General features: G+C 42.6%; 2 protein-coding genes across 11 annotated transcripts; one reads left to right on the top strand and one right to left on the bottom strand.

The window, feature by feature from the left end:
* Positions 1–22,187: 22,187 nt before the first annotated feature.
* On the top strand, positions 22,188–76,173 carry LOC123774367 (nuclear pore complex protein Nup98-Nup96). 10 transcript variants are annotated; one of them, XM_045768548.2, is made up of 33 exons: positions 22,657–23,107; positions 25,634–25,794; positions 28,836–28,916; positions 30,407–30,566; positions 31,771–31,987; positions 33,938–34,099; positions 35,280–35,413; positions 36,303–36,531; positions 36,896–37,155; positions 38,065–38,299; positions 38,946–39,155; positions 40,600–40,737; positions 40,898–41,039; positions 42,419–42,713; positions 43,843–44,104; positions 45,347–45,609; positions 46,855–47,022; positions 55,768–55,995; positions 57,881–57,971; positions 58,096–58,269; positions 59,673–59,816; positions 60,169–60,565; positions 61,418–61,475; positions 62,536–62,797; positions 64,146–64,349; positions 66,088–66,325; positions 66,771–66,916; positions 67,582–67,696; positions 69,626–69,781; positions 70,112–70,279; positions 71,501–71,598; positions 72,553–72,793; positions 73,762–76,173. In XM_045768548.2, exons 4-33 carry the CDS (start codon positions 30,429–30,431, stop codon positions 73,946–73,948), a joined length of 5,760 nt encoding a protein of 1,919 aa, XP_045624504.2. In that variant the 5' UTR covers positions 22,657–23,107; positions 25,634–25,794; positions 28,836–28,916; positions 30,407–30,428; the 3' UTR covers positions 73,949–76,173. The 10 variants fall into 10 exon arrangements, with proteins under 10 accessions (XP_045624512.2, XP_045624513.2, XP_045624502.2 ...); XM_045768551.2 differs by lacking the exon at positions 25,634–25,794 and adding an exon at positions 23,719–24,135; XM_045768556.2 differs by lacking the exons at positions 22,657–23,107; positions 25,634–25,794 and adding an exon at positions 22,188–22,296 and having other exon boundaries at positions 36,303–36,513.
* A 2,168-nt stretch (positions 76,174–78,341) lies between these two features.
* Positions 78,342–88,573, bottom strand: LOC123774236 (titin). The gene is made up of 4 exons (XM_069307894.1): positions 88,521–88,573; positions 86,998–87,146; positions 85,853–86,024; positions 78,342–84,555 (listed from the first exon to the last, which is right to left on the bottom strand). The coding sequence occupies exons 1-4, from the start codon at positions 88,543–88,545 to the stop codon at positions 78,644–78,646; spliced, it is 6,258 nt and encodes a 2,085-aa protein (XP_069163995.1). The 5' UTR covers positions 88,546–88,573; the 3' UTR covers positions 78,342–78,643.
* Positions 88,574–121,896: the final 33,323 nt, after the last annotated feature.

Here is a 121,896-nt window from a genome sequence, read left to right as displayed (position 1 = left end):
TATCTATTGTCTCTGTATTATAAGATTATACTTTTCTTTCGCTTGGCTCTCAAGATTTACTCATTTATATTCTCTAATGAGATCAAAAACATTTTAAAAAGTATTTTTTTATGAAACTGAAGATGAAATTTAAAAAGTGGTAAGCAGGAAAAGATTTTAAATTATATAAAACCTTTGAAACGGATATATAACTTTGAAATAGATATATATAGTTTTCAAACAAATTACAACAAAAAAGTAGCTGTTAATACTAGTTTATTTGATGTGTATTTATTTATTTATTTATATATATACAAGAAGATACATTGGGATTGTGAGGATACATAGCACAGTAATTATTCTTGTAAATGGTATTGTGTGTATATGTTGATGGCCTCGTAGCCTGGTGGATAGCGCGCAGGACTCGTAATTCTGTGGCGCGGGTTCGATTCCCGCACGAGGCAGAAACAAATGGGCAAAGTTTCTTTCACCCTGAATGCCCCTGTTACCTAGCAGTAAATAGGTACCTGGGTGTTAGTCAGCTGTCACGGGCTGCTTCCTGGGGGGTGGAGGCCTGGTCGAGGACCGGGCCGCGGGGACACTAAAGCCCCGAAATCATCTCAAGATAACCTCAAGATGGCGATGTTGAATGAGGTTAGTTTTTCTGTGTGTTGTGATGTTTAGTAATGTGTTGCTTGGATACGAAGGTGTAAGAGTTGAGCTATACATTGCAAACGTCAGTGGGGATTTAGGGAATGCAATATTTTCGCAATTGTGTGTGTAAATTGTGAAGTTGGTTTGAAGATTTGGAAGTTAAGTTACAGCCTAGTATGAGGGTGGTGCGTGAGGCTTCTGTCGCTTGTGTGTGTATTATTGTGTGTTTTTGTTGTATATTTGTGGTGAAATATGTGTTTTTTGTTCTTTTATTTAACTGTTTGTGTGTGTGTCTCTGTCTTTGTCTCTGTCTGCCTGTTTCTGTCTGTCTGTCTGTCTGTCTGTCTGTCTCTCTCTCTCTCTCTCTCTCTCTCTCTCTCTCTCTCTCTCTCTCTCTCTCTCTCTCTCTCTCTCTCTCTCTCTCTCTCTCTCTCTCTCTCTCCACCACAAGAGCCACGCACTGTGAACGTGCTGACGGCAGGTGTGTGTTCTATTGTCCATCACCACCACCTGTTTGCACCTCCCCCCCACGCCTGCTGGTGTGTGTGTGTGTGTGTGTGTGTGTGTGTCCACCACATCACCATGGTTCGCTGCTCTGACACTGAAATTATTTGTAATGTCTCCGTGGCCCATTTGGTTGCTTAGTTTCCATCTATGTCGGCTTGGTCGTGTACTACCTCTGCTAGGTAGTCTGTTCTAATCGGCCTTGTCTATTTCCCCGAGTATTTTGTATGTGGTAATCATGTCTCAATCTGTCACTTCTCTCTTGGCCCCCCAGGACCTCCCCCCACGCTCCTTCGACTCTTGCACATGTATATTTAACCCAAAAATTGTACTATAGGAATTCGTTCTTTACCTGAAGATGTCCCAGATAAATCCTTCAATAACTCCTACAGTTTCTTTACCATTAATATCGGTAACTTGATTGTTCTTTTTAATGCTGATACTAAGAAAATAGTAAGAAGCTGTTGTTGTTGTTTAAGATTTGCTACCTGGAACAAAAAGTTCCAAGTAGCACGGGCTATGGAGAGCCCGTAGTTAGATTGAGTAAGAAGCGTAGAAAGCTTACACTATAAGACCAACAATGACAGCAATGTGATCATATTTAACCAAATATGTATAAAGGAACATCTGCTGCCAAGTATATTATATAATAAATATATTCAATAAGATGATCTGAACAATTAAAGAATAGTCCAGCAAGTGGCCACTAGAGTTTAACTCCGGCAAGTGCAAATGAACTGCCATCAGGTGGGTGGACACCATGAACCATATGGGCGTGAAAACCTTCCTGGGGCCAGATTCACGAAGCAGTTACGCAAGTACTTACGCTCGTGTACATCTTTCCTCAATTTTTGACGGCTTTGGTTACATTTATTACACAGTTTACAAGCATGAAAACTTGCCAATCAACTGTTGTTATTGTTATAAACAGCCTCCTGGTGCTTCGGAGCTCATTAACTGTTTAATAATTGTAAACAAAGCCGCCAAAGATTGAGAAAAGATGTACAGGTTCGTAAGTGCATGCGTAATTGCTTCGTGAATCTGGCCCCTGGAATCTGGCAAAGGAAGAGACTTGGAGGTTGTGGTTACACTGGAGCCGGTGTAACAACCGGGCACAATCAGCTGCACTTGCATGGTAGGCCTACACAAGACCTACCTTGGCTGGGATGTGGTCAAATAGCCTACACGACGGTTCGATAATGCTCGTCTTCCTAGTGCTAAAACCTGTATTTATCGTTAGGTTAGACTGTGGTAGCTTAAGTTACGATGTATTAGCTTAGGTTAGGCTGTATCAGCTTAGGTTACGCTGTATTAGCTAAGGTTAGGCTGTGTTAGCTTAGATTAGGCTGTATTAACTTAGATTAGGCTGTATTAGCTAAGGTTAGACTGTATTAGCTTAGATTAGGCTGTATTAAACTCGGTTACATTTGGCTATAAATGCCTATATGATTGTAATGTATTCTTATGTAAACACACATGTTTCATTTATTATTATTATTATTACTATTATTATTTTGGAAATTCCAGTCACTTTTGCACCAAATATTTCAGACCAAAACAATCCAGAAGAAATAGCAGGTCCTTTTCTGTCTCTCTCACTTCCTCTCCAACCCCAAACTCATCATATCCACAAATATCCAAGACTCAAGCATTCATCCAACCCCAAACTCATCATATCCACAAATATCCAAGACTCAAGCATTCGTCCAACCCCAAACTCATCATATCCACAAATATCCAAGACTCAAGCATTCATCCAACCCCAAACTCATCATATCCACAAATATCCAAGACTCAAACATTCATCCAACCCCAAACTCATCATATCCACAAATATCCAAGACTCAAGCATTCATCCCACCCCAAACTCATCCACAAATATCCAACACTCAAGCATTCATCCAACCCCAAACTCATCATATCCACAAATATCCAAGATTCAAGCATTCATCCAACCCCAAACTCATCATATCCACAAATATCCAAGACTCAAACATTCATCCAACCCCAAACTCATCATATCCACAAATATCCAAGACTCAAGCATTCATCCAACCCCAAACTCATCATATCCACAAATATCCAAGACTCAAACATTCATCCCACCCCAAACTCATCCACAAATATCCAACACTCAAGCATTCATCCAACCCCAAACTCATCATATCCACAAATATCCAAGATTCAAGCATTCATCCAACCCCAAACTCATCATATCCACAAATATCCAAGACTCAAGCATTCATCCAACCCCAAACTCATCATATCCACAAATATCCAAGATTCAAGCATTCATCCAACCCCAAACTCATCATATCCACAAATATCCAAGACTCAAGCATTCATCCAACCCCAAACTCATCATATCCACAAATATCCAAGATTCAAGCATTCATCCAACCCCAAACTCATCATATCCACAAATATCCAAGACTCAAGCATTCATCCAACCCCAAACTCATCATATCCACAAATATCCAAGACTCAAGCATTCATCTAACCCCAAACTCATCATATCCACAAATATCCAAGACTCAAGCATTCATCCAACCCCAAACTCATCATATCCACAAATATCCAAGACTCAAGCATTCATCCAACCCCAAACTCATCATATCCACAAATATCCAAGACTCAAGCATTCATCCAACCCTCAACTCTACGCTCTCAGCCACCCGCGCGAATTCCCGCTCATTTGCCGCGCAATATGTATCTTGTGGGTAACAAACCCGTAGCAATTTGCTGTGTGAGTGACCAGTCCAACCCACCCCAGCCACCGGGAGATAAGTTAGGTGGCCACCAGGTAACAGTTTCACATAGCTTTGCGAGCGGTAATTGACCAGTTCTGATGTACAATTCGGAGATTCGCAAAGCCGCGCTTAATGTCGCTTGAAACCAAGCGAATAAAGGGATTTGGGAAGATGTTCGTCTCGCATGAAGGATTCCCGGGTGCGGAATGCCGAGTTGGTGAGTGGACGGCACGAGTTTGTTGAGTCACTGGAGGCACCGAGGGTTTGTTGAGCTGCTGTTAATGGCTGGATGTCACAGCCTTCAGCGTGGACACTACACATTTTGCATTTATATATACAAGAGTTCTTACATGCTTGTACAGCCACTAGCACGCGTAGCGTTTCGGGCAAGTCCGTCATCCTAATTTTCCCTGGAATACGACCCGCCAAATCGCTTAACAACCAGGTACTCACTGTTGTTGTTTTAGATTCCGCTAATTGGAATGAAAAGTTGCAAGTAGCACGGGCTATGGTGAGCCCGTAGTGGACTTAGCTAGCACAGGAGCCGGGTTGTAACTTGCTTACCTGATCATAGCCACTCATAATCGACTTGAGAATGGTCCAGGACGGACCGAAACGTCGTCGTCCCTTCACCTTCTAGTGTGTGGTGTGGTCAACATACTTTAGCCACGTTATTGTGACTCCTCGCCTGCATCTGGAGACGCTTCATACACCCACGGGATAACCTCCAAGACTCGAAGGTAAACACCATCTCAATCCTACATATAGCCTAAGACCTCTCCCTATGGCGCGCAAAGATCATTACCAAAAGCGGGGTTAGAGTTGACCAAACCGCACACTAGAAAGTGAAGGGACGACGACGTTTCGGTTCGTCCTGGACAATTCTCAAGTCGATTGCGTTCAGTTAGAGTTGCGTTCAGCGGTGTCCGGCTACGGGCCGGATATGCAAGCGTTGCGTGCAGCCGGCGTGCGGCCGGCTGGCGCGGGCGTCCCCACCTGTGCGTAATGGGAACGTTCACACGCCAGGTGTTCCCAATGGTTCCTTGCGCCGCGTACTGATGGTAATTATTGCACGCGCGAGTGCTTAGGTGGAACTATTTGTGTGTGTGTGGGGGGGGGGGGGGGGGAGGGTCTCGAGCTTCAGCTCATGGGCTCAGGCTGCTGGTCGTCTGTTAGCTTGATATATCTAGCACATATGACAAGCCTCGAGGGACGTGGGGTACGATAATATACGCTCTTTAGTGACTCAGGTGTTACCCAGGAGTGTGGGAGGAGGGAGTGTGTGGGGGAGAGTGTGGAAGGAGGGAGAGTGTGTGTGGGGGAGAGTGTGTGGGGGAGAGTGTGTGGGGGAGAGTGAGTGTGTGGGGGAGTGTGTGTGGGGGAGAGTGTGTAGGGGGGAGGGGGACAGGAACGATGAACTTAAGGCCTAGCGGTTATGTGGTGACGAAGGACTCTGCATATTATTACTCATAATTACCACTCTCCCACACACTTCCTCTGAACACAGTACACAGTACAGGACACCTCTGAGCACAGGACACAGTACACGGTACACCTCTGAGCACAGTACACAGCACAGGACACAGTACAGGACACCTCTGAGCACAGTACACAGTACAGGACACCTCTGAACACAGTACACGGTACACCTCTGAGCACAGTACACAGCACAGGACACAGTACAGGACACCTCTGAGCACAGTACACAGCACAGGACACAGTACAGGACACCTCTGAACACAGTACACAGTACAGGACACCTCTGAGCACAGGACACAGTACACGGTACACTGAGCACAGTACACCAGCAGTACTGTGCTCAACATATCTTCTCTTGAACACCAAACCCATCATTTTGGTACCAGTCTTTCTTGTAAATATGTTTACCTGAATTTACCTCAGGGCCACTAACTCACTAGTGGCCTCGACGAGGACAGGAAGCCGGAAGCTTGTCAAACGTCCTGCAATTTGTCCTGATGGGTTAAATCATTGATTCTAGCACCAATTTAGGTGAACAGATCAATCAGGTGAAAGGAAACGTGCTCACCCATTTCTATCCCGGCCGGGGTTCGAACCCTGGATCCCAGATTGTGCGAAAACAAAGCCAACTTTACAGAACACAAGGTTTATGCAACACAAGGTGATTAGGGTGTGAATGTTTGTTCCTCTCATGATTTTGTATGTCGTAATCCTGTCTCCAATGCTCCTGGCGTGACACAGGCATTTCTGTGACTGGCTATCTTACTCATGACGTTACCTACGCTCTTCTGTGAGTGAAACAATGCAGTACAGCAAAGCGTACCTGGCGTATCCCGTTAACGTATAATGTTATGAGTACTAGAGTGATTTACGGATCAATAAAGAATAACTGTTTGCTTCTCTACGCCCATTGACTGTGCATTGTTTGAGGAGATCGATTACCGTGGTTGGTGGGCTTCAGTGATGTGCACTACAAGGCTTCACTAACTGTATATAGGACCTTAACGTGTTCAGTCAGCCTTGAGAGGTTAAATCATCAGACCCTATACCGTGTGTTTTACACACAGGAGGGTACAGGAGCAGACGACTGCTGACTCCTGTTAGCTGGCTGAGAGCTTTCCCTTCCCATAGCTCATGGTAAGCCTTACCCTACTAGTTTTACACACAGGAGGGTACAGGAGCAGACGACTGCTGACTCCTGTTAGCTGGCTGAGAGCTTTCCCTTCCCATAGCTCATGGTAAGCCTTACCCTACTAGTTTTACACACAGGAGGGTACAGGAGCAGACGACTGCTGACTCCTGTTAGCTGGCTGAGAGCTTTCCCTTCCCATAGCTCATGGTAAGCCTTACCCTACTAGTTTTACACACAGGTGGGTACAGGAGCAGACGACTGCTGGCTCCTGTTAGCTGGCTGAGAGCTTTCCCTTCCCATAGCTCATGGTAAGCCTTACCCTACTAGTTTTACACACAGGAGGGTACAGGAGCAGACGACTGCTGACTCCTGTTAGCTGGCTGAGAGCTTTCCCTTCCCATAGTTCATGGTAAGCCTTACCCTACTAGTTTTACACACAGGAGGGTACAGGAGCAGACGGCTGCTGACTCCTGTTAGCTGGCTGAGAGCTTTCCCTTCCCATAGCTCATGGTAAGCCTTACCCTACTAGTTTTACACACAGGAGGGTACAGGAGCAGACGACTGCTGACTCCTGTTAGCTGGCTGAGAGCTTTCCCTTCCCATAGCTCATGATAAGCCTTACCCTACTAGTTTTACACACAGGTGGGTACAGGAGCAGACGACTGCTGACTCCTGTTAGCTGGCTGAGAGCTTTCCCTTCCCATAGCTCATGGTAAGCCTTACCCTACTAGTTTTACACACAGGAGGGTACAGGAGTAGACGACTGCTGACTCCTGTTAGCTGGCTGAGAGCTTTCCCTTCCCATAGCTCATGATAAGCCTTACCCTACTAGTTTTACACACAGGAGGGTACAGGAGCAGACGACTGCTGACTCCTGTTAGCTGGCTGAGAGCTTTCCCTTCCCATAGCTCATGATAAGCCTTACCCTACTAGTTTTACACACAGGAGGGTACAGGAGCAGACGACTGCTGACTCCTGTTAGCTGGCTGAGAGCTTTCCCTTCCCATAGCTCATGATAAGCCTTACCCTACTAGTTTTACACACAGGAGGGTACAGGAGCAGACGACTGCTGACTCCTGTTAGCTGGCTGAGAGCTTTCCCTTCCCATAGCTCATGATAAGCCTTACCCTTGCTAGTTTCCTTGGAACACAACTTGCCAATCGGTTAACAACCAGGTACCGAATTACTGCTGGGTGAACCGGAGCGAGCAGTTAAAGACAGGCGCCCAATCAATCTTTCCTGGGTAGAACTCGAACCCAGACCACATCATTGCTCGCGAGGCGCGGGGCGATTTGGTCTGGGTGATATATCTTTAGCACATCGTGGCCAATGGGTAACACGTACATCTGAGGTTACCCGAACGCAAGTTCGATCCCACCGTCCTGCTCCAATATACCAGTTGTTTTCCTATATTTTAACATTAGGAAATAAGATATTTACTGAGCATCATATAAAAGATATCAATTAACCATGTTGTTGTTATAGATTCAGCTACTCGGAACAAGTTCCAAGTAGCACGGGCTATGGTGAGCCCGTAGTGGACATACCTGGCACAGGAGCTATGGGTCAGTTAACCAATCAAACTCTTCTATATATCACGCTCCTGCCTGGGAATCCTCATAGATTCCCAGGATTTGGGAATGTTTTGGGGCTTTTAAATTTGTGTTTTAGAACTGAGAAAACTATAAGTCTTAAGTATTGTTTCCCCCACACCACTGCCCAAGCGGTTTGAATTTCCTGGGAGAGCGACTCTTGAGGTAAGCCTGGTGGTTCACGCTGTTGCCGACAGGGGGCAGTTGTGTGTTTCTTTGATCTCATAAAACTAGTTGCATAAACAATTGCCAAATACTTGTTAAACCAGGTTAACCCCGACCTGAGGACCAGAGGTTGTTTACTGCCAACAATAAATGATTAGACGACTTCTGACTCCTGTTAGCAGCTTAAGCTTTAGTTTAGTTTAGTTTAGTTTAGTTTAGTTTATTAGTTTACCCGTGAACACGACCCACGAATCGGTGTAATTGTGTAAAATCCTGGTTTGTGTCTCGGAGAGGCTGCAGGATCCAAGTAAGTTCAGTAGAACTTCTGGTTGCAATTCTTTTGACCATGTCGTAGCTCAGTCCATTAAGGCAGCGTCTGGGATGCTCTCGGACGTAGGTTCGAATCCTCATCAGGGCCCTTGTGGATTTGTTCGGCTTACATCCAGGTTTGTAGATACTACAAACAGATCTGGACACGCTCCTCAAGTGGTCTGAAAAATGGCTGTTAGAATTTAACCCAGCCAAATGCAACGTTATGTGGCTTGAAACAGAAATATGAAGGCCTGTACAGCAGTATTGTGTACAGAGAAAACAGATTTTTGCATCAGAAAAGAGGAGAAGGGAGTAGACTTATCTAAATCTAAGGGAGTAGCAACTCTAAAGTAAGAATGAACAAATCCACAAGGGCCGTGACGAGGATTCGAACCTGCGTTCTAAAGTAAGAATGTATTAGCAGAATAACGTCAACAGCATGGCATACTGGCCACAGTCCGTGTGGCCTTCAGGAACTGACAAAAAGAGCCTTCTGGGCTAGATGAGTACATCTAAACGAGATCATCTAGGTGAGAACATAAAGGTGAGAACATCCAGGTGAGAACACGTAAGCTAGAACACGTAGGTGAGAACACACAGGTGAGTCCACACACACTCCCCACACGGAAGCCGAGAGGTAAACACAGCGGGGCTGCCGGACGCACGATCACCGGCCACCATTACCCCTCCTCGCACATATAACAATCACCAGCATCACTCCGCCCCCATCATTCAGGACTTCCTAGGGAGGGTTGATGCGACGTGGGGGTGCTAAGGGTGGGGAAGAAACCCCACTCTTAGCCACCAAAGTGGCAGTGGGAACTGTGGGGAAGTGGGGGAAAATTGTAGATCTTCCCTGTGATGTTGGCAGCAGCCTCGTCTAGCTACGCCATTGAACACCCAACCAACGGAACAAATGACCATTGGTCACTATTTACAGCGAAGCTCACTGTTACCTGTCATTCCCACCCCCATTTTCCTCCCACTTGTACTTCCATTATCATCTCTTGCTTCCTCGATGAATGCATTCACCCGAAGTCCGTCGCTGTGGACTCATCTTGCATATTCTCCAGCATCCTAATTATTCCTTATCGCCTATATCTTATTTATCAGTTGTCTGCTTATCTTACTATTCACATCTTAACTACCGTGTTCATTTACACTCATGTACGCCGCTGCGTAGCAAAAGGAACAGTTGAAAAAGGCGTATATAAGGTCTCACGTTATCCACTCATTGCGTAAATACAAGCCACTGCAATGTTTCCTTAAGATAAGGGGGAGGCTTCCCACTGCTAATACTGGTTACCACTAGTGTGTGGATCTCAGTATGTACGAGGCTTCCCACTGCTAATACTGGTTACCACTAGTGTGTGGCCCTCAGTATGTACGAGGCTTCCCACTGCTAATACTGGTTATCACTAGTGTGTGGATGTCAGTATGTACGAGGCTTCCCACTGCTAATACTGGTTACCACTAGTGTGTGGATCTCAGTATGTACGAGGCTTCCCACTGCTAATACTGGTTACCACTAGTGTGTGGATCTCAGTATGTACGAGGCTTCCCACTGCTAATACTGGTTACCACTAGTGTGTGGATCTTAGTATGTACGAGGCTTCCCACTGCTAATACTGGTTACCACTAGTGTGTGGCCCTCAGTATGTACGAGGCTTCCCACTGCTAATACTGGTTACCACTAGTGTGTGGATCTCAGTATGTACGATGCTTTCCACTATAGAGCCAATACAATCCCACTATAGAGCCATCTGTTTGTAAAACTAGTTTGCAGCTTAAGGCCACTAAAAAGACCTAACCTAGAGCCACTGCAAAACACCGAGCCTCCCACAATAGAGCCACTCTATAGCACTCAGCCTCCCACTATAGAGCCACTACAAAACCCCAAGCCTCCTACAATAGAGCCACTACAGAACACGAGCCTCTGGCCACCTCCCAGACAATATGGCCGGCGAAGCGCGACAAGGCAACTCCTCCACAATTCCCGCCAGCCGCAGCCTATGGGTTATCTACTTTCCATATATAATTTAAATAAAGATTATAACTTTTTAAGAGCTGCCCCCGCACGCGTAGAGTAGCAGTCAGTGGAGCATAATGATGGATTATACGCCGTTTGAATCCCAACAATGGCGTAAGCCCAGAAAATACTGTTATTATGCTGGTGGGAATAACTAGGGATCGGTCCTGCGGCGCAGCGCTCTGCTTCCTTGGCTCGCAATCGAGGGGACCTGGGTTTAATCCCCGGGTAGGATTAGTAACGATTGGGCAAGTTTTCTTTCATCTGATGCCTGTGCTCACCTAGTAGTAAGTAGGTAGTACCCGGGAGTTAGGCCATTGTTGAGGTTATCTTGAGATGATTTCGGGGCTTAGCGTCCCCGCGGCCCGGTCCTCGACAAGGCCTCCTTTAATGTTACACACCCCCAGGAAGCAGCCTGTAGCAGCTGTCAAACTCCCAGGTACCTATTTACTGCTAGGTGAACAGTGGCATCAGGGTGAATCAAACTTTGTCCATTTGTTTCCGCCTTCACCAGGATCGAACCCGGAGCCTCAGGACTACGAACCCGAAGCGCTGTCCACTTAGCTGTCAGGCTCCCTGTGGGCTACATCCTGGGGAAGCATTGGGCAAAAGAGTGGTAAACAACGCCTCCACATAGACGGAAAACTTCGTTATCAAAACTGTCTCTTGAACATAATATATGAACATAAACACCGACTCCAAATATATATAGACACTCTGGAAACAATGTATTCGTTTGCCTTTTTCGGGGTAGCATGACGTCAGAGGCCTACTCGCCTGTGATTGGTTACATTTCAACTGACAGAATTTGAGTATAACAAATGGTTCCTCTGTATCATCCGGGACCAAAGAGCCAAAGCTCAACCCTCGCAAGCACAACTAGGTGAATACATCCGCCTGGTACAGTGACGTCACCGGGTACAAAGCAGGGATTTACGAAACAGTTACGCAAGACTTACGAACCTGTACATCTTTCCTCAATCTTTGACGGCTTTGGTTACATTTATTAAACAGTTTACAAGCATGAAAACTTGCCAATCAACTGTTGTTATTGTTATAAACAGCCTTCTGGTGCTTCGGAACTTATTAACTGTTTAATAATTATAAACAAAGCCGCCAAAAATTGAGAAAAGATGTACAGGTTCGTAAGTGCTTTGTGAATCTGGCCCCAGGGGGCCAGTAGCCTAAATAGAGTCTGAGAGGCCTCAAAATAAACATCTAATTTGACTATCGAACGCTACGTACGGTAGCATTTTAATTCAATAAACATCAATTCCGACCAATAAACGCTACACGCCAGCGTTTTAATTCAATAACCGACCGGAAGAGTTCTCACTGATATTAGCGCAAATCGCAACAATTTTCGCTTTCGGTAATAATCCGAATTATTCGCATTTCTTGAGTGGCCATCTGGTGGCCAGTCAGTGAACCACAACGATCAACACGTGTACAGTCGGCTTCGTTCTCGACTCACACTTGGGGATCTTGGGTTGGATTCCCAGCCGGGGAACAGAAATGATTGGGCACGTTTCCTTTCACCTAATGCTTATGTTTATCTACCTGTCAATAGGTATTCGAGAGTTAGACAACTGATTATCTTGAGATTATCTTGAGATAATTTCGGGGCTTTATTGTCCCTTTATTGTCCTCGACCAGGCCTCCAGCCCCAGGAAGCAGCCCCGTGACAGCTGACTAACACCCAGGTACCTATTTTACTGCCAGGCAACAGGGGCATAGGGTGAAAGAAACTCTGCCCATTGTTTCTCTCCGGCGCCTGGGATCGAACCCAGGACCACAGGATCACAAGTCCAGCGTGCTGTCCGCTCGGCCAACCGGCTCCCTGCAGGAAAGTCGTAGGAAAGCTGGTGACATCATAATAACAGCTCCCGACGTCACATAAAACCTGCTAACATCACAAGAAACGTGCATAGATCGTGGATGAAACAAATAAACTGACTTTTGTTAACCCTCCCCCTTCCCGTCATTAAAAAAATATTTACATCCGATGCACTTGAGGAAAACACTCCCGTGAGAGCCTTCCCCACACACACACTCACACCTGCTTCCGCATTACTGTTGCTCCAGACTCCACAACTCGCCAGGAATCCACTTCGTAAATACCAAGGTTTATATGTATACTTAATGTCACGTCTCATTACCACTGGTGTCTGTTGATAAGTTTTAACTTCTCGTTTCTCTTGTTCCAGCAATGACCCGACCATGTTGGGCACGTACCTTATAGGAATCAGAGTGCAAAGTTGGATAATGCCTGTCCCAAGTATCTGGCTTCTCTCTCTCTCAATGAATGAGAGAGAGGGAGAGAGAGAGAGAGAGAGAGAGAGAGAGAGAGAGAGAGAGAGAGAGAGAGAGAGAGAGAGAGAGAGAGAGAGAGAGAGAGAAAAGAAATATTGACTGACAGATAAATAAAAAAATAGCTGTAAATATATTCGAACAAATTACGAGTGGGTCGTTCTTCAAGTGTTTAATGTTTAATCCGTTTCTGTAAAACCAAGACGATTCTGACGTCACAATTGAACACTTCCCTGACAAACAGAAGTAAATTGTTTTTTTTTTACAAAATTAGTGGTGAGATTTTTAACCCAGGAAGCAGCGAGGAACGCGTCGAGAGCTCTCAGGGAAAATTCTCAGCCTTTAACAAGAGCGTATTTACGCAGAGCTCTCAGGGAAAGCTCTCAGGCTTAACAAGAGTGTATCTACGCCCGTGCTCTGAGAAGGTATGTTCAGGGGCAGTTGAACACATTTTTATGTATTGTAATAGTAATACAGTCAGATACATATATACATACACCTTAGGCTTGTATAGGCTCCCCAACATGGAAGTATCAAGCCTCCCCAGGTTGCCTAACTTCCATATTAACATATACATACGCGTTTGCATATGCATACATATGCATATGTATGCATATTAACTGTTACGTGAATGGAAGTATTAGGTGAAAGGAATCGTTGCCCAAATGTCTCTCTCTCTCCTGTTACGAACCCAGGACCTTTTAGTTCAGCCCGTCCTCCAAACAAAGATATAAAGTCCATTCTATGCACCCGCCAAACCCCTTGTTTATAAATGAAAAACTGTTTACACACGACTCAACTAATGAATTCCGAACGCTTCCGGAACAAGTGCTTCACTGACGAATTTTGTTCGAACCACAACGCTGTAAATGCTTCACCCACGAACTACAAATACAAATAATCGCCAACAGAGCCTAAACACCTAACCTAACCAGTGCATACATATGCACAATATGGTAATATATATAATAATATTAATGTATATTTGGTAAAATTTCTGTTTTGAATGAACAGCATGTTAAAATTGATGAATGCGTCTTTGAGTCGACCGCTGGATGGAATGGACTTGGTCTAAGGAGACGTTTCGGTCCGTCCACGGCCCTCAAAGTCAAGGACCGAATCGCCATCACTTTCATTTCATATTTACCCGAATTTACCTCAGGCCCACTATCTAGTGGCCTCGACGGGAACAGGAAGCCAACGCCTTATCAAAGATACCATTTTTTTTCTAAAGATTTTTCCAACTGGATTTAGAATTGCGGTAATGCCTTGGCATTTACGGCTGCGGCGGGTAGGCGGTTCCGTGGGTGAAAAAACATGTTTTCAGTCCTACATTGTGGCTCGGTGAGCTTGAAACTGCTGCTTTTTTGTTTGTGTTACATGTGAACTGTTAAAGAAGTGGTCTGGATTAGCATCCTCCAACTTGTTCATTATTTTAAAGGTTTCAATGAGATGAGCCTTATCCTGTCCGGTTTGTAGTGATGAGACCCTCAACCGTAACTGCCAAGAGAGTAGACTTTGTTCTAGGTTAAGTTATTTATACTCATTTCTGTTCTCTAGGTTAAGCAGTTTATATAAGTGATGAACAACTTACAGTTTTCATTTGTCTATCGTGCTCCAAGACAGTTATGTATATATTTATAGTAAAGTGTACCTGCTTCTCAGTGTGTAGACACACAGTTCCTCACTTGAGAGTTTACTGTAGACCTGGTAGAAATAGCCTAAGCTACTCTATCCCTTTGAAATATATTTCTTTCTTGTCTCAATAAACATATTTGAACTTGAACTATGTTCAGGACTAAAGTGCTAAAGTGTACTTGCTAGTTGGTCAGTAAGGTATTGTGGTGGTCTTAATAACCCTCCAGAGGTTGATAACCCTTAATAACCCTCCAGAGGTTGATAACCTTCCAGAGGTTGATAAGCCTTAATGAACCTCCAGAGGTTGATAAGCCTTAATAATAATCCTCCAGGGGTTGATAAGCCTTAATAACCCTCCAGAGGTTGATAGACTTAATTTATCACCCAGCGCCAAGTGAAATCTACACAATTCTAGAGGACTGATCTTATTTTATTTGGTAGCCAGCTCTATCCATCCTGTGAAGGCAGAAAAGCCTCGCGGAACAAAATTATGTGTAGCACATTTGGATGCTCCTGATGCACCTGTTCACCTAGCAGTAAATAACCACTAGATAGATAACCAACTATTGTGAATTGCCAGCAGGCTAAAGTCAGTCGCTGACCTAAGATAACCCGAATAATTTCCCGAATAAAGAAAATCAAACCAAGTTAGGGGGTAGAAATAGCCTACGCTACTCTATCGCTTTGAGATGTATTTTTTCTTATCTCAATATTCTTGAACCAAGTCTTTGGGGTCCTCTCTGGGTTCTACTACCAGTCGTAAGATGCGGCCGCCGGCCCCCTCACCGCAAGCAATTTACCGCAATTGGGGGAAGTGATTGACCGGAGATCGTTGGAAGTGTATGTGAGTCTGAGTGATTTACTTGACGACGTTGGCTGGTGGGAGGATGGCGCTGATGCTGTTGGCTAATACGGTGGACTTATAAATCACTGGAGAGTGAGCAAGGTTTGTGGATCGCAGGTGGCATGATTGATGGTAGGTGTAGGAGGGGGGCCTACCTGGCCACCTGATTACCGCTTGTATTACAGGTATATGGGGGCTGGGAGAGAAGGGGAGTGTGAACGAGAAATTAATGAGCTGCTGAGAAGGCGCTGGTGGTGTGAACAACTGTGGCGGTAATCTATAATGGCATTACAACTACCATTGTGTGGTGCTCGGTGTTGTGTGTAGTCCCCAGCACTTTTTTTTTTTTTTTGAGATATATACAAGAGTTGTTACATTCTTGTAGAGCCACTAGTACGCGTAGCGTTTCGGGCAAGTCCTTAATCCTATGTTCCCTGGAATACGATCCCCTGCCGCGAAGAATCGTTTTTTCATCCAAGTACACATTTTACTGTTGCGTTAAACAGAGGCTACAGTTAAGGAATTGCGCCCAGTAAATCCTCCCCGGCCAGGATACGAACCCATGACGTAGCGCTCGCGGAACGCCAGGCGAGTGTCTTACCACTACACCACGGAGCACTATATTGTGTGTTTGCGTACGTGTGTGTGTGGGAGAGACAGAGGACGGGTCGCGTGGTGGTAGACTAGGTAAAAGTACTACACACATTGTAGTACATTCCAAGAATGTACTCTTATTCTCTGCTCAAGATGTTTACCTGTTAAAAGGTAAGCATCTTGACCAGAGAATAAAACATAAATATAGTATAAGAACAGGTCAAGAGTCCAGTGCATTGTTCACTTAAGAGATTGTAATCATTCAATTGACTAGCCTAATTCATGCAAAATTGTGGAGTGTAAATCAGTTACTGAAAACATATTTGTCATATAATAAATAATAAAATAACATCATATAATAAAATTCTGGCATTACTTTGCTACATTAATTTGCTTTCTCAAGAAATTAGGAGGCTTGAAAGTCAAATCTTACCTTAAACTACACATAATAATCATTGGTGAATGCTCGGCACCATTAGGCTGCCTACCATTGTCAGAGTTATGCTTCACAATCACTAATTATTCCACCATAGTATAATATATATACATATATACATGCAGACCTATATATATTTATCCTAGTGCGAACAAGCCTGAATGGTCCCCAGGACAATATTCATTTGAGTTTCTAGTATATGAATATACTTTGAAGTTAAATCAAGTTAAATCATATATCAAGTTAAATATATTGACACAATCACCAATTTGACGATATATTCTGGAGCACCAAACCACACGTCCACACCTAGGCAAGGCCGTGAGGTCACTGACCCAGCTCACCTATCTGCTGTCCCGTATCAAAGCTCGTTAGTGACGTCATTGTAACTCTCCCGCTCATTGGCTGCAACCCTGCAGCTCCTCCCAATAATGTCTCTCGTTGTATACCCTCTAGACCAGTGTCACAGCATCTGGCGGGAACTCCTTCCCCGCCAGCGACTCTCGGCGCCATCTTGTTTAGCCTCTTTCCTAGAATTTCCTAGATTGCTCTAAATGCCACAGTAAATACTGAGCTAAATAAAGTCCAACTGTGGCTAACTGCCAACAAACTCACCCTTAACATTGACAAAACCTTCTATATTCTGTTTGGCAATAAATCCTCTAATCAAATAAATCTCAAAATAAACAATACCCAAATTTGTAACAAATTAGATGGCAAATTCCTTGGCATTCTCATTGACCACAAGCTTAATTTCCAGGGACACATTCTAAACATATAAAAAAAGTTTCAAAAACTGTGGGCATTCTTTCTAAGATCAGATATTATGTACCACGCCCTGCCCTGGTGACTTTCTATTACTCCCTTATCTATCCATATCTCAACTATGGTATTTGTGCTTGGGGCTCTACTACCCAAAATCACTTACGTCCTCTAATTACTCAACACAAAGCTGCTATTAGGACAATATCCAATTCTGGCCCCAGACATCACTCGGTACCCCTACTTAAATCTCTGAATATGTTAGACATTAAGTCACTGCACATTCTCTCATGTGTATTATACATATATAAAACGCTAAACTATAATGCCAATCCTGATCTCAAAAGCTTCATAGAAGGTTGTATCAGAACCCATGAGCATCACACCAGAAATAAATACAGTTTTGATATTCCTAGAGTACGACTTAATCAAACTAGAAATGCTCTACAAATCAAGGGGCCCAGAATGTGGAATGACCTTCCCAACCATGTTAAAGACTGTACCTCTCTCAACCAGTTTAAGTTAAAAGCGAAGCTATACCTAATAAATTCCCTGTAACCTACCTTACCCTTCTATTGTCAACCAATGTCTGTTTTTTTCTTTAAAGAGCGCTGTTTGTCGACATAATTGTATTTGTGCTGCTTTTTCATCTATGTTTTCATTTCTTGTTTTCATTCTACTCATTATGCTCAATTAGTATTAAGCTTGTCATTTAAGTTTATCATGCCCGAAACGCTTTGCGTAATAGTGGCTTTAGGCATTGTATGTACTAGCTCTACCTATAAGTTAAACAATCCTTGTAAATATTTATTGTATGTATGTACCTTACCTAAATAAAATTGTATTGTATTGTATTGTATTGTATTGCAGCCCCCTTAACAGTTGCCTAACTCCCGGGTACCTATTTACTGCTTGGTGAACACAGACATTAGGCGAAAAGAAACGTACCTAACCATTTCTGTTCACCATGGGAATCGAATCCAGAATCCCTGAGTCGAGAACGAAGACAATTAGGCTTTACAATCAGTCGATTTGGTAATATGTTTATTGTTTGTGATGTGTGTATATGTATGTATTAACACGATGTACTGAACGGGGTGAGAATAGCTTGAGCTACCTCATCCCTTTGTGTGTATTTTACCTCAATAAACTTATTTCAATTTCAATTTCAATCAGTCGATTAAGGCAGTGTCTGGGATGCTCCCGGACGCAGGTTCGAATCCTCGTCACGGCCCTTGTGGATTTGTTCATTTGATACATCACGTTAGTGTGATCTCTGTGTGTAATTAGGCTTTACAATATTTGAGTTTGCATTTTTTGGCGCGAAAAACTTCAATGTTTTATATTCAAGAAACTGTGCTTGCGTCAGCCATATGATCACTAGCCGTTAGTGTGGGTCAGTAACGCGCGTGTAAGGCAATTGTCGAACACTTTATAGATACCTGAGCAAAAATCATCGAAAAATATATTTGCAAATACCGAACGGTGGATGACGCTTTGTGTGTTAATAGGTTATGAGGGCACAGTCCACCCCCTTAAACGTGCCCCCCCCATTTAAAATTAGGCCCCCCCACCCTGTTTAAATTTCTGGTTGCATGGGGAAAATATCTATCCCACATGCGAGGTCTCTGTTCGCAATGTAATGTCCCAATTCCCTATTGATTGATAAAGATTAAGCCACCCAAGAGGTGGCACTGGCATGAATAGCCCGTAAAATTCCATATTTAATGTCCTCTATTTACATATTCTCCTCCCCCCCACATACCCCAGATTTCTGACCTTTCCCAGAATTCAACCCACAACAGTTGTTTAACTCCTGGGTAAATATTTGACTGTTAGGTGAATAGATGCATCATGTGAAAGGAAAAAGATGCTGAAATAGCCTATGCCTTTCATTATTATATATCATTTAAAAATTGTAAATTGTTGAATCAATTTGTTTAACCATTCAAATGTGTTATCTTACTTATTGGTTAACATTTACCTGAATTTACCTGAGGGCCACTATCTCTCTAGTGGTCTCGACGAGGACAGGAAGCCGGCGGCTTGCCGAAGGTTCCCTTATTTGTACAGATGATTTTATCGGGCTGGATTTTGCAATTCAGCAAAGTTTTGGCATTTACGGCTTCAGCGGGTAGGCGGTTTTAAGATTTATAACCCTATGGGTGAAAAAACATCTATTTTCAGTCCAACATTGTGGCTTGTTTGAACCCGTTGCTCCTCGTTCGTGTTATATCTGACCTTTGGAAGAAATTGTCCGGATCGACATCCTCCAAATTGTTCAGGTTTTTAAAGCATACTGCAGTATATAAATATATCTACCGCACGCAGCATATCCAGCAGATACCTGTAAAACGTCAGATATATTTGAAAGAATAAAAAGCGAATATAACGGGGCCAAGCGCTAAAAAACTGTGACCGCAGCTAGTTTTAAAAAATGAATTCTGTTTTATGCCAACGATCGGTAATTGCTCACATCATCACGACCGGCCGCCAACCGTTCCCGCCAATTTTGAGATTTTTTTTTTTTGTATTATTAACAAGCTTCGGCACACAGCAATGTGCTGCTAGCCTACTCTATATGAAAGATTACACAGTGTAGATCAAAAACTAGCTATAAGTTTATCTAATATAATCCCATTTACAGGATGGTTAGTCATACATGGAATCATGGGAGAAAATACTAGCCTCAATTCAAAAACAAATCAACTCTGACTCATCAAGAGTTGATGAGTCGGCTTACTGCTTGATGAATCAAGCAGTAAGTTAGTAACTATCTTATATCATGGTTGTTATGTTGAACATAAATTTTGCTTCAATGTACCTAGATATAATCCTCAAAATATGTTTCAATATACCTGTTGATAATCCTCAAATACCTCATCCCTTTGTGTGTATTTTACCTCAATAAACTTATTTCAATTTCAATTTCAATCCTCAAATTTTACTATAATGTACCTATTAATTTTCTTTAAATTTTCTTACAATGTACCTGTTAATATTCTTCAAATTTTGCTACAAATTACCTACTTAAAATTATTTGTTAGATTAAGGACCTGTCCGAAACGCTATGCGTGTTAGCGGCTTTACAACAATGTAAAAACATCAATGCTATGTACTCTCATAAACCCAATATTGTTGATTTAGGGGCAACATAAACCCAGTGTACCTTCTTGTATATAAATAAATAAAGTAGGGCTTGATGAATTCGGTTTAATGACTTACGAACGTGTACATCTTTCCTCAATCTTTGACGGCTTTGTTTGCAATTATCAAACAGTTTTTAAGCTCGGAAGCACCAGGAGGTTGTTTATGGCAATAATGACATTTGATTGGGAAGTTTCGATGCTCGTAGACTGTTTAATAAATGTAAACAAAGCCGCCAAACAATGAGAAAAGATGTATAGGTATAGTAAGTACTTGCGTTACTGCTTGATGAATATTGGCCCTGGGTTCGATTCCCGGGCGAAACAGACTTTATAGCAACGATCTCGGGCCAGATTCACGAAGCAGTTACGCAAGTACTTACGAACGTGTACATCTTTCCTCAATCTTTGACGCCTTTGGTTACATTTATTAAACAGTTTACAAGCATGAAAACTTGCCAATCAACTGTTGTTATTGTTATAAACAGCCTCCTGGTGCTTCGGAGCTCATTAACTGTTTAATAATTGTAAACAAAGCCGCCAAAGATTGAGAAAAGATGGATAGGTTCGTAAGTGCTTGCGTAACTGTTTCGTGAATCTGGCCCCTTGTTCTTTCTCAAGTACTTACCTAAGAGTGTCTACATGAGGTAAGATTTTAGCTCTCCATGTCAAGCCTGTTAGGCTTGGTGTTCCTGTTTTGTTTCAATGGAACTATTCTGACGCTCAATTCTTTGTCGAATTTGGATTTAAAGTTGTGGAGGAGGTGGCTTCTACAACTTCTTTTAGTGCATTCCACTTGTTTGCTACCCGTCCAACCACTTGGGGTGGACGGTAGAGCGACGGTCTCGCTTCATGCAGGTCGGCGTTCAATCCCCGACCGTCCAAGTGGTTGGACACCATTCCTGCCACCCGTCCCATCCCAAATCCTTATCCTGACCCCTTCCCAGTGCTATATAGTCGTAATGGCTTGGCGCTTTTCCTTGATAATTCCTTCCTTCTTTCTATAATTTGCAGGTGATGTCATGTAGTAAAGATTGTTTCTTTCCCGTGAAATGAAAGTGCAACACCGGGCAACAAAAGTTATTCCAAAGTTAAGTCATCTCTCGTATCAGGAACGGTTGAGGGCCACAGGGAAGGGAAGGGAATTACCAGGGGTGAAACCGCCAAGCCATTATGACTATATAGCACTTGGAAGGGGTCAGGATAAGGATTTGGGATAGGACGGAGGGAAGGAATGGTGCCCAATCACTTGGACGATTGGGGATTGAACGCCGATCTGCATGAAGCGAGACCGCCGCTCTACCGTCCAGGCCAAGTGGTTGGGCGAACTGAGAACATGAGATGCTTCTTCACCTACAGCGTTATTAACCCACGGAACCGCCTACCCGCCGAAGCCGTAAATGCGAAAACACCGCTGAAATTCAAAATCCAGCTTGATAAATCATCAGCACAAGTAGAGGAACCTTTGACAAGCCTTTTGTCCTCGTCGAGGACAAAATCCAGTAAGGCCATTAGAGAGATAGTGGCCCTCAGGTAAATTCAGGCAAATTATCTACCCTCGATGAATTTTTTAATTTTATTAATCCAGATTTGTAGCTGTTTTTGCATTGTAGTATGATGGACGATGACATATCTGGTGTAGAGTTCACCATTCCTAAGCTATATTACTTTCAAGTATTTAATATACTAATAATATTGCATAGAATTTATTTTTATGAAGATTCCCGCTCCATATATCCGTTAACATCATCTACTGAACATACTACAAAGTAAGGATTATAGTATTTTATTTAATAAGATCCGTAATTTATATACAATTTAAAATCAATATATTTAGGGGAAATTTTAAATTAATATGAAAGCCAGAAAATGGCGTCAATTTTTCCTTGGTGAGGATTTCCTGTCGTTTGTAGTAGAACCCAAAACATGAGCCTCGTATTGGTCAACAATCGCTGACTAAGGCAATTTGGGTGAGTTTCTGAGGATTTTGACCTCTGTCAGCAAGCAGACAACACACATGTGAACCTGTAGTAGTGTTTAATGAAGGCTAGACGGCCTATGACCCCGGGAAAGGTAGAGTATTAATGAAGTTTTGAATTGTCGCGCTGACCTCCAGCAAGCCGTCAGTGTTTACATCATTTGTTGATGTTTGTGGTCTTGTAACTATCTTTCTGCGTCATTATCTATATCTAGTGAGTCATGTGGTGGCCGGGGAATCCCGGGGCGAGGTGTGGTTGATGCGGTATGAACCTGTCACAACTGGCTTGATCAGGAAGGGGGAAACTTGCACCATATGAAGCAAGTGAGTTTGTTTATAAACAGTGGCTCGGGGTCTATCTCTACCACACCTCGTGCGAGGGTCCACCACCACGTTAACCCATTAACCACACTGATTCTCTCCACCACACTTGAGTCTCTTGAATAGAAAAAGAAGAAATTGACTTTGTTATTCTTACGGGGCTCACCGTAGCCCGTGCTACCTGGACATTTCGTTCTGAGTAGCTAAGTCTAAAGCAACAACTTCGTGTTATTGCTTTCTGTATTATTGGTTTTATAGTAGCTGTAGTGTGGTTACAAGATTTCTGCTGCTGTAGTTTGAGAGACGAACTTTGTTCCAAGTTGGCTGTTACTGTTAAACCCAGCGTAGAGTAAACGATAATGTAATTATCGGTGTAGCTGCACGAGGGTGGATTGAGTTTAATCTCTCAATTTTTCTCGTGTTTTGAAGTTTTATTGTTCTAGAAAGCATTGAGGTCCAATAATTTTGAAAAGTTTTGACAGGTATTTATACTTCTTCAGTTTGTTTTATAGGCTAAGCTCATAACTAGTTGGAGAGTTCCGGCAGCTGTAGAGTGCTCCGGCGGTTCGTAGAGTGTTCCGGCAGCTAGGTTAAGAATATGGGCGGCACTGCCTTAGTACAGTAAATATTGTTTTGCGGTGAACACATTTTTTTTGCAGATTGTACTTTTTTAGAGGTTCAAGATGTATGTTAAAGCCTACACAGTTTAATGCAGTGCATTTCTTATGTATATTTAGGGATTCTTGTCCAACTTAAGATTTAACATTATCTTCTTGCATGGAGGATATCTTCTTGCAAGAATCGCTTCTTGCGATTCTTTCTAAGGAATCGCTTGAGAATCATCTAAATTATCAATACTTTTTTAAAAGATGGTGGATATTTTGTTGATTATTTTTGCGACGATGATCCATGGGTTGAATGCGTCTTGGCTACTTAAGCCCTGGGGTTGATGGCTCCCTGCAGTATTACTGTATATTGAATCTGAACCCACACGGCACTGTATTATTTGTATACTTAGGCTAATAATGATGTATAATGTATCTCAAAATCGTAAGAAGAGGGCTGTGGTAATTTTAATTCTCTATTTATATAGATTTAACAGCCCTTGGTGGTGCAGTGGTAATGCACTTGCCCAATGTCTCATGAGTGATGTGTCTAGGATCGAGTCCTGGCCAGGGAGGATTACCTGGACATCAATCAAAGGGGAGCCAGTCGGCGGAGCGGACAGCACGCTGGACTTGTGATCCTGTGGTCCTGGGTTCGATCCCAGGCGCCGGTGAGAAACAATGGGCAGTTTCTTTCACCCTATGCCCCTGTTACCTAGCAGTAAAATAGGTACCTGGGTGTTAGTCAGCTGTCACGGGCTGCTTCCTGGGGGTGGAGGGGACACTAAAAAAAAAAGCCCCGAAATCATCTCAAGATAACCTCAAGAATCTTTAACCTGTTCATCTCTATTCACCCAGGAGGTTCTTAACTAATTGGCAGGTCATATTCCAGGGAAAACTAGTGGGTAAGGCTTACTATGAGCTAAGAGAATCTCCCCCTTCACCTCTGAATTCAGGGAGTTGCATACTGTATTAAAACTTTTGCATTCTCCAACAGTAAATGTTTCAATGACATCAACTGATTGTTATTTATGAAAATTCATATAGTCATCACTGTCATGCATAATCTATTATAAATCCAATTTTGTTTTTGCATCTGTTCTCCAGAGAATACATTTGTGAACAGCTTGATACCAAATTTACGCATAACCCGAGAAAACTTGAAATGATTAAAACAATTTTAAGAATCACTATGTGGGACCCGCCGAGTGTGCTAGGTTTACATTTGGCATAGTGCAGAGAGGACCAAAATCTATTATAAATATACTTTTGGTTTTGTATCTAAACAATTAATTTGTGAACATTTTGACATGTCATTTATTGTTATAAACCCACAAATAAGTTAGAAAATATTAAATGATTGTAAACAAAATTTGTCACAATGTCTCATGAGCTTCCAGGAAGCTCAAAACGTTCACAGTCGGGAATGCTCGGAGAGGCTGAACCTTGAAAGTGTTAAATAAAGCCACTTCTGTAATATGCAAAGTGTTTCAGGCAAAACTTAGAATAATCGTTTAAATTTGTTATAGGTGTAAAGGGGTAAACGCTTAATCCTAAATGAAAAGAAAGCTGACACATGTGAGATGCTCAAGAAATTTAACAAATGATAGAGAATAAAAAGGTGATACTTGATATTGTTCTTCCCCCCCCCCCCCCCATGTCCCTTCACAAGTCTTCATCCCGATCCCTTCCCGTAGTCGTTCCAGATATAGTCGTAATGGCTTGGCACATTCTCCCGATAGTTCCCTTCCCCTTAATACTGTTCTTAATGGGTTGGGCAGCTACAGCGTATTCTTTTGTACTCTCTATTGCGCGTGTTTTTTATTATCTTACAGCCACAGTGAACTATTATGTCTTATACTGTCAAACTAGATTGTAAAAATCTTTCGGGGAAAAATAGAATACGGCAAGACAATATATTACATTGAAAGGTTAAATTATTATGGAGACTTTTTAGTCTAACTTCAATAGGGTACACAAGTAAATAGATGTATTTTTTTTATGTAATTTAAAAGCTTATTAAGAATACAGTACAATAACAGGAGTTTTGGTCACTTGATGTGGAACATGGTATAGGTAAAGTCAGATGGGGGGTACACATCTCTGTGATGTGTAGCATCAGAGTGCTTGTACAAAAATTAATATGGATATTTATTTGTTTGTTATTTATTTATTTATATATTTATATACAAGAAGGTACATTGGGTTTATGAGAGTACATATCATTGATGTTTTTACATTCTTGTAAAGCCACTTACACGCATAGCGTTTTGGGCAGATATCAACAAGTTTTTGATGAATTGACCATCTTCATTGGTACTGTATATGGTTACTAGTGAGATCCTCACTCACACTAGTAACCTACAAAACTCGCCTACAAAACTTGACCCCACCCCTAAAAAGAAAAGAGGCAGAAATGGAAGTAAGAATGATAACATTGGAAAAGGATTTAGTAGTGAGATACGTATGAAAAAATTAAGAGATGGCAGAAGAAAAGGAAAGCTATGATCCATTGAAGTCATGTTGAATATGGAAACTTGTACAAAGAAGCTCTTTAGAGTAAGGTAAGGAATAGCGATGATGCAGGACTTTTATTTTCAATTGGGTAGTTAATTGCTGGAATGGTTTGTCATGGCGTCTTTATATGCTCAGTCTGTGGATAAATTTGAAAGAATCCTGGACTGAGTGTGGTTAAAATCAGGATTAGAAATATAATTGTTGTATTGAGCTCACGTAAAATGTACTGTGTACTGTAGTTTATATCTGACCACCACCACCTGTTATTAAAAGGAAACCCATGAGTATTCTTATTTTCATAGTGAAATGCCAGCATATTAAACAAATAAAAATGATCCCTCTGTAGGGTACAATCTCCAGTTACCGAATACAAAAATTTAGTAATGTTAAAAGTAGGAAAAAAAACAAAATACTGTACAGAGGAACCTCGGGTGACGAGCAACTCCATCTACGAGCATTTCAGGTAACGAGTGGGCCACTCGCAGAAAATTTGTCTCGATTGACGAGCTTCCACTCGGTTAACGAGAAACCCACGTGGTGCTTCCTAGCGTTCCCGCTGGTTCTCGCAAATTCTTGGACACCTCCGACGTCTGATGGAAATATGTTTCGCAAGGCGAGCGTTTCCCATGACAAGCTCGGTGCTGAAACGGATTAAATTCATTAACCGAGCCACCACTGTATTGTACTGTATAACAATTATATACAAGTTGATTGGAAAAGTTATGGTATGAATCACAAGCGAAGATTTGCCCTAAAATGGCACTATGATAATCCATATAGCTCCACTACACAAGGAAAGTAGCAAAGCATTGCCTGAAAGCTATATACCAGTCACACTAACATTATACATGATCAAAGTTATTGAAAAGGTGATGAGCCAAATCTCCAATTTTATGGAGAACAATGAACTTCACAAACCAGGTCAGTATGGATTTAGAGCAGATAGATCCTGCCTTTTGCAATTATCTAGCGATGACAAAATCATGGCAGTACTGGAGTGAATGAGGATATTGTATACAAGGACTTTGCAAAGGCATTTGTTAAATGTGATGAATAGGGATAATGGGTAAAGTAGGGCGATGGATATTCAATTTTTTGTTAAACAGAATGGAAATAGTAACAGTCAGTCAAATCAAATCAAGTCCAAGCACCTTAAAAAGCTCTGTAACCTAGGGTACAGTCCTTGTACCACTGCTTTTTCTCTCATACCAGATACTGTATTGATAAAAATACAAGTCACCGCTTTGTGTCATCCTTTGCAGACAATTCAAAAATCAAGAAAATTACTACTGTTAGAAGACATGGAAAAACTACAAGCTGATACAAATATACTCTTCAACTGAGCAACAGAAAATAACATGATGTTTAACAGTGATAAATTTCAGGTACAGCACTAGCACTAATATGGTAAAAGTGAAGAACATAAACGAAATGCAGGGCAGAGGTGGAAATGAAGAGCAGAGGTGCCATAGGCACAATCAGAGAGCACTGGATAAACATCAGAGGTCCGCGGTTGTTCAACACCCTCCCAGCATCTATAAGAAATATTGCCGGAACAACCGTGGACATCTTCAAGAGAAAACTGGACGGTTTTCTAAGAGAAGTTCCGGATCAGCCGGGCTGTGGTGGGTACGTGGCCCTGCGGACCGCTCCAAGCAACAGCCTGGTGGACCAAACTCTCACAAGTCGAGCCTGGCCTCGGGCCGGGCTTGGGGAGTAGAAGAACTCCCAGAACCCCATCAACCAGGGTTCTAGACAATCATATCTCTTCATAAAAGGAAAGCAACTTGTAAATGATTTGAGAATAATGATATTGATGACTCAACATTTAGCATAACCAAAGAAAATATAGTATCAGCCAGGAAAAGGTTATGATGGATAATGAGTGTTCAAATCTTGGGATTCCTCCACAATGCTAGTTCTATTCAAATAAATTGTGCTTTCTCGTTTTGAGTGTATTCTTGCAAGAAGTGCCAGACCGACTGGTTTCTAATGAATATTCAAATTTAAAATTCAAATTTTTATTCAAGTAAAAGTACATACAAGAGTTACCAACATAATGTTGGATTTATAGATAGAGCTAGTACATTGCAACTAAAGCCACTAATTCGCATAGCGTTTCGGGCAAAGTGGCATGCCGCTTCAAGCACAGCGTTGTACCAAGTTATCATTATACAGTATTATAAACATACTGTTCATGTTTGTATTGCCGTAGTTATGTAGGAATCCGGTAAAATAGCTCTTGTGTTGATACCAATGCAGGTGTTTGGACACCTTGTAGATGCTGTGAATTGTGATGCTGTAATTGTTTGGGTAATATCCATTCTTGTCATTTTATAAGAAAAGGGCTACTTTTGATCCATATTGTAAGTTTCCCGGATACTTTAAACTTTATATAACTATGCAGATGAGGAATCACAATAACGTGGCTGAAATATGTTGACCAAACCACACACTAGAAAGTGAAGGGACGATGATGTTTCGGTCTGACCTAGATCATTCTCAAGTAGATTGTGATCATTTTTTAGTCAATTTTTATCAAGTATTTTCAGGCCCCTGTAAACATCAATAACATTGTGTCCGATACCGGTCGGGGAGCCGGTTGGCCGAGCGGACAGCACGCTGGACTTGTGATCCTGTGGTCCTGGGTTCGATCCTGGGCGCCGGCGAGAAACAATGGGCAGAGTTTCTTTCACCCTATGCCCCTGTTACCTAGCAGTATAATAGGTACCTGGGTGTTAGTCAGCTGTCACGGGCTGCTTCCTGGGGGTGGAGGCCTGGTCGAGGACCGGGCCGCGGGGACACTAAAGCCCCGAAATCATCTCAAGATAACCTCAAGATACCAGTAACTAGGTGGCAGAGGATTGGCAACCTAACCTTTCCTGGGATAAAGCTAGTCACCAGAATAAATTTATATTGCCTGTCTAATTGTTATAAAACCATTGAAATTCTTACCATGTACTTGTAAACGTATGGAATTCTTAATGAAATTTAGTTTTAAATCCTTCTGTACAAATGTATGTTAGGAATACTGTACTTATAATACAATTTACTTGATTACTTACTCAAGAAGATACTTATATTGCAGAGTCTTCATGTGGACAATTTTGGAAGCAGCTTTGGAAATTTCGTCACTACGTGAAGGAAAAGCTGTTACTTTGAACGTAAGGTAAGCTTATTTTGTTCTGTTTGCTAACTCACGGAACACAAATCTGTGTGATAGGTGGTCTTGCGGTATCGGTAAATATGCTGCCGTTCTGAGACTTTTAAACCAAAGTCACTTCGTATGATGAGCCTAATTTGGACTTGAACCTCCTAGCTGTTTGTATCTAATGCTTTGTAAATCTCAAGAGATTTAAGTTGAGTGTGGTGGCTTCTACACCTTCATTGCCTTCCATTTGCGGAACTTTTTTTTTTTCATAGCCTATGAGTATTTTTGTCTCAGACTTGTTTGCAGACTCTCCCTCCCTCTTTTTTTATTTGTGTATTTTCTCCTTGTTTTCTCTCTTGTTTTATATTATTTATGTACAGTATGTTTATTTAGGTATTTGAGAACGTTTCTAGGCCAAGTTTTAGATCATGCTAGGCAAAGAGTAAACTCTTGAAACTGACTTCAGGTAAGTTACTTGTAAATCATTTTGAGGATTTTGACAGTACTGGTAGTGTGCCATGTACTGTAGTTAAAAAAGCTTGAGATAATGTACTAGAAGTACATTATCTCAAGCCTGATAATGTACTAGAAGTACATTATGAGGTGTGCGACGACCCTACCATATTTTCCGAAGTTGAGTCTGTGCAGCCAAGAGGTTACCTTGAGGTTACCTTGAGGTGCTTCCGGGGCTTAGCGTCCCCGCGGCCCGGTTGTCGACCAGGCCTCCTGATTGCTGGACTGATCAAACAGGCTGTTGGACGCGGCTGCTTGCAGCCTGACGTATGACAGGATAGATATAGTTACGGTATAGAGCTTCAGTGAGCTTAAGCTTGGCTGTTTCTGCAGATTTTACTCTATTATAGAATGCTTGCTTTGGGTTGCTATGCAAACAGCTGTTTAGTTTGCATAGCTGCTAGTTAATAATGTTTATTTATATGAAACTAGAAATCCTGTGTGTTAATACAGATTTAAATACTTAATTATTGATTGGCATTTGACTTTCAATTGGCCTCTTTAACCCCCTGCGAATGTACAAAATAAAATTCTGAAAAAATTATTTTTTCATTTAACATTCTGGAAGTACGAAAATCCAACTCGTAAAGTGTGTACGTCTTATGGTTTAACTCTAGGGGCCTGCAGAGGTTGGAAGTTTTTAGTAGAAATGAGGTGGGAGGGGGGGGGGGTGTTACAGGAATAATTTTGTTGTAGACTAAGCCACACTTGAAAATAAGAGAACGATGACATTTCAGTCCGTTTTAGATCATTATCAAGTAAAATTTTTTCTTTCAATAATTTTGTTGATTTATTTTCATTGTTTCTCACTTTATTTATTTAGTTTTCCATTCTACGAAGTTGTACTCGTGTGTCAAAGGTGGTGTTAACTATGTATAACTTTGAAATACTCTATACATTATATATATACAATGTATAGTATATAGAACGTTGGCTGAACGTTCCAAAAGAACCCGTTGGCTGGTTGTTTCAATTTGCTGCTATTAATGTTGCAGAAATCCTCACCAATAGGAAAAGATGTTTGGGCAACAACGTGCTGCTCCGTTTGGTAGCACCACATCAACTTTCGGCACCGGGTTTGGAACCCCCAGCACCACAACCGGTACTACCGGATTCGGAGCTACTACATTTGGGCGTTCAGCCTTTGGAAATACGGTAAGATTCACAGTCGCATATATAAATATATACATGGTTATATATTTTTAGTCTTCCAGCGTAGTTTTCAGCTTTGAGAGGTTTCCTGTAACTTTCTTTTGATTTTGTATTATTAGTACAATAGTGGTGTAATTTATTATTTATTTAATGGCCTGTGTGATAATGTTATATGAGGGCAATGTGGGATTATTGAAGCTGGGTGTAAACCTTGTATATAGGCTTCATCTATGTTGTTAATACAGTTCCAAGCAACAGCCTGTTGGACCAAGTTACCACAGTCAAGCCAGGTCCCAAGCCAGGCTTGGAGAGTAGAACAACTCCCAAAACCTATTCCAGGTATACTGTGAGTTATGTAGACCACTATACGGAAGTCAAGTTATGGTAGTGTTGAGGGTTGGCAGGTCATTAGTAATGGTGAAGTGCTAGAAGGTAAGGTAATTATAAAACGAAAGTGCTTAGTCAGTATGACTATATGGTGAAGTCCTAAAAGGTGTTGGTTAGTTTAAATACCTGGAATGGGTGACTGGTGAAGGGGTAATTTGTATAGTCAAAGTTGAGGATAGGGTAAGTCAGGGAGGGAAAGTGGCTGGTGCAGGGAAAGCCCTGGTTAGAAAACATCAAGAGAGAGGAATAGATGCCCCCAAAGGGCTGCATCTATTCAGTGACGACAGTGAGTGGCAGTGACAACACTCATGAATGCATGGGACATGGGGTCGTGTTAGTGTAAAAATCACAAGTTAGAGACATAGGAGTGGATACTCTGACTGGCATATACAATTTAGACTAGATAGAATTGGGATTTAAAATGAGGGAAGTTGTAATCAATGTACAGGTACTGCACTATTAAGGAAAGTGTACCAAGATGGATTGGTCATGGTCAATGAATGGATGATGGCAGACTGGTGATCAGCATGTATCAAGAGTAAATTTAAGAGTTAGAGAAGAAATAAGATGCTCATCTGATGCACTTGTTAAACCTCTGAATGTTCAGGCTCTGTTTATCTACTTTGAAGTTCTGGATGTAGGTGGCTTTCACATTGGAGTGCACTTCACTTGTTGATTGCTTCATTCACTATGTTAGTCACCCACCATCCTCCTGTTCCTCCCACGCTAATGCTGCCTCTCCCCATGAAAATGCAAAACAGGGAATGGGTGACAATAATGATATCACTTTGATTTTAATAGTTTATTTTCTCTCCCACAGCAACAGACAACAAGCTTTGGAGCATCAACGACTCCATTTGGAGCTGCTCCAACCTCCAGTACGTCTCTGTTTGGGACACAGCCACAGCAGACTAGCGGAGGACTGTTTGGACAGCAACAGCCCACACAAACCTCGACTAGTTTCAGTCAGCCGAGTACTGGTTTTGGCACTAGTGGCGGAGGACTCTTTGGCCAGACTCAGCAACCAACTGGCACTGGTGTGTACAGTATATGATTCTCTGTAATTTATAATTCCACTAAAACAGATCAATGTCAAAATGGTTGAAATTAAGGTCCAATTTCTCATAATTATTTTATGTTGGTGGTTATCTTGAAGTTATCTTGAGATGATTTCGGGGCTTTAGTGTCCCCGCGGCCCGGTCCTCGACCAGGCCTCCACCCCCAGGAAGCAGCCCGTGACAGCTGACTAACCCAGGTACCTATTTACTGCTAGGTAACAGGGGCATAGGGTGAAAGAAACTCTGCCCATTGTTTCTCTTCGGCGCCCGGGATCGAACCCGGGACCACAGGATCACAAGTCCAGCGTGCTGTCCGCTCGGCCGACCGGCTCCCGGCTCTCCCTTGACCGGTGGGGTTGTTATCTTAGTGGGAAACGATTTAGGCTAAATTTGCTTGGTGAAAATATGCATTAATGGAATAGAGCAATTCACTGAGACACTGTAAACATTGGTCAAGCATAAATTTTTTACAAATATTACAGGTACAGTCTGTATACTACACAAAGTACTGTAGATAAGTTTAATGATATAGATTTGATTAATCATTAGATTTGTCTGAATCCTAAGGACAAGATGATGCAAGGATTTTACTGCTGAAGCAGTTTGTGTGTCGATGGAGAGCAATGTAGCTTTGCTGAGTAGGGAATTTTATATATAAAAATATATTTTTAAATATAAAAATATTCTTATATATTGTTATGGTAAAATCACTAAGAGATGGCTTAGGGCAGATGGAAGGCCACGAACATATAAACAAAAAAAAAGTAAAAACAAATTAAAATAAAACTATGTTGACTTCTTCACGGTGTAGTAAATGCAGGATAAAACATATGAAGATGAAAAATTTGAATACTTTAATATGAAAAATTAACTTTGATAAATAACAAGACTGAAAATCATTCCTTAAAAACGTGACTTACTTACAGGGTGCAAAACAATCAAAACAAAACAATCAAACAGACAATTTAACGTTACGTTAGAGAACATGAAATAAAATGGTGCTGAAAATGCTATATGCCAGGCTGCGTACATCTACTACCACGCAAGGTAGTGTGAGGGTAGGTCCAGCAGGTAGAGCACGAGAGAGTATTCTGCTGATGGTGGTTGGCCGGCTTCTATTTATATGGGACTAGACCAATGTAGGTGGCGCTGATGTGACGATAACTGGGAGCCGGCAGAGACAAACTAGCAGAATGCTTGTTGCTGGCCGGTGGCGACAGCTTGCCGCCACCAGGTGTGCTGGGGGTCACGGGAACTGGAGAGTAGGGGAGAGTAGTCCACTGTCTAGACGTCTGAGCACTAGATGATGTTCTTGCTGTAATTCTTGAATATGTAGATGTGGTGTGGTAGAATAGGTGATGATGGAGCAGGTCTAATCTTCCTAGGGAGATTACTGTGACAATATAAAAATATTTGTTTTTAGACCCAAAAAAATATTTTTTTTTTACAGATAAAAAAAAAATATATATTTTATATATTGAATAGTTGGGGTGCCCTTTAATAAGGATGATATTCAGTGTTCTAAAGTGCATATGGTAGTTATGCTGATGGGTATGTGCTGGCTTCAGCGTGGTGTACGTGGTGGCTTTAGTGAGATGTACACAGTGACTGCAGTGAAGTGTACACAGTGACTGCAGTGAAGTGTACACAGTGGCAGCCATGAGGTGTACACCGGCTGCTGTGAGGTGTATGCAGTGACTGCAGTGAGGGGGGGGGGGGTAGTTGTAGCTTTACATTACCCCTGAACTTGCAGAATAAGACCATTAAAATCATTCCTAGACTCGATTGGGCCCGAGTCACATAGTGCTATGTATTTTGAGTCACATGGTGTGGCTCAGGGGACCAACCCAAGTGCCTCTCGTAATGGGGAACTTTATTTCAAAATACATGTTAAATGAATGTATCTACTTATATAATGTCCTCTCATAGGTCTATTTGGAAGCACCACTACTGGTGCCTTTGGAGCGCAGCAGTCCACTCAGAATCGCCCCTTTGGTTTTGGTCAGACTATCACCAGCAGCACCAGCACTGCTGGCGGGCTCTTCAGCTCTACACAGCCTGCAACTGGAGGGGGCCTCTTTAGCACTGGTGGTACGTCTAAACTTGACAGTGTTTATTACTCTACTGCACTGGCAGTATGTATATATATACATTTGTTTTTACTGCTTACGACACTGGCAATATGTATATATATATACATTTGTTTTTACTGCTTACAGCACTGGCAATATGTATATATATATACATTTGTTTTTACTGCTTACGACACTGGCAATATGTATAGAGTTGTTTTGCTGTATGCAACACTGGTGGTAAATATATACAATTGTTTTTACTGTATGATATCCATATAGATTAATGATTATTTTTTAAAACCATTATTCATAATAGTTCCTGTATAGCTTTTAAAAGTTTATTTTAGATAGTTTAGTTAATTTATTATGCACCCCCATACCCATCTTGTGGGCGGTAGTGGAAAGGTTTACAGAGGCACATAATGGGCTCTGGGACTGAACCCCACAATTCATTTAGCTAAGGTAGTTACGGTCTTGATGAGCTTGTTACAATATTTAATGTACATCGTCGCATCGGCAATGGGCTTGAGACCGACCACAAGTATAGTTCCTAAATTAAGCATCTGACATATATATGAGGAGCTAGTGTCACAATTGATATATATATATATATGGGGAGCTAGTGTCACAATTGATATGTTTATCCTGCACACAAAACCAGCCTTTTGAGACCATATACAGTGCAACCTCAATTTGGCAAACTATATGGCACCAAACCACAATTCATTGCAACTGGAGAAAAGGCCTTCAGAAGGCATTTTTACATTGCATTATTTTTTAATAAGGGACTAAAAATTGCTTGCTATGTCTGTCTGTCCTAATGTTTCATTCATCTATGAAAGTGATTAAAAACATGAGTGGAGCCAGATTAAAGGAGTTAACATTCGTACCCTTATTTTCCTCCACTTTCGGTGGGCGAATTTCACAAATTTATATTTCAACTGATCATATGATTGAAAACTAGCAGGAGAACCTGACTGGTAAAACAGATCTCAAGTTCATTGCCAGTACTTCTCAGGATCCACCCTCCACCCCCTTAAGTTGTATTTATAAATATAATAATAATTTTTGAATTCATATGGGGCATGATCCATAAATGGTGTAAATGAACTATTAGTATAATGGTGTAAGTAATATTTATTATTTACATAGTCCTAAGGGATATTATTTTTTTAATACATGATTTAATTTTCTAGTTGGTTTCGGTGGAACCGGTGGTGTGAGTGGTACAACAGTCAAGTATGAACCGGTAACTGGCAGCGACACCATGACCAGAAATGGGGTCTCGACAAGCATTCGCACAAAAATTGAAGTCATCTCTACTATGAAAGTAAGTATTGTACCAGTGTCTGATACAATGTTACGTACTCGAGGTATGTTTCTGTTGATGCTGCTGCTGACTTCTCGGCTGTCGTTGTCTGTGCTACATTGCGCATTCTACAAATTGCTCTTCTTCTTCTTCTGGCATTATCTAAAAATTAATTATGTCAATTGTGTTCTTGACTTAGGGCAGTCTGTAGACAGTAAGTCACGTCTAAAAATAAAGGAAGCATCGATGGTTTTGTTCATCCTGGACACGGCTTGATTATGTTCTAGGACTGACCGAAATGTTGTCGCCCCCATCTTTATTTTCCGATGCATAGGTTAAGTGTCTTGTGACAAAGTTGTTTATTAATAATACTTAATGTCAAAATATATAAAAGCATCTGTGCTGAGGTTTCTTTGGCAGTACAGAAGACAGGCAAGGCATAAAGCCGAATGCCCTTTATAATTGTCTGTTTTGTTAATGGTTTAAGTACAACTGCCACTGTATGCACCTTAATAAGCCTCCTGAATTGACCAAAACAGTGTCACTTTTCATTGAATTGCATGTGTGGGGGGTCGGGTCATTTGTGTCACCCACGTTATTGTGACTTATTCTCTGCTCACTTTATACTTATCCCAACATCATTGATCTGTAATCATTGAAGAACCATCTGTGGAGCTAGTACTGTATTTTGAAGTTATTATTTTATCTTTTACAAGGAGTTGTATTTTATTGTGGTACACTTGACCCTTGGCTGTAACCTATTTTTAAAATTGAGTTGTGAACTAATCAGCATTAAATGTTTTGTTGCAAATTTTTTATTATTAAATAATTGCACGTGGTCTGCAAAAATGAGTTTTGATGCCTGGGATGAATTTGTTGGAAACCCTTATATATTTTGTTTCATCCTCAGGAGTATGAAAACAAGTCACTAGAAGAATTACGTGTTGAAGACTATCTTGCCAATCGGAAGGGACCTGGTCAGGGTACAACCATTCCTGGGTTTGGTCAGACACAGCAGCAAGCGGCGCAGCCTCAGCTCGGCGGCACGGGGCTCTTCGGCACCACCAGTGGCACATCTCTATTTTCATCTACCAAACCTCCAGAGAATAAGACACTCTTTGGTAGTGGAACTTCGACTGGTTTGTTTTAATTAGTTACATTTTTTGCGTTATCTATTTGGTTTCTTTCTTGGTTTGTTCTTTTGTATTGGTGGGTAAGAAACCTAGAATACATTTTGAGATTTACAACATAATTATTGTCTGTTTCTTTCTATCTATCATTGTTTTAATGCCATATGTCCTCTGGGAACATAGTGCTGAATGGCTTTATGCCCCAGTGCTTGACCTTACTTTATTAAGTCAATATTTCCTACTATATTACTCCAATCACTTAAAATATTTGTTTCTCACTTACACTATTCTTGACCATAAATTTGTAATATAATAATTTTATAACATAACTGGTTAAATATTTATATTATTTTCTTGTTATTTTTTTTAACAGGATTTGGTACACCTACTGGTGGAAGCCTTTTTGGATCGACTGCAACAACTCCTGCCTTTGGACAAACGAGTACAGCATCCAACCCAAGCTTCTCCTTCAACACACAGCAGCAGCAGCAGCAACAAAAGAGCACTGGGTTTAATTTTGGCAGTACTGCTACCACTTCTCCGTCCCTATTTGGCTCTACACCACAGCAGCAGCAGACGTCGGGATTTGGCCTTGGCGGTGGATTCCAGTTAGGCCAGACTACTCAGCAGCAGGTTCGGCTACTGATAGTGGTTTTAACTTTTGCCAATTCTGCACATTTTGCTGCTCTCTTTTATTATATGTATCTGGCATTACTGTGTGTCTGCTCCTTCCAGGTTCTTCTCTTTGCTTTTTCTGACTGTTGCATTAGCTTTTATCATGTATCATCCTTCTGTCCTTTTATCCTCGCTCCCAAACTGAATTACTTTGCACTTGCCTGGATTGAACTCCATAACCATTTCTCTAATCAAGCTTTTGGCTTCCATTGATCCTGGTGTAATATTGTACAATCTTCTGCACGCATTACTCTTCTCATTAGCTTTGCATTATTTGCAAACATTGTCAAGTGAGATCTTGCCTCTTTGGGTAGATCAATTACATGTATAAGGTTTTGGTCTGTAAAAAGGTAAGGTCTGGATAAGATGAGGGTCCTCATCCCTCATATTTGTTCATGAGGGTCCTTTTTATGACTGCTTACTAACTTCCTCCATCCTTACATTTCCTCACACTATGACTGCTTCCTTTCTATCAGGTATTTGCTTACCTTGTCTAGTACCTTCTCGGTTATTCTTGCCTGCCTCTCAATTTTTTTATCTGTTATAGGGGGATGCTGTTAAAGGCTTTTTATTCTGTCTCGAGAAAATGCAATCCGCTCTTCCTTACTCCCTTGTCTTGGTGGCTCTGACATGGATCTTGGTGCCAGTTTTTTTTTTCTTGGCTGGCAATAGTCTTTTTATTCCTCTTGTTCTGCCGGCTTTACTATTACTGTCACTACTATCGCAGTGAGTAGAACCTAGGAACGCGCTATTTTCATCTGATTTCATATCCTATATCACCACATGCACAGTATGTAATAGTTTCAATATGTATAAGCTGATACTGGTGTTATGTACCTTTTTATTAACTGTGCCATTTTATTTCAGAATACTGGAGGGCTTTTTGGTAATCAGAACAAACCTGGAGGATTCCTCTCCAATCAGAACACAAGTGGAGGTCTCTTTGGCAGTAAACCAGCTGGCATAACCCAACCACTTTCTACAGGCTTCGGCACCACATCGGCTGTAACCCCTTTTGGCCAGGCCACTAACACCAGTGCAGGAGGGGGGCTCTTTGGGGCCCAGAATACTCAGAATAAGACAGGAATATTTTCTGGATTTAGTAAGTTAATTTATTTGAAAAGCAATTCATCTGAATACTCTTATCAAGTAGTGTAAATAAGTCTATCAATCCTTACGTGAATGTCTTGAGTTTAGACTTCAGTGTTATAATCAAGGCTAGAGGGCTTGCATTTTTTTATGAGACACTTAGCTGTTATGAATGTTATTGTGTGTCTAAGCAGCATAGCGGCCTCCATACACCACTTCCAAACGATGGTACCTCGCTTGACAAGATTCCTCATACCAGCATACGATGCACATCGCTAATTCTAGCCACAATGCTGCTGTTATCAGAATCCTGGTCACTGTCCTGTAAATTAATCATATTCTACGAGTTTATTTTTATTTTGTGAAGGAACACGAGAAGTCATTTCAAGATGCTTAGAGGGGACCAAACATTGGCAGAGTGCTGTGGCTGTCTGCCTAGTGCTGTAAACATCATGAAAAGCTTTATAATAATAATAGCCCCCTGATATCTGAACATAGTTGAAATCAATTTATCTTGCCAAACCCCTTCCCCCCCCCCAAAAAAAAAATATTTTAGTATGAAAAAATGCAAATTAGTACAAAGGGCATCAAGTGCTAAGTATTATTTTTTAATGAAAATGTGAAGTTAATTTGCTGATAAATTTGTTTACCTTTTTCAGACAACAATTCTAGTTTTGGGAGCACGGGTCTCTTTGGGCAGACGAACAATCAGCAAAAGCCTGGTGGTGCGATCTCCTTTGGTCAGTTTGGAAGCACAAATACCATGGGACAAACGCTGGGCACAAACACCGGAACTGGCCTCTTTAATCCCAGTGGCGTGAACACGAATGTCGGCATGACCGGCACTGGTCTCCTCAACACGAACTCGGGTACGTAGCAACATTATATGTCCAAGTGTCTTTTCAATCAAAATTGTGCTTAACATTATAATATTATAATACTGCCCAAGACGCTATGTGTGTAAATGGCTTTGCAAGTGTGTAATACTTGCAAAATATTACACACTTGTAATACCAATGAACAAATCATAGCTCAGTCGATTAAGGCAGTGTCTGGGATGCTCCTGGATGCAGGTTCGAATCCTCGTCACGGCCCTTGTGGATTTGTTCATTTGATGCATCACGTTAGTGTGATCTGTGTGTGTGTTGTAATACCAATCTTGTGTAATCTCACAAACCCATTGTATCTTCTTGTAAATCAAGATTATAATTATATATTATTATTAGCATTCAAGTTTGTTTAATTGTAAATGTTTATTTATTAGGAAAGGGATATACTTAGCACAGCTGTTATGCACATTAAGTAAGTTCGTTGTGTGCTATACTCTTATGTACTTCCTTTGTGCCTCCGAGAAAAACAATTATAAAGTCTGTTACTTAGAGATACTCTGCACTGTTTAATTTTTAATTGATGGGATATAATGCATGAAGTTTAAAAGCAGGTTAAATTTCACTCATTTCAATCTTCCGTTCCATCCCAAATCCTTATCCTGATCCCTTCTAAGTGCTCTATAGTCATAATTGATTGACGCTTTCTCCTGATAGTTCCTTCCCTTCAATTGTTTTGTGATTGGCAGTATGTAAATGCCAAATTTTAACAGGTATAAAAGATTATACTGTATTTACTACTTGCTCTTGAAACTGGTAGGTCCTGTAAGTAAATACTGGTTTTGAAACAGGGGTGTTTTCCCTGATATAAATATATATCTATACATCTCTAATGCGTTATGTGTGGTTTCCTCCGAGGCTAAGGGTCCCCTTCTTCCAGCCAGAGGTGGTACTCCCTTCCTATATAAATATATAACAAATATAGAGCAAATTATTTTGTAACACAATAGATGTGGGATCACTTGATTGTTTCAAGCATAGGTTTGACATGTATATGAATGAGTTTAGGTGGGGCATAAATCAGAACTATAAACTATTTGGTAGAGTACAAGGGTATCGTCTAAACCCAGATGCGGTTGAAGTACGTAGTTCAGAAATGTAGTATATTGTATTTTTTGGGATAGGATGTGGAGATTATTTTCAGCCTATTATGCCTTTTAAAGGCTCGTTATTCAACTGCCCTCTCGAATAGTACACCACATTTTGATGTATGATATAACAGCCAAAATATATGTTCTAAATCATAGCAGCTAACAAAAATTAACTGGCTGTCATATTTTTGATTCGTGGGTCCTCAGTTAGGTTAAATTAGGTAAGGGCAAAAATAGTTCATAATTTTCGTGATGTGACAACTTTGGAGGACGGGCTGATTTATTAGTCATTAGCTTTAGAATATACTAAAATATAGAATTCATCATGTTTTCAGCATTTGGTATGCCTCAGCTAAATATGATGGGCAATGCTGGAGGAGGTATCTACACTGATCTGGGCAAGCTGGTGAAGGCAATGACGGAGAAACCAATTTTCGACATCCCGTTGGGCAGCACGACATCCTCATCGTCAGGTACGTGCGGGAGGAGTAGAGGAAGGTGGAAGGGGAAGAATGGGTAAGAGAAAAGAAGTGAGAAAGAGGTGTGAGGGAGAAGGAAGTTAAAAACATAGGAGGGAGAGAGAGAGGGGGAGGAGGAAAGTTTAGGTATAATAATTGTCTTTTTATGCCACAGATAGAAGCAGCAGTACATCAAGTAATGATCAAGGCAGCTCCAAGTTGCCTAGCTCCAGTCTGAAGCCCACTTACGTTCTCTCTCCATCGCTTGTCTCAAACAAACCGAAGCCAAAGCCGATAAATAAGGCCAACAACCAAGGGTACGTTTTATATCCCTTCGGCATTGCTGGCATTTTTGGTTATCTATTTTTTTCAAATTACTGTATAATTTTGGATCAGTCTCGTGTAGTGTCTTACCATTCGTGTATACCATGCTACCATGTTCATCCCATGACCCAGAACACCCCTTGTTCATCCCATAGCCCAGACCAACCCTTCTTCATCCCATGTCCCAGAACACTCCTTGTTCATCCCATAGCCCAGACCAACTCTTGTTCATCCCATGTCCCAGAACACTCCTTGTTCATCCCATAGCCCAGACCAACTCTTGTTCATCCCATGTCCCAGAACACCCCTTGTTCATCCCATAGCCCAGACCAACCCTTGTTCATCCCATAGCCCAGACCAACCCTTGTTCATCCCATGTCCCAGACCAACCCTTGTTCATCCCATGTCCCAGAACACCCCTTGTTCATCCCATACCCCAGACCAACCCTTGTTCATCCCATACCCCCAGAACATCCCTTGTTCATCCCATACCCCCAGAACATCCCTTGTTCATCCCATACCCCCAGAACATCCCTTGTTCATCCCATACCCCCAGAACATCCCTTGTTCATCCCATACCCCCAGAACATCCCTTGTTCATCCCATACCCCCAGAACATCCCTTGTTCATCCCATACCCCCAGAACATCCCTTGTTCATCCCATACCCCCAGAACATCCCTTGTTCATCCCATACCCCCAGAACATCCCTTGTTCATCCCATACCCCCAGAACATCCCTTGTTCATTCCATACCCCAGACCAACCCTTGTTCATCCCATACCCCAGACCAACCCTTGTTCATCCCATACCCCCAGAACACCCCTTGTTCATTCCATACCCCAGACCAACCCTTGTTCATTCCATACCCCCAGAACATCCCTTGTTCATCCCATACCCCCAGAACATCCCTTGTTCATCCCATACCCCCAGAACATCCCTTGTTCATCCCATACCCCCAGAACATCCCTTGTTCATCCCATACCCCCAGAACACCCCTTGTTCATCCCATATTTTCCCAGGAAAATAAACCTGGCATCACTTATTTGACCAATTCTCATTTGTATTTTTGTTATTACTCCATGTTTCCCAGTCTGCTGATATTTCTTATATTCTTTGTTAAATGCCCCACACTATCCATATACCATGTCACCCCTTCACTCTCTCACCACCTCTACTGTAAACTGCTGCTGGAAGACCTTTACAACCTTCGGCAATGTGTATACAAATGATTTTGACGATGAAGATTGGAAAGGGAGGTAGATTGAAGATCTGAGGGAGTCTATGCTATAAGTGGAAGATGACTACAAAGATTAGGAGATAATGAACCTGTGTGTATTTCATGGTGAAAATTGTTTAGTTATTCTCCGCACAGGAATGATCGTCATTGGCTGTTCAAAGGACTAGAAGACCCCAGCGAGGAAAGTTCAGAAGATTTCCTAAAGCCCAAGAAATATCCCAGTGTCAGAAAACTGAATCTTAAGGTATTCAAAGGAGTTAAAACCGATTCCGCCTCTTTAGGCAGCACGCCAGAGAGGGCGCACGGCAACTCAAGTAGTGATGCACCCTCTCCTCTTACCACGCCTATCAGCTCCCTGGGTGACAATTCCACGCTTCGTACTAGTGGTTCGCTCTCGCACGATAATTCTCCGACACCAGAAATAATCAAGGTTAGTTTAAATTTTATTCTGCGGTCTATGATGATTCCATTTGTCCCATTTCCAGGTGGTAGCTATGAAGCTCCACTTGGGGAGGAAATACTCTTGTGGAATATGCACCTGCCTCTCCTGGTGTTTTAATTTCAGGTGGGGGACTTGGGAATTGTTTGCCAGCTCCCCAAATCCACACCCGACACACTTCACTATTCAGAAGTGGGTTTTTGTTTTCTTGCATATCACCATGTCACCCTTAATGGTGTCTGGATAGAGCTGACTGGCCTTGCTTTTCAGCTCTGGCCAGGTTGTTTCTTTGGGTCACTTGACTTTACATTGATAGGTTAAGCAGTTGATTTAAAGTTTCAGATCAGTACAACTGGGTACTGCTAATATCCAGGAGGCTACGATAGATAGAGAATAGATAAATAGCATCTAGGCCCATGATGACTGTAAATAAGCAACTACCCTATACTGACAGCTCTAAATCTGAAGCTGGTGTAAGATTTGGGTTCGTCTTTTCCTGGTTTCAGCCACTGCAACAGTCTCTTATCGGATAGATTTTTACTGCTGAGCTCTCCTGTTTGCTCTTAGAGAGATTATTACACTTGTGGACTCTTTTATACTGTATATATGTGGAATTTGATTTTTTACCATTTTATTTATATCAAGAGCTTCACAGGGGCTGTTAACGTGTTGCATTTCTTTTGTCTTGATGGTGAGAGATTGTGCTCAACCACTTGGAGTAATTGGTAGAGCAACAGTCTCGCTTCTTGCTGGTCAGCGTTCAGTGCCTGATGAACCAAGGGATTGGGCACCATTCCTTCTGTTTTATCTCAGATACTTGTCCTCATGTCCCTTCCAAGTGCTATACAGTATAGTCATATTGGCTTAGTGCTTTCTCCACATAAATACCTTACCTCATACATTAGTACGTTTATAAAAGTGCAAGATTCCTCTAAATGGAGAATTTGAAACAGTGTGAGCATTATGAATAGTTTCTCTTGAGTTTTGATGCAAAATGGACCATAGATCCTTTTGTTTTTAAATCTTTCAGCTGTTTGCATTTTGATACAAAATATTGCCATTCTTTAATATTTAATGCCCTAATGAAAAATATGTAATGAGGTATCATTTTCCTTGACAGGGTCGAAGCAAGGTGAAGAGACTTAATTTGGTTGACAAACATGGGCAGATGAACGACACACTGGTGGACCTCAATGTGAACCACTTGAAGGTCACGGAGCCCGCTGATGACCATCCGGACGCAGATGATTTAGTTGACCACGATAAAACTGACCTGGATGCAGAGGCCAACAAGGAGAATAATGTTTCCCTCTTCAATTCTGTAGATGAAGAAGACCTTCCTGAGATCATTAATAGGTCTTCCGATAAACCACATCCTGCTGGTGAGTGAGCACTTTTGCAAGTCCCAACGCTGTTAAGCTAGATGATTATAATAGTTGATTGAACATATCTCATTTTAACATCTCTTCTACCTGCGTAATGCATTTAAAACATCGTAGAGATAATATGCATCTCATTGGGCACAACTTTCTGCATATTTGTATTCTTGATCTATTAGAATGCAATACATTATAATCTGACACTAATACTCTAACCTGACCTGATATATGTAATTTTAAATGATACATTGATGTATTCCAAGATGCTTTGTTAAATATATATCAATTCAATGAATACTGTTTGATCTGATCTGATATAATTTTTTTATGATATGGGAATTGGTACATAACTAGTATTATTTGTATATTATATTTTTTGTTGTATGTTCAGTATTAATGTAACTGCATTAGGTAAATATGAGAGCGGGGAATAAGCCTTGAATCCTTATTCCCTGAATATAGTTTTATTTTAAAGGGTTTGCTTCATGCAGGATGTTTTTTTCCAAAGGTTTCTGCCTATCTCAGGTTAATACAAAAAGGTTTGGCATCATTTAATTAAGCATTAACTAAAGTAGTAGAATAGAATAAGGAATGATAAAAATATGGAGTGATGCCTAGTGCAGAAGTTGATGAATCGTAGGATTAAATAGTGTTTTGAGACTGTTTGTTCACACCTTACCTTGAGGTTACCTTGAGGTTACCTTGAGGTGCTTCCGGGGCTTAGTGTCACTGCGGTCCGGTAGTCGACCAGGCCTCCTCCACGCCGGTAGTAGTGGTGAATAGTATGTTGATGTGAGATCATGAGAGGTGGGAGAGAATGAGTCTGTGGAGGTATTAGGAGGTTACCTTGACCTTGAGGTGCTTCCAGGGCTTAGCGTCCCCGCGGCCCGGTCGTCGACCAGGCCTCCTGGTTGCCGGACTGATCAACCAGGCTGTTGGACGCGGCTGCTCGCAGCCTGACGTATGGAGTGAGGAAATGTTTGCCATGTTTATACATGGCTATTTGATACATGTCCTTACGAAGAGGAAATATTGCTGTGAAATGTTTGCAGGTGGTTGGTGGCATGTATTTTCCATGTTTATTTCTGAAGGCATGGTGATTGGCTAACTGGAATTTTAATTAACCCTTACTACATATTCTTCTCTTATCTTCTTTTAGCTGAAGTCCTAACCTTGAAAGCGGGATAAGGATACAATAATGTTAACGAGAGCAGGGTAATGTGCTCTCTTTGTCTCTGTTTACAGGTGTCAAGTTAACTCGCTCCGGATACTACACGCTTCCCTCCTTGGATGATCTCGGAGAGATGGTCGACTCCGAAGGAAGATGTCTGGTGGAGAACTTCACTGTGGGAAGATATGGCTATGGCAACGTGTGCTTCCTAGGCGTGACGGACATAGCTAGCATTGACTTGGATGCTGTGGTGTTCATCTTGAGGAAGCAGATAGAGGTGTATCCTGAGGGCACTCAGAAACCTGGTCAGGGTCAGGAACTTAACAAACCTGCTGTTGTAAGTATGATTTGTCAATTTAAATATTTTGGGTTCATGGGATTCGGGAATCGGAGGACAATATAAATGTATTGCAAAATAATATTATGTATGTCAGTAACTGCTGAGAGTAAATTAGAATGGTTGTTTTGAACCTTCAGCATAATTTCAAATTAAATGTAGGAGAGATTCTTCATGTTTAGGTTGGGGTGTAAAGGGGCAGGGATTGGTGTGCAGAAAATTAACTGAGTACCTTGAGTCACTGGATTACCTGTGTCCAGTTTCAAGAGTTCTAATTTTTATAGTCTGGTCTGAGACTAGGCTATGTTAGTGGTAGCCTGGGTCCAGATTCATGAAGCGGTTACGCAAGTATTTATGAACGTGTACATCTTTCCTCAATCTTTGACGGCTTTGGTTACATTTATTAAACAGTTTACAAGCATGAAAACTTCCCAAATTAACTGTTGTTATTGTTAGAAACAGCCTCCTGGTACTTTGAAACTCATTAACTGTTTAATAATTGTAAACAAAGTCGCCAAAGAGTGAGAAAAGATGTACAGGTGCGTAAGTGCTTGCATAACTGCTTTGTGAATCTGGCCCCTGTTCAGTGAGGCTATTAATGGTTGGAGCCTTTAGTCTTGCATGGCTGTTGCAACCCATCTGTTCAGGCAACTTTTGCACACCTCATCTATTCCATCTTGAAACCTTTGTTTTGGCAACATTTCTTATGTTTACTTTTAGAAGGTTGAACTACAGTCTCCAGCTTCATGCCTTCTTTTGATAAGTACTTACTTTTAAAAGGTTGAAGGGCCGTCATCTTCCATTGTTCAAACCATTTGAAATTGTTCAAACTTTTGAAATCACTTCAGTCGCAAAACAAATTAAATGAATTTGTGTATGTACAAGTCTATTGACCTCTTTAATCACACACAGAGATCACACTAACGTGGTGCATCAAATAAACAAATCAACAAGGGCAGTGACGAGGATTCGAACCTGCGTCTGGGAGCATCCCAGACACTGCCTTAATCGACTGAGCTACGACAGGGTTAAAGAGAGGCTACGGGATCCAATAAGCTCAGTAGAACTTCAAGTTCAACCCTTTTAACCCTGTCGGAGCTCAGTCGATTAAGGCAGTGTCTGGGATGCTCCCAGATGCAGCTTCGAATCCTCGTCACTGCCCTTGTGAATTTGTTCACCTCTTTAATCAGTTGAATGCTTCCTTTAAGATATAATAATTCATTAATATCCTACGTGTCTTTTCAGATCACACTAGACTGTGTGTGGCCCATTGATAAGACAACACGTGAGGTGATCAAGTCGACTGAACGACTCGAGAGCATGTCGTGGGGGGATTACCTTGAGCGTCAGTGTGTAAAAATGGATGCCAACTTCATAGAATATCGCCCTGAAACTGGATCATGGGTCTTCAAGGTACAAGGATTTTAGTGTTGATGTAGATTATTTAAAATTGAAGATAGTGATTAACAAAGATTACAATATGCACACACACAGAGATCACAATAACGTGATGCATCAAATGAACAAATCCACAAGGGCCGTGACGATTAAGGCAGTGTCTGGGATGCTCCCGGACGCAGGTTCGAATCCTCGTCACGGCCCTTGTGGATTTGTTCATTACAATATGCACAAATTGCAGTGGTATGAGAGCAATTTGTTCTCTTGTATCAAGTCGTTTTCATTATTGGTAGAAAACCTATTGACATCTATCCGTAGTAGCGGCTAGATTGCATTGTTAATTTCGTCCTTCAATTGCTTAACTTTGGTGACTGATAATAATTGGTGTAGTATTGATTTACTGTTTCGTGTCAGTGATATATATCTTTATGACTTGATATTGTTTACACCAATTTTGTGAATTTCACGGCAACATTGGTGTGTGTTCAAATCGTGAGAATTTACTATGGATGTATTTTACTAACAAAAATCCTGATTATTGCTGTATAAAAGTTATAATTTTTATCCGAAAATATCCCATTCTGATAAAATATTGGTCCTTAGTGCATGCACAATATTTGATAATGTACACATAAATACATACTTATACATAGTGTACAGGATATATATATATATATATATATATATATATATATATATATATATATATATATATATATATATATATATTGAATATGAATTGGATAATAATTCCGTTTTAGTTAATTAAAATAATTTGTTGTCCAGATATTTTCCCCTTTTTATGCATGTATTTTTATACTGTATTATACAAATATTGGTTTATTTTTAAATGCATTTTCAGTTTTTGTGGCGTTTGATACATTGTGTAGCATAAACATTAATCATAGTCTAAGTTTTGTGCCACATGAACCTTTCAAGCCTCGGTGCTTCATATATACTTTGCTAGCAAGGCATTTGTCATATTTAAATATAATTGCCGTTATTACGTTAAATGAGTGTAACACAATCGCAGTTGTGGAAAAGCATGTTCGTGATATAAAACTGAAAATGCTTGTAATATTTCTGAATATTTTATGCCGCTAGAATAAAAATAATAAAATGCTGAAGTTCTGTATTCCGGCGGAGAATAATGGTGCTGGTTGTATACAGACAGACTTGTTATATATAACAATACATAATATATTAGGTGTAAGAAAATGTAAGGATCTTGTTGTCCTTTCTCAAATCGACCATTAATTAGTTCCCCCGTTCTTGATTCAAATCAGTCTTCACCTATGGTGTGCAGTGATTGTTTTTCTACTTTTAAATTTCTTGTACATCTGTGTACATAAAGTTATATTTATTTTATTTCTCATAAACCTATGTGGAGACTTTTAATATGCTGTACACTGTACTTAAGTTTTTCTGGGGAAGCCCTTTGATGGCTGTCTGATGCTATATCAGCCCATCCTCCTAAGGCTTTCCAACGTCAAAAAAATGGTTAATGTAAAGTGTCTTCTAACCTACCAGAGGACCCAAAACAGAAAATGGGACAATACGTCACTTTCGTGAGCTGCTTCCATTTTCTGGTACGACAATTGTTGGCCTTGTGTAACACACACGAGCGAAAAGAAACGTTCTTTGCAGAAGGACAGGTTGGCTATGTTGCCGATGTGGCTGACGGGAGCCACTGGGGATAATCTAGAACTGGGCATTTTATTACATTCATCACTTGCACACAGAAATCACACTAACGTGATGCATCAAATGAACAAGTCCACAAGGGCCGTGACGAACATTCATCACTTGTTTTTCCTTGTACAGTTGTATTAATTTTTTCGTAATTGTTTTATTTTTTATTATATGGAAGTTTCATGCATTGTTGTCGATGGCAAGAAAGGATAAAATTTAGTGTCTTGATGAATAGACAGTATTAGTAACTCAAATTGCTGTTAAAAATGACAACTTTCAGAAAGAAGAAAGTCACTTTTCAGAATTGAGAGATGGTTAGCTTAAAAAAAATGACAGCTTTCAGAAATAAGTGTGTTTAATATCGCTCTTATTTCTCTCGAGTTGACAAGGAGACGGGAACATAATTTATGCAGTGTTGTGCAGGAGACGTTTACGTACCTGGAGTGTCCCTGGAGAGGACTTCGGGAGTTGTTCTACTCCCCAAGCCCAGCCTGAGGTCCAGGATGTAGTTAAATGTGGTGGGCTAGCTTAGATGTTTTGTGTGTGGGATATAAGGCAAGTATGAGGAGACGGTACTAAAACCAGTATGACTAGTATTTGGCAGGGATATGAGGACAAGGTGGCATGGAACAGTGGGAAGGAATAGTGCCTAACCACTGGACCATCGGGGATCGAATGCCGACCTGCAAGAAGCGAGACGTGTTGTATGGACCTGTTAAAGTGATTGTGTGCGCGGAAGTGATGTCTGAATGCTTATATAATAATGTACATAATTCTTGTAACTAAGAGCTGCCTTCCAATAAATATATAAATGATATTATAGTTATCTGTTTACATACATGCCGATCTAGCTTTAAATGAGACTACAGTAATGTGTTTTCATTTTAATTAACTTAGATGCAGGCTCATTTCATTATATAGCTGATTATATAGCTGATATAGCGGAAGCTGATCAGGCTAACATGCATAAATGTATTGTTTGCTATGTCTGTATTCATTAATTAAGATACTGTATTGTGATATTATGTGATATTTTAACTAATTGGAAATATCTGTACCTGTACTTTTATGCTTAATAAAATACTGAATTTAAACTGTGTAGTGGAAGTAGGGGTGGAAGATGTTGGTAATGCATGAATAACGAAGTCAAACGTAATTGTGCAATAAGATTTGTGGAAGCTTATCTGGAGCTTACCTTTAGAGGGTTTCGAGAGTTCTTCTACTCCCCGAGCCCAGCCTGAGGCCAGGCTCGACTTGTGATAACTTGGTCCAACAAGCTGTTGTTTGCAGCTGCCCATAAGCCCACACATCCACTACAGCCTGGTTGGTCCAGTACTTCTTGCAAGAATTTATCTAATAGGTTCTTGAAGAAGTCCACCTTTGTGGACGATGATGTTACACAACCAGCATTATGAAAATGGTGAGGTGGAGAAGGAGTACGTACTGGAGAGATCCCAAGTTACTCTAAGGAGAACGCATCAGATCCAGAAGAGATAATTGATATGCCTGTATAATTTTAATTGTTTATTTTTGTCCTCTGATTTGGAATCCGAAGTTTAGATAGATTGGTAAAATAAGTTAGCTATTGTTCGGAACAAAATTAGTAAAAAAAGGACCTAATATTATGAAAAAATATTTGTTAGAAAATGGGAGCTACTGTTTGGGTCTATCTTGAGGTTATCTTGAGATGATTTCGGGGCTTTAGTGTCCCCGCGGCCCGGTCCTCGACCAGGCCTCCACCCCCAGGAAGCAGCCCGTGACAGCTGACTAACTAGAAGAAATGTAAAGATCGAGTTGGGTATAGAGTATTAGAGTTGAAGGATAGGAACGAAACAAGATTTTTGAAGATGGAATTGTAGGTCGAGTATTATTATGATACTGTAGCGAAAATAAGGAGCACCGTAAAACTGGAATAGCAGGACATGGAGCACTGTGAAACTGGAATAGCAGGACATGGAGCACCGTGAAACTGGAATAGCAGGACATGGAGCACTGTGAAACTGGAATAGCAGGACATGGAGCACCGTTAAACTGGAATAGCAGGACATGGAGCACCGTGAAACTGGAATAGCAGGACATGGAGCACCGTGAAACTGGAATAGCAGGACATGGAGCACTGTGAAACTGGAATAGCAGGACATGGAGCACTGTGAAACTGGAATAGCAGGACATGGAGCACCGTTAAACTGGAATAGCAGGACATGGAGCACCGTGAAACTGGAATAGCAGGACATGGAGCACTGTTAAACTGGAATAGCAGGACACTGAGCACCGTAAAACTGGAATAGCAGGACATGGAGCACCGTAAAACTGGAATAGCAGGACATGGAGCACCGTAAAACTGGAATAGCAGGACATGGAGCACCGTGAAACTGGAATAGCAGGACACGGAGCACCGTGAAACTGGCATAGCAGGACACGGAGCACCGTGAAACTGGCATAGCAGGACACGGAGCACCGTGAAACTGGCATAGCAGGACACAGAGCACCGTGAAACTGGCATAGCAGGACACGGAGCACCGTGAAACTGGCATAGCAGGACACGGAGCACCGTAAAACTGGAATAGCAGGACATGGAGCACCGTAAAACTGGAATAGCAGGACATGGAGCACCGTAAACCTGGAATAGCAGGACATGGAGCACCGTGAAACTGGAATAGCAGGACATGGAGCACTGAAATTGAAGTGCTAGAACATGCCAATGCTATTAAGCAGCACTAGTAGGTTAAGGAACACGTTAAGATTGTTAAAGAGCCCAAATTCTCATTATACCGTACTTAAAAAATCATTTTAAAAACATCACGCAAAGATATCATAACCGAGAGTCGTGAAGTAGAGCCTTGTGATGGATAGGAATGACACGGGCCAGTGAAGGAAAGCATGAAGATTAGAAAAATGATGGAATGACCTCGTTGAGGTCACTCTACAGGTCAACGGGACACGGGAGACATCTCCCGTCACGCAGGGTGCAGTCGCACCTCCACAGATCTCCAGAATCAGCTCTTGATACTGGTAATGGTTTAAAAGGGCCACCATTTACGGGCTATTCATGCCCGTGCCACCTTTTGGATGGCTTAATCTTCATCAATCAGGTCAACGGGAAAGTTAGGTAATGTGGTGATGTAACTAGTTTAGAGGTAATGAGGCTTTATTTAATGGCGTTGATTTGGCATGATGTCTTGCAGTTGTTGGAGTTGCTGGTGATTTTAATAGTTTTAATTGCAGTAGGTTTCTTAATTGTAATAGATATTCATTTAGTGTTTTTTCTGTTACAATGTAACTTTTAACTGCTACTGCTACACTTTTAACTTTGTGCTCAAGTATTTTTACATGCTATTTGTAGGCAATCTTAGGTTTGTCTGCATTTATACTGAAACTGCATGTATTTTATCCCCTGGTAGGACTAATAAATCAAAATATGGCCTTTAATTCTGTAATCAGGATGGAAAATTTGGGAGCAGCCCCTTAATCCTTACAAAAAAAAAAAAAAATTCCTTGGAAATAAAGGGAATATCCTGTAACTAATTTACATATTAATGTAGTATGTGGCTTACATATTTAATCTAAGATATCAACATTACTAACAAAAATGTTCTTGATTCTTAACTCTTGGACGATATCATGTAACACTCTTTGGTTAACCCATCATAAATGTGTCTTAAATTATGACATTCTAAAGCCTTTTTCACTAAAACGTTATGAGAATTGAGTTCTAATAAATCCATGTAATTATTACAATTTGATATCTCTCCGGATGTTATATATAACATAATTAAGTTATAAACGTTGTTATTTTACATACAAATTAATGGGAAGATTTTTAGAGGATGAGATACCATTTTGCTGACGAATATGTTTTAAAAATATTAAGTTTGAGACCATTTCTGTTTTTTGGTTTTTCACTTTTATTGTGTTTTTCTTGACTTCATCATGAAAATAAAATGTAAAATTAAAGGTTACAGTAACACTCCAAATTTCAGGACTGATATTGATATCGGATTTTTTTATTACTGTAATATGAAATTCTGTATGTCCGAGGACGGTACTGTATTTGATTTTTTTCCTTTTTTTGTAACTCATTTGCATATAAGAATGAAAATACAATAATAATTTAAGAATTGCACATAGTGGTGAACCAAGGTTAAGGGAATTAGTGCTTCAAGAGTTAAGAATACCGAGTTATATATTAAGAAGTTACTATAGGGACATTTTTCAAATGTTATATATAGTATTAACTAATTCATATGACACATAAGCACCGCCCTCTGCTTTACCAAAGAGAACTAGCAGCATTTATTGCTCAGAATTTGTATAATAGTTTAGAAGTATCACTGTAGGGTTTTGATTGAATAAAGATTGGTTTATGTACAATTTTTTGTAATATCCTGACACTGAGGATCGCTCAAGAATACTTTTGTGTAATTTATTTGCAGCCTGAAATACATGTGCATTATTATATACAGTATATATAAAGTAACCCAACCCCCCCGGTTGGTAGCCGGTCGGCCAAGCGGACAGCACGCTGGACTTGTGATCCTGTGGTCCTGGGTTCGATCCCAGGCGCCGGCGAGAAACAATGGGCAGAGTTTCTTTCACCCTATGCCCCTGTTACCTAGCAGTAAAATAGGTACCTGGGTGTTAGTCAGCTGTCACGGGCTGCTTCCTGGGGGTGGAGGCCTGGTCGAGGATCAGGCTGCGGGGACACTAAAAAAAAAAAAGCCCTGAAATCATCTCAAGATAACCTCCCTTCACACAAAAATTAAATTAAAAGTGACATGTTTTGGTCCATTCAGGATTCTTATGAAGTCTTACTACTTGATAAAGTTCTTTTATCAAGGACCTTTATTAAGACTTGATTCTTGAGAATGAAGAATTTTTTATTATTTTTAAGTCTTGCTAGTTGATAAAGGTTCAGAATGGACCGAAGTGTTAGTACAAGTGCTTTCATTTCTTACGAGTGGGACATGTGTTTTATTTAAGCTACCTTATTGCAAAGTATTCTCTGTGCTATTCAATATAGTTTGTGTGTTAGTCCAGGGTGTATTGTAGTAAGCAACTTGGGCAGAGATGAGTAGCTGAAGATAAAGAAGGTCAGAAAGATATATAATAGACATATAATAGTTAATAAACTCATTTCTGGCGACATGGTCTGATGGCTGAGTGGACAGCACTCAGGGTTCATAAGAACAAAGGCAACCGCAGAAGGCCTATTGGCCCATACGAGGCAGCTCCTATTTATAACCACCCAATTCCACTCGTATACATGTCCATGTTCGTAGTCCTAAGGTTCTGGGTTAGATTCCCGGCGGAGGCGGAAACAAATGGGCAGAGTTTCACCCTGATGCCCTTGTTCACCTAGCAGTAAATGGTACCTGGGAGTTAGACAGCTGCTATGGGCTGCTTCCTGGGGATGTGTAATAAAAAGGAGGCCTGGTCGAAGGACCGGGCCATGGGGATGCTAAGCCCCGAAATCATCTCAAGATAGCATCATAAATTCAGTTTTGGTTTAAATACCACAATAGAAATGATAAAGAAAATGTGAGCATTTTCTTGGCTGGTTAAATCATTTAATTGGAACAAGTAGGGTTTAAATGGAGTTATTATTTAAATAATGAAACTGAATATCATCTGGATCATTGAGTAGGATACATACTACCTTAAGTTACCTTGAGATGATTTTGAGGTTTAGCATCACTGCAGGCCGGTCATCAACCAGGCCTCTGTTGCTGGACTGGTCAACCAGGCTGTTGGATGCGGCAAAGTGGACTGGATAACTACTAAGTGTTGTCAGTGCATTCATTCAGGTGCATGGAGTTATTTGTCTTGAGACGTTAGATGTGATTGCTGCTGGAGCTTGAGTAAGGTCAGTAGAAGCGTGGAACTAATAGTATACACAGGCTGCATCCCCAAGTACTCACCTAATTGTGCTTGCGGGGGTTGAGCTTTGGCTCTTTGGTCAAGTTAAATTAAAGTAAAGATGACGCTGAACCCCTCTCACAGAATCAAATGCTTACCATAATTTAGGGTGGTGATCTAAATTAAATTTGTAACTCGGCGAGTTTAAAACCCGAGTCGGGATAAAATGATGACGTTATAGCGAGGTCTTGCACCTTGTGCATACAATACATAAAACACATTTTCTCTCTTAATGTGGATGGGATACGATGGGTTGCCTTATGTTAATTTAGGTTTACTTAATTAAAGAGTAGTGATGACAGTAGCAAAACTTTGTGTAAGTCTTAGACTCTGCTCTTTTGGAGCACAGAATTAGTTGGAATTTGTTATAGGTAATTAAAATTGATCAATAATTCAATAGGTAATGAAAAATGTGAAATTCTTGCATTTGAATGTGTGCCCAAGTTGGCCATTTGAATGTGTGCCCAAGTTGACCATTTGAATGTGTGCCCAAGTTGACCATTTGAATGTGAGCCCAAGTTGACCATTTGAATGTGTGCCCAAGTTGACCATTTGAATGTGAGCCCAAGTTGACCATTTGAATGTGAGCCCAAGTTGACCATTTGAATGTGAGCCCAAGTTGACCATTTGAATGTGAGCCCAAGTTGACCATTTGAATGTGTGCCCAAGTTGGCCCATTTGAATGTGAGCCCAAGTTGACCATTTGAATGTGAGCCCAAGTTGACCATTTGAATGTGAGCCCAAGTTGACCATTTGAATGTGTGCCCAAGTTGACCATTTGAATGTGGCCAATAACGGAAAGCTTAGTTTTGTACAGTCGTTAGAAAATTTGTGTTCAGTTCTAGCGTTTGCTAGCCGAGTTGACTAACTTCTGGGTTACTTATTTACTGTTTGGTGAACAGGGGCATATGATGAAACGAAACATTCCTAACCATTTCTATCCTACCCGGGAATCCATCCTGGGATCCCCAATAATGAATTGAGAATTAAGCCAACTACTCTTTGAGACTAATTGTATGCCCTAATTTTTATTAAAAATTAAATTAGTTAAATTAAAAAGATCCTAATTTTGGTCAGGTAAACATTTGAATAATTATTTTTATGTGATTACAAATTTGAAGTTTGTAATTTTTTCTGCCTCAAATGTTTTAGGTAAAGCATTTCTCGAAGTACGGCTTGCAAGAGGATAACGACGAGGAGGATATGGCGACCATCCCTCCCAAGACCAACCAGATCCAGCCAATCCCACCTCAGAGTGGAGCTGCGACTCAGCTTCCTGCTCTACCCATGCACATCTCGGTTCCTCCGGTGACGTCTCTTACGTCACCCCCGCAGTTCGGACTTGGCCAGATGACCATGCCAAGCTTAGCTTCCAAGCAGGTGAGTTGTTGCTCATTTTGCTTCTTTCACACATCATAGGTTACTATTTTTGTTTTTGAAGTGGAATGAGCAATGGCAATACACTATTACACACAGAGATCACATTAACGTGATGCATCAAATGAACAAATCCACAAGGGGGGATTTGTCGCTCAGTCGATTAAGGCAGTGTCTGGGATGCTCCCGGACGCAGGTTCGAATCCTCGTCACGGCCCTTGTGGATTTGTTCAGCAATGGCAATAATTATTTTTTGATGCACTGAAATTAAATAAGCATATAGGTACAGTGTACATGTTAATAAAAACATTCAAAAAACAAAACTTTTAGATTGGATAATGTTACTAATAATCTCATTTCTTCTACATATTAAATTTTGTTCACTCGATGCTAACTTAATTAATTATTTAACAGTTTCTAAATGTCATTGTTGCTGACTGAATTTATATATATGTCTAGGTTCATTGTAATCTCTGATGAGTCACTCTTTGGTACAAAAGTTGAGAATTAATAATATTACGAGGTAATATTTCACACGCTCAGGAATTGGTTGGGGTTTTGAGTGGAGGCACTTTTGCTTACCCCTTTCACGATTTGCCCTTTGGGCTGAACCATGAGCCCCAGACTCGTCACCAGTGGTTCTTAAATGGCATCCTAAGGTTCCCCAACGTCGAGAAACTGTCGTAGTAAAGTGCCCTATCCTAACCTACTAGAGGACCTAAAACAAAAAATGGAATAGTATGTCAATTTCGTGAGCCGCTACAATTTTCTAGTAGCGGCCTTGGGTAGAGTATACGTCAAAATGTGACCCTTTCTATAAGAGGGCAGGTTGCCTTGTGAGCTTTAGCTGCATGGGATCAGTGATAGCTACCTACTGGAGCCGGTTAGCCGAGCGGACAGCATGCTGGACATGTGATCCTGTGGTTCCGGGTTCGATCCTGGGCGCCGGCGAGAAACAATGGGCAGAGTTTTTTTCACCCTATGCCCCTGTTACATAGCAGTAAAATAGGTACCTGGGTGTTAGTCAGCTGTCACGGGCTGCTTCCTGGGGGTGGAGGCCTGGTCGAGGACCGGGCCGCGGGGACACTAAAGCCCCGAAATCATCTCAAGATAACCTCAAGATAACCTTGACAACTGCTTAGTTGGGCTATCAATCACACTACTTATCTGCTATGCAATTTCAGATTTTTTTGGATTAGATTTTTTGGTTCTTGTTAATGTGGAAAATTCTTGACTCTAGCCTGCTCAATTGCTTTAGTGATTGGGGGTTGGTAATTAGTCAGCTTCAGAGGCTACATATTTTTGAGCCATTATTTGTATGTTATTGTTCTGATGTGCCCATGATCAGGGCCTTGCATCTTTACTTTCTAGACACTGATATTTTTGTAGTGCATAAACTCTCATTTGTTATCCCCTCTTAATACGAAAGATTAACTCTGACTAGTTTTGAGAGTCATACAGGCAGCCCACTGTTGTCATACATACTACAGTGGGCTGCTTGTCTGTATGACAACAGTATGTCTGTCATACATATTACTCACACAGCCCACTGTAGTTTGTTTTTACTGTCTCCCCAAAAAAGACGTGTTGCCCATTCACAGGGCAGGATGCAGAGAAAATGTTTCAAGTAGGTCTTTATGGGGCCAGAAGTTAGGGCCTTGAATTACTATTGCATAGTTAGCACGATTATAAATTATAAATTGTATTAGTCTGAACATTTGTGAACTTGTTGTATTATATACAAAAAGCTGACAGATAAAATGATCAAGTAACTAGCTTGAATTGGGAATACTGCTCTCGGCCTGTTGTCTCGATCCGTCGCCATAACTTCTGGTAATGCAGGACATTTGCAACTATTCTCACATTTTAATATAAATCTTCCTTCTAGGCATCTCAGCCAAGGTATCTTGACAGCCCTCATCAAGATGTTCAAGTTCCAGATGATGAAGTTATGGACTCATCTATTGCAAAGGAACCTGGTATGTTGCGCATTTCTTTGTTGTTATCCTGTGTGATTTTGTCATGTTCACAATAAATTTGTTCCTGCCTTTCAGTATATCAGATATGTGTATGTTTGTATTTATTTGAAATGTTTTTTCACAGAGGAGAGCGCGTCTTTGAGTATTATGTCTCCAAGTTCGGAGCGACTGACCGTGCTGTCTAGAGTAGTGCCTAGGACCGTTCAGCTGGCTAAGTCGCAGATGTTTGGTGCCGATGATGATGACGAACCTCTCCAAACGACCAGAGAATCCACACCTACACCACAGGGGCCCAGAGGCAAGTTGTGGTTATTGCGTATTGTAACCTGTATTTAATCTTCGTGTGATTAAATACAAGAAGACAGATAGCAGAGATAAGATAAATATAACATGATAGGCTAAGGGAACTAGAAAAAAAATTAGAAAGGACAGGAAGTAATATCACAATGTGCACAATATTCAGAAGGGAGTAAAATAAAATGGATTAATTATTAGTTTTTTCCTAGGTGATAGACAATAACAAGTAGGTATTTGGAAGTTGTAAACATGGATTTACCAAAGAAATGATGCCCGAAACGCTTTGCGTAATAGTGGCTTTAGGCATTGTATGTACTAGCTCTACCTATAAGTCAACCAATCCTTGTAAAAAATTTTTGTATGTATGTACCTTACCTAAATAAAATTGTATTGTAAAATTGTATTGTATTGTAAATTTAAGTGAATATGTGTATGCAATGAGAGTGGTAAACAAGTGAAATGAACCTAAATGCAAAGTTGGTAGCAGCAACCACCATTCACAGTTTGAAGAGCAAGTATGGCAGAACTCGAAAAGTTAGGAGTAGTATATATGCACATTACTGTACTTGTTTAGCTATGAGGTGGGGCTTAAGAGCTGGATCTTCCTCCATGTAGACACAACTCGTTAAGTGCACACTCACACCCAGGACAATATATACTATTATGGGTTCAGAGAGCAAAAAGTTTCTTGTTCCAGAGCCTCAGTGTTGCGATTCAGAGGGGAAATGCCTGTTGCATCTTGGACATTAGTCCAACTTCAGAGGAATTCGAAGAAGTGTTTGACTTGCAACAATGATCGAACCCGTCTGTGACATTCATCAATGTTTCCCATTGTCGTGTTTTTCAAGAGTTCCATAACCTTTAAGCACTTCTTGTATTATTTTTGTATCAACCCTTGTATATCTTGCAACCATCAAATACATAATAAAGCACAAAAAAACAGGAAGGGGTGGTAGGAGAAAAGCACACAGAAACTGTATTGGAGGGGATCTAAACATTCCCTCCAATGCGTTATGCGTGGTTTCCTCCGAGGCTATGGGTCCCCCTTCTTCCAGCCAGAGGTGGTACTCCCTTCCTCTTATTATGGGTTTATATATGTACATTTATTTTTGTATTGCAGTACATTACATGAGATTTACCTTTCATATGCTGTGTTGAGAATATAGTGCTGTAGTTGCATACACATATTGAGATACTGTAATGGTAAATGTGTGTAGAAGTTCACTTCCGCAATCCACCTCACGTGTGGACGTCACTTTGAAATATGTTCAGTAACATTTGTTGAAAATAACACTACTGTTAATATTTTTCAGAGCTACGGTAGCTTACATTATTCTAACTGGAATTCTTGCATCTCTCTCGCATTAAGATTTCCCGTTAACAATTTATTTCCTGATTTTGTAGTGTCGAGCAAGAAACTGATGTTGGCAACAGATTCGTCTTTAAACCAGAGTCGGGGAGCAACAATGAGCCCCGTGCCTAGTGAACCCAAGGCGCGGGTTGTTCTCCACCTTCAGCCACTTGCCATGGCTTCTCCACCAAAAGCCAGTGAGTTTCTTGTGTTTGTCATCATTGTTTATAAAAAATCTGCCTTTTTGGTAATTTTGTGGAGATTCAGATATGTATTCAAATGGTAGATTTCTCTAAATTGCATTAAAAATCTATATAAAATTTAAATTTTGAATGGTGAGCATTGCAGACAGACTGGCCATGAAGTGTTTAGTGGCTGTAAATTTGAAGGCAATTCCATACTTTAACATTCCTATGGTGTAATTGAATTAACTGTATGGTTACAGTACTGTATATATATTGCCTTGTTTATTCTGCTCTTTTTTTTAATAACATAAATTACATATGTTGTGTATCAACGCAAAAAAAAATGCCATTTTTATTTATTCAGATGTACAGACAGAATCCTGCCCTGCACCTCCTTTTCGGGATTCCCGTTGCGAGTATGAAATGCTGCCAAGCGGTTGTGACGTTGGTACAGAGGTGGGCCATGTTCCTCCCCAGCATCAGACGACCATCGTTCCCTTTGCCTCTTCCCTCATGTATGGACTGGATCATTGTTTGTCAGATATGGGGGCTTTCATGGGACGCTCCTTCAGGGTGGGGTGGGGTCCGTGCTGGAATTTGGTGCACGCAGGCACACCGCTCGCTTCAACCACCATGGAGGAGTGCAGTGATGACGTGACTGCGATGGAAGCGGCTGTAACACATCCTTCACCTGCTTCCTTCCTCTTCCTTGGCTCTCTGGCTTCTCATCCCAAAACGGCTCCGAGTGCAGATTCTCCCAGGTAAATGTAACTTAGTATTTTTCACTTTGATTTTGAAGAAACCGTTTTCTATAATAAGAACATGAACATAAAGGGAACTGCAGAGGATCTATTGGCCTTAGCAAAGTAGCTCCTATTTATATATCGAACCAAATGCATATATATATATATATATTTTGTATCTAATAGGCCAAGTTGCATAACAAGCTGTATTTTCTTGAAATACTATATTTTCACAATTTTTTCTTATAGAATGATGAAGCTTTCCATTACATTATGTATGATTTGAATACAGTTTTTATTTAATTTGAGTTAAAACTAATATTAAATGTGATCAAACCTATCCTAATCAAGCCAGAAATTAATGTTCTTAATATAATCTAATAATATGAATTTGAATAAAACAATTTGGAAAGAAATATTTAAAAATAAGAAAAATCAAACTGCTTGTTAAGCATCAAGCCTTGCATACTAGGCAAAGTAGTGCGGCTCTGGCTATTAGGTACGCCATACATATATACATACATGTATGTATATATAGGGTCAAAGCTCAACCCACACAAGCACAACTAGTTGAGTATACATTTTATATAGACAATGTGTGTGTGTGTATGTATGTATGTGTATGTATGTTTGTATGTATGTATATATGTGTGTGTGTGTGTGACCCATAGCAAATTTGATGCTATGGGTCTCTACAATTTCACCAGAGGTGCGCGCACTTTTTTTTTTTTTTATCTAAACTTATCCAGTTTGTTGACATTGTTTTGCTAGGTAAAGATTCATAACAATAATTAGTGAATTAACATTATAGTATAAGTAAATCGTTTTAGTAAACCACGTGGCATTAAATATGCAATTTTGTGTTTGCAGATACAACTTGATGGTAGAAAAATTGCACACGGTCCAACCCCACTCACACACCAAACATGTAAGTCTGGCTTTAGTACTGGGGTGAGGTCATTATCAGGAGGAAGCGTTAAACCATTACGACTTCTGTATATTCAGGTGCAGGGGATGAGTCTCAATAACGTGGCTAAAGTATGTTGACCAAACCACACACTAGAATGTGAAGGGACGATGACGTTTCAGTCCGTCCTGGACCATTCTCAAGTCGATTGTGATGGGGAAGTAGAGACAGGCAATAAATAGGCACGAGAGATAAGGAGCAAAGTAAAGTGTAGTAGAGGGGCTAGTGGTGGGAACTGTAGAGTTCTGTATATTGCACTTGGAACGGGTGACGATAAGGATTTGGGATAGGATGGCGGGGCAGGAATGTTAACCGACCACTTGGACGGTGTGGGATTGAACGCTAACCTGCAAGACACGAGATCGTCGGTCTGCTATCCAATTCAAGTGGTTAGGGTTGGGTTAGTAATGAGTGTGAGCAATAAGGAATTTCATTGGTGTGTATATATTTTTCTGCTGTTGCATCCCTCACTCCCTGACTGCATTTAAGCATGACTTAATGCCAAAAACAAATGTTAGTTCATCCATATGCAAGATGATTGAATTTTCATTCACACCACCCAAATACCTTGATCAGATAACCCAACCCACAAATTAAACGAAAGGATCGTGCCGATCTTTCAGCCTATCTTTGACCCTAATAAGTCCTGACATAGCTGTGCTATGTAGGACTTAATAATGTACCAACTATGCTCACTTATCCGGACATTATGGGAAGGAATAAGCAGGACGAAAACTAATAAAACCAGGGAGGAATATCCTCGAGAGGCAAAACCACAACAATTTTGTTTAGCAACTTTTTGGTATATGACATCTTTGTGCCACAGAATATTGTCTAAAAATTATTTGCAGTGTAATACTCTTCAAGTTACTAAAGTTTTAGCTAATAAATGTGTGTAATTATGTGGTTGTTAATTTTCTTTTGAGCAAAATTTGGATTTTTTTTAATTCATATTTCACAGTTATATGAGCTATAGAATTAAAAATTATATAATAAAACCTGAATTCATTATTCCCTCCAGCACTTAACTGAGGCCAGTTTAGAATGCGTATTGGAACGAAGTATTTTGGACATTGACGAGATGAGCGAATCCAAAGACCCAAAGTGCCCCTTTTTCCGGCCAGCGAAGGATATAGACTTGCTGCATCAGCTGGCAGAGACTGCTGCATCGTTTGGCCACGAAGACCCCACTATCTCCAATATATTTAATCTGTGTGTGGCACTCTGGGGGAGATTGGACTTCTACTCTCCCGAGTCGGGTGAGTCGATGCAAGATTCGTTGGGTAGGTATATAAATCGTACTTTAGAATACTATGCAACACATGTTTTACTTCTCTATCAACGATTGTACTAGGTGGAAAAACTCAGAATATTCTTGCTCTCGTTTGCTTAAATGATATTATATTTTAGTGAAGTATGTAAAAGTTGTGTCACCAGTGTCAAAATATGAACACTGAAGTACTGCCTGAGCCGCTGAGGACATTGATCCTTAGAATCAGGGCAAGATAACACAGGATAAGGTAACTGTATTGTTGGATAATTTGCCTGTGTTATCCTAAGATGTTAACCGTTCACGGCTGCTTTGTCTAGTGTTATGTACAGCGTTGGGTACCATAGCCAAGTTTGACAAAAGTTTACCCGTAGAAAGGTAAATTAATAAATAAACTTCTATTTTGTTTTAGGGGATTCTACCTTCTGTTTTCAGGTCTTTGGTCAGGTCCTTGGGGTCAAGTCTTTGGGGCCAGGTCTTTGGGGCCAGGTCCTTGGGGGTCAGGTCTTTGGGGCCAGGTCCTTGGGGGTTTGGTCCTTGATGTGTTTGGATCTACTGTGGTGCGGTTGGGTCTTGATTGGTGTGGGTGTTTCTCTAGCAGGGTGTTTAGATCTCCTGTGTGGGGATGAGATTCGGTTGTATGGTTGGGTCTTATGGGTTAATTTCTTTAGGCATATTTTAGAAAACTGCAAATGATGCATGATCTGATTTTTGATGATTCATTCCAAGCCATTGTATAATTTAAAAACTTAAAAATCTAAATGCTGTGTATCAGTATTGTTTGACAAAATATTTAGCTATAATTTATTGTATAGGAAAATGGTCAAAGCTCTTTGTCGAGACCTGATGCCATCTTGTTTGTGTTGGGCTCAAACTCGGTCTTAAATCTTGGTTCGAAAGTCGTACACAAATTTGTGGTTTGCTTCGTGTACAATCCCTTAAGCGTCGTATTATTTACCCTGAATCTGCAAAAAGGTACTGATAAGGGAGCCGATCGGCCGAGCGGACAGCATGCTAGACTTGTGATCCTGTGGTCCCGAGTTTGATCCCGGGCACCAGCGAGAAACAATGGGCAGAGTTTCTTTCACCCTATACCACTGTTACCTAGCAGTAAAATAGGTACCTGGGTGTTAGTCAGCTGTCACGGGCTGCTTCCTGGGGGGGGGGGGAAGCCTGGTCGAAGACCGGGCCGCGGGGACACTAAAGCCCCGAAATCATCTCAAGATAAGTGCTAAACAAATTGGCAAACAGTGTAGATTTTTTTGGTTTAAATTATTCTCAAGAAAAATGGAAGGAAAATGTATATATCTTGAAGGAAATTTTACCGATTTTGTATTGTTCACATTGTTTTTCGTCCACAGATGGCGAGAGCGATTACAGTGTGTCTCGAGCACGAGTAGAAGCCGTAAGCCAGTGGTTAGAAGCAGTGAGTCATGCAACTGTCCAGGAGGAAGTGGCCATTGCCTTAAACAAAGACAACAGTGAAGAAGGCTACCTTGATGCTGTGTTTGCTCATTTGACTGCACGACAAATCTCCGAGGCTTGTGTCTTGGCACAGGATGAAGGTGAGGTTGTAGAAGTCTGTTCATCTTTCACAAAAAATGGTAAAAGGGATAATTGAGACGATGAGCCACGATAACGTGACTGACGATATTATATACGGTATGTTGAATGAAGGAGACGTCTTGAAATTGAAATAAGTTTATTGAGGTAAAATACACACAAAGGGATGAGGTAGCTCAAGCTATTCTCACCCCGTTCAGTACATCGTGTTAATACATACATACACACACATCACAAACAATAAACGTATTATCGAACATTCTGAGAGATAAACATATACATTTCCTCCTTTTCACAAGTAAGGAGACATCTTGGTTATGCAGCCATAAATTTGCCAAAACTTTGTAAAAATGATGTACTAAATTGCCAGAACCTAACCTAACCCTCAAATAGAAAATGTGGCAGGCCATCAATTTTGTGAGCCGTTAAGATTTTTAGTACAATATATTTTGGGCTTTGGGGAATTTATACATCAAAATGCAATGTATCATTCAAGAGGACAGGTTGGGTTATCAGTTTTAGTTTAGTTCATTTATTATGCACCCCATACCCGTCTTGTGGGTGGTAGTGGAAAGGGTTACAGAGGCACATAATGGGCTCAGGGACTGAACCCCACAATTCATTTAGCTAAGCAAGTTCAGCATTGGCAATTGTTGAAGAGTAAAGAGGTCTCACTGGAGGAGAAGGCTGTAGTAGAACACTCAAACCACGCATCAGAAAATATGGAAAGTGATGACATTTTGATCCTACCTGGACCATTATCAAATTTTGTAAAGAAAGAGTGGTAGAGAAAGTCGATACCAGTCTTTCTTTACTCGACTTGATAATGGTTCGCAATAAGCCGGAAATGTCGTTATTGCCTTTAGTTTTAAATGTGTGGTTTGGGTGTCTAATTTTCAGGCAGATTATGGTGATCATACTGTTAGCAAGATGTAGAAAATATTTGATTACTATTGGTTCTAGAAATCAATTCCTGGTATACTGTTTACTTTTATTACAAATTTTCACTTATACTTTACTCCTAATTAATTCAATCGATTCCTATATATTTCCAACTGGGATTCATGCCTGCATGTATCTATGTCATGGCCACCAGCATGGGGGGAAAGCACAGTAATAGATGTGCTCCTGTATCCAGCATGTTTTCATTTTACAGTTAATGCCGCGATGCCTTGATTTTTCCTCAAAATAAAGCCTTCTTCAACTCCATATCGTTCAACTATTTCCTTCATCGTTAAACCTAGATGTACTCTGTATTTCTGCCTGAAGCTATTTTGACATATAATAGGAATCACTTTCGAGGAAATGAGTCCTGATTCCAGTCCCCTGACCACTACGATGCGTGGGATGTGTCAATACTCTCACGCATCACAGTGGTGCGTGATAGTGTTGGCACATAGTTAATTCTTCATTTAATTCAAGTCCTGTTGCCAGGGACAAGTACTTTATAGAAGCTCTAATAGGTCAGTTACTGACCACCTCCAGCCTGCAATCCAGAATAGTTGCCTAACTCCTGTGGTACCTATTCGCCGTTGAATAAACAAAGGCATGAGGTGAAGGGAAACAAGCCCAATCATTTCTGTCTTGCCCCAAGGATTAAACTTGGTATCCTCAATTGAGAGTTGGGAATGTAGACCACTGTATTTTATAACTTTTGAAGCTATTGTGAGAATTTGGAAATTCTTTAGTTGAATTAAAATTAAATTTTGTGCAGTTCATAGCTTTACTGATTCGCTTTAGGTGATCACCACCTGGCTTTGCTGTTGGCCCAGGCTTGCCTTGGCCAGGATGCTCCACGACAGATTCTAGCACAACAGCTAGCAAACTGGGCCGAGGGTGGAACTGATGCCTTGATGGCCCCATCTCGGCTGGCACTGTACTCGCTGCTAGCTGCAGCCCCCACTCACCAAGCCTCTCACACCACAGTTAACACTTGCCATGGACTTGACTGGAGAAGAGCATTTGCCCTTCATTTGTGGTTAGTATACTGTATAAGCATCTGTTGGTGTGCAAGCCATGAGTCACAATAACGTGGCTGAAGTAGTTTGACCAGACCACACTAGAAGGTGAAGGGACGACAACGTCCATCCTGGACGGACTGAAGTCGTCGACTTCGGTCGACGATATTCAATCGACAATATTGACAACTGAATATTGTCAATACTCGACAATATTCAATCGACTCAAGTTGATTGAATATTGTCGATTTAATATTTTCTCACAATCGACTTGAGAATGGTCCAGGACGGACCGAAACGTCGTCGTCCCTTCACCTTCTAGTGTGTGGTCTGGTCAAATCTGTTGGCGTATATGTGGTAGTTGTAATATACATAAAATGCATTATAATTGGTAGTGCGTGTACTTCGGGTGTTCAGGATGTGAGTTTGATGCTAATGTATGGCTTCAATATTTTCTCACAATAGGTATGTTTGTCCGGCAACTTCGACCATAATGGAAGCTCTTCAAGAGTATGAGCAAGCAGCAGGACTAAGAGGAGATGCACCTAGTTACTGTGAAGCTCCTCTACCTCCATATCTAGCATACCAAGCCTTACCTAATGGCATGAAAGGTAAGTTTGGAACTTGAGAATGCAGTTTAGAGTACACAGTATTAGTGTCTTACATCAAATTAATTGTTTTGGGGCAATAAGTTTTGTTTTTCCTGTCATCATCTGTCTATTGTAACCTGACCTTCATCTATCGCCGCATCATTCATTCATCTATCTGTACTGAAATCCATTCATCCTTACACTAGTTTGTCCATCTCTCCAGATGTAAGTTATACTAACCAGTAAAGACATATTACATCCTTTTCCCAATTAATGACGCCATCTTCTCCCACTTAGGATGCTAGGAGCCACGTATTCCTGGAATTTGATAGGTGGATATATTAATTAATCCCAATCCATCTTGTTTAAATTCCTCCCAAGAAATACAAAAGCAGCTCCAGAAAACAATGGCTGCTTTGTATGGCATTGTTGAATGTGAATAGAAGATGATTGAAATTGTTCGAGGATAAGATGCCTGACAAGCAAGGCACGAGACAAAGCCTAGAGGAAATGAGAATGATACACAGTATTGTATTGTGTATGGAGAGTAAGATCAGAAGTATAAGTGGAAATGAAAATAATACTCAATGTGTGTTACGCGCATGAAGCGTTACTTTATTTATTGCTCTCTCTCTCATATATTTTATTGAATTCCTGTACTTTATTAATGATGATTTACTTTTCAGCTAGCTATGATATCTGCTACCACTTGCTGAAGTTGTATACCGATCCCATGCACCAGCTGGAAGCACTACTTAATCCTGCCACCATCACGCCAGACCCACTGGATGTTACTGTCAGGTCGGAACACATTTGGGTTTATTGCTTTAGAAATACAGCCTTTGATTTATGTGTTCTATGTAAGGTATCCCTGTGTTCTTATTCAAAGTTACGCAAGCGCATGTGTGGGTCAAAGCATTTAAGAATGTGTAAGATGTCGTAATAACGTGGCTGAGAATTAATTCCTAACCCACATATGAAAAGGAAAGGGACAACATTTCGGCCAATTCTGAACCCTCATCGAATCGTGTGAGGGAAGTAAGTCCTTGACGCAGGTGATGAGTCACAATAATGTGGCTAAAGTATATTGACCAGACCACACACTAGAAGGTGAAGGGACGACGACGTTTCTATCCGTCCTGGACTATTCTCAATCGACTTGAGAATGGTCCAGGACGGACCGAAACGTCGTCGTCCCTTCACCTTCTAGTGTGTGGTCTGGTCAACAAAGTCCTTGACACATGTTGCTAAAAGTCCAGGACAGACCCAAATGTTGTCACTCATCCTTATCATATGTGTGGGTTGGGAATTCATTTAAGAGTGTATAGCTACCACAGTTTCAAGTACAAAAGATAATGACAGCATCTGAAGCCTGCAGCACATGAAGCATTTGCTAGAGTGTTTTACATGTTTATTTACCAATCACTTTAGAGGACTAGATATTTTTCTCTCATATAGTAAGATAAAGGGTTAAAGGTTGTCTTGAGAATTACTAGAGCAGGGACGGGGATACCTGCAGCCTTTAGGCCACTTGTGGCCTTTTATGGTACTCGGTGCGGCATCTGAATGCAATTTAAATTAACGAAACTTCATCTGTAAGGTTGTTACTACATCGTTGAATGTATACAGTACACAACGCAACGTGCAGCCTTGTGAAATCTCCGCTAAGTAAAATACGGTCTTGGTATGACGAAAGGTTCCCCAACGAACCTGGAGCCGGTCGGCCTAGCGGACAGCATGCTGGATTTGTGATTCTGCGGTCCCGGGTTCAATCCCGGGCGCTGGCGAGAAACAGTGGGCAGAGTTTCTATCACCCTATGCCCCTGTTACCTAGCAGTAAAATAGGTGCCTGGGTGTTAGTCAGCTGTCACGGGCTGCTTCATATGCGGGGACACTAAAGCCCCAAAATCATATCAAGATAACCTCAAGACTCTCAAGATAACCGGTGTACTAGACCATAACCAAGGGCAGGTCAAATTTAGGGAGTGAAACGAGTGAGTGAAGTGCAGTAACGTGAAGAGATAAACAGGAAAAACCCCTTTACTGTTTTTACAGGTGTTTGCTTGACACCTTGTTTTGATCCTTCATGGACTGTCGTGTTTCCCCAACTTGTATACTGTATTAGGTTGTCCCATTATTAAATTTTCCTTCTCTTTATCAGCCTTTGTTTTTCTTCCTCTGTCTTGATCCTATCCTCTTATATTATTTACACCATTGCAATCTTTAGCAGTTGACGACATCTTAATGCAATCAAGTTATTATTTATGTATACAATCAGTTCTTTGGCAAATGTTTTAATTCCCCATTAAAGTTCTCCATTATTAGCCTAATTATGACCCCATTATTACCATTATTATTATTATTATTATTATTATTATTATTATTATTATTATTATTATTATTTCCTTGATTTCATGGGGTGGAGCACATGCTCAAAAGAAAAAAAAAGCTGTTCAAATTGAAAATCAAGTATTTCTTGAGACGTCGTTAACTACCATTAATGACGTCTCGAGAAATACTTTATTTCTAATTATTTTGGAGTAAGATACTTGAACTAAAGTTGGGAAAAATCTCTTAAAGTCCAAATATGAGTCATGGTCCAAAAGGATTAAGGTATTTAGTTATATTTTCAAAATAAAGTTCAGTGCAGGGAGGCCACGTCTGGGGCGGGAGGCCACGTTTTCCCCTTCAGAAACTTGTATTAATCTTGCATTGTGGTTTTATTTTCAGCTGGCTGCTGTGGCGCATCTTGGAGAGTCTCAATTACCAGCACCTCTCGCGACAACTAAGTGCCAGTCTTCACCTGAGTATGGCAGCTCTCATGGAGTCAGCGGGGCAGTGGCACTGGGCCATTTTTGTCCTTCTTAATATTAATGAGGAAGAAAGGTTAGTGATGCTATTAAAGTCATCCATGGTATAATGAATTATATTTGCAAGAATAATTGCAAAAAACGTCGGATTCAGTTATGCATTAGGAGCTACGTAGATAGTGAAAGGATAAATTGTTCCTTTCTGCACGCGGGTTCATCCGTTATTCTTATATACGTAGAGAATATTTAAGGAGACGATAAACCATGATGATATTTCTTGGAATAAATGAATGAATTCTTTTTGGAGTTCTTTCGGAGGTGTATGAAGTTCCATGACATATTTGTGGATAGTAGTCGTTATAGTCAACTAATGTGAGGTTACAGTCTTCAAAGTTGTGATTCACAGACGCAGGAAAGAAGTGCGAGAGCTTCTGCAGCGTCATGTTGCCGTCGGTGAAGAGAACGAGAGCAACCCAAAGTATGCTATGCAGGAGGACTTTGTAATCTCAAAACTCAGCATTCCCAAGAAGTGGATACACCAAGCGAAAGCGACTAAGGCTCGCTCTTTAAATATGTAAGTATTTACTAATATTTTGGTTTAACTCTATAAATCTTAACAGTTAGGGAATGAAATGTGGAGTTGGGGAGTGGGTGAAGTGCAGTTAGGGAATGAAATGTGGAGAAGGGTTGAAGTACTCCACATTTGAAGAGGTCCAACACGTAGGTGGGACTTGAAAACAAGGATGCTGTAAGGGGAGATGACGTGGTTAATAACCAGCATCCTCGGAGGGACGAGAAAGCACTGTGCTGTACAAAAGAGAGGGTAGAGGGGGGGGGGGAAAGGACAGACAACTTGAAATCGTAAAAAGGTGAGTGTGGTTATAGACCCTCATGGGAAACTTCTGCTGTAGCCTCGTGCTGTCGGGCAGCTTCCCTCACAAATGGTATTTGACAGTGCTGTGGCTTTAATGTCCTTAAGGCACTCTAATTATATCAAACTTACGTGTCATAGATTTTTCTGCTAGTATGCCATCATACTGGCAGAATAAGGAGCAGTCTTAAGGAGCAATATAATGCATTAGAGTAAATATTTTAAGCTTAAAGCAAAATTCTTGGGATCAGTAGTATGCAATACTGGTGTCTTGGTGTGGCATTTGATGTGTTCTTTAGGCTTGTGAAGAGAGAATATTTGCAATCACATTTGTGGGAAGGGAAAGGAGAAGGGGGTATTACATGTTGTGACGACCCCGATGATAACTAAGTGTGGCCGCAACGTCCCTCTTGTGGCCAAAGGATGGTAGGTAAATTGAATGTGTGCGTGTTCCATATATATACATTCCATATGTAAGCCCTGTGGCTCCTGTTGAACCTGGTCTGCTGGATTAGTATTGTGTGTGTTCAGGATTTTGGTTATGTGTATGACAGTGTAAGACTTGCAGTTAACTGAGCTGTTTAAAGGTTAAATTAAGATATATATATATACTGCATGTTGACCAGACCACACTAGAAGGTGAAGGGACGACGACGTTTTGGTTCGTCCTGGACCATTCTCGATTGTCACAATCGACTTGAGTATGGTCCAGGAGGGACCAAAACATCGTCGTTCCTTCACCTTCTAGTGTGTGATCTGGTCAACATACTTTAGCCACGTCATTGTGACTTATCGCCTGTATATACTGCATGTCTTCACAGGGAAAATGTTACTTCTTGTTGAAATATTCATTAATACTTGTAGTGTAGTATTTGATTTTGTGTACAAAACTGATGTTTATTTAAGCAAGCTCTTTTTCTGTAGGGTTGATGAGGAAGCATGGTACCTGTTGAAGGCTGGTGAATACAATCGTGCTCACATGCTTATTGTTGACACTATTGCTCCAAATTCTATTATAAATGGTAAGTCCCCAAATTCTCTTAGAAATTTTAAGTGTTTTTGAATGAAAATGCTGCTTTAAGGTATAATATTTAACTCTAACCTTGTGGCTAAGGATTTTTGGCTACCTCATAGCAAGGGCAGATAGGAGTGCCGGACCAACTGAGCTGTGGTGGGTATGCAGGCCTGCGGGCCGCTCCAAGCAACAGCCTGGTGGACCAGACTGTCACAAGTCAAGCCTGGCCTGGGGCCGGGCTTGGGGAGTAGAAGAACTCCCAGAACCCCATCAAGAAGGTATATGTGGGCCTGTGGGCCGCTCCAAGCAACAGCCTGGTGGACCAGACTGTCACAAGTCAAGCCTGGCCTTGGGCTGGGCTTGGGGAGTAGAAGAACTCCCAGAACCCCATCAACCAGGTATATGTGGGCCTGCGGGTCGCTCCAAGCAACAGCCTGGTGGACCAAACTCACAAGTCAAGCCTGGCCTCGGGCCGGGCTTGGGCAGTAGAAGAACTCCCTGAACCCCATCAACCAGGTATCAACCAGGGCAAAAATATACATAATTACAGTATTTTTCTTTATGAATACAAGAAATGCTTACATACAAACAAAAATATTTGTAACGGGATATATTTTGCCCTTTCCTCCCTCGTCTCATCACAGTCGACTTGATAACGGTCCAGGATGGACTGAAACGTTGTTGCCTCTTCAATTTCTAGTGTGTGTGGTTCGGTCAATATTCGTAACAGGGTTGTTGAGACGAGAAAGTATAATGTTATACTACAGTAGAATTTACATTTTGTACTTCATCATGTCTCACATCAAAATGTACACACATGCAAGTATTTGACTTTATAATTTGTGCTATTTAAAACCTTTTGTGCTTTGAAAATACCATAAAACATAAAAGTTTAAAAGGTACATTAGCTTCTGGTCCTAATTACCTTTGATAATTGAGATTACTTTTTTCTTTATCACAGAGGACCATCACTACCTTCACAGCTTCTTGGACCAACTTCGTGATGATGGCGTATGCAGTACTGTTGTGGATTGGGCCATTGGTGGAGGAGTGTATGCGGATTACCTGGATGTATGCTCTGTGGTGGAGGACATGAAGAAATCTGCCGACCCTACGCCTGCCATGCTGGAGCAACTTCGGCCACGTCTTCTAGCACTTTGCTCCAGGCTGAATAACCTAAAGTGTCAGACTGCTACACATAGGTAAATACACATAGGTAATACATAGGTAAAGACTGCTACACATAGGTAAATATTCAAGGACAGGATATGTCGATGTGTCACAATACACAAAGACATTAGAACAAGAACAAGTTTGTACAAGAATGTAACAACTCTTGTATATATCTCAAAAAAAAAAAAAACTCTTAGGAACTTGCTACAGGTAAAGTGCTACAGGTTAATAGGGCAAGGCAATTAATTTTGAACTTCAAAAGTATTGAAGTATGGTGAACATCATTGGTATTCGTATCGTGTAATAATGGCGGAATTTTATGCAGTGACGATTAGTGCATTTACGTGGTGACATTTGTGCGTTGATAACCGCATTCACATGGTAAAGTAACCATGAAACGATAGCAGGATTGTTGTATTATGTCACGGTAAACTCCGTTACATCCACATAGAGCTGTTATATCCATGATGACATAATACGTATAAAACACAGATAATAATAATGAAGATCTGCATATGATGATAACTGCATTAATCCATGCATGAACATATGACGATAACTGCTCTTTGCTGGGTTATTACAATGAAAGATGCCAGATGATAGAGTAGTGCATCGACTTGAGAATGGTCCAGGACGGACCGAAACGTCGTCGTCCCTTCACCTTCTAGTGTGTGGTCTGGTCAACTTACTTTAACAACGTTATTGTGACTCATCGCCTGCATATAATAGTGCAGATTAAAATTTTGATTTTTAGTCATTTGATTTTTGTTTATAGAATATTTATTATTTTATAATTTTTATTTATATTTAATTATATGGGATTAAAGTTGTAAGTATCAGTGCAGAACAAGTTGAACTTGGATATACTTTGGTAAGTATTCCTAGTCTTTTAGCATTGAATTAAGTCCTGTTTATAATGTCTCATAAGTACAGGGATTTGGTGCACTATTGAATAAATGTTGTACTTAAAGGTAAAATCTGAAACTTGCATTTTAAGGTTGTGTGTGTCGGAGATGAGCCGCGTGGTGGTCGGGGTTCTGAGGGCAGTATTGGGGGAGGGCACCGATGCAACGCAGGTGCTCTCTCAACAACTGTCCGGTCTGCCCCTCACTCACGACTACGCCCTCACTGAACTGAACATGGTCACCACGCACTACCTGACGCATCTTTCTGCCGAGACCTGAAGGGACACGGACCATGCTCTCTGGGGGTCTTGTGTGACATTTACTATTTGTTGTGTTCTTGAAAGTGCAAGTTAAGTTTCGTATCCTACTTAGTTTTTAATAATAAAATTCATTACTACCAAACATTGATGTGATACAGAATATGAACGCTTCAATATTGATGTTTGATTTTGTATGTTGTCATATTTAGAACAACTCATTTATGGTATTCACATTTTTAGCAACAATGTGTAGTGGTGGCAACTGCACTTGTAATTAGAAACATGTCATTGGTACAAAAAGATAGTGATGACGAGTGTTCAGCATTGAACACAGGATTGTATGTGCATTCATTCTGATGTCTCTTGGGTTCGTGAATAACTGACTCGGAATAAATGGCTGTGCTTCCCTAGTGTGGGGTGGTGAGAATGTTGTGAGGGGGCGATGCGTTTCACAAAAGTATTGTGAGGATACGCCTCATAATCTCTGTAGTTTTGCATATGTATATTATAGATAACAATAAATTTTTAAAGTTGATACAGAGTAGGTACTTTATTATGTAACATTGTCTATATTTTAATAAGGAAGAATGCAAACATAATTTGTGAAGGGTGAAGTTTGCTTTCTGTAATTTTTACTAGATATTTAAGGCTATAAAATAGCAAGAAATGTGTAAGTATAACTCAGACTGTATTTGGGTTCATTAGTATTTTGTCATAAAGGGAAAAATATTATAGTGGAAACCTCTCGTTCGCTGAATAATAATAATAATCAGAGCGATATTATTATCGGGAGACACCACGGTAGACACGCTAGCTCGGATTTTACTACTAAGGATGGGAACGAGAAATACAGCTACGTATAGTGCACTTGCTGCAGACACCTTTGCTGGCTGTAAACTCATTAAACTGCTATTTAAAAAGAACATTCATGCATGATACTAATTTTAAGCAATTTGATAAAACTAATGTGGTGTAATATATGATTTTTTCACTATTCAGCTAGATGAAAGTAACAAAATTTGTGGTTATCATGACCAGACCACACACTAGAAGGTGAAGGGACGACGACGTTTCGGTCTGTCCTGGACCATTCTCAAGTCGATCATTCACAATCGACTTGAGAATGGTCCAGGACGGACCGAAACGTCGTCGTCCCTTTACCTTCTAGTGTGTGGTCTGGTCAACATACTTTAGCCACGTTATTGTGACTCATCGCTTGCTTGAGGTTATCATGTTTCTAAGACAATTTAGTTTATGTAATATTATGCTGATTGTGCTAAATGGAATAGTATTTTTTATATTGGTGTAGTAAGAACCTGTCATGACTTGTTTATGGTGCCAGCTGGTCAGATCTTGATCAGTAGTTTGATTTTCAAAGATGGTTTTTTGATGGCCTGATTGTTCTCTCCGAAGCTCTAAATTTGTGATGCAAAACCTCGTCAGGATTTATGAAGGATCAACATTTTATTTAAACGGTTCATTAAAGATTTTGATGCTTTGAGCATTTGTGTTTCTTGAAGGATATTTACGTTGTGAAGACGTGTTCTGTTTTGTCGTGTACAGTTGTTTTGATGCACTTGCTCTGTGTTTTATCCCCAATTTGGTGCTTTTTTTATAGAGTAATGTATAAATAATAACGACTATATTGATCCTAGTGATGTATGGTGTTCAAAATAATGGTAGCTTGTAATGGTTTTATTTGAAGGTCTTTAGTGAATCATATTCTCTTGATTTTTGGTCAACAATAGTGTTGCGTATTTTTTCCAAGCTGAACCCTTTTCTTCTGCATATATATTTATATCATGCGTGCTAGTTTGGTAGCTGTTCCCGCATAAGTGATCTCCAGTAAAATCACCGAAAGGACAATGCTGAAGGAGTGTTACTTTGTACGATGAAATCACACGAACATGATGAATTGGGAGTCGGTATTGAGACGGTGTGATGGGATCAAACCTGCATATCCCCCAAGTTGAGGGACGCGGGTTAGATTCCATTGTACGGCCCCAATGCTTAATTTCACTTTGTGTTGTGCATTACCAAGGAATGTAATAGTCTGCTTAGAGCTATTTAGTTATCTGTTGTCACTCCTGTTATCCTTCTGTGTTTTATGCATTCATTTGCATTATACAAAATGTCTATAGTAATGCAATTGAAATCTTTTTTTTTTTTGTAAATTTTCCCCGTTCCTAAATATTGAAATATTTGAGACCAATAAAACGAAGTACATATTTGTAAGAAATTTGACTTTTGTTTCATTCTTGTTTGATCTTATTAATGTTAGCCGTATCACAGTGATACATTGTCTTCTTGGCTTGATACCTTCTAGTGATAATTATATATTTTAAGTTGTATTGGATGAAAGGGAAAAGGATATCACTTTTATCGAGATAAACCTCCTTATTTTTGTTGTTGTTCTAATACATTTTGTTTTTTTAGTGTTCTACAGGTGCCTACTCCTTTAAATAGGAGCTGGTTTAAATGAATTAGTAGGAGCTACCTTATATGGGTCAAGAGGAGCTACCTTATATGGGTCAAGAGGAGCTGCTTCATTTGGGTCAATAGGAGCTCCCTTGTATGGGTCAATAGGAGCCGCCTCATTTGGTCCAATAGAGCTTCTTCCATTGCCTTTATTCATATGATATATATTTAAAAATCTTCTTTTCTTTGTTCTTTTAAGTCTTATACATTTTTACTTTCTATTTTCATCTTTTATTCTAATTACTATTCTTAGTTTTATTATCTTTTGTTTGTTCTTAATTTTTTCTTATACTTTAATTTCTTCCTTTCCATCCACTATTGATTATTCTACTTTTGATTCTAATTCTAATAGCTGTATATCTCTTTGTTTATTCTCCTTTTTCTTCACCAAAGGTGGATAGTGTTGGTCATATGTCAGCCAGATCAAAGATTAAATTTATGAGCACCTAAACAGAGATGAAAGTGGAGTACTGTAGTGGTGGTAGTAGTAGTAGTTGTAGTAGTAGTAGTTGTAGTAGTAGTAGTAGTAGTTGTAGTAGTAGTAGTAGTAGTAGTAGTAGTAGTTGTAGTAGTAGTAGTTGTAGTAGTAGGCATCCATCAGTTTCTGGGGACTATAGCGAGTAAGACGAGATCTACAAGAGCTCGGTAATTGGGATTCCTGTAGCCAGAATCTCCTAGTACAGTACTGTAGGTTGGAATGAATTCACGTTTGAATTTTTTTTGTCTTTTAACCCGAGTCGGAATTTGGATTACCGAGATTTCTGTAAAATGATGATCCAAATACTTTAAATTTGAGTTTGAGTTTTTGATCTCGCAAGTCAAAATCTCGGGTTATCTTGAGGTTATCTTGAGATGATTTCGGGGCTTTTTAGTGTCCCCGCGGCCCGGTCCTCGACCAGGCCTCCACCCCCAGGAAGCAGCCCGTGACAGCTGGCTAACACCCAGGTACCTATTTTACTGCTAGGTAACAGGGGCATAGGGTGAAAGAAACTCTGCCCATTGTTTCTCGCCGGCGCCCGGGATCGAACCCGGGACCACAGGATCACAAGTCCAGCGTGCTGTCCGCTCGGCCGACCAGCTCCCGACCAGGGTTATCAAAATGTTTTGCTGAACGAAAACCCGAATGAAAATTTTAAAATTTTTGGACATTTCCAGTAAAACGTTAAGCTATTTTGGATGTCTGGCTAACTCTGATGGGGTGGGGCCCGTATTATCTGATTTACCACACACGCACACAGTTTGGTCTCCACCATGGTCTCCACCATTGATCTTGGGCATAAATTCATCAAGTATGGTTTTAAATTTCACCTGGATGGTCGTCCACCATCCTGAATGGCTGGTGGACGAGGAGCTGCTTGGCAGTAATCATTTCCCTATACAGTACCTTAATCCTGTTCAAAATATATCTACCTTGTACCTTCTTTGTTGTAGAAATGTAGATTGGATTCAATTGACTAGTTTTACACTTGTCAAGGTTCTAGTCATTGATTATATTTCCATTCCATTTGTTGATCTTATTTAGGACTTTGAACTTGAACTTTGACTTTGGACTTTGGCAACTCTGATACGCCAAACTTAAGGGGCAGATATTACAGCGCCCGAAATTAAATATTATCTCATGTCAGGAGTCCTTTAGAAGGGGCAAAATTTGCAGTATAAGATTCCAATAATGCATAAATGACACACTCTTGTTATCAAAGGTGGTCTATAAAATTAGTGGCTCAAATTTTTTGCTATTGTACCACTTATTTATTTGACTGGAAGGTGAACAGAGTCATCAGGTGAAAGGAAACTTGCCCAACTGTTTGACCTGCTAGTGCACTGAACCAAGACACACTCAGCTACAGCTGTACCTGATCAACTATATCTGGTGAACTGTACCCGGACAACTGTACCCGACTGTTAACAAAGGGGAAGGATAATGAAATAATGAAAAAGAGGAAGTTTTTTTGTATTTTTAAGCCAGAGTATCATTCATTTTTCTTTGGTTACTCAAATACAAAAATTGAGTCACACAGAAGACCGCTAAAATACAGCGCCTACTATTTTCCCCGCCCAACAAGGAAATGAGCCCACCAGGTTTGACTCCTCCTTCCATGGGTCTCTCGAACGGAAATAACCTTATGTACCACTACACATATTGAGCAATGCTAATTTCATACACACACGGACATTTATAAATACATGTGAAAAACGGATATAAAACTAGAATTCTATTCGTCAAGTGAGGTGTGAGTTACGGGTGAGGCGGCAGGTAACTACTGATGAACGTAGGCGAGAACCTCACTAGAGGGCGGTCTTCCTTTTCCGGTACTGGATGGAATGGTCGGGAGTCTTCCTGCTCCTGCACTGCTCCCTGGAACTCGCCCTGGCCTTGTGGTGTCTCTGGGGGTAAGAGTGAAGATAGTATTCCAGAGGAGAGCTCTGAGGAGATGCTCTCTTGCACGAAGACCGAGAAGGGCGTGTCTGTGGCTGGGCTGATTGTGGGGAAAGCTGGGGCTTCTTGGTCAACGGTCTCGTATGTGGCTGGGCTGATTGTGGGGAAAGCTGGGGCTTCTTGGTCAACGGTCTTGTCTGTGGCTGGGCTGATTGTGGGGAAAGTTGGGGCTTCTTGATCAACGGTCTCGTATGTGGCTGGGCTGATTGTGGGGAAAGCTGGGGCTTCTTGGTCAACGGTCTTGTCTGTGGCTGGGCTGATTGTGGGGAAAGTTGGGGCTTCTTGATCAACGGTCTCGTATGTGGCTGGGCTGATTGTGGGGAAAGCTGGGGCTTCTTGGTCAACGGTCTTGTCTGTGCCTGGGCTGATTGTGGGGAAAGCTGGGGCTTCTTGGTCAATGGTCTCGTCTGTGGCAGGCTCTTCAGGGGTGAATGAGGCTCTGTCGTCCAGAGTGGCTGGAATAAATGCAATGCTCTCTTCTTGACTGACTGAGGGCAATGTGGTACTCTCATCATGACTGACAGGGGTAAGTGTGATGCTACCTTCTTGTTTAAGTGAGGTTAATGTACCAGCATCATCTTGGCTGACCAAGGAGAGCGTACCATCATCATCTTGGCTGACTGTGGAGAGCGTACCAGCATCATCTTGGCTGACCGTGGAGAGCGTACCAGCATCATCTTGGCTGACCGTGGAGAGCGTACCAGCATCATCTTGGCTGACCGAGGAGAACGTGCCAGCATCATCTTGGCTGTCTGAGGGTAGTGTAGTAGTCTCTTGCTGCTCGACAGCGATGAAAGTGGTAAGTTCCTCTTCTTGAGTTTTGGGGAAACTGAGTGTGTCATGAGATTGGGCAAGAATGGCAGCATCTTGGTGTTCTAAGATAGCGTCAGTTTGTTGCTCCCTGGGTTGGTCCTCTTGCGATATAACACGATGCTCTAGTACATCTCCATCAACTTGTGTAGTTGAGGTTACATTGGATGTGAGTGGATGTTGATCATCTGAAGTCAGTGGCAACTCGGGCCGTTCAGTTTCACCGAGTGTCACGGGTTCTTCTGTCCCTACCGCAAAGAATAGTGATACACCGTCTCCGAAGTCGACATCAGCATGAGACTCGGTGAAAAGATTTGGAATTTCCGTTTTAGATATATGCTCTTGAGGTTCACCAAAAGTGAAAGATTCTTCAGCTTCTGCTGGATGTGAAATATCAGTAACTGGTTCCTCTACTTCCTCAGCCACCCTTGTGCTATCTGTAGCATCAAAAGCAGTCTCTTCTGTCTTGTGTACTAGAGGACGTTCATGAGGAAAACCTTGATCCGTTAACTCGTCACCTTGCACTGCTATGTCGACACCAGAGGACAAATCCAAAGAACTGAGGAGAGTCGGAGTTTCTTCAGTCAAATCAAAAGTTTTTAATTCCTCTTGCCCCTGAACCTCTTGATCGGGCAAACTGACCTTCTCATCTTCCTTCTGTAGCACTTCTTGATCAATTAAATTTTCCTGAATGAAGACAGCTTGCTGGACCTCTTGTTCCTGGCTAATACCATCAAATGGTACAGAGTCAACGTGTTGTCCATCTGGGCTCTCTCTAACTGCTTGATCAATGACCCCGGCAACAAGTGTGGCGGGAAATGCAGAAAGGAGAGGACCGAGTGGTGTAACTCCGTCCCTCACACTACTATCTCCAGCTTCTAGGCCTGCTGCATGTTCCAGTCCACCTTCTACTGGGAGGGAAGCTTCTCCCTCGCCACCAACCTGAGAGATTTCATGCACCTCTCCAGATAGTAAGGCTGGACTATGCTCATCCACTTCAGGGAACTGTAGAGGTGTAGCTCCATTTTGTTCTGTCTCAATGACCAGAGGTACAATAAGCACAGGTGTTGAGAGTATTCCCGACAAGGATCCACTTTCAATATCACTGCTAACCTGTTCTTGAGTGTGATCACTGGGCACAGGCAAATGTTCCTGCTGTTGGTGAGAATCATCTCCAGAAATTGCATCACCAGAGCTCAACTGAGAGACACCTGGAGCAATGAACTCTTCCCCTAGCACGGGCTCGACACCTGACGGAAATCCTTGACGGACATCAACCTCTAAAAGAGGACCTGCAAAACCTTTCTCAGGAACACCGTACAGTTGAGGGATTTCATTGTCTCGTGTTGGGCAGACGACAGCATGTTCTTCACATTTAACAGAGCCCTCAAGGATAGGCAAGGCTGCACTGGAATCAGACTCGTCGATCACCTGAGATACAACGTGCGTCTCCTGCTCCGGCTCGGGTAATGTGATGGCTGGCTGGGTATCTTGTGAAGAGATGAAGTCTTCAGTTTGAGGGAACAGTTCATCAGGTACAGAAGTGAACTCTTGCTGTACCTCCTCTGTGGGTACAGTAGTTGCAGCTTCCTGAATTTGGAGGGTAGTGAGTGTGTCAGACACCTCAGAAACACCAGCAAAGTCTTGTCTAGTGTCCTGATCAAGAACAGTTCCTCCAAATGGTATATCAGTCTCCAGTTGGCCTGGAGATACTTCTCCAGTCACTCCAGGAACAATGTCTGAGTCTTGTTGAGCTTGTTCAACTTCCTTCACCCCTGGAATGAGGTCATTGTCTTGTTGACTAACTTCAGGTAGTTCGGAAACAAGTTCTTGGTCTTGCTGATCTTCCTGGACAACTTCAGTCACACTAGGAACCGGGACAAGGTCTTCTTGCGCTTGCTGAACAATTTCTGGAACAATATCGTAGCCTTGTTGAACTTCAGGCACTTCTGGGGTAAAGACATGATCTTGTTGAACTTCAGGAGTAAGGACATCTTGTCGAACTTCAGGCACTTCTGGGGTAAAGACATGATCTTGTTGAACTTCAGGCACTTCAGGAGTAAGGACATCTTGTCGAACTTCAGTCACTTCTGGGGTAAAGACATGATCTTGTTGAACTTCAGGCACTTCTGGGGTAAAGACATGATCTTGTTGAACTTCAGGCACTTCAGGAGTAAGGACATCTTGTCGAACTTCAGTCACTTCTGGGGTAAAGACATGATCTTGTTGAACTTCAGGCACTTCAGGAGTAAAGACATGATCTTGTTGAACTTCAGGCACTTCTGGGGTAAAGACATGATCTTGTTGAACTTCAGGAGTAAGGACATCTTGTCGAACTTCAGTCACTTCTGGGGTAAAGACATGATCTTGTTGAACTTCAGGCACTTCTGGGGTAAAGACATGATCTTGTCGAACTTCAGTCACTTCAGGAGTAAAGACATCTTGTCGAACTTCAGTCACTTCTGGGGTAAAGACATGATCTTGTTGAACTTCAGGCACTTCTGGGGTAAAGACATGATCTTGTTGAACTTCAGGCACTTCTGGGGTAAAGATATGATCTTGTTGAACTTCAGGAGTAAGGACATCTTGTCGAACTTCAGTCACTTCTGGGGTAAAGACATGATCTTGTTGAACTTCAGGCACTTCTGGGGTAAAGACATGATCTTGTTGAACTTCAGGCACTTCAGGAGTAAGGACATCTTGTCGAACTTCAGTCACTTCTGGGGTAAAGACATGATCTTGTTGAACTTCAGGCACTTCAGGAGTAAAGACATGATCTTGTTGAACTTCAGGCACTTCTGGGGTAAAGACATGATCTTGTTGAACTTCAGGCACTTCTGGGGTAAAGACATGATCTTGTTGAACTTCAATCACTTCTGGGGTCAAGACATGATCTTGTTGAACTTCAGGCACTTCTGGGGCAAAGACATGATCTTGTTGAACTTCAGGCACTTCAGGAGTAAAGACATGATCTTGTTGAACTTCAGGCACTTCTGGGGTAAAGACATGATCTTGTTGAACTTCAGGCACTTTTGGGGTCAAGACATGATCGTGTTGAACTTCAGGCACTTCAGGAGTAAGGACATCTTGTCGAACTTCAGGCACTTCTGGGGTAAAGACATGATCTTGTTGAACTTCAGGCACTTCAGGAGTAAAAACATGATCTTGTTGAACTTCAGGCACTTCTGGGGTAAAGACATGATCTTGTTGAACTTCAGGCACTTCTGGGGTAAAGACATGATCTTGTTGAACTTCAGGCACTTCAGGAGTAAAAACATGATCTTGTTGAACTTCAGGCACTTCTGGGGTAAAGACATGATCTTGTTGAACTTCAGGCACTTCTGGGGTAAAGACATGATCTTGTTGAACTTCAGGCACTTCAGGAGTAAGGACATCTTGTCGAACTTCAGTCACTTCTGGGGTAAAGACATGATCTTGTCGAACTCCAGTCACCTCTGGAACTTGCTGAACCTCTCCAGTCACCTCTGGAACTTGCTGAACCTCTCCAGTCACCTCTGGAACTTGCTGAACCTCTCCAGTCACCTCTGGAACTTGCTGAACCTCTCCAGTCACCTCTGGAACTTGCTGAACCTCTCCAGTCACCTCTGGAACTTGCTGAACCTCTCCAGTCACCTCTGGAACTTGCTGAACCTCTCCAGTCACCTCTGGAACTTGCTGAACCTCTCCAGTCACCTCTGGAACTTGCTGAACCTCTCCAGTCACCTCTGGAACTTGCTGAACCTCTCCAGTCACCTCTGGAACCTGCTGAACCTCTCCAGTCACCTCTGGAACTTGCTGAACCTCTCTAGTCACCTCTGGAACTTGCTGAACCTCTCCAGTCACCTCTGGAACTTGCTGAACCTCTCCAGTCACCTCTGGAACTTGCTGAACCTCTCCAGTCACCTCTGGAACTTGCTGAACCTCTCCAGTCACCTCTGGAACTTGCTGAACCTCTCCAGTCACCTCTGGAACTTGCTGAACCTCTCTAGTCACCTCTGGAACTTGCTGAACCTCTCCAGTCACCTCTGGAACTTGCTGAACCTCTCCAGTCACCTCTGGAACTTGCTGAACCTCTCCAGTCACCTCTGGAACTTGCTGAACCTCTCCAGTCACCTCTGGAACTTGCTGAACCTCTCCAGTCACCTCTGGAACTTGCTGAACCTCTCCAGTCACCTCTGGAACTTGCTGAACCTCTCCAGTCACCTCTGGAACTTGCTGAACCTCTCCAGTCACCTCTGGAACTTGCTGAACCTCTCCAGTCACCTCTGGAACAAGGTCCACGTCGGGTTGAACCACTTCACTCACTTCTGGAGCAACATCATGGTCCTGTTGAACTTCTTGAACCACTTCACTCACTTCTGGAGCAACATCATGGTCCTGTTGAACTTCTTGAACCACCTCGGGAACAGGGCTAAAGTCTTGTTGGATGCCGCCAGCTTCTACAAGCTGAGGTTCTTGACCAAAAGCGTCTGTATCTTGCAGCTGAACTTCGCTGGTATCCTCTACATCAAGTGGTCTTTTGAACTCAAAATCAATCAACTTCTGAGTGTCCCCGACGGTGATCGGCTGAGGAACCTGTGGGAAAAGTGGCACTTCCTGGGCCACTTGTTGACTCTGCTGCACTTGTTGAATAATATCCTGAGGTGTCTGAGTCTCCACTCGCCGGCCAAAGTCATCTCCTTTCACTGAAACTCTCTCCTGGGAGTCTTCGCCTACCACGCCGATGTTCCTGTTGAGGATGTAGAAGTTTTCCGAGGTCTCGCACTGGACGGAGTGCCACCACTCGCAGGTAAAATGCTCCTGATTGAAGATGGTTCCATTGGGGCAAAGGAATGACTTGGTTTCCGCCTCATTACAGATGTGGAATACTTGGCACCTTGTGTCTACATCCGCATAATATCCTGAGGAAGAGAAGATAGTAACAAAGGGATACTTACACCGAAGCGTATGTGCATATATACTACTGATAAGTTTACTTTAGTACCGTACTATGTTCAGGACTGAAGTGTACTTCAGTTGCTGGATGGTCAGTAAGGTATTGTGGTGGCCTTAATAATCCTCCAGAGGTTGACAGGCCTTAATATAATTCCCCTCCAGAGGTTAATAGGCCTTAATGACCCTCCACACGTTAATAGGTCTTAAGCTCAACACCAAACTAAACCATCACTAGCTGTTAAACCTTCCTTTAACACTGCTAATTAACAAGATGCAACTGACTTTGTAATTACCATTAAAGCTTTGGATGCAATGGCACAGAACGTCAGCTATTTTATTGTTCTCGACGCTTTCGAATAGTATGATGTTGTTAATTTAATTTAGTGACACAAAAAATACAAATTAACTAGGAATAAGTTACAACTTAACAGTGATAACTTCGCTCATTTCGGCTCCATCCATACAGGACAGTTGAAAGGAGTCACACTCACCCTAGAGTGAGTCACACTCGAGGGAGGTCACCCTAAAGCAAGCCACACTCGAGGTAGGTCACCCTAAAGCAAGCCACACTCGAGGTAGGTCATCCTAAAGCAAGCCACACTCGAGGGAGGTCACCCTAAAGCGAGTCACTCGAGGGAGATCACCCTAAAGCAAGCCACACTCGAGGTAGGTCATCCTAAAGCGAGTCACACTCGACGTTTTTTTAAACTGGGCAATACCCAAAGTTGTCAAACTCAAGGGGGTCCCACTTGAAGGTGTTACCGGAAAGAGGTGTACACTTAAAGGAATAGTTCCTCTCTCAGTCATCTCTCCTTCCAATCATAATAATAATATACAATTCATATTTACACGAACGCGAGGCAACATTAAAACAATATTTACGCAACAATCAGCGTCTCATAAACGTCTAAATATATGAATATATTTAATCAAACAAAATCTCCTCCAAGGGTTGCCACTCACTGCTGCAGTTACCCCTTAAATATCAAATTATAAACAACGAATAAATGCCGTTTTCCTTTTAAATGCAAAGTTACTATATAAGCATTCAAGGAAACTTTTATCGTTAATTTGTCTTGTACACTAAAGCTGTTTCGACATTGTTTATGTGGTAAATGTTACCATAATTAATCACCTGAGAGACTGAATTAGCACGTCTTGATATTTAGACGCATGACAGGTTTACCAGGCTGTTGGGGTCACAGTCTTACACGCATGACAGGTCTACCAGGCTGTTGGGGTCACAATCTTACACAATCTTACCTGGCTGTCGGCCCTGGCAGGAGAAGACGGTACTGGGGACCTTCCACAGGATTGGGTAGTCTACTCCAGGTTCGCCAGGAACTGAGTCTCTAAGCCACTGGAGGCCTACGTGGTGGTCGTGGTGGTGGTCGTGGTGGTGATGGTCGTCCTGGTCCTCTCCTCTCACTGACGACTGAAAGGAAAGGAAATTATGAAGAGAAAGAGTTAAGCCAGTATAGCTCTCCACTGACGACTCCTTAATCAAAACATATACAGTGAAACAAAATTAACACACTCTTCTTTCTGATATATATATACACATTTTATATATACACATTTTAAGTATATATACACATTTTAAGATTAATATAGGGCCTGGAGTGGCATAATAGCTAAACAGATTTGCGAGAAAATTATCCTTAAACAACACGAAAGATAAAATATTTTTTATTCGTGAGACTCATTTTCTAATTTTCACAACAGCTTACAAAATGAAGGGCGAAGAATTTCCTGAACATTGTAACGAAATCAGAGTTAAAAAAAAACAGTTAATATCAAGCTAGAATGTGCTTAAGAGGACATTATGGCAAAAAGACTTAATGTAGCGATTCATTCTTGTTATACTCTCCCTCCTCCCTATATATCACCCTTCTCCATACCAAAATTAGAATATATAGCAAGTATATGGTGGCCACATCTCAAGAAGCACACCAGGGAACTGGAAAAGATGGAATGACATGAAATAAAATGATTTCCGGAACTAAAAGGCAAGAGCTATGAGGAGAGGTTAAAGGCGTCAAATATACCAAAGCTATTTGACGAAAAAGAGGCTATATGATTAATACTACGTACAAAATAGCAACGGGAATCGACAAAATTGATAAAGCAGAGTTCTTAAATATTGGAACGGCAAGAACAAGGTGTCATACATTTAAGCTTACTAAACAAAGCTGCCGAAGGAATATTAGAAAGTTTTCTTTCGCAAACAGAGTGGCAGACGGTTGGAACAAGTTAGGTGAGAAGGTGGTGGAGGCCAAGACCGTCAGTAGTTTCAAAGTATCATACGACAAAGAGGACAAACACGGGACACCACGAGCGTAATTCTTATCCTATAACTACACTCAGGTGATTACACTTAGCTAATTACCTCCCATAAAGCCACTCACCACTAGTCCGGTTGGGGCTGGCAACAGCTGTTTCTGAATTTTGCTTTCTTGCCCTTCGAGGAAGCTGACGTAGGATGGCGATAATGGCGGGAAGTTGAAGTATCCTCCCTGCGGCGCCGCCGTCACCAGCGCCGTCGTTGCCAGCGTCACTGGAATGTGGGATGGCAACATTATGCGTCTTATAGGTATGCGTTCTGCAGCGCATGGCAACATTGTGTAATGTAGCCTTGGCTCTCCTGGTCCTCTTCATCTACCAGTGCCTTGTCTCTTCATTTACTAGTAACTGGGCTTATGACGTCATATTTACCAGTCAGAGGGTTCGTCCACCAGTCTACCAGTCTCTCACATGGCTTTTGTTTCCCCATCTACCAGTCATTCGAGTCTTATATCTACATCTACCAGTCACTCGATTCTCATATCTACATCTATCAGTCACTTTATCCTTATTTCCTCGTCAGTCATGGTATATAACTGCTTATTTATCTATATCGTGTCCGTGTATGTATGTGTGTATGTATGTATGTATGTATGTATGTATGTATGTATGTATGTATGTATGTATGTATGTATGTATGTACGTACGTATGTATATGTTTGTATGCATAAACATGTGTAAAAGTCTCACTTCAGAAACCCTTGACATTCATCACCCACAAGGGCCATAATAAACCTTTATATAATGAGTTCATCGACCTAATGTCAAGAGCTCTTTTTCTTGAGTGACTGGATGCGTTTGAACATGGAAAATGTCAGACCTGTTACTCTGAGTGAGTAGAATTACTTCCTGGTTTGATATGGTGTGCTAGGCGGGCTCCTGGGTGAATGTCTGGCTGTCGGCAATGAGTGCTGACAGATATGTCGGTGAAGGCTGTCACTGAAGGCTGCATTAGCAGTAAGGTGTGAGGCTGTTAACAGGGTCGTCGAATAGACGATGTTTTCTGTGTAGCACTACTAGCTGTCAGCAATAAGCGCTGATGGTCGTGGTGTCAGTGAAGGCTTGTCAGGGGTATCAGTAAGGGGCAGCATTACCAGCGAGGTGTGTGTGTGGCTGTCAGCATCGGCGTCGATGTATCCTGTCTAGTGCCCCACACTTGCACTATCAGCAGTGGCGACCACAGAAGCACTACCAGTCAGGTGTCACAGTCACTTCCAGTAGGCCTAGGAGTGGGAACGACGGCGATGTTGTCAGTCAGTCAATCGACTGTCAGGATCAGTGGCGGGGATGTTGAATGTCGTCAGTCAGCGGAGACCGGGCCGTCGTACACCTGACCCCAGCAGGAGAGGGGTGACTTGTACAGACGCGTCTTGGGGTCAGTCATCAAGTTCTTCCTCTCAAACCACAAACACTCCCACACATTGCGTACAAGCCTCTGAGGGGGGTGATAAGACCTTCTCTTATCAAAATTTGTGTGTATTTTACTATATCTTGTGTTATAAATTGAAACTTTTTTGCATTTCATGACAGGTAAGTCGCCTCCGAGGTTCACACCACTAAGGTGGGCGGAGCGGGCCGGGGCACTCACCAACACTGAACACTGACACCAACATGTTGTCGACTGACCATTCCGGCCACCTCGCGCCCTTATATACCCGGTCGACCCTCGCTGCCTGCCCCTTCGACTGGCAACGCCCCCTTCCTTCCCTTCTGCTCTGGAGGTCACATCCCCTTAAAGACCGTGACCTGGCTTTGTGTGTGAGGCGACCACTGAGAAAATCCAATATTTACATATGCAAAAACAGTTCAAGTCTTTTAAGAGAGCGGCGGGAAGAGTGAGGGGGTGGTGTAGAGAGTGGTATTAGGACACTTAGTCCGCGAGTGATGCAAGAGGTAGCAGCGGCGTCCCGCTAGCGACGTCTTCCTTGAATTGTTGGATCAATATTTGAGCTTTTTTTTTCATTAACTGAAGGTTTGAGAAACAGGTCTAGGAAATGGGACGTTGCGTGAGTGTTCTACAAAGTCCCTATAACCCACGTCAGAGATGGCTTGGGTTACTACTTAGGCATGCGTCGATGTCTCCTTCAGACTTGGATCAATTGAGATAAGCCGTCCAAACGGTTACGATGGCTTGGATTACCACTTAGGCACACATCGATGTCTGCTGCAGACTTGATCAATTGAGCTAGGCCGTCCTGATGGGTGCAAATAGCTTGGATTACTACTTACGCACGCGTCGATGTTCTCCTACAGACTTTAACTCTGGCATTTGACGAGTTGCGTTGGAGGTGAACCACTTGACCACAAGCCAGAGAGCACACAGGGGCAATGTTTGCAACCCCGGGTTTGGGCTCCGGTTGGGAGCCTCAGGACTTCCAGTGGGTTCACCTGAATCTCAGGTTGAATTGATTTTTGACCGCGTCGTGGAGTAGTGGTCTAGGGCACTAGCTTGGGAATACCAGGCGAGCGGGTTCGAATCCTCCTTAAGGCTCCTACTGATATTCTCATCAGTAGATGAGAATATCATACACTCAACAGTAAACTCATCTCAACGACCTCTCAAGGGCTGCAGTTTACTGACACACAAACACCCATACTCATCACACACTCATACTCATCACACACTCATAATCATCACACACTCATACTCATCACACACTCATAATCATCACACACTCATACTCATCACACACTCATAATCATCACACTCATAATCATCACACACTCATAATCATCACACACTCATAATCATCACACACTCATAATCATCACACACTCATACTCATCACACACTCATAATCATCACACACTCATAATCATCACACACTCATACTCATCACACACTCATACTCATCACACACTCATACTCATCACACACTCATAATCATCACACACTCATACTCATCACACACTCATAATCATCACACACTCATACTCATCACACACACATACTCATCACACTCATCATCACAAACAATGCAGACCCGTTTTCTATACGAGACGATTAGGAAATTGTTTGTTTAGAAGATTGTTAAATTTGTGAATCTGCAAGTTCACTGTCATATACGAAATAAATGATTGTGATTAAAACAAGAGATATCAAGCTCAATACTGGAAGTGATCTCCGAACATCTGTCTTATCATTTAGTGACATCTGTCTGACATAGCGATATCATTCTAATGAAGTGATATCGTCCTGATTTAACGTCATTCCCAGAATTAGTTTCAGATTATGGGGTTACAATGTAATAGAAAATACAACAATATAATTAGATGTTTATCAGGGTTGAGTTGGGGAGCATCTGACTTAATTAATATTGAAAGTTATAATGAGGAGAAAGTGCTTAGTCAGTAGGAGTGTATAGAACTTAGAAGCGATATGAGGACAAGGAGCTGGGATATGAGGGCAAGGAGCTGGGATATGAGGACAAGGAGCTGGGGTATGAGGACAAGGAGCTGGGGTATGAGGACAAGGAGCTGGGGTATGAGGACAAGGAGCTGGGATATGAGGGCAAGGAGCTGGGATATGAGGACAAGGAGCTGGGGTATGAGGACAAGGAGCTGGGGTATGAGGACAAGGAGCTGGGGTATGAGGACAAGGAGCTGGGGTATGAGGACGAGGAGCTGGGATATGAGGACAAGGAGCTGGGATATGAGGACAAGGAGCTGGGATATGAGGACAAGGAGCTGGGATATGAGGACAAGGAGCTGGGATATGAGGACAAGGAGCTGGGATATGAAGACAAGGAGCTGGGGTATGAGGACAAAGAGCTGGGATATGAAGACAAGGAGCTGGGATATGAGGACAAGGAGCTGGGATATGAGGACAAGGAGCTGGGATATGAGGACAAGGAGCTGGGATATGAGGACAAGGAGCTGGGATATGAGGACAAGAAGCTGGAATATGAGGACAAAGAGCTGGGATATGAGGACAAGGAGATGGTATATGAGGACAAGGAGCTAGCATATGAGGACAAGGAGCTGGGATATGAGGACAAGGAGCTAGGATATGAGGACAAAGAGCTGGGATATGAGGACAAACAACTAGACCATGAAGACAGTGAACAAACAGTGCCTAGCCACTTGAACCACCGGAGATTGAACTTGGTTCTGCAGGAAGCGAACCCAAAACTGAACCAACCAATTCAAGTGCGCGGGAAACTATCAAATTTCTACTAATGATAAAAAAACAAACACAACATTTAACATCGGAATTGAAAAGAAAATAGCAGTTTCTTGACTCAATGATGCAACTGCGGCCCCGAAGGAGAAGAATTTCCACCGCTAGACAGACAGACTGAGGGGGTAAGAGGCTCCAGTCAATACCCCTCAAGGCTTCCTCCACTGTAAACTGGTATGACCTTAAAGGCCTTGTTTTCCTGCTCATTTAACTGTGGGTAACCTCCTTCAAGATGCTTCCTCACATGAGACAATTTGCTCCAAGTCATTTTCTCTACCAAATGCTCGTATTATGCTCATCTAAGTCCAGACGAGGAGTCACAATATCGTGGCTGAAATATATTGATCTTTAAAGAAGTGTGTTCTCAATCGACTTGAGAATGGTCCAAGACGGATCGATACGTCGTTGTCCCTTCACTTTCTAGTGTGTGGTCTGGTCAACTTGTTCATTCAAGCGGCTCTCTCATAGATATAAATAGTTCCATCTCATTACTCATGAACAAATTCCATGTATTATGTTCATCCAATCAGCACCAATCGTTGAAGAGCAGAGGTGCAACAGGTACTCTGAGAGAGAACTTTATCAACATCAGAGGCCCGAGACTGTTCAACACGCTTCCACTACACATAAGGGGCATAACTGGCCGACCCCTCCAGTGTTCAAGAGAGAACTATCAACATCAGAGGCCCGAGACTGTTCAACACGCTTCCACTACACATAAGGGGCATAACTGGCCGACCCCTCACAGTGTTCAAGAGAGAACTATCAACATCAGAGGCCCGAGACTGTTCAACACGCTTCCACTACACATAAGGGGCATAACTGGCCGACCCCTCACAGTGTTCAAGAGAGAACTATCAACATCAGAGGCCCAAGACTGTTCAACACGCTTCCACTACACATAAGGGACATAACTGGCCGACCCCTCACAGTGTTCAAGAGAGAACTATCAACATCAGAGGCCCGAGACTGTTCAACACGCTTCCACTACACATAAGGGACATAACTGGCCGACCCCTCACAGTGTTCAAGAGAGAACTATCAACATCAGAGGCCCGAGACTGTTCAACACGCTTCCACTACACATAAGGGACATAACTGGCCGACCCCTCACAGTGTTCAAGAGAGAACTGGATAAGCACCTCCAAAGGATACTTGATCAACCAGGCTGTGACTCATACGTCAGGCTGCGAGCAGCCGCGTCCAACAGCCTGGTTGATCAGTCCGGCAACCAGGAGGCCTGGTCGACGACCGGGCCGCGGGGACGCTAAGCCCCGGAAGCACCTCAAGGTAAGGTAAGGTAGCTCCTTAGTGGAGCTAATTTGTTGTAACTCATTTAATACTTGTAATAGACTAACTCCCACTACTAATTACAAATCGAAACTGAAAAATATTGACTTAGAATATTTATTTAGAAGTTCCTTTTGAGAACCATATTGGCCAAAGTTCGTAACACACTTGTTTAAAGTTCAATTTCAATTATGTTCAATTCCAAATCAGCTTTTTATTACGGAATATGTTAAAAGTTCGATTTCAAAGTTTCATTTTATTTTGCTGTTGATTGAAAGTTCGATCTCTGAGTCCTTTTCTATTATGAAAGAGATTAAAACTTGGATTCAAAAGCTCTTTTTTCACCAAGCAAAACAAGAAAAGTTCGAAACCTGCCCGTATTTAATATCCAACCAATTAAAAGTTTGACTCCAAATTTCTTTCGTTATTATAGCATAAATTACAAATTCGATTCCAAGGTGTTTTTTTATTATAAAAAGGATTAAAAAATTGATTCGAAGGTCCCTTTTATTATAGAAAGGATTACAAAACTGATTCGAAGGTCCCTTTTATTATAGAAAGGATTACAAAACTGATTCGAAGGTCCCTTTTTAGTATAGAAAGGATTACAAAACTGATTCGAAGGTCCCTTTTTAGTATAGAAAGAATTACAAAACTGATTCGAAGGTCCCTTTTTATTACAGAAAGAATTACAAAAACTGATTCGAAGGTCCCTTTTTATTACAGAAAGAATTACAAAACTGATTCGAAGGTCCCTTTTTATTATAGAAAGAATTACAAAACTGATTCGAAGGTCCCTTTTTAGTATAGAAAGGATTACAAAACTGATTCGAAGGTCCCTTTTTATTACAGAAAGAATTACAAAACTGATTCGAAGGTCCCTTTTTATTACAGAAAGAATTACAAAACTGATTCGAAGGTCCCTTTTTATTACAGAAAGAATTACAAAAACTGATTCGAAGGTCCCTTTTTATTACAGAAAGAATTACAAAACTGATTCGAAGGTCCCTTTTTAGTATAGAAAGGATTACAAAACTGATTCGAAGGTCCCTTTTTATTACAGAAAGAATTACAAAACTGATTCGAAGGTCCCTTTTTAGTATAGAAAGGATTACAAAACTGATTCGAAGGTCCCTTTTTATTATAGAAAGGATTACAAAACTGATTCGAAGTTCCCTTTTTAGTATAGAAAGGATTACAAAACTGATTCGAAGGTCCCTTTTTATTACAGAAAGAATTACAAAACTGATTCGAAGGTCCCTTTTTAGTATAGAAAGGATTACAAAACTGATTCGAAGGTCCCTTTTTAGTATAGAAAGGATTACAAAACTGATTCGAAGGTCCCTTTTTAGTATAGAAAGGATTACAAAAAATGATTCAAAGGTCCCTTATCATTACGCAATCCCAGCGGGCGTGGAGAAGGTATAAAAGGTGACCCAGAAAAGGACACGAAGGCTGGTGGGACGAGACAGATTGGGGTCAGAGCTGTTAATGACAGAGTCAGACGGCTCTGTCATGTGCCATTGCGTCACGAATCTTGGAAGGAAGAAGGGGGGGGGGAGGGGGGAGGGTCTGACACCTCTTCAAACAACCTTCTTCTTTCTCAGGCACTAATGACTCTACTACACCCTCCCCCCCCCATCCTCTTTCCAAGCACTAAGAACCCCCCCCATTCTCCCTCAGACACTAATGACTCTCTCCCCTCTCTCTCCACAAGCACTAAACTATCTCCTCAATTCGTCATGAAATACTAACGATTCTTCCCCCCCCCCTCCCCCCTCCCCCTGGCACTGTAATGCTACAGCAGCAGGATCTATGGTACAGCAGCAGGATCTATGGTACAGCACCAGGATCTATGCTACAGCACCAGGATCTATGGTACAGCAGCAGGATCTATGGTACAGCAGCAGGATCTATGCTACAGCAGCGGGATCTATGCTACAGCACCAGGATCTATGCTACAGCACCAGGATCTATGGTACAGCAGCAGGATCTATGCTACAGCAGCGGGATCTATGCTACAACACCAGGATCTATGCTACAGCAGCTTGATCTATGCTACAGCAGCTTGATCTATGCTACAACACCAGGATCTATGCTACAGCACCAGGATCTATGCTACAGCAGCAGGATCTATGCTACAGCAGCAGGATCTATGGTACAACACCAGGATCTATGCTACAGCAGCAGGATCTATGCTACAGCAGCAGGATCTATGCTACAGCAGCAGGATCTATGATACAGCACCAGGATCTATGATACAGCACCAGGATCTATGCTACAGCAGCAGATCTATGCTACAGCACCAGGATCTATGCTACAGCACCAGGATCTATGCTACAGCACCAGGATCTATGCTACAGCACCAGGATCTATGCTACAACACCAGGATCTATGCTACAGCACCAGGATCTATGCTACAACACCAGGATCTATGATACAGCACCAGGATCTATGCTACAGCACCAGGATCTATGCTACAGCAGCAGGATCTATGCTACAACACCAGGATCTATGCTACAGCACCAGGATCTATGCTACAACACCAGGATCTATGATACAGCACCAGGATCTATGCTACAGCACCAGGATCTAAGCTACAACACCAGGATCTATGCTACAGCACCAGGATCTATGCTACAACACCAGGATCTATGATACAGCACTAGGATCTATGCTACAGCACCAGGATCTATGCTACAGCAGCAGGATCTATGCTACAACACCAGGATCTATGCTACAGCACCAGGATCTATGCTACAACACCAGGATCTAAGTTACAGCAGCAGGATCTATGCTACAGCACCAGGATCTATGCTACAACACCAGGATCTATGCTACAGCACCAGGATCTATGCTACAGCACCAGGATCTATGCTACAGCAGCAGGATCTATGCTACAGCAGCAGGATCTATGCTACAGCACCAGGATCTATGCTACAGCACCAGGATCTATGCTACAGCACCAGGATCTATGCTACAGCAGCAGGATCTATGCTACAGCACCAGGATCTATGCTACAGCAGCAGGATCTATGCTACAGCACCAGGATCTATGCTACAGCACCAGGATCTATGCTACAACACCAGGATCTATGATACAGCACCAGGATCTATGCTACAGCACCAGGATCTATGATACAGCAGCAGGATCTATACTACAACACCAGGATCTATACTACAGCACTAGGATCTATGCTACAGCACCAGGATCTATGCTACAGCACCAGGATCTATGCTACAGCACCAGGATCTATACTACAGCACCAGGATCTATGCTACAACAGTAGGATCTATACTACAACACCAGGATCTATGCTACAGCACCAGGATCTATGATACAACAGTAGGATCTATACTACAACACCAGGATCTATACTACAACACCAGGATCTATACTACAACACCAGGATCTATACTACAACACCAGGATCTATACTACAACACCAGGATCTATACTACAACACCAGGATCTATGCTACAACACCAGGATCTATACTACAACACCAGGATCTATGCTACAACACCAGGATCTATGCTACAACACCAGGATCTATACTACAACACCAGGATCTATACTACAACACCAGGATCTATGCTACAACACCAGGATCTATACTACAACACCAGGATCTATACTACAACACCAGGATCTATACTACAACACCAGGATCTATACTACAACACCAGGATCTATGATACAGCGTCAGGATCCATGTATAAACCACTTATTTTATTGAAAAGGGACAAGAGAAGAGTGGAAGTACTCTAACACTTGGCTTAACATCAGGCTTGGATTCCCCTGTTCATGAGAAAAGGACTTAAGAGGTCCCCTATGAACATAAGACCATAACATAGGCATGAAGGTAACTGCAGAAGTCCTATATTGGCCCAATACGAGCCAGTTTCTATTTATATCCACCCCAATCTCATTCAAATACATGTCTAACCTACGCTTGAAACAATCAGAACACAAGGACGAAGGTAACCGCAGAATTCCTATTGGCCCACAGGCGACAGCTCCTCCCTACATCCACCCACTCTCATTGGGTGAGAGAGAATAGGAAATACCCAAGAGACCACTGGAACATTATCTAACACAATACAGAGTTACAATCCTGGTTAGATTGCAACTGATAATGATGTGTAAGTAGTTTAACAACTAACAAAGTAGTTATCAAACACACTGGACATAAATATGCATGAATACCTCATCCATCACCTGAGTTAGACTATGAGTATGATATGACTCACTATGGCATACTGTGAGTATGATATAGAGAGTCAGTCAGTTGAGTAAGGTCCTCACACAGGAATATTTCTGAAGAAATAATCACCTCACGAGATTTCTATGTCAACAGTGAGCCACTATGTCTACGCTATGTCCACACTATGTCCACGCTATGTCCCTGTCTGATTAAAGCCACTATGTCAGCGTGGAGGTGCGTACGGTATCCCATGAGACGAGCTGGGATTATTGAACAAGTTTACATTTAGCCTATTTAATCCCCACTCTTTCTCTCTCTCTCTCTCTCTCTCTCTCTCTCTCTCTCTCTCTCTCTCTCTCTCTCTCTCTCTCTCTCTCTCTCTCTCTCTCTCTCTCTCTCTCTCTCTCTTTCTCCGAATTACCTCACCCCTCACCTCTCTCCTATCTCCCAATCGCTCCACCCTCTCACCCTTGACTTTCTCTCTCTCTCTCTCATCCCCCAAACGCTTCCGTTGGCATCTTCACCTTCTGTTCATCTTCTTTATTAAATCCGAATGCTTTACTGACTACAGTTTGCCTGTGTTTGCATGGGACACACACACACATACACACACACACACACACACACACACACACACACACACACACACACACACACACACACACACACACACACACACACACACACACACACACACACACACAAAGGGAGATCCTGTCATGTTCCTGTGTCAATCAATTCATTGTACCAAAGTTACCCCTGTGACCTAGTCACCCTAAGGTTCTAAATTAAATTAAGCAACTGACATATGTGGAGAGCTAGTGTCAAAATTGATATGTTTGTCCTGCACACCGCCCCCCATCCAGTGGGCAGCGGTGGATAGGTTACAATCACTTAGTTACTACCTACAGTTAGCAAACTGGGGATATTTGGCTAAAATTTCTGGTAGCAGATCATTTTGAATGAAATATTGACACATCGCTGGAACATTGGTTATAGAATTGTCTCTAAATTCACGTATCTTTTCGCACTCCATCACATAGTGACGGAGGGTGTGCGAATAATTTTGTTGACACAGTTTACATTTGGTCAGGTCTACATCAGCAGCTAATGAGAATTCCCAGAGATACTTGTAACGGAGCCTAAGCCGAGTAGTAGTAACATCTAGAAGTCTGCTGATTTTATTGGATGATCCATAGATGTGTGGCTCCTCTTGCATGATAGTATGATGATAGATGGAATTACTGGTGTCAATTTCACTTTGCCTCAGATCTACAAGATCTTGTTGAAGTTCTCGGTGTACTGCTGCTCTCAGATTGCTCATTGACAATCCAAGGTTACACTCAACGGCTCCTTTAAAGGCAGATTCTTTGGCTAACTTATCAGCTCTGTCATGCATTCGGAGGCCAACATGAGATGGAGACCACATGAAATGGACTCTGTTACCATCCTTAATAATTTTGTTGTATTTGTGTCTAGCTTCGGACACGAGCATGTTACAGTTATGTCTTAAAGAGTTGAGAGCACTTAAGGATGATAAGGAGTCACTTACAATTAATGTATCAAGTTTTGAGACTTGTACACATTTCAGTGCAAGGATCAAGGCAAATAGTTCGGTCTAAAGGGTAGAGGCCCAGTTGTTTATACGGACTCCCCACACAAAGTATAGGCCATCGCCCATTGTCAGGACAAAGGGCCGTGCTTCTTGAAACAAACTCACCCTAGCCTCACCCTTGATATATACACCCTAATGCTTTACTTTTTACAGCATAACGCTGTTTTGGGTCTCGGTAGCATAGGCGGATTCGTTCTCGACTCATAATCGATAATTCCGGGTTCTAATTCCGGCCAGAAATGGTTGAACGCGTTTACTATCACCTAATGCCCCTGTTTACCTAGCAGTAAACAGGTACCCAGGAAGGAAAGGGATCTGTGAGGAGACAGCGCCAAGCCATTACGACTATATAGCACTGTGAAGGGGTCAGGATAAGGATTTGGGATGGGACGGGGGAAGGAATGGTGCCCAACCACTTGGACGGTCGGGGATTGAACGCCGACCTGCATGAAATGAGACCGTTGTTTCATAAATAATAATTGTTTACATTTATTAAACAATTAATGAGCTCGGAAGCACCAGGAGGCTGTTTATAACAATAACAACAGTTGATTGGCAAGTTTTCATGCTTGTAAACTGTTTAATAAATGTAACCAAAGCCGTCAAAGATTGAGGAAAGATGTACAGGTTCCTAAGTACTTGCGTAACTGCTTCATAACTCTGGCCCGGCTTTCAACCCTTCCTAGACTCAAGTCCATTACATCCAGCGGTCGACCCCACAGATGCATTCATAAATGTTAACATGCTGTTCATTCAAAACGGGAATTTTCTCAAGTATAAAATAATATTATAATATATTAGCATATTGTGTATATATAGGCATAGGTTAGGTTAGGTGTTTAGGTTCTGTTGGCGATTATTTGTATTTGTAGTACGTGGGTGAAGCATTTATAGCGTTGTGGTTCGAACACAAGTCGTCAGTGAAGCACTTGTTCCGGATATGTTCGAACGTCAGCAGTTGTGAGTCGTGTGTAAACCGCTTTTCATTCATAAACAGCTGGGGGTTTGGCGGGTGCATGGAATCACTTTTGGATCTTTGTTTGGAGGACGGGCTGCACGACTCACAACTGATTTCGTTCGAACACTTCCGGAACAAGTGCTTCACTGACGACTTGTGTTCGAACCACAACGCTGTAAATGCTTCACCCACGTACTACAAATACAAATAATCGCCAACAGAACCTAAACACCTAACCTATCCTATGCCTATATATACACAATATGCTAATATATTATAATATTATTTTATACTTGAGAAAATTCCCGTTTTGAATAAACAGCATGTTAAAATTGATGAATGCGTCTGTGGGGTCGACCGCTGGATGTAATGGACTTGAGTCGAGGACGGGTTGGAGTCGTGTGTAAACCGTTTTTCATTCGTAAACAGCTGGGGGTTTGGCGGGTGCATGGAATGGACTTTGGGGCTCTGTTTGGAGGACGGGCTGTCATTTTCGGTCTGAGAATCCTTCGAGTTTCTTGAATTTTGAGACTTTGACATTGAGGTGAGGCAATTACGAACAGAAAGCGCTTGGGCAGTATGGCTATGTAATACTTGCATGGGATATGAGACTAAGAGCTGGGATATGAGGACACTATGAGCTGGGATATGAGACTAAGAGCTGGGATATGAGACTAAGAGCTGGGATATGAGGACACTATGAGCTGGGATATGAGGACACTAAGAGCTGGGATATGCATGGGACGGGGGGGGGGGGGGAAGAGAGGTCTGACAACGAAAAATGTTTGAGATACATTGAGACATCGTGTGTAGGGGGGGGGGGGTAGCAGCTCCTTGTGGGGGGGGGAGCCCCTGGTGACCTCACACAGGTGTGGAGGATCCTGGTGACGTCAGACAGGTGTGGAGGATCCTGGTGACGTCAGACAGGTGTGGAGGATCCTGGTGACGTCACACAGGTGTGGAGGATCCTGGTGGGTATACCCACCGACAGATTTGAGTCATTAAATACGACGACTAGCTCACAGATATCGACAGCGAACTAGCTGACAAACTCACAGAGAACGACAGCGAACTATCTGACACACACAAGAGACTATTGGAACAGCTGAAGGAGAACCCACCAAACAGGAGACAAAGAGTCACGGTGAAAGGATTGAAATGAGGATGGAGTAGTGACCGGTGGGATAAGGATTAACATTAGGGCACAACCTGTTCTGTGTATATGCAAATTAGTGATCTGAGAGACGGAAGGGAATTCCTATATATCCCAATGTTTACAGAAGGTTACAATACTCTAAAAGCAAGAATTAGGACAAGGTAGGAGAGAGAGAGAGAGAGAGAGAGAGAGAGAGAGAGAGAGAGAGAGAGAGAGAGAGAGAGAGAGAGAGAGAGAGAGAGAGAGAGAGAGACTTAACACAAGTATACAATGAGATGACAGAATCAAATCAAAGGATTATGCAAAGTTCTGAACACCACTGAAGAGCATTCAGATCTTTGAACAATGGCTCATTTAGGGCTCTGAACACCCGTCCTTTGAACTAACTGACCATCGTAACAAATGCATCCTATCAAAAAAAGTCATGGCTTAAAAATATTCACGTTTTCTATACATCAGATTCCACAGGTTAGGTTAGGTATGTTGCTTGGGTTCAAACGTTTCAGTTTAGGTTAAAGGATATTGTACGGAGTACCAGAGCAAAGTAACTGATTGGGACACCACCTACGTGAGACCAGTATAGGAGTATGCATCTCCTTCATGGAGATGTAGTTAAAGGTAGTATTATATATAGATTTTAAGGTAGCTAGGGAACCGGGGCCCAAGAGATGGCGCCCAGCCCTGGAGGCATTGGTAAGTGAGTTCAAAAAGGTTATAGCAAGGTCAGGCAGAGAGAGACGAAGCGAACGGGAAATACCTCTGTGTACTTTCTTCTGCCCTCTCCTACCCCCCTGTCCTCTCTTGGACACCAGCGACCTTGTCTGGACACCACATACCTTCCCTGGACACCACAGACCTTGTCTGGACACCACAGACCTTCCCTGGACACCACAGACCTTGTCTGGACACCACAGACCTTCCCTGGACACCACAGACCTTGTCTGGACACCACAGACCTTCCCTGGACACCACAGACCTTGTCTGGACACCACAGACCTTCCCTGGACACCACAGACCTTGTCTGGACACCACAGACCTTCCCTGGACACCACAGACCTTCTCTGGATACCACAGACCTTCTCTGGATACCATAGACCTTCTCTGGACACCATAGACCTTGTCTGGATACCATAGACCTTCTCTGGACACCACAGACCTCTCCTGGACACCACAGACCATCTCTGGACACCACAGACCTCTCCTGGACACCACAGACCTCTCCTGGACACCATAGACCTTGTCTGGACACCATAGACCTTCTCTGGACACCACAGACCTCCTATAGACACCACAGACCTTCTCTGGACACCAAAGACCTTCTCTGGACACCACAGACCTTCTCTGGACACCACAGACCTTCTCTGGACACCACAGACCTTCTCTGGACACTATAGACCTTCCCTGGACACCACAGACCTTTCCTGGACACCACAGACCTTCCCTGGACACCACAGACCTTGTCTGGACACCACAGACCTTCTCTGGACACCACAGACCTTCTCTGGACACCACAGACCTCTCCTGGACACCACAGACCATTTCTGGACACCACAGACCTCTCCTGGACACCACAGACCTCTCCTGGACACCACAGACCTCTCCTGGACACCACAGACCTTGTCTGGACACCACAGACCTCTCCTGGACACCACAGACCTCTCCTGGACACCACAGACCTTGTCTGGACACCACAGACCTTCTCTGGACACCACAGACCTTCTCTGGACACCACAGACCTCTCCTGGACACCACAGACCTTCTCTGGACACCACAGACCTCTCCTGGACACCACAGACCTCTCCTGGACACCACAGACCTCTCCTGGACACCACAGACCTCTCCTGGACACCACAGACCTCTCCCGGACACCACAGACCTCTCCCGGACACCACAGACCTCTCCTGGACACCACAGACCTCTCCTGGACACCACAGACCTCTCCTGGACACCACAGACCTCTCCTGGACACCACAGACCTCTCCTGGACACCACAGACCTCTCCTGGACACCACAGACCTCTCCTGTACACCACAGACCTCTCCTGGACACCACAGACCATCTCTGGACACCACAGACCTCTCCTGGACACCACAGACCTCTCCTGGACACCACAGACCTCTCCTGGACACCACAGACCTCTCCTGGACACCACAGACCTCTCCTGGACACCACAGACCTTGTCTGGACACCACAGACCTCTCCTGGACACCACAGACCTCTCCTGGACACCACAGACCTTGTCTGGACACCACAGACCTTCTCTGGACACCACAGACCTTCTCTGGACACCACAGACCTCTCCTGGACACCACAGACCTTCTCTGGACACCACAGACCTCTCCTGGACACCACAGACCTCTCCTGGACACCACAGACCTCTCCTGGACACCACAGACCTCTCCTGGACACCACAGACCTCTCCCGGACACCACAGACCTCTCCCGGACACCACAGACCTCTCCTGGACACCACAGACCTCTCCTGGACACCACAGACCTCTCCTGGACACCACAGACCTCTCCTGGACACCACAGACCTCTCCTGGACACCACAGACCTCTCCTGGACACCACAGACCTCTCCTGTACACCACAGACCTCTCCTGGACACCACAGACCATCTCTGGACACCACAGACCTCTCCTGGACACCACAGACCTCTCCTGGACACCACAGACCTCTCCTGGACACCACAGACCTCTCCTGGACACCACAGACCTCTCCTGGACACCACAGACCTCTCCTGGACACCACAGACCATCTCTGGACACCACAGACCTCTCCTGGACACCACAGACCTCTCCTGGACACCACAGACCTCTCCTGGACACCACAGACCTCTCCTGGACACCACAGACCTCTCCTGGACACCACAGACCATCTCTGGACACCACAGACCTCTCCTGGACACCACAGACCTCTCCTGGACACCACAGACCTCTCCTGGACACCACAGACCTCTCCTGGACACCACAGACCATCTCTGGACACCACAGACCTCTCCTGGACACCACAGACCTCTCCTGGACACCACAGACCTCTCCTGGACACCACAGACCTCTCCTGGACACCACAGACCTTCTCTGGACACCACAGACCTCTCCTGGACACCACAGACCTCTCCTGGACACCACAGACCTCTTCTGGACACCACAGACCATCTCTGGACACCACAGACCTCTCCTGGACACCACAGACCTCTCCTGGACACCACAGACCTCTCCTGGACACCACAGACCATCTCTGGACACCACAGACCTCTCCTGGACACCACAGACCTCTCCTGGACACCACAGACCTCTCCTGGACACCACAGACCTCTCCTGGACACCACAGACCTCTCCTGGACACCACAGACCATCTCTGGACACCACAGACCTCTCCTGGACACCACAGACCTTCCCTGGACACCACAGACCTCTCCTGGACACCACAGACATCTCCTGGACACCACAGACCTCTCCTGGACACCACAGACCTCTCCTGGACACCACAGTCCTCTCCTGGACACCACAGACCATCTCTGGACACCACAGACCTCTCCTGGACACCACAGACCTTCCCTGGACACCACAGACCTCTCCTGGACACCACAGACCTTCCCTGGACACCACAGACCTCTCCTGGACACCACAGACCTCTCCTGGACACCACAGACCTCTCCTGGACACCACAGACCTCTCCTGGACACCATAGACCTTCCCTGGACACCACAGACCTCTCCTGGACACCACAGACCTCTCCTGGACACCACAGACCTCTCCTGGACACCACAGACCTTCCCTGGACACCACAGACCTCTCCTGGACACCATAGACCTTCCCTGGACACCACAGACCTCTCCTGGACACCACAGACCTCTCCTGGACACTATCACTTGGCTCCCAGTGTCAACTGGTGCACATTTGCCTGGAGGTTATACGGACGATGACGGGGTTGCTGGAAAGTTTGAAAGGTTACTCTTGCTGGGGTGACCGTGGTCCATATCAGCTTCCAGACCTCTGCCCTCTCTCTCTCTCTTAGCTTCCAGACCCTGCCCTCTCTCTCTCTCTCTCAGCTTCCAGACCCTGCCCTCTCTCTCTCCCTCAGCTTCCAGACCCTGCCCTCTCTCTCTCTCTTCCTTAGCTTCCAGACCCCTGCCCTCTCTCTCTCTCTCTTCCTTAGCTTCCAGACCCCTGCCCTCTCTCTCTCTCTTCCTTAGCTTCCAGACCCCTGCCCTCTCTCTCTCTCTTCCTTAGCTTCCAGACCCCTGCCCTCTCTCTCTCTCTTCCTTAGCTTCCAGACCCCTGCCCTCTCTTTCTCTCTCTCAGCTTCCAGACCCTGCCCTCTTTCTCTCTCTCAGCTTCCAGACCCTGCCCTCTCTCTCCCTAAACTTCCAGACCCTGCCCTTTGTTCCACAGGCTCCAGACCCTTGTCATCTTTGCTCTATATAACGCTTTCTCCTCATAATTACTTTCCCCCTATTTGGTAAGGGAAGCCCTTGATAGTTTAATAGTATGAAAGGTCATTGAGCCAATGGCAAGGCTGTATCCACGTTATCACCAATCCAATCACTAGCCAGCAGGTCTAAACGAAATAATTGACAATCGAACAATCACTATTAGTACATATTTTGTACTAACAGAACAAAAAATAATTTTTTTTTAATAATAGTACAAAAATTAGTTAAAATTAGCCTCTGGATGGTGAGTTTAATGTTTTTTTTGCTGCTAGACAAAAACTCTCGGTGTTGATCTGCGCATGCGTCACGTCCTGGTCCGCCAGAAGGCGGGAAGATCCCAACAGGCAGGTGGATCACGTCCGCCTGACTCATCCCTTACCCACGCAGAGAAGAAGACCCATCTAACCTTCATTTGTTAAACAATGTAATCCTTCACTCACCAAAAGGGTTTAACGCCAGCACAGAGTGTAAACAATAGCGCCCGTGAGTATAAACAGAGATCGTGAGTGTATGCGAAGTACAGCTTCCTCATCAGCTTCGCGTTCAAGACCGCCAGATTCACGGATTCCCAAGGGGATTCGACCTTCCTGATTTCAAGTGCTTACATACAATGACTCATTCGCTTAATATGTATATATATATGTATGACCGAAAGGGTAAGATTAATTATTCTAACACGAATCTTTTCAATATTTTCACTGTCGAGGGTAATTGGTTTTTGGGATTAGGTCGTAAGTGGTCTTGGGGGACCAGGTCGTAAGTGGTCTTGGGGGACCAGGTCGTAAGTGGTCTTGGGGGACCAGGTCGTAAGTGGTCTTGGGAGCCAGGTAGTAAGTGGTCTTGGGGGGCCAGGTCGTAAGTGGTCTTGGGGGACCAGGTCGTAAGTGGTCCTAGCGACCAGATCGTACGCGGAAATACCAACTCTTGAGTAAAAACATTACACACGCTAAATCATGATAAGGTTTTCTACAAGGTCTTTTTCTCAGTGTAAATTACCTAAGACAACAACAGTAAATATCTCATGGTTCCTGTTAGTGAATATACGCTTAAGTGTATCCAAGAGATGATGAAGCTATTATACATTCTTCACTTGTTAGAACTGGTCCATTCACTTGAATTGGTTGTTAGAGCTACGGACTTGCTTCTTGCAAGGTCGACGATCCATTATTTAATTGATATATACAAGATTTCATACATTTTTGTAAAGCCACTGACATGCATAGCGTTTCTGGCAGATCTTTAACCCGGGGCCACGAGCTAATACCTCGATTCCGCAGATACGGATATTAAATAGATGATCAAAGTTCGATACCCCACGTTGTAGCGGAAACATCATTTCTACGTTGTCTGGGAGGGGGGGGGGGTGAGGGGAAAGTGGGGGTAGATACCTCACTTGTAGAGACGCACCGACAATGCTATTCGAGGTATGCAGATATCTACATCATATTTAATTGATGGGTTTGTCCGCTAGGGGGCCGGACGGGGAATGGTTGCCGGCTAATGGGAATGAGAGAGAGAGAGAGGTGAGAGATTGGAAAGTGAGAGAGGAGGGAGGGAGAGAGAGAGAGATAGAGAGAGAGAGAGAGAGAGAGAGAGAGAGAGAGAGAGAGAGAGAGAGAGAGAGAGAGAGAGAGAGAGAGAGAGAGAGAGAGAGAGAGAGAGAGAGAAATGGGAACGGGAGAACATAGAAAAATGTGGAACGTTGAAATGGGGGGCTGATTTATTTTAATGGGAATAAACATGATGGAGAAGTAATGGTGATAGAGAAAAGTTTAGAAATGGGAAATAGAGTATGCGTTATATGATAGCAGGCGGGCTATCTACCTTGCTGACTGTGCATTTAGCATAGTGAGAACAGAACAGGAATACGGGAGATGACCCGGTCCTAAGGAATAGGTTCAAGGCGCTTGGGGGTAAGGTAGAAGGGAGGGGCTAGCCAGGAGATGGGTAAAAAGGGATGGGTCAATGGGTAGGGAGGGGGGGGGTAGGGGTAGGGAGGGGGGGGTAGGGGTAGGGAGGGGGGGAGGAGGGGGGAAAGACTACCGGGCAGCATCAGAGGGTCATTGACTCATCTGGAAAGGTCAATGTTCTCTCCCGGTAGGATGCTGAGAGTAAGATGGGGATGCTGCGTCGATGCTGGGTGGATTAGAGCTGAGACAGGGTGGGGGCTGGTGGATTAGGGCTGAGACAGGGTGGGGGCTGGTGGATTAGGGCTGAGACAAGGTAGGGACTGAGTAGATTAGGGCTGAGACAGGCTGGGGACTGAGTAGATTAGAGCTGAGACAAGGTGGGGACTGGGTAGATTAGGGCTGAGACAGGGTGGATTAGAGCTGAGACAGGGTGGATTAGAGCTGAGACAGGGTGGATTAGAGCTGAGACAGGGTGGACTAGAGCTGAGACAGGGTGAATTAGAGCTGAGACAGGGTGGATTAGAGCTGAGACAGGGTGGACTAGAGCTGAGACAGGGTGGACTAGAGCTGAGACAGGGTGGATTAGAGCTGTGACAGGGTGGGGGGCTGGGTGGGGGAGGGGTGTGGAAGAGCAGTGGAGGGTGGGCGGAGACAGACGACCTTCACTACAGACTCCAATACCCACAAGGTCAGGGCGCTGGGGACGTCTGATGCTCCCCCTGATGTTGAGGTAACTTTACCTCCCTTCCCACCCCTTCTCTCACCTTCTCTCACCTTCCTCCTCTCTCCCCCTATCATCTCTCTCTCCCTGTTCCCTTTCTCTCTCTCTCCTCTCATCCGCTAGGCGGTCGACCGTAGGAAACTTTCAAAATTTGCGTCTCTGATATGCTATACAATTTTTTCTGAAGAACAGATTAACTCATAAAGTTCATCAAGGTGTCGTAGCGGGCCGGGGTGAACAGGAGTATGCTCCTGTGAACGTGGATAAAATCATTATACACATTTCAAGATTTATATAGATCAATGTACATTAAAAATATTAAGATAGTAAAACCTTAATTAAATTATATACCAAGTGAAAAACAGTCAAAATATATATATATTAGAAAATAAAACATGAAACGACCCAACGAGGCATTTCAAGAAGATGAGAAGCAGTGCGTCAACCACCTGTCCTAAGGCCAGGCTCGTTGAGGCGGCGGCCGTGCCCCAATACTTACGTATCACTTTTAACGTAAAGTGTATCCAAAATTGGTTGGTTCTCATGTATAAATTAATATTATTACGTACTAAAGTTCTATGTATAGTTAGGAGTAGGTTAGCTTAGGTATTTAGGTTCTGTTGGCGATTTATTGGTGTTTGTAGTACGTGGGTGAAGCATTTACAGCGTTGTGGTTCGAACACAAGTCGCCAGCCGAAGCTCCGAAATGTTCGAAGCTTCGAGAAATGTTCGAATGTCATCAGTTATGAGTCGTTTGTAAATTGTTTTTCATTTGTAAACAGGGAGTTTGGCGGCTAGATTAACGGGCTTTTTGCTCCTGTTGATGAGGACGGACTGTTGTTGATGAGGACTGGCTTTTGTTGATGAGTAGCTTTTGTAAACAGTTGAAATCTGAAGATTCAGATCCGTTCATCTCAGGTCTCAGACTCACGATCGAGACTGACTCGAAGATGTTTCGAAACGAATTAGAAATCAGAAACAGTTAAAAATATCCCTGTGAAGTGATGACCCAATTTCTTCGTGGTGATCCTCTGATATCAAACGATGCAGTGCGTAGTGGACTTAGGGACTCGATGCTCATCAATCATTGAGACCCATTAAGAGCTATTGATGCCCGTGCCTCCTCTTGATTGGCCCAATCTTCACCAACCAATCAATCAACCCAAAGGAGCACATCTGTACGGTAAGTGAAACTGTTTTATTGATAAAATCATCAATTTTTTGCTAATTTTGTTGTGGAATTTGATCTTATATTTCAGCTCTGATGATGGAACATATTAGACGGGCTCACCATAGCCCGTGCTACTTGGAACTTTTTGTTCCAAGTAGCAAATCTTAAACAGCAACTATTCGTATATTCGTCTATACTGTTATAAATATATTTTATGTATATCTTTTCTCGTATACTATAGATACTCAATAGACTGCAATTTACAAGAGGGAAAATCTATCGCTGGATATATGAATCTATTGTTGGACTATTTGTCCCACCATGCATATGCGTCGTTGGTCTATTTGTCCCGCCATGCGCATGCGTCGTTGGACAATGTATCCCGCCATGCGCATGCGTCGTTGGACTATGTATCCCGCCATGCGCATGCATCGTTGGACTATTGTCCCGCCATGCGCATGCTTCGTTGGACTATTTGTCCCACCATGCGCATGCGTCGTTGGACTATTGTACAGCCATGCGCATGCGTCGTTGGACTATTTGTCCCGCCATGCGCATGCGTCGTTGGACTATTTGTCCCGCCATGCGCATGCGTCGTTGGTCTATTTGTCCCGCCATGCGCATGCGTCGTTGGTCTATTTGTCCTGCAATGCGCATGCGTCGTTGGTCTATTTGTCCTGCCATGCGCATGCGTCGTTGGTCTATTTGTCCTGCCATGCGCATGCGTCGTTGGTCTATTTGTCCCGCCATGCGCATGCGTCGTTGGACTATTTGCCCCGTCATGTGCATGCGTCGTTGGTCTATTTGTCCCGTCATGCGCGTGTGTCGTTGGACTATGTATCCCACCATGCGCATGAGTCGTTGGACTATTTGTCCCGTTATGCGCATGCGTCGTTGGACTATGTATCCCACCATGCGCATGCGTCATTGTAACTTGACTGGGCACAAAACTTGTTTATAATTACTGTTCTTTAACGGTAAATTAATTGAAATTTAGGATTTGAAATCTGTTTTTTTATATATAAAATTATACTCGTTTGAGTGTGTAATTACCTAAGTGTAATTACCTAAGTTTCTTTCTTAAATTTCTTAAGTTTCTTTCACCCTATGCCCCCTGTTACCTAGCAGTAAAATAGGTACCTGGGTGTTAGTCAGCTGTCACGGGCTGCTTCCTGGGGGTGGAGGCCTGGTCGAGGACCGGGCCGCGGGGACACTAAAGCCCCGAAATCATCTCAAGATAACCTCAAGATGGTAGAGGGAAAAGACAGGTTCCGTACTTGATCTCATAAAATCCGTGGGGTGAATGCTGTTCAAGCTGCCTTTGGCATGCAGTCATAGGCTCATTGATCCGTCAAAACTGTGTTCTGGTTTTTCCCACTCGGTAAACTCGTTCCTCTCATGCGTGAATACGTTTTGGGGCTCACAATCGCGGGTCCCGGGTTGTGATTCCGGCCATGGGACGATTGGGGATGTTTCCTTTCACCTAATGCACCTATTCTCTTAACGGTAGATAGGTACCCCCTCTGGAGTTAGCCAGCTGTTGTGGGTCGCACCATGTCGAAGGTCCACAAAGTGACTTAGAACTTTTTTTTTTCAAGGCTCCAAGTTCAAACCTAAGTTCAGGCTACCTGTCCCCGCCAACGGGAATCTAATTGCATTCCGCTATGCTTTCCAAACGACCATTAACTTGCAATGACATTTCATTAAAACTTAAGTTGTCTTCCGTGACAAGTTGACTGGCCAAGCTTCAAGTTTCAGGTTCTTATCTAAGTTTTTGTTTCCTGAACTTTCGACTGAAAATTCTTAAGACAGGTTGAACTTTCAGTTGGAATTAATTACTAATCTTTAGTCTTTGTGTAGTTAGGTCGTTAGTGTGATGTAATTATGTGAGTATGGGGAGCTTACCTCACTACTTTGGGGAGCCAATAGGGAGCTTACCTTACTACTTTGGGGAGCCAATAGGGAGCTTACCTCACTACTTTGGGGAGCCAATAGGGAGCTTACCTCACTACTTTGGGGAGCCAATAGGGAGCTTACCTCACTACTTTGGGGAGCCAATAGGGAGCTTACTTCACTACTTTGGGGAGCCAATAGGGAGCTTACCTCACTACTTTGGGGAGCCAATAGGGAGCTTACTTCACTTAATTGACAGTTGAGAGGCGGGACCAAAGAGCCAAAGCCCAACCCCTTACAAGCTCAACTAGGTTATCTTGAGGATTATCTTGAGATGATTTCGGGGCTTTAGTGTCCCCGCGGTCCGGTCCTCGATCAGGCCTCCACCCCCAGGAAGCAGCCCGTGACAGCTGACTAACACCCAGGTACCTATTTTACTGCTAGGTAACAGGGGCATAGGGCGAAACAAACTCTGCCCATTGTTTCTCGCCGGCGCTCGGGATTGAACCCAGGACCACAGGATCACAAGTCCAGCGTGCTGTCCGCTCGGCCGACCGGCTCCCTTGTGAGTACAACTAGGTGATCACGTGACCACAAGAGCGGAAATTCATATATATTTTGTGATTAAAGAATTTCCTACTGTAGAGGCGCAGTTCCTGGCTGTACGACCCATCAAACGTTTACGCAGCCTCTTACGAAACCGCTACATCTTTCCTCCATCATGGTAGGGGTTGTTTTGTATATTAAGGTGTTTACGTGCTTGCAAACTACACAACTACTGGTTGCTGTGGTTGTAAACAACCTGGTAGTACTTCGGTGTTTATAAATTGCTTAATATATGTAAACACAGTTGAGTGTAAACAGAGGGAAGATGTACAGGTTTCGTAGGTGGCCACTGGTGAATAATCCACCATTAATCCAATAATAATCCACCAGTAATCCATAAATAACCCTATAATCCACCATTAATCCAATAATCCACCATTAATCCAATAATAATCCACCATTAATCCACCAATAATCCATCATTACGTCTATGTGACGTAGCCCTCAGTGCTCAGTACCAACCCGTCTTTTGGTCTAATGCGTCTCATTACGTCAACTACTAATCGATTCCGTCAAAAAACCGACGTATTAGCAAACAGGAGGGATTGGAGAGACATGTCAGGCAGGGCCCAAGAGCTAGAACCGTCCAATTCTACAAATTCTCGTAATTCTGCTAAGGAATATTTTTTCCTAATGCAGCTCTGACGTCACCGGCTACAAAAACGCCTCCGGATTGTCCCGTCTTGCTGCTCGGCGACTATCAGAAACGCTTCTTCGGCTTACAGGGGGAAGCGGAAGTCACCAAGCATTTACGCAATTATTTACGAAACCGGTGCATCTTTTTTTCACTTACGGCAGCTTTGTTAAATATATAAAGCTGTTTTATGAGCTCCGAAGACCTGAGAAGTTGTTTATAAAAACGATAAGTTTGTCTTGTGAGGTTTTCATTCTTGTAAATTTTTTGTAAATGTAAACAAAGCCTCCATGATTGAGAAATGATGTATGGATTTCGTAATTGGTTGTGTAAATTGAGATATATACAAGAGTTGTTACATTCTTGTACAGCCACTAGTACGCGTAGCGTTTCGGGCAAGTCCTTAATCCTATGGTCCCTGGAATACGATCCCCTGCCGCGAAGAATCGTTTTTTCATCCAAGTACACATTTTACTGTTGCGTTAAACAGAGGCTACAGTTAAGGAATTGCGCCCAGTAAATCCTCCCCGGCCAGGATACGAACCCATGACATAGCGCTCACGGAACGCCAGGCGAGTGTCTTACCACTACACCACGGAGACTGTAAATGATTGATAGATCCTTCCTATGGTAAATGTTTCGATTGTATAGCCTCCGTGGTTAAAAAAAAGGAGAAATAGAGATTAAAAAAGCGAAAGGATTGACTAAAGAGAAAAGAACACCCGATAATATAAGAATTAGGGAAACAGCAGAACACACAGAGATCACACTAACGTGATACATCAAATGAACAAATCCACAAGGGCCGTGACGAGGATTCGAACCTGCGTCCGGGAGCATCCCAGACACTGCCTTAATCGACTGAGCTACGACAGGGTTAAAAAATAGTTGAAACCTTGAAAAAAACCCTTGAAACCTGAAAAAAATAGAGTTGAAGAGTTTTGATTTGTTGAAACAGCAGAGGGCCTATTGGCATATGGTAGGCAGCTTCTATTTCTATCTATCCAAACTTAGGATAAGGATAAACTCTCAGTTTATATACACCGATATATGAGATATATCTCTGTGTATAGTCCTTGTATATTTTATTGCTAACGCTTCTAGATATAAAACCCGGTATCATCTTGGCTTTATTTACGATAGTCATGTAATAATTCCTTGTGGATGTGAGGCGTCTTTACTAATAATGATTCGGTATTCTTCGAATTCCACAATGTCAATATTGTCTGCCTTGGCTGTTGTTGATGTTATAGATTCAGCTACTCGGAACAAGTAGCACGGGCTATGGTGAGCCCGTAACTTCCCTGGCACAGGAGCGGGGCAAGTAGCACGGGCTATGGTGAGCCCGTAGTGGACTTACCTGGCACAGGAGCGGGGCAAGTAGCACGGGCTATGGTGAGCCCGTAACTTCCCTGGCACAGGAGCGGGGCAAGTAGCACGGGCTATGGCGAGCCCGTAGTGGACTTACCTGGCACAGGAGCGGGGCAAGTAGCACGGGCTATGGTGAGCCCGTAGTGGACTTACCTGGCACAGGAGCGGGGCAAGTAGCACGGGCTATGGTGAGCCCGTAGTGGACTTACCTGGCACAGGAGCGGGGCAAGTAGCACGGGCTATGGTGAGCCCGTAGTGGACTTACCTGGCACAGGAGCGGGGCAAGACTCCTCCATTTTAGGAGTCTAAATTGTTTTTCTTAAACAATTTTTTCAACTCGTAATTTGTATAGGAGTCTAAATTGTTTTTTGGTAATAATTTTAAGTCTTGTGAATTAAATTTCCGCCATGTTTTTATATTTTCTCAAAATTTCAATGAGATTTAACTTTATAGACGTCTTCTGTGTCCGTTGTAATAAGTGAGTCCTTAATAAATAATAGCCCTTAAATAAAGACCTGGGTAAATACTGGTTCAGTAACAGGGTTGTTGATTTGTGGAACCAATTACTGCGTAACGTGGTGGAGGTGGGGTCCCTCGATTGTTTCAAGCGTGGGTTGGACAAGTATATGAGTGGGATTGGGTGGTTATAGATAGGAGCTGCCTCGTATGGGCCAATAGGCCTTCTGCAGTTACCTTTGTTCTTATGTTCTTAATTACCTTGAGATAACCCCAACTCAGGTACCCTGAGCCTCTTCCTTTCTTGCAAGTCTCCTATGAGGCGTTGCAAGACAGGCCTGTCAGAGGTCAAGCTGTACAATGTCACTGTCATTGACATGACTGTGACACGTCTTGACATGTTTTGACATTCTAGAAGGGATACCCCGAGGTGCTCAGATTGAGCTCGTAAGGTGTCACCATTCTGAGAGTCCCCAGAGTGCAAATCTGCCACTAGGGGTCGACCCTCACCATCCTATGACCGTTCCCTCCCACTCACCAGTCATCCTGCAAGGTTTTCGCGAGGGGTAGCCCAAGGCAGTGTATAACGGGTCTGTGATCGACTGAAAATACTCTATGGACTCGGTTCAAACATTTCAGCCTTAATGAAGGGGAACATAGGGGCCATCAACCATTAAACTTCAGGGGACGATCCTACGAATCTATCTCTGGTACCAGTATACTGGTAATTTGTAACTACCTTGTGCTGGTTCCGGGGAATCAACGTCCCCGCGGCCCGGTCTCTGACCAGGCCTGCTGGTTGGTGGTCTGATCAACCAGGCTGTTAGACGCAGCTGCTCGCAATCGGACGTTAAACCTCTTCAAGTCACGCTAAGAGGGAACAAATTTCCATTTTCTATAAATCGTCTTTGATAGGGGGTTGTTAAGTATTGACACGTTTCTGTATAAACAATACAGTTGTATTTTTGATGTAGTGACAAATCGTCTTAATGTATCACACAAGAATACAACAATATAGTTATCCAACCCGGTAGTGAATATGAGAGGTAGGCCTATATTTAAGACGGAAGTGGAGATGAGGGGGGGGGGAAGGGTTAGGCCTACTTAAAACCGGTTATTAGGTAAGAGTGGAGGTTGTGTAGTAGCCCATGTTGGGGTGTGCTGAGTGTATGAGTACTTTGCGTAGCCCACTAGTACACTGGTTGAGAGTGGTCTTAAATGCTACCACCACAACCACTACCACCACCACTACCACCACCACTACCACCACTACAACACCACATAACCTACACATGTTACACACCTGCACACAGAGCATATACACATTTAAACACATAAGCAGTTGATTGACAGTTGAGAGGCGGGACCAAAGAGCCAAAGCTCAACCCCCGGCAAGCACAAATAAGTGAGTACAACACCTAATCTGAGACCAGACTGAGACTTCACCAATACTCATTAACCCTTTACACAACCATTACGAAACCGGTACATCTTCCCTCAATAATAATAGCTCTGTTTACATATAAACAATTTATGAACACCGAGGCACTTCGACGTTGTTTACAACAATAACAACTTTGGGTTGTGAAGTTTCCAAGCACTTTATCTCTTTCATAAATGTAAACAAAGCCGCCATGATCGAGTAAAGATTTACAGATTTTCGTAAATAGTTGTGTAAATATTTGATAAATCCTGTGGAAGAAGTTTGTTTCAGAGGTCATTGTGTCTCCTATGAGTCAATGTATTGGACAGGACTGTAGACTTATTCCTCTCATCTTAGTTGACCAGACCACACACTAGAAGGTGAAGGGACGACGACGACGACGTTTCGGTCCGTCCTGGACCATTCTCAAGTCGACAATCGACTTAAGAATGGTCCAGGACGTACCGAAACGTCGTCGTCCCTTCACCTTCTGGTGTGTGGTCTGGTCAACATACTTCAACCACGTTATTGTGACTTTCCGCTTAGCATCTGATTCTATGCACCACGGGAGAGTAGGTATTAAATTGTTTATAGGACCATGGTGAATTAATAGGACTTGCTCCACTTTTCGCGTAGGATCGGCGTGTTATCTACGTCGCTCCTGTCTATCCTGTCCCTTTAACTCCTATCCACACGACCTGGAGGGGTCCTATCCAGAGTAGGGTCGTTGAAGACGAGCAGGGGATTGTGTGGGATAGGTAACGGGGTCACAGTGGACAGTGAAAGTCCCCCCCCCCCGTGTAGAACAGCGCATAACGCATACTGTATGCCAACGCTAACAGCTTCCTTGCTCAAGGCTAACATCAGTCACCAAAGGTAAACGACTTTCCTCTTCCTGCGGCAGCGGACTGGAAGGCAACAGGGAACAGTGTGTGTGTGTGTGTGTGTGTGTGTGTGTGTGTGTGTGTGTGTGTGTGTGTGTGTGTGTGTGTGTGTGTGTGTGTTGGGAAGAGTTCCGTCACAGGCAACAGGAGTAGCCAGCAAAAACAGGAGCAACAGATTAAGCAACGACAACAGTGACCACTAGCATGGGTAGCCAAGCAGGTGGTCGTATAACGGGTCAATGGTGGTGAATTGTGGTAGCTTGGGTGAAAGTACACCAGAAGCAGCAGGAGCAGGAGCAGGAGCAGGAGCAGCAGCAGCAGCAGCAGCAGCAGCAGGAGCAGCAGCAGCAGCAGCAGCAGCAGCAGGGGCAGAATGAAACAGCCTTCTAGACCCATAACCCTCTATGCATACAAATAGGACATTCCTACTTCACTAAATCTAATGTATCTTCTCTGTGATACAGAGTGAATGTGTCATCCTCCCTCCCCCTCCTCCCCCCCCCCCCCCTGTTGGCTACACGAGAGGTGATGCTTAAAGATGTTCCACTGAAGATGTTGTCATCAATGTTGATGATTTTGGGCAGGAGGGGATGTTTATTTTTTGCAGTGGCTGTGAGGGCCAGATGTTGTGTTGATGGCCACAGCTGATTGCTTCGGGTCTTTGATGCATAGTTCCCGTTTTCCGTGATTGGTTTCCCCGGTCGGTTAATGTTATATGAAGAGGTCAGATGTGGTCTAATGTTTGGGTTGACTGGAGTTAGTCTCTTTGTGTCACCCGGAACTGACCAGGATTCGTTCGAGCCTTCTAAATAGAAAAAGACTCCCAACGTCTGTGTATTCTTCTGGAATTTGGTTAAAAAAAGTCTTCTGGGTCCAATATGTAACCTATGTTAGACCCACTCTTGCATATGCAGCCACAGCATGGAACCTCCACCTAGATAGCGTCTCTCTGAAACATAAGAGGAAGTTAGAAAAGAGCTTAGATATGCAACGGGGCGTTTTTATACCCAACACACACACACACACACACACACACACACACACACACACACACACACACACACACACACACACACACACACATATACACACACACACACACACACACACACACACACACAATCACACACATGTCAATGTTTGCAGATGACGCAAAATTAATGAGAAGAGTTGTGACAGACGAGGATTGTAGGATCCTCCAAGAGGACTTAAACAGGCTGCAGAGATGGTCAGAGAAATGGCTACTGGAGTTTAACACCAGTAAATGTAAAGTTATGGAAATGGGATCAGGTGACAGGAGACCAAAGGGACAGTACACAATGAAGGGGAACAGCCTACCTGTAACGATTCGAGAAAGAGACCTGGGAGTGGATGTGACACCTAATCTAACTCCTGAGGCACATATAAATAGGATAACGACAGCAGCGTACTCTACACTGGCGAAAATTAGAACTTCATTCAGAAACCTAAATGAGGAAGCTTTTAGGGCGCTTTACACTGCCTACGTGAGACCCGTCTTAGAGTATGCCGCGCCATCATGGAGCCCCCACCTGAAGAAACACATAAAGAAACTGGAGAAGGTTCAGAGGTTTGCGACGAGGCTTGTCCCAGAGCTACGAGGGATGGGATATGAAGAGCGGCTGAAGGAACTGAACCTTACGACACTAGAGAAAAGAAGGGAGAGAGGAGATATGATAGGGACATATAAAATACTCAGGGGAATTGACAAAGTGGAAATAGATCAAATGTTCACACGTAATAATAACAGAACGAGGGGACATGGGTGGAAACTGGAAACTCAGATGAGTCACAGAGATGTTAGGAAGTTTTCTTTTAGCGTGAGAGTAGTAGAAAAATGGAATGCACTTGGGGAACAGGTTGTGGAAGCAAATACTATTCATACTTTTAAAACTAGGTATGATAGGGAAATGGGACAGGAGTCATTGCTGTAAACAACCGATAGCTAGAAAGGCGGGATCCAAGAGTCAATGCTCGATCCTGCAAGCACATATAGGTGAGTACATATAGGTGAGTACACACATACACACACACAAGGGACACACGCATAAGGGGACACAGGTGGAAATTGAGTGCCCAAATGAGCCACAGAGATATTAGAAAGAACTTTTTTAGTGTCAGAGTGGTTGACAAATGGAATGCACTAGGCAGTGATGTGGTGGAGGCTGACTCCATACACAGTTTCAAGTGTAGATATGATAGAGCCCAATAGGCTCAGGTACCTGTACACCTGTTGATTGACGGTTGAGAGGCGGGACCAAAGAGCCAGAGCTCAACCCCTGCAAACACAATTAGATGAGTACACACACACACACACACACACACACACACACACACACACACACACACACACACACACACACACGACATAAACAAGATGAAAACAGAGACATTGAACACAGTCGCACAACGCGAGGGTATAGACAACAAACTAGAAAGCCACAAGGCGTGTCCCATGAGCTAAAGCTCGCACTGAAGCCCCAACCAGGTAATCACCTCTAGCACAAATGAAAATGGAGTGTTGATAGAGGAATAAGTAGTATTGACTCACAACAATCTTCAATCTCGCGGCATTTGGTTCAATACCCCCACTCAGGTCAGAGGATTCGCCAGCCATTTAAGCAACCTTTTACGAAACCCGTACATCTTGGGTTACGAAGTTTCTAAGGTCGTAAACCGTTTGATAAATATAAATAAAGCCGCTATGATTAAGGAAAGATGCACAGGTTTCGTAAGTGGTTGAGTAAATGCTCAATTCCTGGTCCAGGTCAGAGGCCAAGCGCTTGTCAACCAATTATGGGACATTGACCTTACATTAGAGGTTGATATTCCACTTTCCGAAGCGATTGGGCGGCCTGGCGACGCTAATGACAATGTTTTAATAATTAAATGTCGTCTTGAATATATTATCATCAATATCTTGTCATCAATCTTAATTGTGTAAGTTGTGATGGTCCGATACTTTGGCCTCCTGGTGGTGTGATGCCCAACCACTTGGGCTGGACGGTAGAGCGACGGTCTCGCTTCATGCAGGTCAGCGTTCAATCCCCCGACCGTCCACAAGTGGTTGGGGCACCATTCCTTTCCCCCCGTCCCATCCCAAATCCTTATCCTGACCTATTTCAAGTGCTATATAGTCGTAATGGCTTGGCACTTTCCTCTGATAATTCCATTCCTGGTGTGTGTGTGTGTGTGTGTGTGTGTGTGTGTGTGTGATGTCACTGAAGAGGGTCTTCCTGACATCATTGACCTAGAAAATATCTGTGACATCGATGCCCTAGATAATGTCTCTCTGACATCACTGACTTTGCACTTCACTTTCTCATCATATGAAGCTTTGAGTATCAACACTTTACGAAGCTTCGAATAACAATATTATTTCTATACAAAATGTTAAGATAAATTAACTCTCATATTACCTAAACACCTATGCAGTATACATACACAATGTTTATTGTATATTGATTTATTTTAAATACAATATGAGTAGATTTATCTTCTGTGTATGAATAATATGATTCGAAGCTTTGTTAAGGAATCATGTGAACAGCTTTTTGTTTTTAATTATTTTTTAGAAGGGCAACAGTATTAGGCTCAAGGCTTGCGTTTGAGCCGGTTGTGAGGACCAGTCTCTATCTGGCGACACTTGGAGCCAAGGCTTCGAATCCCTTCAGGCTAGACATGTTGGACACTGACTTGAAGTTCTTCAAATACCAAACTTGCCTCCCACTGACCGGTAGTCACTCAAAGACCAAGTTCTAGCTCAAGGAGAGGGGGGTTGAGAGGACCAGTTGATACTGGGTGACATTTGGTGTCCAGGCTTCGAACCCCTTTCTGACTGTGCGTGTTGGATACTGACTCAGTTTCAGGTTTGGCGAAGTCTCGGAGCTCAACGTAGAACGAGTCTAATCTCTCTTCCTGCGAACTAAATATCAAATTCAGTCTCAAATCAAGGCCATTTCTTCTCCACAGCCGTCCTCATAAATAAGGGCCAAGTGCGTGTTAATTCAGCCGCCAAAGCGACCGTATTTAATAAGGAAAATCGTATTACACGCGACTCACAACTGATGCCGCTTCGACCTTTCTCGAACAGTGCTTCGCTGACGACTTCTGTTCGAATCCCGTCTCTCCCTAAACGCTTCACCCACATTTAAATGCAAATAATTGCCAACAGAACCTAAGCCAAAGTATAAATAGAACTCTAAAATATATTTATTTATATATTATAAAACTTATTTTAAGTATATAATACCTTTCAAATTGATGAGTGTCCTTGGAGGTCTACTGTCGTTTTAACTGACTTTCTGGCGGACAGGTTGCAGTTTAATGCAGTTTTGTTGCATAGATTATATACTTGTGTTGCAAAACTGAAGCTGTTTTGGATCAAATGAACAAATCCACAAGGGCCGTGACGAGGATTCGAACCTGCGTTCGGGAGCATCCCAGACACTGCCTTAATCGACTGAGCTACGACAGTCTGTTTTGGATAATTTAGAGGTAACATAATAGATCTGGAATCTATTGGCATTTGTAAGACACGTAAGAATGTTTTCGGGTGGATAGCAATAGAAGCTGCCTCGCTTAGATCAATATAGGTCTTCTGAAGTTATCCTAATTCTTATAGTCTTACCACATAACAAAATTGACATGGGATCCCTGGATTGTTTCAAGATTAGGTTAGATCAGCCCAGCGTCCTGAAATGAAAGAACTTGTAGTAACTATTTAGTCGGAGGTATCAATATGTAGTGATGGACCACCAGGAAGTACCAATATATAGTGATGGACCACCAGAAAGTACCAATATTTAGTAATGGACCACCAGGAAGTACCAATATGTAGTCATGGACCACCAGGAAGTACCAATATGTAGTGATGGACCACCAGAAAGTACCAATATATAGTGATGGACCACCAGGAAGTACCAATATATAGTGATGGACCACCAGGAAGTACCAATATATAGTGATGGACCACCAGGAAGTACCAATATATAGTGATGGACCACCAGGAAGTACCAATATATAGTGATGGACCACCAGGAAGTACCAATATGTTGTGATGGACCAGAGAAAATAAAACAGGTTGAACTCATTACGTCATCGTAGAAGAATGCCGAAATCGTTGCTATGCCAACCTTAAAATACATATGTTTACCTGTATTTTGCCTGCACTGGTTTTCGAGAGTTCCACAAGCCTTCTGGGGGAAGGGGGTTGAGTGAATGTTCTCGACTACAACTGCTACATACAAATGATGATGCATTTTAGTAGATATAATCTCAAGATGACCTCAGCATCTTACTGAGATTCCTTGAATGTTTATGGAGGAGGATGCTGACCTCATGTAGTATGTTGACATCACGGGGTATGTTGACATCACGGGGTATGTTGACATCACGGGGTATGTTGACATCACGGGGTATGTTGACATCACGTATTATCATCTAGTGTTATGTTGACATCACATACAATGTTGATATCATGTTCAGTGTTGCCATCCTGTGCAATGATAACTGATTCTGGATGTGCTTTTAAAATCGGGTGAAGGAACGCCTGGAAACCCAACTGGAAAGTCATGGAACAGACGCGCTGCGCATATCAAGCCTCAGCTGAGCCGCCCGAGTGAAGAGGCAGCAGTAATCGGTGGTGTTGGACGAGGGAAGGCCACTGATACCCCAAGGGAAAGGTCTCATATCATGGAACGGGGGTCTGGAAAGGATGGGTTAAGGGAGGATGAGAAGGTTGGGCAGTACGGCATGAAGCAGCTCTGAAATTAGGTGGAAATTATAATCTTTGAAGCCAACATGAATGACAATGTTTGGCATTGGAAGACGGACTGTTGCAAAAACCTTTCACTGAGTGGATGATGGACTGTTTAGACGTGATTTAGCGGCGTGTTATTTCCTGGAAGATGGGGGCTCTTACTGGGAAAGATCGCGGGGTGTTACTTGGAAACTCTGACCGCGTTTCCTGGAAGATTTGGGTTCTGTTTCTTTGAAGAATTATATCCTGTTATCTGGAGGCCTCAAACACG

Source organism: Procambarus clarkii, chromosome 61, assembly GCF_040958095.1.
Source record: "Procambarus clarkii isolate CNS0578487 chromosome 61, FALCON_Pclarkii_2.0, whole genome shotgun sequence".
NCBI lineage: Eukaryota > Metazoa > Arthropoda > Malacostraca > Decapoda > Cambaridae > Procambarus > Procambarus clarkii.
Note: the sequence above shows the minus strand (reverse complement) of the source record. Positions and strands in the feature narration are given on the sequence as shown.

What these genes read in the sequence shown, in the direction of transcription:
- LOC123774367 (XM_045768546.2), top strand. Translation starts at nt 30,429, where the DNA reads ATGTTTGGGCAACAACGTGCTGCTCCGTTTGGTAGCACCACATCAACT. An exon ending in CAAGCTTAGCTTCCAAGCAG is followed by an intron (nt 55,996 to 57,880) that starts GTGAGTTGTTGC and finishes TCTTCCTTCTAG; the next exon opens with GCATCTCAGCCAAGGTATCT. An exon ending in AAGGCTCGCTCTTTAAATAT is followed by an intron (nt 70,280 to 71,500) that starts GTAAGTATTTAC and finishes CTTTTTCTGTAG; the next exon opens with GGTTGATGAGGAAGCATGGT.
- LOC123774236 (XM_069307894.1), bottom strand. Translation starts at nt 88,545, where the DNA reads ATGTTGGTGTCAGTGTTCAGTGTTG. An exon ending in GGTGTCAGTGTTCAGTGTTG is followed by an intron (nt 87,147 to 88,520) that starts GTGAGTGCCCCG and finishes CCCACATTCCAG; the next exon opens with TGACGCTGGCAACGACGGCG. An exon ending in CAGCCCCAACCGGACTAGTG is followed by an intron (nt 86,025 to 86,997) that starts GTGAGTGGCTTT and finishes CTTTCCTTTCAG; the next exon opens with TCGTCAGTGAGAGGAGAGGA.